Raw genomic sequence first — 144179 nt, 5'->3', positions numbered from 1 at the left:
TTTTTCACATAAAGAATGTTATACTGAAGATATTCTTTTACACATCACTTTTATCATTGAAAAATGTATCTAGAAATCACTCAACTTTTCTTCATTAAGGTGTTTATTATTTTCTATGACTGCCATACCACTCTTTTGTATGGATGTATCATAATTATTCAACTACCCTTTTATGTAAGGGCATATGGCATTAATTTGTTCCCAATGTTCTGAAACTATAAATATAGTAATGAATAAGTATGAATGCATTTACTTTTTCATGTTGGATATCTATAATGGTAAATTTCTATAAAGATTTTTTGGGTCAAATGTAAATGCATATGTAGTTTAATAAGATGTTGCCAAATTCTCCTTATAAAGTTTATACCCACCTACATTCCTAATAGCAGTGAATGATAGCATTTATCCCCAGATGTTTGCTAAGAGAGTATTTTGTTACACATATCAAATTTGCCAATCTTGTGAGAAATGTTATTTGAGTTACTTGAAATTTAAATTTCTTTTATTGTGAAATTGAACATCTTTTTCATATGTTTAAGGGTCATTTTTGTATCTATTCTGTGGTTAGTCTCTTCATTTCTTTTCTGAGTTTTGGTCTTTTTAAAAATAATTTAATTAATTATTTAAGTATATTAATAATTCTTTATGTATTATTAGTACTAGTTCATTATATGTGATATTATCTTTCAAACATAGTCTCAGTTTTCAAGTATTTATTCTATTTTTTATATTAACATACAAAAATTGAGATTTTTGGGTATACAATTCTTAGAATTTTAATATATGTGTAGATTTGTATAACCACTATTGTAACATACAACACTTTCATCAGCACCAAATCTCCCTTGTGTTGCCTCTGTAGTCATAATGCCACATAAATGGAGTCATAAGCTTTGTAATTATTTGAAACTGGCTTCTATCACTCAGTATATTTTTAAAGATTTATCCAAATGAATTATGTATATTGAGATCATTTTTATTACAGATTAGGATGGGTGTACCATGGCTTATCAATTCAGGCACAGAAGAACATCTGCTTTATTTGCAGATTTGGGTGATTATGAACAGGGCTGCTATAAACATTTGGGTAGAGGTGTTTGTGTGAACATAGGTTTTTTATTTTTCTAGGGCAAATATATAGGAGTGAAATTCCTGGGAAATACAATTAATATGTTTAACTATGTCAGAAACTGCCATATTACAGTCCAAAGTGGCTGTACTATTTTGCATTAACCACCACCAATTTATGTAAATTCCAGTAGCTCTGCATTCTCACTCACAGCTGGTATTAACAATATTTTTCATTTTAACATTCTGATAGGTGTGGAATAGTATCTCATCGTGGTTTTAATTTGTGTTTTTTTAATAGCTAAGGATGTTGAACTTGTTTCATATGCTTATAATTGCTTTTAGTATATCCTATTTGATAAAGTATATCAAGTTGTTGATCTTTTTTTAAATTGGGTCATTTGTTTTCCTACTATTAAATTTTGAGAGTTCTTTATATATTCTGGATAAAAGTCTTTTTCCAGATATGTTATCAGAAAATATTCCCTCCCAATTTGTGTCTTCATTTTAAAATTATTTTAGTATCTCGTTCCTTTTACCTTTTTCCATGGCATTTCTTGGCATGTATTTTATTTTTATTAAGTAAAATTTATCAATCTTTTCTTTTATACATTTTTATTCATAATTAGAAAGCATTTCCATATATTACAACTAAGGAGGAATTCACCTATGTTTTCTTCTAAAACTTGCATAAAAAAAAGTGAGGTAGTTTTGATTTGCATTTCTCTAATAATTAGTGATATTGAGCATCTTTTCACGTTACCTCTTGGTCATCTGTATGTCTTCTTTGGAGAAATGTCGGTTTAGATCTTCTGCTCATTTTTTGATTGGGTTGTTTTTTTGATATTGAGCTGCATGAGCTGTTTGTAAATTTTGGAGACTAATCCCCTGTTGGCTACATCATTTGCAAATATTTTCTTCCATTCTGTGAGTTGTCTTTTCATTTTGTCTGTGGTTCACCTCACATCTCTCAGAATGGCCATCATCAAAAAATCTACAAACAATAAATGTTGGAGGGGGTGTGGAGAAAAGGGAACCCTCCTACACTGTTGGTGGGAATGTAAATTGATACAGCCACTATGGAGAACAGTATAGAGGTTCCTTAAGAAACTAAAAATAGAGCTACCATATGATCCAGCAATCGCACTCCTGGGCATGTTATCTGGAGAAAAATATGTTTCAAAAGGATACATGCCAAAAAAAAAAAAAAGGATACATGCCCCCCAATGTTCATTGCAACATTGTTTCCAATAGCCACTACATCGAATCAACCTAAATGTCCATCAAGAGAGAAATGGATAAAGAAGATGTGTACATATATACAATGGAATATTACTCAGTCATTAAAAAGAATGAAGTAATGCCATTTGCAGCAACATGGATTGACCTGGAGATTATCATATTAAGTGAAGTAAGTCAGACAGAGAAAGACAAATACCATACGATATTGCTTATATGAAGAATCTAAAAAAAAATGATACAAATGAACTTATTTAAAAAACAGAAACACTCACAGACTCAGAGAATTAACTTATGGTTACCAGGGGGAAGGGTTGGGGAGGGATAGATTGGGAGTTTGGGATTGACACGTACACACTACTGAATTTAAAATGCATAACCAACAAAAACTTACTGTATAACACAGGGAACTCTACTAAATATTCTGTAATAACCTAAATAGCAAAAGAATTAGAAAAATAATAGATACATGTATATGTATAACTGAATCACTTTGCTGTACACCTGAAACTAACACAAAATTGTTAATCAACTATGCTCCAATATAAAATAAAAATTTTTAAAAATTGGGGTATGACTGACATATAACATCATACTAATTTCAGTTATAAAATGTAATGATTCAATATTTGTATACACTGCAAAATGATCACCACAATAAGTTTTGTTACCATCCATCACCATATAAAGTTACAATTTGTTTTCTTGTGATGAGAACTTTTAAGATTTACTCCCTTGGCAACTTTCAAACATGCACTACAATATTACTGACTATAGTCACCAAACTGTACATTACGTCACCATGACTTATTTATTTTATAACTGAAAGTTTGTCCCTCTTGACCCCCTTTTACTAGTTCCCTACCCTCAATGTCCCTTCCCCCATAGAAATCACCACTCCGCCCTCTGTATCTATGAGTTTTGTTTTATTTGTTCATTTATTTTGTTTTTAATTGTACATCTAAGTAAGGTCATATGGTATTTGTCTTTCTCCACCTGACTTATTTCACTTAGCATAATGCCTTGAAGGTCCCTCCATGTTGTAGCAAATGGCAACATTTCATTATTTTTTTATGTCTGAGTAGTATATTTTTATATTTAGAGCCCTGAGCTCTTTGGTGTTTACCCTTGTATAATGGTCTGAGATTTGGATCTAATTTTATCTTTGCCAAATGGCTAACCAGTTATCCCAATAACACTTATTAAAAGCTTACTGCTTCTCAAAAAGATTTGAGAAACCATCCTCATCACATACTAAAGTTTCATATTTTTTAGCGTAATTCTGGGTTTCTAATTCTATTTCCCTTGTTTGCATGTCTATTCATGCATCAGAACCATATTTTTTAATATGAAGGGTCTATATTTTAATCCCTTGTATGCTTATTCTCCTTCAAAGATTTTCTTTTTTTTAAATTGTTTTTATGTCTACTTCTGCATGATTCTTTTTCCAAGTATACTTTAGTGTCAATTTGTCTATGCTATAAAAAAGCTTTTTGGTTCTTGGGTTATCAGTGTGTTTCTGTCTTTGTTTTCTTGCATCTCTTGCCAATTTTGCTTTATAAAGATTGCTGTTGTGGTATTTGATGCACAGTTATTTTACATTTTCATTATGAATTTTGGCTTTAGCCATAAATGATGCCCTTTTTTGTTTAATGGTTTTAGCTCTGCATTCTACTTTGATATCAGTATATCTACACTTGCTTTACTATGGTTTCCCTTTGCCTGCTATACATCTATTTATTCAGTTTTATCTTTTTGGGAAGCTTTTTTTAAAGTGTTCTTCTAAGACATATAGTTGTTTCTTGTTTCGTGAATCAAACTGAAAATATTTTTAATAGGTGAATTAGTTTATTTCCATTTATTGATAAGTAGTGTGTCTCAATTGTCACATTGTTTTGATATAATTATTATATATTTTGTTATATTTTCTATTTATTTTTCTATACAATGTTTTCCTTTGCTTTTTTTACTTATTAAATTTGTTTTGGCATTTAACCGGGTTTGTACTTTTGTTCTATTGGTTACCCTTGCATGAACACATATTTAATGTTCTTATTTTTCCATTTTCTTATTTAACATTTTACTAATTTTTTGTTGGTTTATAATAGTAAATTAAATGGTATATACTTAAATGGTATATCTAATACCAGTATGGCAATCATTAAGCATATGCTAATTTTATCTTCCCCTATTTCCTTCCATTCTTTTGTTGCAGTATATTGTCAGATATACAACACATGACATCCATCATATAAAATATTTTATTCCATCCTCATGTATGCATTCATTTTCATCTTCAATCTAGAATTAAATATATAAAATATCCACTGTCACTACTTTTGTAGCAAATAATAGGTTCCTCAGGAATGGCTCATGGGTGCACAACTCTCTAAGCTCTTGTGTATTTAATCCTTTTATGCAACCTTGATAGAAAAAAACCTTGGCTGGTTATAAAATCCTTGGTTCACAATTATACTTCTTTAGTTTTTTGAAGATGTTGATCTGTTTCTCAAACTGCTCTTGCTGTCTATAAAGACATGTGCTGGAACATGGCCAATAGCTTGATGGAACATCTTATTTATATTTCCACTTAAAGGAAAATTGAATTGAGGATGTTCTAAGTCTTCCATTTATGCTAAGAACATGGATATTTATAGTTTTATTTGTCGCTTTTATTTTTCTTTCTATTTTGGGGGTGTAGGGAGGACAAGTTGCACGATCTCTCTTCACACCATCACTATTACCTCAATCATATATTACTATTATAAGAAGACAGAAAGTATATAACTGGTATTATTTTAGTAACAAATATAGAGATAGATATAAAATTTCTAGGTCTTTGTCAAATGAGCAGAGTGTTTCTTATTGTGACTTGCTGGAGATAGTAACACCACTGGTTGTTTCTTGCACTTATACAGTAATAAGGGCAATGCCTGCCTGGTAGCTGGGCTTAATAAATGTGCACTGACTGAATAAATCCTATCTGTTGCTACATTTTTAGTCGAAGGCATAAACCTAGGGTTTATTCATGTGACAATAATTCAGAACACCAGAACTGATGCTTGGAAAATGTTCTGTCTTTTTCTTGGCTGTGTGCTATCAGATATATGCCAAAAGCCTGACAGTCATTGAGAAAAGGGAAACATGGAAGTCAATGGCTGATTCTGTTCCCAGTTTGTGCTATATAAGGGTCTTTTTTTTTTCACAATGATGCATAAGCCTTCATTATACAACTAAATGCTTTAAGGCAACATCCCTCAATTTGGACTATTCCAAATCCCAAACTACTGCAAGCAGTGGAAAGACGACACAGCATTTAAGGTAGAGGAATAACAAATTTCTATCATATTGCTCTTTCAAAGCCTTGTTACTCAGTAAAGAATGGTGTTCAGATGAGCAGCTTAGTAATACCTAAGGATTTATCAAAATCACAAAATTCAGGTTGCTTACCAGACCTACTGAATGAGAATCTGCATTTTACTAATACCCCAGGTAATTTATATGCTCATTGAAGTTTCAGAAGCACTACTTTATATGGATTGAAAATTTTTTTTCTAAAAAAAGAGAAAGAGGGAAAGAAAGAAATTGGGATTGTTTAAAACAGAATTGAATCTTGTCAAAGTATATTTAAACAACAGCAATCAAAATGATGACATGACCAAGGTAGAGCAATTCAGGCACTATTTGCATCCTCAAAAGTCAGGCAGCTGAAAAAGAAAAAAGTTTTTCCTATCTACATATTATTTCCTACCATCTATAATTATACATTCATTGAGACTCTTAGAAATCCATAGAAAACATGAGATTTTTATTTTGGACTTACAAACAGCAAGCAGTATGCACTTGAAACATTTACTTTTTGTCTCTGAGCATTAATTTTCTTATGTGGGAAATAAAGTGGCTGACTAACACTTATTATTTTGACACAATATGAACCTTGTCCTTCACACACAAAAAAGTACTGCCAATTCAGACCATATTAGAAATGGTAAAATTCTTCCTTTCTTCCCTCATTCCTTCTTTCCATATCTATCAAAACAAATTCTCAAGGGTAGTGAACATCTAATTTATCTTTAAATCTTCAGAACCAAGCATAATAATGACTCATAGCAGGTTCTCAAACGACGCTGGTTCATTGAATTGATATCAAGCAATCACTAATATTGGAGAATTTAGGCCTTTCTTACTCAGTAGATACCTGGTGGTCTCTTTTTAGTGATAACTTTTTTCTAGGTGTTAATTCAGCTCTGGATGTTTACTAATAGTTTACAACAAGAGAAGATGTAAAAGAGACATCATTTTAGCTTAAAATTATTCGTGCACAATTCACTCCATTAATTTTTGTTTTCTTTTAAAGAATCCTTCATTTTGTGCAAATGTACAACAAATGTCTTCAATGAAAAATATTTATAAAAGATGTGACTTTGCTAAGTTATGTTACTTCCCTATATTTAGATAGTGCAAATACATTTCCATTCCTAATTGATTTGCTAAGTCTTAAATAAAAATAAACATTACTTGAAGAAATCACTACATAAATAAAAACATAAATCTTTAAGATGCTAATTGTTGAACTCTATCCAAATATTTGCTAGTATAGATTGTTTCTGGAACCTAGATTCAGCTGCATATAGAATGGTAAGTATCAATACCTTGGGACCTATAGTCACACTGAATTGTTAAAGAGATATATTACACATCCAGAAAGCAAACTAATTTAAATTTACATGTGTATGCATCTGTATTGATATTTCAGGGTTATATGGAAAATGCCTAACTTAATTCTAATATGGACACAGATACTAAGACATAGAGATTTAATATAATGAGTTGTAGGGTCATCAATTGAAATAACCTAGAACCACTAATTATTCTCTCGTGGTTGTAGGCTTGAGGTCCATCTGCTTCTTAATATTCGGAAAATAGGTAAAAATACAGCAGCACCTTCATTTAATCTTAAAAACATCAGATTTCATTTTTCAACATAAAAGTAGGACACTCAGAGTAAAGGATAAATTATTTGGAAATTTACAAATTATTTATTATTTGGAGAAAGAGAGGAAACTACTAAAATACACTTTTTCTCCAACTTTGCAGTCCATACCAATACCTCTAGTAGTGGTACTGAATTTGATGGTTCAAACAGACATAATCAGAAATGCTAATGAGGCAAAAAGAAGAAAAACTGGATTCTTAAGTAATAATTGCAATGTATTTTTATAATATAACCAAAATCAGCATTCAAAAATAATTCACATTTTAATTAAGTTCTTTAATATTTGCATGCAAGTCCAGTACAACTTGATCTTCAAAGACATACTGCATCAGTATTCTCTAAACATTACTGAGGAGAGGTTTAATAATTTTATGGTTATTATAAGGCTGGAAGTTATAGTTAATTACTTTTTCTCTCTTGCAAACTATTAATCGTCTTCATGAAAATAAATTAGTCCTTTTCCATATGCATGTATTATCACCAAGCCCAGCGATTTACTGATTACAAGGATAAAATTGAAAGGATAAGAACTGAAGCTCACATTAGAAATTCAAACGTCTCTCCTACCTCCACTTCCCACCCCTTTTTCCTGAATCTTTTACTAGGTAAAAAAGTTTAAACCTTTGGGGGATTTGTTGTTTTGTTTTGTTCTCACTGGTATATGAAATCTCACAAATGGAGAAACTAATGATACCAGATTGAATGCTTATGTTTAAGTAACATTTTAATTAATTTTTTTACTATAAATTTTAAATCATGGCAGAAAAATTTTTATGACTTCATCGAGATTGAAAATGCACTTCTCCTTGCTCTCAGCTTTTCACCATAACTGCTATATTTTGGCTTCTTCTGACTGCTTTATTATTCCACTTTCTTTTGGCTAACTTAATATGTGTGCATGCATGTTGGTGCTTAAACAACAAAATAATCAAAAGATGAAAATCAAGATTGAGTTGCCTGAAACTATTGTTCATCTTAAGTTAGAAAGTCATGAACAAGCATCCCATCTCTAAATGTGTTGTGGGGCTCCTACTGAGAGCAAAGAAAAATATGCACCTTTGAAAAGGCAACTAAGAGTCTGGACGCAGCTGGAACAACATGATTATTCTAATGAAAACCATGAAAAAAAGGAGATGAGAGAAAGAGAATATTTCTTGTTGTTGTTTTCTTTAGTCAAAAAGAATATGGCTCATCCTGCAATGTATAAAGCAGCCCAGTTTTTTAAATATATATTTTGAAAAATGTATTTCAATGTAATTGCTTTCCTTAGCAATATTGGACTTTTATTCATTTTATTTATTCATTTATTTTTTAATGGAGTATAGTTGCTTTACAATGTTGTTAGTTTCTGCTGTACAGCAAAGTGAATCAGGTATATGTATACATATATCCCCTCCTTTCTGGATTTCCTTCCCAATTAGGTCACCACAGAGCATTGAATAGAGTTCCCTGTGCTTTACAGTTGGTTCTCATTAGTTATCTATTTTATACATAGTAGTGTATATATGTCAATCCCAATCTCACAATCCATCCAATCCCCTCCTTCTGCCCTTGGTATCCATATGTTTGTTCTCTATGTCTGTGTCTCTACTTCTGCTTTGCAAATAAGTTCATCTATACCATTTTTCTAGATTCCATATATACGTGTTAAGATAGGATATTTGTTATTCTCTTTCTGACTTACTTCACTCTGTATGGCAGTCTGCAAATTCTTCAGTATATATAAATCAATCAATGTGATACACCATATTAACAAACTGAAGGGTAAAAACCATACATCATCTCAGTACATGCAGAAAAAGCTTTTGACAAAATTCAACACTCATTTATGATAAAAACTCTCCAAAATGTGGGCATAGAGGGAAACTACCTCAACGTAATAAAGGCCATATACAACAAACCCACAGCAAACATCATTCTCAATGGTGAAAAACTGAAAGCATTTCCTCTAAAGTCAGGAACAAGACAAGGATGTCCACTCTAGCCACTATTATTCAACATAGTTTTGGAAGTCCTAGCCACAACACTCAGAGAAGAAAAAGAAATAAAAGGAATCCAAATTGGAAAAGAAGAAGTAAGACTGTCACTGGTTGCAGATGACATGATACTATACATAGAAAATCCTAAGGATATCACCAGAAAACTATTAGAGCTAATCAATAAATTTGGTATAAAGTTGCAGGAAGCAACATTAATGCACGGAAATCTCTTGCATTTCTATACACTAACAACAAAAGATCAGAAAGCAAAATTAAGGCAACAATCCCATTTACCATTGCAACAAGAAGAATATAATACCTAGGAATAAACCTACCTAAAGAAGCAAAAGATTTGTAGTCAGAAAACCATAATATAGTTATGAAAGAAATCGAAGTTGACATAAATAGAAAGATATACCATGTTCTTGGAATGGAAAAATCAATAATGTGAAAATGACTATACTACCCAAAGCAACATACAGATTCAATGCAATCCCTATCAAATTACCAATGGAATCTTTCACAGAATTAGAACAAAGAATTTTACAATTTTTATGGAGACACAAAAGACCCCGAACAGCAAAAGCAATCTTGAGAAAGAAAAACAGAGCTGGAGGAATCAAGCTCCCTGACTTCAGACTATACTACAAAGTTACAGTAATCAAGACAGTATGGTACTGGTGCAAAAACAGAAATATAGATCAATGGAACAGGATACAAAGTCCAGAGATAAACCCACAGACCTATGGTTAATTAATCTATGACAAAGGAGGCAAGGATATAAAATGGAGAAAAGATAGTCTCTTCAATAAGTGGAGATGGGAAAACTGGACAGCTACACGTAAAAGAATGAAATTAGAACACTCCCTAACACCATACACAAAAATAAGCCCAAAATGTATTTAAAGACCTAAATGTAAGACCGGACACTATAAAACTCTCAGACAAAAACATAGGCAGAACACTCTTTGACATAAATTGCAGCAAGATCTTTTTTGACCCACCTCCTAGAGTAATGGAAATAAAAACAAAAATAAACAAATGGGACCTAATAAAATTTAAAAGCTTTTATACAAAAAAGGAAACCATAAACAAGATGAAAAGACAACCCTCAGAATGGGAGAAAATACTTGCAAACAAAGCAACTGACAAGGGATTAATATCCAAAATATACAATTAGTCATGTATCTCAATATCAAAAAACAAACAACCCAATCAAAAAATGGGTGGAAGATCTAAATAGACATTTTTCAAAAGAACACATACAGATGGCCCACAAACACATGAAAAGATGCTTAACATCACTAATTATTAGAGAAATGCAAATCAAAGCTACAGTGAGGTATCACCTCACACCAGTCAGAATGGTCCTCATCAAAGAATCTACAAACAATAAATGCTGGAGAGGGTGTGGAGAAAAGGGAACCCTCTTGCACTGTTTGTGGGAATGTAAATTGATACAGCCACTATGGAGAACAGTATGGTGGTTCCTTAAAAAACTAAAAATACAATTACTGGTTTGCAAGGCAGAAATACAGACACAGATGTAGAGAACGTATGGACATCAAGGGGGAAGAGGGGGGATGAATTAGGAGACTGGTATTGACATATATACACTAATATTTATAAATTATAAAATAGATAACTTATAAGAACCTGCTGTATAAAAGAATAAATTAAATTAAATATAGAAATGTATAAAAAGTAATAAATGTATGTTATAATACATGAGATCCCAAAAGACTAAAAAAAAGAAAAAAAAAACAAAACTAAAACAACTAACAAAAAAGAAACCAAAAAAAAAAAAAAAACGCTAGGACCAACATCAGAATGAAACAAAACATAATAAAATTAATAGTAATAATTATGTTTCCCTGGGCTCCCTGCTGTAAGTGTCCTTGCACACGCTGTGAGCCACAGCCCACCTCCGCCTACCCAAGAGGCTCTTCCCTGCCTCTGGGCTGGTCTCTGGACCTGCTGTGGGCCCTGTGGGGACCACTCAGACTCTGATCTGGCCCAATTCCTGCGTGTGCTGCCCCCAAATTCCACAGCGGCCAGAGCTAGATCGTTTTCAGTTGTGGCAATGCTCATTGTCTACTCAGATATTCCACAGATGCAGGGTCTACCTAGCTGATCATAGAGATTTAGTCTGCAGCTTATACAGCTGATGGAAAGATTTTCAATCTTCTTCCTTAGTCACCCCATCCCTGGAGTTCAGCTTTGATTTTATCCCCACCTTTGCGTGTGGTCCACCCACAGGAGTCCAGTCCTGAGGTTGCCTTGGAGCTCTTGGGTCTGCCCCTGTGAGGACAAGGCGCAGAGATGGTATGACTGCTTGGATCGTGGGAGCCCTGGCAGCGCCAAATGTCCAGGGAAGTCGGTGGCCACAGATGCAAGAGATATGGCCCTAATGAGGGCCTTTTCTTCGGCCCAGCTTAAGGCACGTGAGGGCCAGCCCTGGCCAGGGCTTTTTTGGTGCCTGGCAGGAGGTGTACGAGGGCCAGGCCTGAGAGGGCTTTTTTTTTTTTGCCCTGCAGCCAGCGTGTGAGGGCCAGCTCTGAGGAGACTTTTTTATTGCCTAGCAGCCAGCACACAAGAGACAGCCCCGAGCAGGCTTCTTTTATTGTCGACAGCAGACGCCGGCATGTGGGGAGAGAAAGGCTACAATGGTGGTTCCTCATCCTATGTGTGACTCAGCAGTATCGCCTGCTTCCATGGCAGTCTAGTCTTCCTCCATAGGCATTCCCTGCTGCAGATTTCCTCCCTCCCATCCCTTCAGTTCGTCTCCCCACAGCCAACAGCAGTTCTCGCTCTGGGCCTGTTCTCCAATCCCCATGCACCAGCTCCCAGCCCCCTTGCACACCTGTGAACAAACATCCCAGTCCAGGGCATGTAGGGCCAAGGTATGGACCGTCTCTGTATTTCTCACTGTCCTGTCTACCAGAGATCAGCCACTTCACCCTGTTCCAACAGCCTCAAATGCTTCCCTTCTGTCCCAATCAATTTCCCCAGTGGAGAGGGGGTTTCCCCATTGGGGAGGGGGCTTCCCTGAATTCAGGAATCTCTCCTTTGCTTCAGCTTCCCTGCCCTGGGGTGCAGGTCCCGTCCCACTTTCTCTTCTCCTCTTTCTCCCTTCTTTTTTTCCATCCTACCCAGTTATACAAGGATCTTTATAGCCCTTTCCATTGTCCAAGGTCTTCTGCTAGTTTTCAGCCCGTGTTCTGTGAGAATTGTTGCATCTATAGATGTATTCCTGATGCATTCGTGGAGAGACATGTGCTCCACTCCCGCCAACTCCTCCACCACCTCGAATCTCAGTTTCATAGTCTTTTAGTAATAATTTTCCTTCAGCCAAAATCTAGCCTTAACACTAAGTTTATGCCAGTAACCTTGAAGGAAGAGGCTAAACAATTCTTGAACTTCTTTCAAGCCATCTCTAACAAAATGAATCAAAACTGAGCTGCATTAGGTCCATCCACGTCTCTGCAAATGTCAAAATTCCATTCCCTTTTATGGCTGAGCAGTATTCCATTGTATATATGTACCACATCTACTTTATCCATTCCTCTGTTGACGGACATTTAGGTTACTTCCCTGTCCTGGCTACTGTAAACAGTGCTGCAATGAATATTGGGGTGTGTGTATCTTTTTGAATTATGGTTTTCTCCAGGTATAAGCCCAGAAGTGGGATTGCTGGGTCATATAGTAATTCTGTTTTTAGTTTAAGGAACCTCCATACTGCTCTCCATAGCGACTGTATCAATTTACACTCCCACCAAGAGTGCAAGAGGGTTCCCTTTTCTCCACACCTTCTCCAGCATTTGTTGTTTGTAGATTTTCTGATAATGCCCATTCTAAATGGTGTGAGGTGATACCTCATTGTAGTTTGGATTTGCATTCTCTAATAATTAGTGATGTTGAGCAGCTTTTCATGTGCCTCTTGGCCATCTGTATGTCTTCTTTGGAGAAATGTCTATTTAGGTCTTTCGCCCATTTTTTGATTGGGTTATTTGTTTTTTTAATATTGAGATGCATGAACTGTTTAAATATTTTGAAGGTTACTCTTTTGTCCATTGATTCATTTGCAAATATTTTCTCCCATTCTCAGGGTTGTCTTTTCATTTTGTTTACAGTTTTCTTTCCTATGCAAAAGCTTTTAACTTTCATTAGGTCCCATTTGTTTATTTTTGTTTTTATTTCCAGTACTCTAGGAGTTGAGTCAAAAAAGATCATGCTGTGACTTATGTCAAAGAGTGTTCTGCCTATGTTTTCCTCTAAGAGTTTTATAGTGTCTGGTCTTACATTTAGGAATTGAATCCATTTTGAGTTTATTTTTGTGTATGGTGTTAGGCAGTGTTCTAATTTCATTCTTTTACATGTAGCTGTCCAGTTTTCCCAGCACCATTTATTGAAGATACTGTCTTTTTTCTCCATTGTATACTGTTGCCTCCTTTGTTATAGATTAGGTGACCACAGGTGCACGGGTTTATCTCTGGGCTTTCTATCCTGTTCCATTGTTCTATCTTTCTGTTTTTGTGCCTGTACCATACTGTTTTGATTACTGTAGCTTTGTAGTATAGTCTGATGTCAGGCAGTCTGATTACTCCAGCTCCATTTTTTTCCCTCAAGATTGCTTTGCGTATTCAGAGTCTTTTATGTCTCCATACAAATTTTAAGATATTTTGTTCTAGTTCTGTAAACAATGCTATTGGTAATTTGAAAGAGATTGCACTGAATCTGTAGATTGTTTTGGGTAGTATAGTCATTTTTACAAAATTGATTCTTCCAGTCCAAGAACATGGTATATCTTTCCATCTGTTTGTGTCAACTTTGATTTATTTCATCAGTGTCTTATAGTTTTCTGAGTACAGGTCTTTTACCTCCATAGGTAGATTTATTCCTAGGTATTTTATTCTTTTTGTTACAATGGTGAATGGGATTGTGTTCTTAATTTCTTTTTCCAACATTTTGTCGTTAGTGTATAGGAATGCAAGAGATTTCTGTGAGTTAATTTTGTATCCTACTACTTTCCTCTATTCATTGATATGCTCTAGTAGTTTTCTGGTGGCATCTTTAGGATTATTTATGTATAGTATCATGTCATCTGTAAACAGTGACAGTTTTACTTCTTCTTTTCCAATTTGGACTCAATTTATTTCTTTTTCTTCTCTGATTGCCACAGCTAGGACTTCCAAAACCACGTTGAATAAGAGTGGTGAGAGTGGACACCCTTGTCTTGCTCCTGACTTTAGAGGAAATGCTTTCAGTTCTTCACCATTGAGAATGATATTTGCTGTGTGTCTGTTGTATATGGTGTTTATTATGTTGAGGTAGGTTCCCTCTATGCCCACTTTCTAGAGAGTTTTTATCATAAATGGGTGTTGAATTTTGTCAAAAGCTTTTCTGCATCTATTGAGATTATCATATGGTTTTTACCATTCAGTTTGTTAATACGGAGTATCACACTGATTGATTTGCATATATGGAAGAATCCTTGCATTCCTGGGATAAACCCCACTAGATCATGGTGTAAGATCCTTTTAATGTGTTGTAGGATTCTGCTTGCTAGTATTTTCTTGAGGATATCTGCAAATATATTCATCAGTGATATTGGTCTGTAATTTTCTTTTTCTATAGTATCCTTGTCTGGTTTTGCTATCAGGGTCATGCTGGCCTCATAGAATGAGTTTGGGAATGTTCCTTCCTCTGCAATTTTTTGAAGAGTTTGAGAAGGATAGGTGTTAACTCTTCTCTAAATGTTTGATAGAATTCACTTGTGAAGCCACCTGGTCCTCGACTTTTGTTTGTTGGAAGATTTTTAATCACAGTTTCAATTTCATTATTTGTGACTGGTCTGTTCATATTTTCTATTTCTTCCTGGTTCAGTCTTGGGAAGTTACACCTTTCTATGAATTTGTCCATTTCTTTAAGGTTGTCCATTTTATAGGCATAGAGTGGCTTGTAGTGGCCCTTATAATGCTTTGTATTTCTGTGGTGTCCACTGTAACTTCTCCTTTTTCATATCTAATTTTATTGGTTTGAGTCCTCTCCCTCTTTTTCTTTATGACTCTGGCTAAAGGTTTATCAATTTTGTTTATCTTTTCAAAGAACCAGCTTTTACTCTTGTTGATCTTTGCTACTGCTTTGCTTGTTTCTCTTTCATTTATTTCTGCTCTGATCTTTATGATTTCTTTCCTCTACAAACTTTGGGTTTTGCTTGTTCTCCTTTCTCTAGTTCCTTTAGGTGTAAGATTAGATTGTTTGAGATTTTTCTTGTTTCTTGAAGTAGTATTTTATTGCTATAAACTTCCCTCTTAGAACTGCTTTTGCTGCATCCCATAGGTTTTGGATCATCATGTTTCTGTTGTCATTTGTCTGTATTTTTTTTATTTCCTCTTTGATTTCTTCAGTGAGCTCTTGGTTATTTAGTAATGTATTGTTTAGCCTCCATGTGTTTGTGTTTTTTACGTTTTTTTCCCTGTAACTGATTTCTAATCTCATGGTGTTGTGGTCACAAATGATGCTTGATAAGATTTCAGTTTTCTTAAATTTACCTGTGCTTGATTTGTGACCCAAGATGTGATCCATGATGCAGAATGTTCCATGTGCACTTGAGAAGGAAGTGTAATCTTCTGTTTTTGGATGGAATGTTCTACAAATATCAATTAAATCTATCTGGTCTATTGTGTCATTTAAAGCTTCTGTTTCCTTATTTTCTGTCTTCATGATCTGTCCATTGGTGTAAGTGAGGTGTTAAAGTCCCCTACTATTATTGTGTTACTGTCAATTTCCTCTTGTATAGCTGTTCGCATTTGTCTTATGTATTAAGGTGCTCCTATGTTGAGTGCATATATATATTTATAATTGTTATAACTTCTTCTTGGAATGATCCCTTGATCATTATGTAGTGTCCTTCATTGTCTCTTGTAACATTCTTTATTTTAAAGTCTTTTTTTCTGTTATGAGTATTGCTACTCCAGCTTTCCATTTGCATGGAATATCTTTTTCCATCCCCTCACTTTCAGTCTGTATATATCCCTAGGTCTGAAGTGGGTCTCTTGTAGACAGCATATAGATGGGTCTTGTTTTTTGTATCCATTCAGTGAACCTCTGTCTTTTGGTTGGAGCATTTAATCCATTCACATTTAAGGAAATTATTGATATATATGTTCTTATTACCATTTTCTTAATTGTTTTGGTTTTTTTTTTTTTTTTTTTTTTTTGGTAGGTCCTTTTCTTCTCTAGTGTTTCCCACTTAGAGAAGTTCCTGTAGCATTTCTTGTAGAGCTGGTTTGGTGGTACTGAATTCTCTTAGCTTTTGCTTGTCTATAAAGCCTTTGATTTATCCATCAAATCTGAATGACATCCTTGTCAGGTAGAGTAACCTTGGTTTTAGGTTTTTCCTTTCATCACTTTAAATATATCATTCTACTCCCTTCTGGCTTGTAGAGTTTCTGCTGAGAAATCAGCTGTTAACCTTATGGGAGTTCCCTTGTATGTTATTGTTTTAACCTTGTTGATTTTAATAACTTTTCTCTGTCTTTAATTTTTTTCAATTTGATTACTATGTGTCTCAGTGTGTTTCTCCTTTGGTTTCATCCTGCTTGGGACTCTCTACACCTACCGGAGTTGGGTGGATATTTCCTTTCCCGTGTTAGGGAAGTTTTCGACTATTATCCCTTCAAATATTTTCTTGGGTCCTTCCTCTCTCTCTTCTCCTTCTGGAACCCTATAATGCAAATGTTGGTGTGTTTAATGTTGTCCCAGATGTCACTTAGGCTGTCTTCATTTCTTTTCATTCTTTTTTCTTTACTCTGTTCCACAGCAGTGAATTCCACCATTCTGTCTTCCTGGTCATTTAACTGTTCTTCTGCCTCAATTATTCCTTCAAGTGTATCTTTCATTTCAATTGTTGTATTGTTCATCTGTTTGTTCTTTAATTCTTCTTGGTGTTTGCTTTTTAATTCTTCTATGTCTTTGTTAAAGTTTTCTTGCATCTTCTCAATCTTTGCCTCCATTCTTTTTCCAAGGTCCTGGCTCATCTTCACTATCATTATTCTGAATTCTTTTTCTGGAAGGTTGCCTATTTCCACCTCATTTAGTTGTTTCCTGGTGTTTTATCTTGTTCCTTCATCTGGTACATAGTCCTCTGCCTTTTCATTTTGTCTATCCTTCTGTGAATGTGGTTTTCATTCCACAGGCTGCAGGATTGTAGTTCTTTTTGCTTCTGATGTCTTCCCTCTGGTGGCTGAGGCTATCTAAGGGGCTTGTGCAAGCTTACTGATGGGAGAGACTGGTGGTAGGTAGAGCTGGGTGTTGCTCTGTGAGGCAGAGCTCAGTAAAACTTTAATCCACTTGTCTGCTGAGCTCAGTAAAACTTTAATCCACCTGTCTGCTGATGGGTGGGGACCTCCCTGTTGGTCGTTTGGCCTGAGGCAACCGAGCACTGGAGGCTACAGCCTCTTTGGTGGGGCTAATCATGGACTCTGGGAGCACTCACACCAAGGAATATTTCCCCGACCTTCTGCTGCCAGTGTCCTTACCCCCATGGTGAGCCACAGCCACCCACCTCCTCTGCAGTAGCTCTTCCAGCATTAGCACGTAGATCTGGTTCAGTCTCCTATGGGTTCAAATTCTCCTTCACCCTGTGTCCTGATGCACACACTACTTTGTGTGTGACCTCCAAGAGTGGAGTCTCTTTTTCCCCCAGTCCTGTTGAAGTCCTGCAATCAAATCCCACTAGCCTTCAACATCTGATTTTCTGGGAATTCCTCCTCCCGTTTCCAGATCCCCAGGTTGCGAAGTCTGATGTGGGGCTCAGAAGCTTTATTCCATGGGTGGACTTCTGTGGTATAATTGTTCTTCAGTCTGTGAGTCACCCACGCAGCGGTTATGGGATTTGATTTTATTGTGATTGCGCCCCTCCTACCATCTCACTGCAGCTTCTCCTTTGTCTTTGAGCGTGGAGAATATTTTTTGGTGAGTTCAAGTGTCTTCCTTTCGATGATTTTTCAGCAACTAGTTGTGATTCTAGTGCACTTGCAAGAGTGAGTTAGTGCACATCCTTCTACTCTGCCATCTTGAACCAATCATTTACATTTCTATTTTTAGTTTGCTTTTCTTTTGTGTTCTTTTCCCTTAATTTTTTTCTTCATCTTTTCTGTTAACATATATATATATATATATATATATATATATATATACACACACACACATATATATATATATTTATATGTCCATTTCTACTTTGCTTTTCTGTTGGCCTGTGTTTTTTCCCTTTTTATTTTATTATTATTTTTTAATCATTTTTATTGGTTTGTCCTGTTTCCTTGCTTTATGCTTCACTTGGCACACTGTTTTGTTTTTGTTTTTAGGTGATATATCTTTGTTAGCTTTAATCCTAATTGTTAGATTCCATTTTTGAGTTCTTCTATTTGTCTGGTTTTTCTCTTGCTTTTTGTTTTGACACTGTTTCTGTTTCTTTTACATTTGTGTGTGTTTCATTGTTTTTGTTTGTTTAATTTTGTTTTTACCATTTCTCCAGGGCTTTGTTTGTCTTTTCTTTTCTTTCATATATTTTTTGTTTTATTTTTTGCTTTTTATATTTCTGTTTCTATGTTGCTTTTGTCTTGTCCTGTGTTCTTTCCCCTTTCTCTTTTTCTTCCATTTAAAAAAATATTTTTGTAGGTTTGTGGGGTTTTATGCTCATTTTTCAGTTGGCACTCCACTTTGGTTTTGTTTTCCGGTTGTGGGGTTTTGTCAGCTTTCTTCTTAATTGTTTAATTCCATTTTTGGGTTCTTTTGTTTGGTTGTTCTCTTGCTCTTTGATTTATTTGGTTCTGTTTTTGTTTCTTTTGTGTGTGCATGTTTCCTTGTTTCTGTTTCTGTTTGTTTGATTTAAATTTTTTACCATTTGTCTGGGGTTTTGTTAGTCTTTTTTTCCCTAATTCTCTAATTGCTGGGACAAGTGACTTGTGGGGTCCTGGTCCCACAACCAGAGGTCAGGCCTGATCCTCTGGAGTGGGAGCACCAAGTCCAGGATGCTGGACCACTAGAGAATTCCTGGCTCCAGGAAGATTAATCACTGAGAGCTCTCACAGAGGCCTCTATCTGAATCCAGGACCCAGCTCCCCCCACTGCCAACAGCTCCCAGCACTGGAAGCCTCACACCAAACAACAAACAAGACAGGAACACAAACCCACCCATCAGCACACAGACTACCTAAAGTCATACTAAGCTCGCAGACACCCCAAAAAACATCACCTGACACGGACCTGCTCATCAGAGGGAAAACTCAGCTCCACCTACCAGAATGTAGGCACCAGTCCCTCCCATCAGGAAGCTTACACAAGACACTGGACCAACAACACTGCATGGGGAAGAAAACAGAAGCAAGAGGAACTACAACCCTGCAGCCTAGGGAAACGAGAACTCAAATACTGCAAATTAGACAAAATGAGAAGACAGAGAAATATCTTACAGGCAAAGGAGCAAGATAAAAACCCAAAAGATCAAATAAATGAAGAGGTAACAGGCAAACTACCTGAAAAAGGATTCAGAGTAATGTCAGTAAAGATCCAAAATCTTGGAAATAGAATAGAGAAAATACAAGAAATATTTAACAAGGACCTAGAAGAACTAATGAGTAAACAAACAGTAATGAACCACACAATAAATGAAATTAAAAATACTCTAGAAGGATACAATAGCAGAATAACTGAGGCAGAAGAACGTATAAGTGAGCTGGAAGAAAGAACTGTGGAAATAACTGCCACAGAGCAGGATAAAGAAAAAAGAATGAAAAGAATAGAGGGCAGTCTCAGAGACCTCTGGGACATTAAGAAAACCAACATTCAAATTACAGGAGTCCCAGAAGAAGAAGAAAAAAACAGTCAGAGAAAATATTTGAAGAGATTAGAGTTGAAAACTTTCCCAACGTGGGAAAGGAAATAGTCCATCAAGTCCAGGAAGCAGAGAGAGTCTCATAGAGGATGAACTGAAGAAGAAACACACCTTATTATTCATACTAACACAAATTAAACACAAAGAAAAAAGATTAAAAGAGGCAAGGGAGAAGCAACAAATATCATACAAGGGAGTCTCCATAAGGTTAACAGCTGATCTTCCAGTAGAAACTGTACAGGCCAGAAGGGAGTGGCAAGATATATTTAAAGTGATGAAAGGGAAGAACCTACAACCAAGATTACTCTACCTAGCAAAGATCTCATTCAGATTCAACGGAGAAATCAAAAGTGTTACAGACACACAAAACTTGAGGGAATTCAGCACCACCAAACCAGCTTTACAACAAATGCTAAAGAAACTTCTCTAGGCAGGAAACACAAGACAAGGATAAGACTTACAATAAGAAACACAAAATAATTCAGAAAATTGTTATAGGAACATACATATCAATAATTACCTTGAATGTAAATTGATTAAATGCCCCAACCAAAAGACAGGGACTGGCTGAATGGACACAAAAACAAGACCTCTATATATGCTGTCTACATGAGACCCACTTCAGACCTAGGGACACATACAGACTGAAAGTGAGGGGATTGAAAAACATATTCCATGCAAATAGAAATGAAAAGAAAGCTGGAGTAGTAATACTCATATCAGACAAAATAGACTTTAAAATAAAGACTGTTACAAGAGACAAGGAAGGTCACTATATACATATCAAGGGATCAATTCAAGAAGAAGATATAACAATTGTAAATACCTATGTACCTAACATAGGAGCACCTCAATATATAAGGCAAACACTAACAGCCACAAAAGGGTACATCAACAGAAACACAATAATAGTGGGGGAATCTAACACCTCAATTACACCAAGAGACAGATCATCCAAACAGAAAATAAGTAGGAAACACAAGCTTTAAATGACACATTAGACCAGATGGACTTAATTGATATTTATAGGACATTCCATCCAAAAAAAACAGAATACAGTTGCTTCTCAAGTGCACTCGGAACATTCTCCATGATAGATCACATCTCGGGAAACAAATCAAGCCTCAGTAAATTTCAGAAAATTGAAATTGTATCAAGCATCTTTTCTGACCACAACACTATGAGACTGGAAATCAATTACAGGCAAAAAACTGTAAAAAATACAAACACAGGGAGGCTAAACAATATGCTACTAAATAACCAAGAAATCACTGAAGAAATCAAAGAGGAAATCAAAAAATACCTAGAAACAAATGAGAATGAAAACACAATGACCCAAAACCTACTGGATGCAGCAAAAGCAGTTCTAAGAGGGAAATTTACAGCAATACAATCCTACCACAAGAAACAAGAAAAATCTCTAATAAACAACCTAAACTTACACCTAAAGCAATTAGAGAAAGAAGAAAAAGAAGAACAACAACAAAAACCCCCAAAGTTAGGAGAAGGGAAGAAATACTAAGGATCATATCACAAATAAATGAAAATAAATGATGGAAACAATAGCAAAGATCAATAAAAGTAAAAGCTCGTTCTTTGAGAAGATAAACAAAATTGATAAACCTTTAGCCAGACTCCTCAGGAAAAACAGGGAGAAGACCCAATTCTACAGAATTAGAAATGATAAAGAAGTAACAACTGACACCGCAGAAACACAAAGGATTATGAGGGACTTTTATAAGCAACTGTATGCCAATAAAATGGACAACCTGGAAGAAATGGAGAAATTCTTAGAAAAGCACCACCTTCTAAGACTGAACCAGGAAGAAACAGAAAACATGAACAGACCAATCACAAGCACTGAAATTGAAACTGTCATTAAAAATCTTCCAACGAACAAAAGCCCAGGGCCAGATGGCTTCAAAGGTGAATTCTATCAAACATTCAGAGAAGAGCTAACACCTATCCTTCTCAAACTCTTCCAAAATTTAGCAGAGGGAGGAACACTCCCAAACTCATTCTACGAGGCCACCAACACCCTGATACCAAAACCAGACAAAGATGTCACAAAAAAAAGAAAACTACAGGCCCATATCACTGATTAATATAGACACAAAAATCCTGAACAAAATACAAGCAAACAGAATCCAACAGTACATTAAAAGGATCATACACCATGATCAAGTGGGATTTATGCCAAGAATGCACAGATCCTTCAATATACGCAAATCAATGTGATACACCATATTAGCAAACTGAAGGGTAAAAACCATGATAATCTCAATAGATGCAGAAAAGCCTTTGACAAAATTCCACACCCATTTACGATAAAAACTCTCCAAAATGTGGGCATAGACGGAACCTAACTCAACATAATAAAGGCCATATATGACAAACCCACACCCAATATCATTCTCAATGACGAAAATCTGAAACCATTTCTTCTAAGATCAGGAAGAAGACAAAGGTGCCCACTCTCACCACTCTTATTCAACATAGTTTGGGAAGTTTTAGCCATGACAATCAGAGAAGAAAAGGAAACAAAAGGAATCCAAATTGGAAAAGAAGAAGTAAAACTGTCACTGTTTACAGATGACATGATACTGTACTTAAAAATCCTAAAGATGCCACCAGAAACTCCTAGAGCTTATCAATGAATTGGGTAAACTAGCAGGATACAAAATTAATACACAGAAATCTCTTGCATTCCTATACACTAACAATGAAAAATTAGAAAGAGAAATCAAGGAAACACTCACATTTACCATTGCAACAAAATGAATAAAACACCCAGGAATAAACCTACCTAAGGAGGCAAAAGATCTGTATGGAGAAAACTATAAGACTCTGATGAAGAAATCAGAAATGATACAGATGGAGAGATATACCATATTCTTGTATTGGAAGAATCAACACTGTGAAAATGACTATACTACCGAAAGCAAACTACAGATTCAATGCCATCCCTATCAAATTACAAATGGCATTTTTCACAGAGCTAGAACAAAAAATTAAAAAATTTGTATGCGAACACAAAAGACCCCAAACAGCCAAATCAATCTTCAGAAAGAAAAATGGAGCTGGAGGAATCAGGCTTCCTGACTTCAGACTATACTATAAAGCTACAGTAATCAAGACAGTATGGTACTGGCACAAAAACAGAAAGATAGATCAATGGAACAGGATAGAAAGTGTTAATAAACCCACGCACATATGGTCACCTTATATTTGACAAAGGAAGCAAGGTAAACCCACGCACATATGGTCACCTTATATTTGACAAAGGAAGCAAGAATATACAATGGAGAAACGACAGTCTCTTCAATAAGTGGTGCTGGGAAAACTGGACAGCTACGTGTAAAAGAATGAAATTAGAACACTCCCTAACACCATACATAAAAATAAACTCAAAATGGATTAAAGACCTAAATGTAAAGGCCGGACACTATAAAACTTTTAAGAGGAAAACATAGGCAGAACACTCGTTGACATAAATCACAGCAAGATCTTTTTTGACCCACCTCTTAGAGTAACAGAAATAAAATCAAAAATAAACAAATCGGACCTAATGAAACTTGAAAGCTTTTGCGCAACAAAGGAAACCATAAACAAGATTAAAATACAACATTCAGAATGGGAGAAAATATTTGCAAATGAAGCAACTGACAAAGGATTAATCTCCAGAATATATAAGCAGCTCATGCAGCTCAATATCAAAAAAACAAAACAAAACAAAACAAAAAAACCCAACTCAATCCAAAAATAGGCGGAAAACCTAAAAAGACATTTCTCCAAAGAAGACATACAGATTGCCAACAAACACATTAAAGGATGCTCAACATTGTTAATCACTAGAAAAATGCAAATCAAAACGACACCAGTCAGAATGGTCATCATCAAAAATCTTCAAACAATAAATGCTGGAAAAGGTGTTAAGAAAAGGGAACCCTCCTGCTCTGTTGATGGGTATGTAAATTGATACAGTCACTGTGGAGAACAGTATGGAGGTTCCTTAAAAAACTAAAAACAGAATTACCATATGACCCAGGAATCCCACTGCTGGGCATATACACTGAGAAAACCATAATTCAAAAAGACACATGTACTACAATGTTCATTGCAGCGCTATTTAAAATTGCCAGGACATGGAAGAAACCTAAATGTCCATCAACAGATGAATGGATAAAGAAGATGTGGCACATATATACAATGGAATATTACTCAGCTACGAAAAGAAATTAAATTGAGTTATTTGTAGTGAGTTGGATGGACCTAGAGTCTGTCATAGAGTGAAGTAAGTCAGGAAGAGAAAAACAAATAGTGTATGCTGACACAGATATGTGGAATCTAAAAAAATGGTACTGGCCTTCCGTGGTGATGCAGTGGTTGAGAGTCCGCCTGCTGATGCAGGGGACACAGGTTCGTGCCCTGGTCTGGGAAGATCCCACATGCCGTGGAGCGGCTAAGCCCGTGAGCCATGGCCACTGAGCCTGCACGTCCGGAGTCTGTGCTCCGCAACGGGAGAGGCCACAACAGTGAGAGGCCCGTGTACCACAAAAACAAAAAAACAAAAACAAAAAAACAATAGTACTGATGAACCTAGTGGCAGAGCAGAAATAAGACGCAGACATAGAGAATGGACTTTAGGACGAAGAGGGGAAGGGGAAGCTTGGACGAAGTAAGAGAGTAGAACTGACATATATACACTACCAAATGTAAAATGGATGGCGGGTGGGAAGCTGCTGCATAGCAAAGGGAGATCAGCTCGATGCTTTATGATGACCTAGAGTGGTGGGATAAGGAGGATGTGAGGGATGCTCAAGAGGGAGGGAATATGGGGGTACTTGTATACTTATAGCTGATGCACTTTTTTGTACAACAGAAACCAACACAACATTGTAAAGCAAGTATACTCCAATAAAGAAGAAAAAAAGACTATGAAACTAAGTTTTGTAATAGGGGATTGTCAGTGTGGTAATGCAGCCCTGAGTTTGTACAGCATCCAGTTTTCATTAAGTAAACTCACAAGAATAACCTTGTATCAGCTAATTTATATTTTAGATATACTATGTACATCTAATACAGAAGGATATCCTCATGGATGATGAAAATAGACTTCTTTTATATTTTTTTATTTTTTAATTCAGATACCTTTTCACTTTAAACAAGTCACCTCATGGTATTTTCCAAATTTGTAAATTCAAGTGCGGCAACATTCATTGACACACACACACGACAGATGAGTATAGATTGGTTCCTTTTCCCAACACTGATCACTTAATTCTTTATGGATCTTGAGGAACATTGTGTTTAAGAGATTCTGTAGTTCTTTTCTAGATTTTCTTTTTTACTTAAATAAAGCCTTAAACAGTGATGAACTTACTTATGGGCAGAAGTTTCCCTATTCTCTTACCAGAAAACTAGGTTCAATTATTTTTCTTATTCAGTCATTTACCAGAAGGAGAGTTTTCTTGACATGTTTGTTTGAAATCTATAATGCTGTCATCTACATCTACGTCTTTACCCTGGGCATATACCATATTCAAAGGCATTGCTGGCCAAGTAGATGAGGGAGAATAAAGAGGTACATGGGTGAGTGGACCCTATTCCTCAAGCTGATTATAGGAGTTTTTTAAGCTGTAACATCATTGCCCAGCATATACACATCATATTGCATGTGAAAGGAAAGGAAAAGAGCACTACATCCTGTGCCATAAATACTCCTCTGCTGTAAGGATTTATCCCTCTTTTCTCTGGAAAAGGATATGTAGGGAAAAGTATTTGATGTTTATTAAGTACTAGATAGCAGCTAGGAAATGTGCTAGATACTTTCTCTAGTTTATAAACATGTATTTTAATATACAGAGAAACTCAATAAAGCGGGATTTTTAATACTAATTTTACCATTGAAGAAACTTGGGCACAGAGAATGTTAAAGGTTTTTTTGCCCATACTCAAATAACAGGAACTCTTCAGAGTTACTGCATGAGTGTGAATGTATGTACACTGAATTGTAATGAATTACAGAGAGAGTTACCATGTCTGGGCATTCCCAACAAATTGTACAGGTTGAATCTTTATTGAATGCAGGTGGCATTTCTGTAGTTGTCTTATATCTTGAGAGATACTCAGTGGGAGTCACTGCCTGGTGCAACAAGTGTTTATTTCTTTGGGTTCTCCTCAAAGACTCTTTTTTTTTTTTGTGGTACGCGGGCCTCTCACTGCTGTGGCCTCTCCCATTATAGAGCCCAGGCTCCAGATGTGCAAGCTCAGCAGCCATGGCTCACGGGCCTAGCCACTCCGTGGCATGTGGGATCTTCCCGGACCGGGGCACGAAACCGTGTCCCCTGCATCGGCAGGCAGACTCTCAACCACTGTGCCACCAGGGGAGCCCCTCAAGGACTCTTAAGATGGTTAAATCCTTGCAGCAGAGGAGCATAGTCTTGTATATAGAAAATCATAAGGAATACATTAGAAATTATTACAAATAATAAATGAATTCAGAAATTTTACAGAATGTAAGATCAAGACACAAAAAGTCAACTGTATTTCTATACACTGTTAGTGAAAAATCTAAAATGAAATGAAGGAAATAATTCCATTTACAATAGCACCAAAAAGGGTAAATTATTTAGAAATGAGCCTACCCATGAAGTATAAGATTTTTACACTGAAAACAACAAAAGATTCTTGAAATATACTAAAGGAGACCTAAATAAATGGAAAGACATCATGTGTTCATCATAGATTGGAATTAATATTGTTGAAATAACAATACTTCCCAAACTAATTTATAGATTCATTGCAATCTCTACCAGAACCCCAGTTTACATTTTTTGTAGAAATTGACAAGCTGATTATCAAAATACAGAACTACAAAGGACCCAGAAGAGCAAAAAATAGTTTTAAAAAAGAAGAACAAAATTGGAGGATTGTATTTCTTAGTTTCAAAACTTACTACAAAATTACAGTGATGAAAATTGTGTAGTACTGACATAAAGATAGCTATAAAGATAAATGAAATAGACTTAAGAGTCTTAAATTCTTAAGTTTATGGGCGTTTTTGGAGAAAGGGTGCAAGAAAATTCAATGGAAAAAGAATATTCTGTTCAACAAATGATACTGAGACAAGTGGATATCACATGTAAAGAATTAAGTTCAACCCCTACCTTACATCATACACAAAATTACTCAAAATGCATCAAAGACCTGAATACAAGAACTAAAACTATTTTTAAAAACTATGAAATTCTTAGAAGAAAACCTATACATAAATCTTCCTGACCTTGGGTTAGGCAACAGTTTCATAGATATGATACCAAAGTGTCAAGCAACCAAAGAAAAAGTAGATAAACTTCATCACAATTAAAACTTTGGTGCTTCAAAGCACCATCAAGAAACTAAAAAGACAATCCACCAAATGACTTAAATAAACTCCATTTAGTGACAAAAGATAGCACTTCAATGGGGTATCCCATTAGCAGCAGCCCATTTTTTCCAAGTTAATATATACCCTGGAATTAACCACTAAAATCACAGCATAAGGCAAGGTCTTTTGAGCTTGGGGTGACACTTGATTATCAAATTTAGGTAGTGGTTTGTATGAAAAGAATACCTGGAATAATTAAAGATGTGAAAATGCTGCCTTTATAAAGTTATGGATGCTGACTGAGGGACGAAGTGAAGGGAAATATATTCTTTCTCTTCACTGTGATTTTTTTTTTTTTTTGCGGTATGTGGGCCTCTCACTGTTGTGGCCTCTCCCGTTGTGGAGCACAGGCTCCAGACGCGCAGGCTCAGCGGCCATGGCTCACGGGCCCAGCCACTCTGCGTCATGTGGGATCTTCCCGGACCGGGACACGAACCCGTGTCCCCTGCTTCGGCAGGCGGACTCTCAACCACTGCGCCACCAGGGAAGCCCTTCACTGTGATTTTAAAAAGTCCCCTTTGAGAATATGGAGTGGAGAAAGTATTCTAAGTTTTGCAAATCAAAGGTATACGAAGTATAAATCTTAAGATTCATGGATTTCTATTCAGTGAAGCACATAAACAAAGTTAACAGATGGGGTGACAGTCTGAACTTTAATATTTACAACATCTACAACTGACAAGGGATTAGGATCAGGAACTTAGGAGGAACTTCTGCAAAACAACTGAGACACAGAAAACAACAGGAAATGGAGCAAAGAACATGATTCATAATGAGAAATTAAACTAGAAAATTCAGGTTAAGTTAAAAGTAATAAATTCAAAGTAATGGAAATTCAGATTAATATAATAAGATAATAATTTCAGATGACCTGGCTGGCAAAAATTAAAAGATAATACCAATGTTAGAGATCTGGGAAACTTCACTGGCTCATGGCAAAATTGTAAATTGGCTATAGTCTAAAAAGTTAAAAAAGAAAGATTCAGAACTTGGTGAAATTAAGTAGCACACATTAAGGTCCCAGAAATACAGTCCTCGGCAATTACCATCAGAGAATACCTTTTCTTGGTGCATAAGGGAATTACAATACATTCATTTTCATGGTGATAGAACAGAAATATAGAGGAAACCTAGATATCCATCTTTAGGGGAAATAAGTAGGAATTTATGGATATATCCTCTGGAATTCTATGCAAGAGTTAAACTATAGCAATGAGTACATACCCTAAACAGGTGATGTTGAATCTTCTCTTTGCCAATAAAGTAGAAAACCTTGTTTTCATTTGTTTTTTTAATTTATTTTGTTTTGCTTTTTTGTGTTCCTTATCTTCAACCTAAAACACTGAATTGTTTTATTGTTATATTTGACTGGCATATTTTTCATAACTATTTTTACTGTCTTTATGTTTGTCTTCATTTTTATAGTGCAATAAAATATTGCTAATTTTATAAATTTTTCCTGTTTTTAATAATTTAATTACTGTTAAATGCAAATTTATTAATGCCCTTTAATTTTATACTTTCTATTTTACCTGCTTTATTTTTCTACCTTTTTCTAAACTTTTGCTATGCTTCAATTTTTCTTCTCTTCTGCATATTTTAGTTTTTTTTACTCCACTTTTTCCTTTCCTAGCTTGAAAGCTATATACTCCATTTCTATCAAACGTGTTGTTAAAATTTTAAAATGAATATTCATTTACCCAGGTGCAAACATAATTACTATCACTTCCCTCCTCTTGAAAAATATAACAATCTTAAATGCTTCTGTGAACTATGCTTATTTGTATCCTGTGTTAAGTTTATCTTGTTTGCTTTTTTACTTCAATAGTTACACATAATTATGATAGTGTTTTACTGTTCATATTGAATCCATGTTTACTCTTCTTTCTTGCCATTTATCATGCATTTCAGAAGTATTGTAGGTACCTCTTTCCATTTGCCTCTTTCCTGAGGACATGCTTTAGAATTTCGTTATTGTTAGTTTTTAGTTTGTATTTTACTTTTGACCATAAATAACACTTTCTTGTCTAGAAAAAATAAATTGGTAATTATTTTCTTTGAGCATTTTGAAGCTATTACAGTAAGTCCCCTATATACATACGAGTTCTGTTCCGAGAGCACATTTGTAAGTCAAACAAAGTTAGCCTATGTACCCAACTAACACAATCATCTATATAGTACTGTACTGTAATAGGTTTATAATACTTTTCACAAAATAATACATAAAAAACAAACACAAAAAATAAAGAAAGTATTTTTAATCTTACAGTACAGTACCTTGAAAAGTACAGTAGTACAGTACAACTGACATACAGGGGCTGGCATCAAGTGAACAGGCAAGAAGAGTTACTAACTGGAGGAGGGAGAGGAGGTGGGAGATGGTAGAGCTGAAGGATCGCCAGCAATAGGAGATGGAGGGCAAGCTGCAATTTCACTCACGCCTGACATTGATGACACAGGTTCTGGTTCCTTGCTGGATTCAATTCTATCTAACCTCCTGATAAAATGATCTAGTGATGTCTGGGTAGTAGCTCTTTTTTTCGTGTCATAGATGACACAATAGCACTGGATTGCATTCTGAATGGCTGCTGCAACCTTCATGTATCATTCTATGTTCGGGTCCTGTGCCTCAAAAACTAACAGTGCCTCCTCAAATAAAGAAAATCCACTTGCTATTTCCTGCAAAGTGAATTTCTTCGGTTCTTCACTTACTTCTTCCTCTTGTCTCTCTTTGTCCTTTCTCTCGGCCTCCAGTTCCATCAGGTCTTCATTAGTAAGCTTGTGCTGCACAGCAAGGAGTTCAATGAAGTTGTCCTCTTGCAGATCTAGCTTGAAATATGGATGCTGTACTACTGTACTCTATACAGTACTGTACAGTAAAGTACAGAAAAGCACAACCACTTATAGAGGATGCATGCACGTGACAATGTACGCCAGACATTTAAACTAACTTATGTGATTGGACATGCATACACGTGTACATATCTTTGAAAGTTCACAACCTGTAGGTTCGTATGTAGGGGACTTACTATTTTGTTTTTTGGTATACTAAATTGTCTCTTCATTATGTCTAGCTTGATATGGGATTAATTTTATTTATCTTTGTTGGGATAAATAGTGATATTAAAAACATGAATATTCACAAGGATAAAACCAATATGGTCATCTCAATATATTCAACACCTATTTATGAATTGTTTACAAAACAGTAGTAACACTAGGGAAGGAGTAAAAGTCCTTAATCTGAGAAAGAACATTGTGAAAAAAATACAAAAACAAAAAAGAAGACTACAGCTAACGTTATCCTTAATAGTGAAAGATTACATGCTTTCCCTGTAATATTGGGAAAAAGAAAGATACCCACTAACACTACTTCTCTTTAACATTTTTCTGGAGGCTCTAAAAAGTGCAATTAGGCAAGGAAATGAAATAAAAGACTTGCATTTTGGAAATAAAAACAAAAATCTTTTTTTCGCAAATGAAACAATTATGCACACAGAAAATAAGGAATCACTAAACAACTTGTAGAACTCATATGTGAGTTTAGTGATACAATTTATTAAAAAATAATTGTTTCTATATACTAGCAATAAAAATTGTAATATAAAATTTAAAATAATACCACTTACAACAGCATCTCAAAATATGAAATAGCAATAAATTCAGCAAAATCTATGCAAGACCCTTTGCACCTAAACCTATAAACATTGCTGAGAGAAATTAAAGAAAACCTACATAAATGGTAAGATCTATCATGTGTTTGGATTGGAAGTCATAGAATAATGGTTAGGTAGAAATTCTTCCCAAACTAATTAATACATTAAATATAATTCCAAACAAAATGTAAGAAGTAATTTTGGAGAAACTGAAAAGCTTGCATTAATATTTCATATCAATATGCAAAGAACCCAGAAAAGCCAAAACAATTTCAATTTGGTGGGGGGAATAAACTGTAAGACTGACATTACCTGATTTTGAGACTTACTGGAAAGACAGAGTAATAACAACAACTCACTTAAGGATACACATATAGAACAGTAGCCTACAGTAGAGAGACTGAAGATAAACTTACACATATATGGCCGATTTATGATTTACAATGATGTCGAGGCATTGGAACAAATGAATATCCATATTTTTTTTAAAAAGCCTTAATTTTCATCTCACACCAGGTACAAAAATTAAATTTAAGCCATTCACAGACCTAAATTTAAAATGTAAAACTATGAAACTTCTACAAGAAAATAAAAGTATTCCATAAGAAAATCTTTGTGACCTTGGAGTAAGCAAAGATATCATGCATAGGACAGATAAATCACAAACCATAAAAAGGAAATTTATAAATTGGACTTCATCAAGATAAAACCTTTGATAGACAGTGATAAATAAAGGAAAAGGAAATCCACAGACCAGAAGTAAAATAATATTGGTTCATATAGATATGACAAAGAATCATGCTCAAGAATATAAAAAGAAGCCTTAAAACAATAATAAAGAAAGAGAAATAAATTAAAATGACCAATTTAAATTAGAATTTAAAAATGACTAAATTATCTTAAGACATACTTTACAGAAGATATAAAGCTAGCTATTAAGCACATGAAAAAATGTTCAGCATTATTAGTCATCAAGGGAATGAGAATTAAAATCATAGTAAGATATTGCTACAAACACACAATAGAAAAATTTAAAGTGACTGATAATATCAAATGCTGTCAAAGATAAGGAATAACTGGAAACAAGCCTCTGGAAAACAATTTGTCTGTTTCTTACAAATTTATATGTACAACCCAGTAACTCCATCCAAGAGAAGCAAGAACATAAATTGTTTTTTATTCTTGATAGTCAGAAACTAAAAACATCTCAAATTTCTATCAAAGGTGAATATGTAAACAAACGTGTGTGTGTCTGTGTGTATGTATGTTTGTTGTACACTCACAGTGGACTCCTACTCAACAATAAAAATTTAAAATAACCAACTACTCATACATATAGTTTGGATGAATCTCAGAAATAGTATGCTAAGTAAAAGAAGTCAGACACAAAAAGGCACAATATCAGCTTCAGTTTTTATGAAAACTGAATTTCCATAATATATCTGCTTGTTTATTGTGAATGGTCTGCTTGTCAGATAGCTGCTGTTATTTCTGCTCAATTTCAAGGAGCGCTACTTAGCTCTGTACCTGCTTCCTAGATTTCTGCTAATACACCCTACTAACCTTACTAGAAGGGCCTACACAAAATATGTTTAACTTTTTATTCCCCTTTAGTCTTGATGCTTTGAACAACTTGGATATAGACAGACCAATGACCCTACTCTGTCTCATTTTCTTTCCTTAGCAATCTAAAACCAGGTACAAAGACCCTTCATAAGCAAGCTTGTTAGAATTTTTGCACACATGTCTGATTTAACAACAACAAGAAAAATCTGACTTTGAATAAACATTTATTATAAAAGAAAGTAGCTGCTAGCTCAACTAAATTTTAACAAAATGATTCATTCAGATTTTAATAAATATTTAGTAGTAAATTAGTAATAAAAATTAAATATCAATAGGTTATTGAAAATATACTTATGGCAAAATAGCTGTATCATGAAAAGCTCTCCTATGCAGAATTAATTCTATTATACAAACTAATCATTTTCATAGATCTTTTATTAATGTGAGTTGAATTTAGATAACGATGAATAAGAATATAACTAATGCAGTATATTTAAGGCTACAGCTTCCGAATCTTTAAATTTAGCAAACTGACTGAGCTAAACACTGAAGACTCAGAACTATAATGGTAACAGGTTTCTCTCAGATAATAGAAGATTGAAGGGAAAATAAAAACAAATGTGTAACACTTCAAAAAAATCCTCGTTGACACAGAGCCAAACACTCCAGAATTCAGTGACTACTGTCATATCCAGAATCAGTCTCATTTGCTTACCTCTGAAATATTAACCCCAAATTTACTACAGCTCTCCGAAAGTAAATGAGAAGACATAATTAGACTATATTCTACATAGACACATAGATATATTTGAAGTTGATAGGGAAAAAAAGAAGTAACTAGTAAAATCAACCTTCTGATGTAAGATGAACGTATCACGTGGTATATGAATATGAGCATTTGAAAGAACACTAAAAATAGATCTTTCTTAACATATAAAATCTATTCAGTCTAAATAGAAGTGGGATTTAAAAAGATGAGTTGTCAATAGAAAGAAGAGAAGACACAGTATGAGGGGCAAGGGATTCAACAGTCAGAAACTGAACGTTTTCCAGACTGAAATGTAGGATAATTTTGAATCCCTAGGTGTTATGTCTGTGGGAGACACCTAAGTATAAAATACACAAAGCAAATTTGATAAATAGAGGGAGAGATTGTAATGATCTAACCATATCATTATTAGAAGACCAATGGTCTTCAGATCCAGAAGAAGGTGAAAGTGGATGGGGAACTTCAACATTTCAGTAAAAGCAGCAGCATCCAGTGTAAGCTACATACAGTAAACAAAAAAGAGAACAGAGAGTAGTAGCAAGAAATTCAGGAAAACCCAGAATCTTCCTAAATTTTCCTAAAATTTTTTTAGGAAAAAATTTTTTAGGAAAAAAAATTTTTTTAGGAAAAAAAATTTAGGAAAATTTAGGAAGATTCTCCTTCCTGGAGCACTTGCATAGTAAGGGTTGTGTGAGACCATCTCTTGAAGGGATAGGGACATCAAGACCTAGCACATCAAACTGAGTAATACCTGTTCATCACCTCTAACCCCACCCTACTCTGTCTCAGCCTGGCTACATCAATAAAGAATGAACACCCAGGTATTAGTAGATTGTCGTTCCTCTTCTTGAATCCATGCAATTTATAAATGTTCCATTATCCAGCATGAAGCATGAAAATACAAACAAACAGGCAAAGAAACACACAAAAACAACACCAACAACCAAACACAAAAGACCAAAACTGCAAACGCGCATTGTGAGGAAAAATAAAAACAAACCTTCAAACACAATGCAGGTTGACCTTACTACCAGGAACTTAGGATATTTTCACATCCCCGTCCTACCCCCTCCACTTTGTTCTGCTAGTCCTTTGCTTCATTCTGTTAGTTATATGGGTCCTTGTTTCTCTCCTTCCCACTTCATTTTCCGAGTTTCCTACTACCACCCACTCTGTGTGATAGAAGTCTCAGGAGTAGAACTCCTCCCTTCCAATAGATGACTACCTGGAAATGTAGTGAATTCTCTAAATTTGCATTTAGATGTAATCTCTAGTCATTAAGCCACAGTTTAGGCTGCTATTTTGTCCCAAATACCTAATAATTTCCCCTTTCTTTAAGATAGGTTTACCTCTTTCTCATCATTCCACAAGCTTTTAAAAGACAAAATCTTCTTTAAAGATAATGACACCCCACCTCCAGTCATTATGTCCTCTTTCTGTTATGGTAGCAGTGCAGAAAGCAGATATCCAAGCTAGCCTATCTTTCCCAATCTAATGGAATAGAATCCCATAAATAGAATTCATCCTAATTTAGTTAATAATCCATTATTCAATACTATATATTGATGCTTATTCAGCACCAGGCACTCTGTCAGGTATTGGAAACACATTGTAATGAGATATGTACAATCCTTATATTTAGGGAGTTCCATATTTTAAAAGATGAATAGGCATTAAAAAATAATAACCAAAAATATTTAAGGGACAATTACAGTGGATGATACAGAGAAACAAATACAGGATGGTGAAAAAATTATAGATGGTAAAAATATATTTTCTAGAGAGATAACGTTGTTGAATCTAATTTTTAATTCTATATGTTTAAATTACTTATAAAAATTAAGTATGGCTAGTCAGTAGCAGTATACTTTTGCCATATTTACATAACACAATGTGAACTGAAGAGACAGCACGTATGTGGTAAAGCTTATCAATATATCCTGTAAAATTGGAAAATTTAGCTCTAAAATAAATGTATTGAAACTGCTGGGAAATTTGTCAAATATTGTTTTTGTTTTTTGTAAATGTAGACAAAATAAGAGAAATGTAAATTCCCTATTTGGTGCATAATATGTTATCCAAATTTTATCCAAGCAGCAATTTTCAGTGTTCCCCATGTTGCCATCTATAGTAGTATGGAGTCTAAATGAAAATTTGAAACAATTTTGATATTGTTTGCTCGTTGCATCAATTTATCCCTATTATTTATCTTCTAGTATAAAACATGTTGGTAGATACAAATTCCTGATGACAAACATTTTTCTTTCTTTAGGCAAAATTTAAGATAAGTTAATTAAGTGATTTTTCTAAACATTCTATTCTTCCTCTATATTGCTGTTTGTTTTTTAGATGTAAAAATTGCTTTCAATTATGGCTTGTATATCACAACAGTACATAATGTATAGTTATAATGAGGAAATGATGGCCTTGCTAATAGAGCCTGAAATCTCCTAGTATTAAGTTTCTCACTCCATCCTTTATAGCTCTCATGTTTAAAAGATGTGACAAGACTCCATTCTTTCATGTTTTTCCCCCATAATGGTTATATGGTTTAAATTTATTGTTTAAGGGAATAGCTTAGTTGCTATTTATGCTATTTATCCATGTATATGGATATATACATACACATATATGCTAACTGTACCCAAAACACAATTGCACAAATACACAATGTATACTTATATACTTCATGTGTTTAGAAACCAGGATTTGTAAATAATAAATGTATTTGATAAGAACTTACAGAAGAGGCAGAATTTCTTCTGTAGATTTCTTTGTTTCCTCTCGTTGTCAGCTAACCTATGAATATATATGAAAATTATTCAAACCAAGCAAACAAAGGGATTCAACAACATTGACTAATAGAAGCATACAACGAGAGCCTCATTTAATAAATATATACAGTGGTTATTATCTCTGCTTATACATCAGCCAAAATAAACTTTGGTATCTCCTTAGAAATAAGTAACAGAACATTTCTAGAACTATATTTTAAAAGCCTTCCTACATTCCAAATTAAGCTCATTACATTGTAAAGCAGTTTACTTGATGAAGCATACTGTACATAACTCTAATGTCCTGTACTTACAATTTTCAAATATTTTATATATGTTATTTCATCTAGTGTCTGCAGAGGTATTAATAAGTGAGAAAGAATTTGCTATAATTCAGTTATCATAGATCTCGACTGAGATAGCTAATGTCCAGTTATTTCATTCTTTGTTTCTCTCTTAATTTCATACAGAAAGTTCTTAATTTGCTCGTCAGTATATCTCTGGTGCCTGAATCAGGCCAGGAACATCACAGAAACTCATATGCTTGTTGAATGAGTAGATGAATGAGTCAAAAAGCTCTTTTTAAAGTCCCACAACTAATTGCACTATATCAGGGCTCTCTGCACAGTAAGACTGATTATCTATTGATCTATTCACTTTCTATATAAACAAACAAACAGAAAAGTTGATTGAGGCCAAAAATAAACATAAATAAAAATAGTATTCCAGTATTCTTAAAAAGTAATAAACTTGGAGGGCTTCCCTGGTGGCGCAGTGGTTTTGAGTCCGCCTGCCGATGCAGGGGATACGGGTTCGTGCCCCGGTCCGGGAGGATCCCACATGCCACGGAGCGGCTGGGCCCGTGAGCCATGGCCGCTGAGCCTGCGCGTTCGGAGCCTGTGCTCCACAACGGGAGAGGCCACAACAGTGAGAGGCCCGCATACCGCAAAAAAAAAAAAAAAAAAAAAAAAAAAGTAATAAACTTGTTTGATCCAAAAGTCATTTCCATACAGCTAGTTAAGCAGTTGCTTCCTGAGTAAAGTGCTGTTCTATTTTGCTGCCGCCATGTTTCACAGAACAGTTTGAAAAGTGTGGCTGAAGTACTCATATGGCAATGTCAAATATATTGAAAAAAAACAGGTCCATATGGAGGTAAAATTACCCCACTCCTTTTGCTTTATTGATGAAAATAACTTCTACACTTTTACTAAGGTAAAATTTAAACACAGTGAAATATAGACATTTTATTTCTACAGTTCAACAAGATTTAATGACTGCATACACACACCATCAATGACCTAATTAAGAGGCAGAACATTTCCATCACTCCAGGGAGTTCCCTCATGATCATTCCACTTAGCTCTCATCTCCCTAGGATATCAATGTGATGATTTCTATCAACAGAAATCAGTTTTAAGTTTTCTTTTTAAATTTGGTATCAGTGAAATAATATATTACATATTATTATGTGCCTGATTTTTCTTACTCAACATAAAGTTTTTGAGATTCATCATTTTTCTGAATTTGGTAAGTATTTTTTAAATTGGTGAGTAGGATTCCATCATATAAATTTAGAAAAATTTATCTTCCCATTCTCTTATTGATGGACATTTGGGTTGTTCCCAGTTTGAGGCTATTAAAATAAACTTATAATGCATATGCATTTATAATTTTACTTCTTACTTAATTTGCTTTTAATTTTTTACTCTATTTAGTTTTTTAATTTAGAGATTTAGAAAATTAATTTAAACTTTTCTTATTATCTAATAGAAAGATTTAAACCAAAAAAAAAAAAAGCCCTTTAAACATTGCTTTCACTACATTGCACAAATTGTAATACATTGCATTTTCATTACCATTCAATTGAAAATAATGTCCATTCAAAAAATATAAGATATATTTAGATATGTGTTGTTTAATTTCCAAATACATGGATATCTTCTAGATATCTTCTTGTTACTGATTACAGATTTTCTCCTGCTTGGTCAGTAAATATGTACTCTGTAACATAGCAATTATTTTCTGAAATTTATTGAGACTAATTATATGGTCCACCTTATGTTCACTTTTGTTGAAAATTTCATGTTCACTTTAAAAAATGATTATTCTGCTGTTGTTGGGTGATGTGTTCTAAAAATATCAATTAGGGCATTTGTTTTTAGTGCTACTGAAATCATTCTTACTGATTGTTCTGAATGCTTTATATGGCTACTCATTTTTAATAAAGTATGCATGCTTTATTAAAAATAATTTCCATAATTTAGAACTATGTGGATTATTTTTTATTGGTTTTTGCTCTTTGCATTTTTCTAATTTTGGTATTAAATATCACCTGTTTTATTCCTGATATTGGTTATTTGTGTTTTCTCTCTTTTTCTGATATGTCTCAATGTTTATCATGATCTTCTCAAACATGTAACTACACTGTTCACTACTTTTCCTTATTATTTTATCTTTTCTATTTCATAGATTTCTTCTCTAATTATTTTTTATACTTTGGAGTTTCTTTTGTTTTTATTTAGCTTCTTTAAAAACTATATTTTGAGCAGTTTTGGGTTCACTGTAAAATTGAGAGGAAGGTACAGAGATTTCCCATATGTGCATGAATAGCCTCACCCACTATTAGCAACACACCTGCCACAGTGGGACAACTGTTAAAACTGTGAACTACACTGATAGATCATTATCATCTGAAGTCAACAGTTTATATTAGTTTCACTCTTCATTCTATAGCTCTGAAGAAATGTATAATGAATGCATTCACCATTATAGTATTACACAGAGTAGTTTCACTCCCCTAAAAATCCTCTGTGCTCTGCCTATTATCCCTTCCCAATTCCAACCCCTGCTGACCACTGATCTTACCGTCTTCATAGTTTTGCCTTATCCAGAATGTCATATAGTTGTAATCATACAGTATGTAGCCTTTTTAGATTAGCTGCTTTCACTTAGTAATATACATTTAAGTTTCCTCCATATCTTTTCATGGCTTGATAGTTTATTTCTTTTTAGCACTACCATAATACTCCATTGTCTGTATGTACCACAGTTTATCCACTCACCAACTGAAAGGCATTTTGGCTGCTTCCAAGGTTTTGCAATTATGAATAAAGATGCTCTAAATATTTGTGTGCAACTTTTTTCATGAACATAAGTTTTAAACTCCTTTGGGTAAATACTAAGGAGCATGACTGCTGGATCCTATGGTAAGAGTATGTTTAGTTTTGTAAGAAATCTCCAAACTGTCTTACAAACTGTCTGTATCATTCGACATTCCCACTGGCAATGAATAAGAGTTTCTGTTACTCAAATCCTCTCTAGCATTTGGTGTTGTCAGTTTTCTGGATTTTGGCCATTCTAATAGGTACATAGTCATATCCTATTATTGTTTAAATTTGCAATTCTGTGAATACATGTGATGTGGAGCAGCTTTTCATGTGCTTATTTGACATCTGAATATCTTTGCTGAGGTGTCTCTTAGGTCTTTGGTACATTTTTAAACCAAGTGTTTTTTTTGTTAAGTTTTAAAGGTTTTTTTGTATATTTAACAATCCTGTATCAGATATACCTTCTGCAAATATTTTCTCTCAGTCTGTGGTTTCTCTTCATTCTCTTGGTAGTATCTTTTGCAGAAGAGAAATTTTTAATTTTAATGAAGTCTAGCTTATCAATTCTTTCTTTCATGGATTGTGCCTTTGGTGCCTCATCCAAAAGGTCATTACCTAACCCAAGGTCATCTAGATTTTCTCCTATGTAATCTTCTATGAGGTTTTATAATTTTGTGTTCTACATTTAGGTCTAGAATCTGTTACAGGTAAATTTTTGTAAAGGGCAAAAGTTCTGTGTCTAGATTTATACTTTTTTAATTTACATATGTGTGTTCAGTTATTCCAGCACCATTTGTTGAAAAGACAATCTTTGCTCTATTGTATTGCCTCTGCACCTTTTTCAAAGAGCAGTTGACTCCATTATGGGGATGCTATTCTGTTCCATTGATCTATGTTTCTATTGTTTCCCAATAACACACATCTTGATTACTGTAGTAAGTCCAAAAGTAGGATAGTGTCAGTCATCCAACTTTGTTCTTCTCCTTCAAAATTATGTTGGTTATTCTGCATACAAATTTTAGAATCAGTTTGTTAATAAGTAAAAAATAATTTACTTGGATTTTAATTAGGAGTGCATTGAATCTATACATCAATTTGGGAAGAACTGGTATTTTGACAATATTAATTTTTTCTATCAGTGTAAATGGGTTATCTCCCCATTTATTTAGTTCTTCTTGGATTTCTTTCAACTGAACTTTATAGTCTTCCTCATATATGTCTTTTACATATTTTGTTAGATTTATACCATAGTATTTCATTTTTTTGATGCTGGTGTAAATAGTATTGTGTTTTTTATTTCAAATTCCTCATACATTGCTGATATATAGGAAAGTGATTTTTTTTTTTTTTTTGGTATATTAACCTCATATTCTGTAACCTGGTTCTAATTGCTTATTAATTCCAGGAGATTTTGTTGTTGATGCTTTTGGATTTTCTACAAAGGCTCTCATGTCATCTGTGAACAGAGACAGTTTTATTTCTTTCTACCCTATCTGTATATTTTTTTCCTTGTTTTGCCTTATTGCATTAGCAAAGACTTTGAGTTCAATATTGAAAAAGTGTTGAGAGGACATTCTTGCTTCATACCTGATCTTAGTGGGAAAGCTTCGAGTATCTCACCATTACATATGATGTTAGCTGTAGGATAATGTTCATCAAGTCGAGAAAGTTCCCCTCTATCACTAATTTACTGAGAAATTTTAACATGAATGAGTGTTGGGTTTTGTAAAATACTTATGCATTTATTGATATGATAATGTGATTTAATTTTAGTCCATTAACATGATGAATTACATTAATGCATTTTCAAATGTTGAACTAGTCTTAAATACCTGGAATAAATCCTTTTTCATATGATGTATAATTATTTTCATAAAATTTTTGAATGGGGTTTGATAATATTTGTTTCAGGATTTTTGCATCTATGCTCATGAGAGACATTGTTTTGTAGTTTTCTTTCCTTATAATGTTTTGTCTGTTTTTTGTACTAGGCCTCATAGAATGAGTTAAGAAGTACTCCTTCTGCTTTTACCCTTTGAAAGAGAATGCAGAGAATTGCTATAATTTCTTCCTTAAAAGTTTGGGAGAATTTGCCAGTGAATCCATCTGGGCCTGGTGCTTTCTGATTTGGAAAATTATTAATTCAATTAATTTAACAGATTTAGGCTATGCAAATTTTCTATTTCTTCCTATGTGAATTTGGTAGATTGTTTCTTTTGAGGAAGTGGTCCATTTCATGTAACGTACCAAATTATAGGGATAGAGTTGTTCAAAGTATTTATTATACTTTTAACATCTATGGGATCTGTAGTGATCTTTTATTTCTGCTATTAGTAAGTTGTGTTTTCTCTTTTTTCTTAGCTTTGCTAGAATTTTATTGATCTTTTCAAAGAGCCAACTTTTGGTTTCATTGATTTTCTCATTGATTTCCTATTTTCAATTTTATTGATTTTTGCTCTATTTCTTCTTATTTTTCTTCTTTCTTTCACTTTGGATTTAATTTGCTCTTCTTTTATTTTTTTTTCCTAAGGTGGAAGTTTAGATGATTAATTTTAGATCTTTATTTGTCTCCAATATATGCACTCAATGCTATAAATTTCTAAGTACAATGTTGACTGCACCCCACAAATTTTGGTAACTTGTGCTTTTATTTTCATTTAGCTAAAATATCTTTTAAATTCTCTTTAGATTTTTTTTTCTTTGACTCTGTGTTATTTAGAGGTTTGTTATCTAATCCCTATGTATTGGGGGATTTCTTAGTTATCTTTCTGTTGTTGACTTCTACTTTAATTTCATTGTGATCTGAAAGCAGACACTGTATGATTTATTGCTAAGGTATGTTTTATGGACCAGAATGTGGTCTACCTTGGTGCATATTCCTGTGACCTTGAGAAGAACCCACCCCTTTATTATTATGTAATGCCCCTCTTAATCTCGGATAACTTTGCTTTGAATTTTGCTCTAAAATTCATATAGCTACTCCTTTGATTAGTGTTAGCATGGTGTCTCTTCCTCTATCCATTTACTTTTAATCTATATGTGTCCTTAGATTTAAAACAGGTCTTACAGACAACATATATTTGGTTATTGTTTTCCAAATCACTCAGAAGTTCAAGTGATTATTTATATATCTGGATTAATACCTACCATATTTGTTACTGTTTTCTAATTGTTGCTCTTGTTCTTTGTTCCTACCTTTGTCTTATACATTTTCTGCTCTTTTTTTTTTTTTTTTTGTCTGTGTTGGGTCTTTGTTGCTGAGTGTAGTCTTTCTTTTTAGTTGTGGCGAGCAGGACTACTCTTTGTTGCGATGCGCAGGCTCCTCATTGTGGTAGATCCTCTTGTGGAGCATGGGCTCTAGGCACAAGGGCTTCAGTAGTTGTAGCACATGGGCTCAGTAGTTGTGGCTCATGGGCTCTACAGTTCAGGCTCAGTAGTTGTGGCACACAGATCCAGTTGTTCCATGGCATGTGGAATCTTCCCACACAAGGGTTCAAACCCATGTCCCCTGCATTGGCAGGTAGATTCTTAACCACTGCACCAACAGGGAAGCCCTGCCTTTCTGGCTTTAATTGAATGTTTTATATGATTCTATTTTCTCTCTTATCTTAGTATATCAGTTAGACTTTTTTTTAACTTTTTTTAGTTGTTGCCCTACAGTTATATACATTTACAACTTATCCAAGCCATCTTTCATATAACACTATGCCGCTTTGTACGCAGTGTGAGCACTTCATAAGAACCAAATGATTCTAATTCTTCTCTCCCATCCCTTGTCATTGTTGTTATATATTTCACTTATATATAATCATTCATAAGCATACATAATCAACTACATTGTTGCTATTATTATTTTGAACAAACTGTTACCTGTTAGGTAAATTAAGAATAAGAAAAATATAAGTTTTTATTTTACTTTCACTTATTCTTTCTTTATCATGCTTCCTTTCTTTATGTTAATCCAAGTCTGACCTATATTATTTTCCTCCTCTCTAAAGAACTTCTTTTAATATTTCTTGCAAAGCTATCTTACTAGCAACAAATTCCTTCAATTTTTTTTTTTAACCTGAGAAAGTCTTTATATCTTGTTCACTTTTGAAGCAAAATTTCACAGGGTACACAATTTGAGGTTGGTGATTTTTTCTTCTCTCATCTATTTTATCCATTAGAGCCCTTAGCATATTGATCATAGTTGTTAAAATCCCTATCTGATAATTCCAACATTCCTGCCATGTCTAATTATGATACTTGCTCTATCTTTTGAAACTGTTCTTTGCCTTTTAGTATACCTTGTAATTTTTTCTTGACAGTCAGATATGATGTACTGAGCCAAGGAACTACTATAAATAGGTCTTTAGTAATGTGGTGCAGGGGGAAAGGGAAGCATTTCATAGTCCTATAATTAGGTTTCAGTCTTTTAGTCAGTCTATGCCTACAGACTGCAAAATTTACAAGTGTTTCTTAGTTTTTTTCTCCTCCTTTATAGGTGGTACTGAATCGCTAGAGTGGGATGGAATTGGATATTTCTCCTCTTCTAGCTGATTTAGTCCAATAATACCCCAGCAAGTTAGTTTCTGGTTAACTAGTTTTTCCTGAGGTTATTTCTTGTTAAGAAGAACTGAGTTCTCTGGTTTATTTCAAAATTATCCAATTCCCTCCCTACCCTAATATTTATTGTGAGAATCTGGTCAAGCTCCTGGTGGTAAAATTCACAAAAGCATGCCCTCTCCCCTCCCATAACTGGGTCCCCCTGGAGTTTTTAAATCTCAGAGTTGTCCACACTGAGACTCCAGTGTGGCTCAGCTGATTACAGTTCAGGTTTCCCACTGGGCACTGTTCCTACAGATGTTTCTACTACAGTATGTTGTCACTCTCTGTAACCACTTGTCTTTTTCATCAATACTGGGAGTCAGTGGCTTGCCCTGTGACCTCACTACTCTTAAGGATCTAAGAAGAGTTGTTCATTTTTCAGTTTGTTTAACAATTTTACTTGTTAGGAGGGAGTGATTACTTCCAAGCTCCTTACACACTGAACTGGAAACCTCTTCCCCTTATTTAGTTTCTTAAAGCGGGTGCCAAAGTCAGAGTCACTTATTTGAAATATTTCTTTCTTTCTAATTAATATACATCCTTAGTGTTATATGTTGCAATCTAAGTACTGCTTTAGCTACATCCCACAAGTTTCAAATGATTTGAATCCTCTTAAATTGTTTTATAGCCCAGAATATGTTCTATCTTGGAACATGTTCTGTGTGCTCTGAGAAGAATATACATTCTGCTGTTGTTGAGTGCAGTGTTCTAGAAATGTCAATTAGATCAAAGTATTTAAGTTTTACTCAATTTCTCTCTAACGTCACTGATGTCCTGTCAACTCTTTCTATCAATTATAGAGACAGGGGTTGAAATTCCTGGCTCTAATGTGGAATTCTCTATTTCTCTTTATGGATCTATCAGATCTTGCTATATGTATATTGTAAGTGTGATATGATATGCAAAAAAGGTTCAGCATCCTCTGCCATCCTGATGAATTAACCCATTTATCATCAAAAAATCATTCTCTTTATCTGTGATATTCTTTCCTTGAAAATTATTTTGCCTGATATTAATACAGCCACTCTGACTTGTCATCAGCATCATCATGGTGTATTTTTTGCTTTATTCTTATTTTATTTGTGTATTTATATTTAAAGTTTACATAAAATAGGCAGCATATAGTTGGGTCTTGGTTTTATATACAATCTGTTAATTGCTTCTTGAAAATGACATTGTTAGATAATTTACACTTATGAGATTATTTTTATGGTTGGGTTTAAATTTACTATCTTGCTATTTGTTTTCAATTTGTCCCTCCTTTATCTTTTATTCCTGATTTTGTATTAATTATTTTTATGTTTCTATTTTATTTCCTTTATTGGCTTATTGTCTGTAGTAGGCATAAATCTTTTATGACAATGAGCTATGCCCTTGCTTGACATTTGCCCCCTTGAGTAGAGGCAGGACTTGGGAATATGCTATCCCTCCCATGATTATGATAAATCATAAGGAACATGTGAAAGAACTGTGCATTTTCTAACTAAGTTCTCATAATCAGTTGACTTTGAGTTAATCAAAATGAACTCCTCCTGGGTAGATCTGATCTGGGTAAGCAGATGGACTCCTTAAATGATGGTCTAGAGGTCAGAGAGATGCTCTCCTGCTGGCTTTGAAACAGCAAGCTGCCATGAGTTCTGTTGCTGTAAAAAATGTTTCTGGAAACAACCACATGTTCTTGAAGGAGGATCTTGGGCCTCAGATGAGAATGTAGTCCCAGATAATATCTTGAATGCAGGCTTGTGGGACCCTGTGCAAAGGAACCAGCTAAAATGTGCCTAAACTCCTAACCCAAGGAAAGTTGATAATTGAGTGAGATAACAAATACATGTTGTTTAAAGCTACTAGATTTGTGGCAATTTGTTATGTGGGAAGAGAAATTTAATACACTGATTTTAACTGTTTTATTTACAGGTCTAATTTAGGGCTTAGAATATGCATTTTTCACTTATCACAGTTTATTATGAAATGATACTTTATCATATCATGTAGAATGAAAGGACATTATGACAATATATTTTGGATTTCTTCTTTTCTGACCTTGTTCTGTTGTTGTCCGACTTTTTATTTCTCTATAACATCCACAATACAGATTTATTAGACAGTCAGTTATCATTTAAAGAGCCTTAAATGATAATTTTAATAAAAATCTTTAATAAAAATCTTTATATTTACCCATGAATTTACCATTTCTGGTGCTTGTCATTCATTGGATTTAAACCATTTCCATCTGGTACTATGTTCCTTCTACATAAAGGAATTCTTTAGCATTTCTAGTAGTGCAGTTTGGCTGGTGATATATTTGTTTAGCCTTCATATAACTGAAAAAATCATTTATTTTATCTTCATTTTTGAAATATATTTTTCCTTGGTAAAGAATTCTAGGCAGAGATTTGTTTTTTTACTACTTTAAAGATATTTTCCATTGTGTTTTTGCTTGTATGGTTTCTAAAAAGTGATCTGCTCTCATTCTTATCTTTGTTTCTCTGTATATAGCAAGTCTATTTTCCTCTGGATACATTTACAATTTCCTATCTTTTACTCTTGTGCTTGGGTTTGTTTAGCTTCTTGTGTATGTATGTTTATAGTTTTCACCAAGTTTGAAAAATGCTAGCTGTCATTGCTTCAAATTTGTGTCTGTCTGCCCTCTCTTCTTCTTCTCTCTTTCAGGGTTTCCACTGATATCTGATGTTATCTCCCAGGTCACTGATACTCTGCACTTTTTAAATTTTCTGTATCTCTTTCCCTGCATTTTATTTTGTATAATATTATTGTTTCATCTTCAGGTTCACTAATCTTTCTTTCTACAATGTCTAATCTTCTCTTAATCCCATCCAGTGTATTTTTCATCTCAGTCATTGTAGTTGCCATTTCTAGAAGTTCAGTTCGGATCTCTTTTTTTATCTTTTATGTCTCTACAGGTCTTTCTTTCCTCTATTTTCTTGAGTATATGGGATACAATTATAATACATCTCTTAATATCCTTATTTTGTAATTCTATAATCTATTACATATGTGGGTCAAATACAGGTGATTAAATATCTTATTACAGATAATATTTTACTGCTTTTTATGCATGCCTGGTAATTTTTTATTGGATGCCCAACATTGTAAATTTTATCTTTTTGAGTATAAGATTTTTTTATTCCTATAAATATTTAGAAATATGCTGAAATAATCCATACTTTTTTTTTTTTCTGTAAAAGAACTTTACCTCTTTTAAGGATAATTAAGCAGAGTAAAATATATTTAAGTGACAATCATTTTGGTGTTATTCCTAAAACTGTCTATTGCTTTACAAAGACAAGACCTAAACTCCTTGAAATTAATTGTTTTGGGCCTTTTGAAGAACCTACGTTTCATTGAAAATGAGTAAATTGTTCACAGTAATAACCATGAGAATTAAGATGCATAGGATGAGATTGACACAGGTATCTTTGATTTTACTCATTGATATTTTAACTTTTTCAGTGGTAAAATCATTTTTGTATATTATCAAGTACAATATCATAGTACTCATTTTAGAAATAAATTAATTTTTACAGTTTATCAAACAACTTTCAACTGCACATCACAGAAAATGCAGCTAAAAATGGGTTAAAAAAGAAGGAAACTTGTTCTTTCATATAAAATAATCTCATAGGTAGTGCGCTTCTAGCATTAGTTATTTCAACAGCTCCATATCATCAATAGCAGATTCTTTCCACCTTTTGTTCTCCATGTGTTGATGATGCTCTTCCTCATAAGCACAGAAACAACAGCTCTCCGCTACTGCACCAATCATGGCAACATCATTTACAAAAAATCCATTTCTGTTTTTCTCCCTCCTCCTACTCCTCCCTATCCCTACGGCATCAATGAAAATCTCATCTCTGGTTGACCCTCAGTCTCTAGAGTTCCTATTATTCTTGTTTACCCTGCTTCTGCTTAAATGTAGTGATCATTATCTGGTTCTCTACTCCTACTACCCTACATTTCTATTTCTCCATCTATCAGACCTTATCCTATCCAAATTTTATCTTTTCCACTCTACACTCTTCAGCTGAATTTCTCTACACACATAAGCATGACATAAAATAGCAACAAAATAGTTCTTTCAAAGTCCTAAGACTTTATGGGGCTGTAAGAAATTAAGTCAAACTTATAGTTCTCTCCTTAGGATTGGGTTGCTTGAAAGAAGACATTTGATAAGCCAAATGTCCAAGTGGCAATTAAAATATTTTGCCGATGACATCACTGAGTCCATAAAGTGTCCTTGGATGACACTAAGACAATTCTTAATCATATGCTATAATGATGCCTGATGGGTCAGATTTGACATTTATATTAATGGTTCAGAGCATTGAAATGTTATTCTTCTTCGCTATGATACAAAATAGATAACACACTTATTTAGAATATATGAAATAAGTGCTTCATACATTTTTTGAAGGGATTAATGAGCTTGATGTTCTCCTACTCTTTTAGTAAAATGAATGAGGAGACCAAAAGAGGAAGTGAAAATTAATGATGTTACTGAGGATAACCTACAAATGTTGCAATGTATAAAATGATTTACACACTCTGATTATTAAGAATTTGGTGATAAATTATTTGTTTGATTTCAATAAGTCATCACACTGGAGCAAGAAACACTTATCTAAATAATATATTCAATACTGGGCACTTAAGTGAAAGTTGAAAAATAAAACTAATTTGGGAGATTACATAAAATTTAACTACATAAGTTAGGATTTGTTATTTATATAAGCCAATTACTGTATATTAAAAATAATAAAATTGCTACAACTTTGTAATGAGATAAACTTGAAATAAATTTTCTATGAAAAATAAATAAATAACCATGAGCATTCAGCAACCTAAAATAGGCACTGCACTTTAGGAGCAATTCAGCTAATAGATATATATGCTCACTTTTATGTTTACTCTTCTTTCAAATGGTTGCTTTTTTGAAAAATTTAGATTTAATGATTGATTTTATTATATTTTGACTTCAATAATTATCCATACACCTATCACAAAGATATTTTAAGATATTTAAACAAAACAAAGACATATTTAAACACATTTTAAAATATTTGTACTCCTAGTCAATCATTGAAAATGAAAATGCCAATGTACTTTTAATTTCTCACAATTAACTCTTAGGAAACCATGCGCTTTCCATACACACTATTGTTGCAGTATGTTCTTGTGAAAAAATTCTTCTAAAAAACAAATAACCATCTCTCCAATTTAATTCTTTTGAGAGAAATAGAAAATGACATAATAAATATGTGGGAGGTAAGTGTATAAACAGAGGGCTAGAAAAGGGTGCAGTTTTGAAAAGTCTTAGGAAAGCAGAGTAAAAATAATATTATATAATAGTGAACATTAACTTTATCACATTTACAAATAATATTACTCAATATTGCAATTCATGTTTGTTTTCTTCTGCAGGTAAAGTTGATTTATACCTTTATTTTGATTATACCCATATTTCTACAGAAATCATATACACTGGTATGCTTTACAGAAAATTACACACACAATTCAATAAAAAAGTCATATGTTAAAATGGTGATTATAACACAATAATAAACAAGTTGAAGCATTTAATATAATTTTATGAAATATGAAAAGCAAATTGTTCAAATATATACAATCACAAACATGCACACTTTAAACAATTACATAAAATGAAATAAGATATGTTTTATGTTCAAAAATTTAGAAAAAACTTAAATTTGAGCAACATAAGAAAGTACTGCAAAAGTCAGTGAAATTAAAAAAAATTAAGTTGATGAGATTAAGCAAAAGTTTAGAGATTTTGGGGCATAAAGGTGCAATTTTCAGGTATGATAAAAACAGGTTTTATTTTACTGAAAAAATGTTAATGTTTGAGAAAATTATTAAATATGTAATACTTCTTTGTATAATTCCATATATTCAATGAAAAAGATGTTTGTAAAAATAATAATTTAGAAACAACCAAATTCCTATTTCAAGTCATATAAGCTTCTCATGGCAAAGTGGCATAATGAATATTAACATTTGTTAAGATTTTTATTGAATATTTATTGGTTACTTGTTATACTTCAGGTATTCTTCCAAACTTTGAATGACACTGGATACAACAATAAATAACCAAATACCTGCTCTCACGGACTTTACTCTCAAAAGAGCAGACAAATATATGAACAAAAGAAAAAACAGATAGTTAAAAGCAGTGTGACAAGTTCTAACTATGCATTCTAAAATGATAATATACGTCACTGTGAAACAATAATGTGTTCATGAACTAATATAATATGAAGTTGAAAGGCAACACAGTCTAGAATTTCTGAGACTACTATTATGTAATATGATATGATACTGAATTTGAATTTCATGATATATGATATTGAATTTCAAGTGATATGAATGGCTTTAGTGTTTATTACATTACTTATAAAGAATTGCTTAAATTCACAGTTGAAAATTGAAAATGTGGAATACATATAAATGTTAAGATTGTAAATGGTATGATAGATTACTGAACATCTTATTTAATTATCATTGTGGGCATTGTAACATTATGAATAAAGCAAATTCTCGTTAAGTAATCTAGCCATGTATATTAACTGGGAATTTGGCAGAAGTATCCTTATGCATGCACTGCTCTATTAACATGTTATGACAGTCTTTTAATTAAATTCAAAGACAACTTGTATTTTTACTATTTAAATCCTAATATGTGTTTTCTGCTGTTGGCAACACAATGATGTCAAACAATGAAATGCCTTGAGAAGTGTTAAGAGGTGGTAACACTTTATAGTTTGTCAGACTGTAAACACACTTAAACAGCGAGTTCATGGAAGCTGCCCTGTGAGGACAGCAGGGGAGACATTGTCATTCCAGTCCTTGCTTATTAGCTTCACAACACCACCTGCCCTGAACATACCTGCTGAGAATGTTGGGGTCATGGAGGAATCAAAAGGCCACGCTTCTGGTTTCGGTACAGCTTTAGAGGAGATAAAGAACTTGGATGGAAATTTGCTCTGTATATTTTCTCAGCAAAAGAAAAGCAAATCTTCTAAAACCCTGTATAAGAAGTGGAAAAACAAAATAAAAAAGAACATTTAGTCTGCAGCTAAAGTAGGACAAAAGCACAACTTATAGTCATAAGAGTTGAAAATCAGTAAATATATTATGGTTCTTTTCCAAAGAGCTCAACTGGGATAATGGTTCTTCAGTAATGTGTAAGAAATAATAGTACTTATGATTTTTAAAAGCATCATTTAAGGTGGTTAGAAAGCAAGGTTATAACGTTGAATTAAAGAATAAGACAAACAGCAAGCTTTTGAAATCATAAATCTAGGATACAATTTTGAGGAGTGAGGTTGATTTGTTTTGAGTGGGCTATTGGTGAGTATAGGCAAAGCATCCTTAGGAACTGAAACCAAGGCTCATAAGACTTGTTATAAATTTTATATGTTCCAAACCTAGTGGGGTCCAAAGTGAGGAATTTGTTTGCATTCTGTTGCAATACCAATTATATTAACAGATGTTTAAGGATGAATGTTCCAAACCAAAGGCATTTGCTTTATATTTTCAGCATCATTTTTTTCTACCCACATATGTCAAAACAATTCTGAACAGCATGCTTTACAAACTGCTAGTAATTTCTTTAGAGAAATAACTTCAGAAGCAAAAGTAATTAACTAATCAAATAAAGTTTGTATAAAATTAGAACCTATTCAAGTAGAACTAAATTTTTTGTTAAAAGCTAGTAAAGAGGGAGCACAGTTAATTTGTTTAAATTTCTTTCCACAAATATTAATGCTCTTTGTACTAAAATGGCCTATGTATTCTTATCCAGATATTAATAGTTGTCAGACTAGAACTGCTTCTGTGATGGAGAATAAAATTTTCACCTCTTGTATCATGTTTTTCTATAATTTTTAAGTTTACAATTTTTTAAAAAATAAAGAAATAGACTCAGGTATCAGCATGCCATACATGTAGAACCAATGCAAAATTATTACTTGGCATTCCACAAGGCATGTGATTTTCCTCTATTTCCCCACAATGTAAACTAAACTGCCAATGTGCAGGGCCCAGGGAACAGGAGCGCTATTCTGTGGACAACTGTCTTCAGACGTACTTCTTAGTGGAAACTCACTAAAATGGGTCATTCTCTCCACACCCAAATCAGGAGATCCAGATCATGTTAAGCTGCTGAGTCCACATTTTAATGCTTTTAGAGATCTGTCCAACATTTGGAATCCTCTCTTTTCTAAATAGGCTGATTTATAGTCATTGACAATTATCCAGTGAAAAAGTCTTCTAGACCATGTGGTCATCTGTTTCCTATCCATCTCCCCTTTAAGACTCCAGGTACCTCTGGGAATCTTGAGGGAAAATCCTGGAAAAGAAACAGACTCTTGGCAAAAGAAATTGACTGGAATTGGTCTTTGTTGTTGTTAATTAAATTTTATTTTTTATTGAAGTATAGTTGATTTACAATATCACGTTAGTTTCTGGTATACAGCACAGTGATTCAGTTATATATACACACACACACATATGTAAATATTCGTTTTCAGATTCTTTTCCCTTATAGGTTATTATAAAATATTGAGTAGAGTTCACTGTGTTATACAGTAGGTCCTTGTTGGTTACCGATTTTATATATAATAGTATGTATATGTTATCCCCTGCCCTTTCTCCTTTGGTAATCATAAGTTTGTTTTCTATGTCTGTGAGTCTCTTTCTGTTTTGTAAATAAGTTCATTTGTATCTATTTTTAAGATTCCACACTTATACAATATCATATATTTGTCTTTGTCTGGCTTATTTCACTTAGTATGAAAACATCTAGGTCCATTCATGTTGTTGCAAATAGCATTATTTCATCATTTTCATGATTGAGTAATATTTCATTGCCTATATATACCACATCTTCTATATCCATTCATCTGTGACAGACATTTAGGTTGCTTCCATGTTCTGTATTGTATTATAAACATTGGGGTGCATGTATCTTTGCGAATTACAGTTTTGTCCAGATATATGCCCAGGAGTGGGATTGCAGGTTCATATGGCAACTCTATTTTTATTTTTTTAAGGAATCTGCATACTCTTCTCCATAGTGGCTGTACCAATTTATATTCCCACCAACAGTGTAGGAGGGTTCCTTTTTCCCCACACCCTCTCCAACATTTATCATTTGTAGACTTTTTGATGATGGTCATTCTGACCAGAGTGAGGTGATACCTTACTATAGCTTTTATTTGCATTTAAATCCATCGCATTGTTATACACTAACAATTAAAGATCAGAAAGAGAAATTAAGGAAACATTCCCATTTGCCATTGCATCAAAAATAATAAAATACCTAGGATTAAACTACCTAGGATTAAACTAAACTACCTAAATCCTAAAATAGCTAGGATTAAACTACCTGTACTCTAAAAAGTATAAGACGCTGATGAAAGAAACTGAAGACAACACAAACAGATAGAAAGATATAGCGTGCTCTTGGAGTGGAAGAATCAATATCGTTAAAATGACTATACTACCCAAGGCAATCTACAGATTCAATGCAATCCCTATCAAAATACCAATGGCATTTTTCACAGAACTAGAGTTGACCTTTGAATTATCCAAACACCGCACTTGCATAGCAAGGAACTTGGAAGGGAACCTCCACCAACTAAGTCTATAGAGGTGGTCATTTTGAAATACCTATAACAAATTACATGATATAAATGAAATTAATAACTTAAACCTAAAGAGCATTTTATATTTTATTAATTAAATACAGTTTGCACCATGTTAATCCACTGTAGCCAGTGATGCAATCAATGTCATTTATTGAGATATAGAAACAGACCTATATGATTATAATATAGTATTTGTACTACATCATATAGAGGAATAGCTATTTGACTCAAAATATATATTACACAAACAGAATCTAATACAATATATTAGACAAGTAGAAACTCGGGTATTGTATAATTTGATTATCCTTGCAGCCATTCAGGGAACATAAATGGGCATGAAGTCAATAAAGTGAGTAACTTTGAATACCTTGAATACCAATGATGTAAAACCCCAAAGATTTTCACAGTATAATTGAGACTTTTTAAGTGATACCAAAATTTTTGTTACAAGTTACAAAACTAAGAATCTATTTTAAAATGTACTTATAAGAAGTTTATGAGATTTTTGAATTAGTGATAATCAATTTTATTCAATATTATTTTATCTGTGATTATATACTCTAATCTCTATCAATCACCCCATTCTTTCCATTTTTCGTAAGTGCAAAGGTAGCGTATGTAGGAAGTATGGAGAAATTTTATAAAAATAGAATGCTCTTTTTAAGGAATCTTGTTAGCCTTAGGAAGAACTGGTGTGGAGAACAGAAGAAATGCAAAAAGAGTAGCTAACAATCTAGCTCCCAGATATGTATTTTGATGTATTTTACATTAAAAATACATTGAATGGGGGCTTCCCTGGTGGCGCAGTGGCTGAGAGTCCGCCTGCCGATGCAGGGGACACGGGTTCGTGCCCCGGTCCGGGAGGATCCCACATGCCACGGAGCGGCTGGGCCCGTGGGCCATGGCCGCTGAGCCTGCGCGTCCAGAGCCTGTGCTCCGCAATGGGAGAGGCCACAACAGTGAGAGGCCCGCGTAACGCAAAAAAAAAAAACAAAAAAAACATTGAATGTTATTTTTAAATTACAGTTTTCAATCTATTGAACATTTCATTTTATTCCAAGGTTTTAATTTTGACATAATACTAGATTATCACCAAACATTTGTTCTAGTTAATATCACAAAGATGGTGGCTAATTATAGTTGATAATTGTCACACATTTAAAAAAGAAGATAAGTTGTAAGATTCATTTATTTTAGCTCAAGTCTAATTGGTTATTAAAAATCACAGGTATATTTTTATTTTTATAGTATTATGCATTATCTACATGTAACTTCATCCTTTTATGGTAATTTGGCCATAATTTCCCTAAGTATTCAATAGTACTTGTCTAAAGCAAGTACTATTACTTTTATCTTCAAATTCCAAGCTGCAGATTATGTTTTTATTCCAATCCTATGCAATGAAATGAGTAGCAATTTCTATTGCTAAAGAGTATTTGTAGATTATGAAAGAGTTATAATCATATTAAATTCTCAAACTGTCACAAATGTTTAAAAGATGTAGAAACCTCACATAGTCTCAGAAAAGATAGGATTACCTCTTTTTTTCTCATACAGGAAACATTTCTGTAAATAAGTCTTTCGTAATGTCAAGCAATTGCTTTGGCAAAAAATGATATTACAGCATAAAAATTTAATTCAGTTCATAGAAGACTGTTAAGCTTGACAAGTTTTATTCCAAAAATAAAAAGAGGTCTGTCACTGTAGATTTCCCAGACTCCAACAATCTTTCACACAAGATATTATCTGTAATCTCATTGAAAATAACCATGACTGCATTCTACCATGCATAAATATATATATTTATGTTTATACTTTATTCCTATATGCCAAGTGAATCATTCTGTGTTTGTGACTGGTTTAAATTATGTAATTTGTGAGAAATAAGGAAATCCTGCAATAACATAGTGCACAGATTGTTTTAAAACTGAAATGCTGCTATAAGGAGGCTCACACAGCAAGATGTCTTTCCTTGTACAGGAAGAGACCCACGTTTTGTGAAATACACTCCTGCACAGGCTTCTAACATCATGATCTCTTTTATTTTTAACCTTTCAGAAAGCCACTCAATATCTACAGATTCTATGAAACAGAAGTCATGCTGATTTCTGAAAGGTTCAAAAAAATTGGGGTCCAACAGGGTTCTTCTCTGACCAAATTTTGTGCTGAATCCACTGCAGCAAATTCCCGTGTGTGTGAAGTCTTCAGTGAAGAATGAATCTAGTTTACTGCTAAAGCAGCCCCTCCTTTCCCCACCATCCTCTCTAACCCTTCTTCCACATGTTAGGGAAAGGAAAATTTTTCTTTTCTATCATCTTTATCAGAATGACAAATTCCCCAATCCAGTGGAATCTACTCTTTCATTTAACTGTTTTAAAAACATATTTGTTGTGTTATATAGGCTCAGGGCCTCAGTAAAACAGAAAATCACACAGCATACTAAAACCTTCCCTTCCCTGATCTAGGAGTTATGAGACCTGCTATTGTTATATAGCTCTGAGACTATCTGTTTATCTCTCTGGGCCTCAGTTTTTTCACCTGTATAATTACATAGTTGAACAAGATAATCTGTCAGCTCCCAAAAAGATTATCTGATTCTAAAATAGAACAATTTTTAACCTGAATCATTCAGTATTTTCTCTCTGGTTTCCTACAAACTAAAAGAGTTGATATACCTGCCAAAGCCTAATTTACCATGAAACACATTACTTATTGACCTTAGCAACTTAGTAATCACAAACCACTGAATATAGCTTCTACTAATATTCTATTTTTATGTGAAATAATCTTATTTTGTTTTTGGCAACTCTGAATGTGTTGTTCAAGAAGATACCTTCATTGAACAAAAATGCCTCCCAGTGACAATGGTTTCTGTTCTTTGTTTTCTTTTCTAAATACTAATTTTTAATATATTCAAGAAAACGGTAAAATAGGTTGATCCTGTACTGATATGGTAGTTCTCCTCTTCCCTTTATTCCCATCAAGGTATCTTTATTCTTCTGATTCATATAAGCTCAGAGCTTCCTCAGATACTACCTAAGAAAACTACCATATCCTCATCCATAGCCTGTGTTTAGATTCACACATCTCGCACTCATCATTTCAAAAAGCTGTCCAAAGAACTACTACTGTTAATAAAACCATGCTTTGTACCATTACTCTTCCCACCAACATTATGATTTAGTAAAGATCACTGGATTGATTTCTTGGGCAAGTTAGGAAAAAAGTTCAAATCTGAATAAAGCATAGCATTCTATAAACAGATATTGCAGATAGTAACACAATGGATGACAAGGAGGGGAAAATGCAAACTAGATGTTTAGAATCAGCAATACAGAAAAAAAGGAAGACTAGAATGCTATTTTAAAATTCAACAATTGAGTGATACTCTGTAAATACTGGATACAAAATAATACCGATGAAAAGCAGGGTAATTTAACATGCAATAATTAAAAAGAAGCTAAACTGGTACGTGGAGAAGGGTAAAGTAAGTCCCCTTACAAACCTTCAAAGTGCGAACTTTCAAAGATGCGAAAGTGCATCTGCATTTCTAATCATGTAGGTTAGTTCAAGTGTCTGGCATACATTGTCACGTGCATGCATCCCCTACAAGTGGTTGTGCTTTTGTGTACTTTTCTGTACAGTACTGTATAGAGTACAGTAGTACAGTATCTTTATTTCAGGCCCAGGATGTCTGGAAGCATGCATAAAAGCAGCAGTGATGTAGCTGGTACAGTACTACCCAGACATCACTGGATCACTTCTGCAAGAGGGTAGATAAAATTGAATCCAGCAAGGAACCAGAACCTGTGCCATCAACCTCAGGCGTGAGTGAAATTGCAGCTTGCCCTCCATCTCCTATTGCTGACCATCCTTCAGCTCTACCATCTCCCACCTCCTCTCCCTCCTCCAATTAATAACTCTTTTGTCTGTTCATTCGATGCCAGCCCCTGTATGCCAGTTGTACTGTACTGCTGTATTTTTCAAGGTACTGTACTGTAAAATTAAAAATGTTTTCTATATTTTTTGTGTTTCTTTTTTATGTATTATTTGTGTAAAAAGTATTATAAACCTATTACAGTACAGTACTATATAGCCTATTGCGTTAGCTGGGTACCTAGGCTAACTTTGTTGGACTTACGAACAAATTAGACTTACAAACGCACTCTCAGAATGGAACTTGTTCATATGTAGGGGACTTACTGTATTCCTGAAACAATGAAAAAGAAATGCAGTAGGTGTTGGTTTTGCTCAATTAATAAGGGACATAGCTTTCAATAAATGTATACACTAGCATTTTTCAGTGTAGGAAGTACACACTTCAGAGAAAAACTGCCCAAAGCATTTGAATTGAATAGGCAATATTATATTTCAGGAAATGGAAAGGTCACTTACTCAAAGACATAAAATAAAACTGCATTGATGGCTAAATCTAGGATGCTATATAGTCAGAAAATTGTCAGATTACTGTTAAACACATACAGCTCCCCCCAACACACACACACACATGCATGCTCAAATGGACAAATGCCAGTTTGCAGATGGAGTTAATAGCAAAAGCAGAAAAAAAGCTTAACTGAGAGCTTGAGTTATAATAAAATTAACTTTTAAAGCATATTTTTAGCTTCAAATGCTTGCTAATATTTAAAATTCTTTACTTTTATAAAGTTAATAAGAAACATTAGAAAAGATTTGAATTTATATTTCCTTTTGTGGTAATGTCTTTCACTAACACTGTTCTTTAAGCTATTTTGCACCTCAATAAAAATATCTTATGCAGAAACTATATTAGTGTTTTAAGCCCTGAGAATACAATTCTCTTCCTTCTGGCAGTTACTCCCTGACCACTCACAGATGACAGCTTCATCGTGCCTGATCTGACTTACTTAACCAAGAGGATCAAATTATAAATAGGTTTATATTGATAAATTCTACTCCTTTTTTTATGTTACATTTGTCAAAGGGAGTTAAATTAAATAAAAATGCATGCCAGATCCAGTATAGAATTTTTAAAAATATAATTACTTTATTATTTATATTGCTTCCCATATAACTCAGTCATATTATAAAATAAGCAGTGTAAATGGATTGATTAGTGTTTCCTGTTCATTGAGAACATGAGCAAAAATAATATCCATTACACCTTAATATCACAGATTAATTGCTAATATTAACCACGATTCACTCTGGTTCACATTATCTTCTTTACTTGATTTCCTTGATTTCAACTTATATCCTGTCAACTTCCTAATTATATTTTAACACTAACTTCTTTTTGAGCATCTTCGAGTATTATTGATTCTTTACTTAACATCTTGATCCAGATTACCCCTGCTACTATACCCACACATATTCAACACTGACCTTCTCACTTTTCCATAAACTCATATATGTTTACTTCTTTGTATTTCTCATTTCACTTTTACTCTTATCATCCACTTGTTTTTGCATATCTGTTTGTAGCCATGACTCTCTCACTGAACTTTAAATTTGCAAAGGGAAGCCTACCATATTCATTTCTATGTTACTCATTCTATTGCATAGTAAAGAACGCAGACTCTGGAACCAGACTGCCAACGTTCAGCTATGTATTTTAATAGTGCTGTGATATCTGACAAATTATTAGTCTTTGTGTTAGCTTCCTGATCTGGAAAATAGGAACAATAATAGTTCTACCTTACAGGGCAATATTCAGGATAAACTGAGATAACACATACAATATAAACAGAAAGCACTCAGTAACTGTTAACCACTAATTATTATTACATTTAGTATTATTATTCTATCTCCATACCTGACCGAGTGACTAAACTATATGTATGGAATGACTAAATCCATTAATGCAGGCAAACAAGAACTAATTTACAATATTCCTAAAATGTCCTTGACACATTACTGTAAAAATCTGTGTTTAAAATGAGAGATATGTGTTACTTCAGATGTAAAATTATTGAATTATCAATTGTTTACAAATACTTTACAGTATAGATGTTCTCTGGTATAAGAAAATTATTTGGCCAAATCCTAAAGGTATTAATCATATATTTAGCGGTTACTGAAACTATAATCTTTACAATTCCATCTAGAATAAGAATTAAGTTAAAAATTAGCTTGGCATACAATTTTCCCAAACATATTTATTGTTTACATCAAAGAGGTTCTCAGGATATATTCTCCAAAATATTGGTACAACCAGATAGCAAGGACTTCGAAAATAGAGCTCTCTGGCCAGTAGTTTTGAGAGATTAATGTGTTATCCAAGTAAGCAGATATCTTCACTGTAATACTTATCAGAAATTTTAATATAGTAATTTGTATTATGAAGACCTAGAAAGAGATATGCATGAAATAGTTTTTCCTAAATTTATTTAGGCTTTATTCTGAGAGCATCACTTAGGACTAGCAATCTGTCAAGCAAACTAAAAAAACAAACAAACTAAAACCCAGTTATTTTAAACTTTTATTTATTGCCTGTTGCTTTAGTTTGGTTTGGTTTGACTTCCACCTGCATAGTTAATTCTTTACATAAAAGGGAACAGAATAGATAGGAACACAACTCTCCTAATGGCACTGGACTGTCGCCTGTCTATTCTGCTAATATTCTTTCTTGGATTTTGTAGAGTCAGTCAGTGTCACAGTCTTGATTTAGGAAGGAATAAGAAAATGAAAAGTTGAAGAAGTAATGAGAAATTTTCTAAGGACTTCTCAGTTTCTCTCCTTTCTTAGTATATTATAGATGAGACTGTGTCTAACAGGATTGTCAAAATATTTTGTGTGGGGTCAGATGAGAGAAGGGTCCCTTAGAGAACTTGGAGTGAGGAAAGTAAAGTAGTTTACTTTCCTTAATAACTAAGATAGTGTCATTTATATGTCTTCTTTTGTTCAAGGAGAAAGTTGGATTCAAAACTTAAACACATGTTTATTCAAGTATACCTCATAAAAAATTCAAGAATTAAACTCATCTGCCTTATGTAATTAAAATTCTAGGGGTACTTATAATATAACTGAATTATAAGGTGTCCTGTGAGCTTTACCACCTTGAGGGAGAAAGCCATAAAACTAAATAGCTCTTTGGCTGACTGCAAAATGAATGAGGCCTCTATAATTCATTAATAGATGATCCCAGGATCCTTAAAACTTGAATAAACAGTCAGACTTCTTAAAATCTTTTTCTTTTTTAATCTAAGTAAAACACATGCTTAACTTCCTTGCTTTCTTTGGAAAAAACTATATGAGCTTTCCAAATGACCCACATTATTTTTATCTTATTTTTTAAAATTATTTTTCCACTTCAGCTCAGATTAGCTTGTTTTCCATTTTTACTTTTTAATTACCTTTTTCACATTTATGAATATCTCTCCAGGAAATTTTTAATAATAGTAAAAATATAAACCAGTGTTTATTACACCATAGGTGTGTGTATGCACAAATGCTTATGTATGTTTAATACAATATTTTTCTGAAGGTATATTAATAAGGACAAAAGATGAGAGAGAAGTAGTGAGAGGGAGAGAAAGAAAGAGAACAAAAGTAAAACACACAGGACAGAACTGAATTGTGGTCATTTTGAACCTTACTAGATTCTCATTCTTGCATTTATGTGTTCATTTTGTAGAAAGCAGACAGCTAACAAGATTCCCTGTGACTGTTAATCAGTGTGTACTGCTGTAGCTCTAAGAGGAGAAGGAAAATGTCACAGATATTTACTCACTTGATGTATTCTATCTTTATAACCAGAACCATTTTTTTAATTAACATAATACTTCACTGCAACATGACACATTCACTGTAGATACTGGAGACTTAAATATACCAATGGAGAAGAAAGATTGATTTCAGATGATTAAAGGAATATTCTTTAAGAAATAACAGATTTAGTGAGTAAGCATTGTGAAAACTATATTAGTTCTTTCATATTATTAGGTCAAAAACAAATCACCCTTACTATTATATTTCAATTTCTATTCTCTCCTTTTCCATTCTTCATACCTCAAATGGATTAACCAAATGAAACTTTCACAGTCACTAAGGCACTCCATCAAGATTCTATTTAACAGTATCAATGCTCTGTTTTGTTTCTTGGGGAATCTGGTTAGCTTTCAAACAGGTCCTAATAATCAGAATGAGGTTTACATGTGGGCAGATTTAATTCAACATTTTATACACCAATGACAATACTAACTTGCTGTAGAAGTCTCCATAGACATTTTATTCAGATATGGCACACATTTATTTTCATTTTAATTGTTTTATAATCTTAATTTTCTAATGTATAGGTGCTTGCAGCTCTATTTATTCCAAAGCATCATGGATCTATCTGTGCTAAATATATAACCAGTATGCTGTAACAGAGAAACAGCAATGATCTTAGAATTCCCAACGCAGTGCCTTTAAAGAGATTTTACAAAGAAAATGATAATCTTATGCCTGGTCTATATAATAAGTAACTGCCAGAGTTATCAAATTTGTCATAGGAAGTTCTTTTTTAAAAAAATTAACAATGTATGAAAACTGCAACCTAAGTGGAATTATACAGCATTAAAAAATGCACATCTTACTTTTTCCTGGTCTTATACTAGCTCATTTGTTTAAAGTAAGGTGAATTCCTTTTAAACTTGTTTTGCTTAATGCAGGTATCAGTTAAGTTTCTCTTTTGGTTATTGTGGATAGAGGTTATTTTAATTGAATCTAGAGGAACATCCTTGATACATATAATCTTATTAAATAATATCCTGACAAAAGACTAGTTTTGTGGCAGAAATCATGATCTTAACTTTCTGAGTGAAGTAATACATACACAGATAGATAGATAGACAGACAGACAGACAGATAATAAGCAGGCAGACACCAAGTGTAAATTCAGTTTACTGGATTAGCACAAAGTAAGCATCTATTACAAATATTCAAAACCCTCTAGAAGCACCCCTTTTGCTTTCACTCAGTACATCCACCATTATCTCCAGAGGGAAACCAATACTTTGGTTTCAATATCTTCTTTCTTTTACTATTTTTTGTTATAGTCATCCATGTTAGAGCTCATGGTTATAGTTTTTTTTTTTTATTTTGGTATACTAATATACATACCTGCATGCACATCTTAATATAAATAAGATAAACAAAATAAATTTCTTTGTTTATTCTGATGTTGGACATTTGAGTTGTTTCCAATTTGAAGTGATTATAAAGACTGTTATGAACATTTTTCTACAAGTCTTTCACTGAACATATGGATACATTTCTGAATATGGCATAACTGAGTCTTACAGTATATACGTTTAAGTTCAGTAGCTGTTACCTAACTGTCTTCCAAAGTGATTCTATCAGTTTTCTGGTAATAGCATGCTACGAGAGCTTCCATTGCTTAATATCCTTGCACATTTTTGGTATTGCCAGTGTCTTTAATTTTAGCAGGCATACAGCATTATCTATTGAGTTTAATTTGCATTCCCTTAAGAAAAATGAAATAGAGCACTCTTTATATACCACTTTACCACTTGAATAACATGTTTCTTCCACATCATATTTGGTTGTCTTTTTTTTTTTTTTGACTGATTCATATGCTTGCTTATTCGTTTGTATTATATCCTTGAGAAGAGTCATTTGTCAATTACAGATACTGCAAATATCTTCTCCCATTTTGTGGCCTTTCTTTTCTTTCTCTTAGTGGTATCTTTTGATATACAGATGTTCTTAATTTCAATGCAATTCAGTGTATTAAATTTCTTTTTTTGTTGTTGTTTATTCCATTTGTGTCCTGTTTAAAACATTCTCAACCCCACGATTGCAAAGATATTCTCTTCAGCATATTTCATTATCTCAACTTTCACATTTTAATCTATAATCAAATTTGAAATAGTTTCATGTAAGGTATGAATGGTCAAGCTGTGATTTTTACAATAGATAGTCAGTTGAAACAGCATCATTCATTGAAATGACCATGCTTTGCCCCACTATACTATAATGAGATTTTGGTCATAAATAAATTTCATTTAACTATGGATCTATTTATTGATTCTCTTCTGTTTCCTTATTTGTCTATTGTTTCACTAATACCACACTTTCTTAATTCTTAGGGCTCTATAAGTCTTCATATTTGATAGTATTCCCACCTTCTTCAATAATGTCTTTTGTTTTTCTTGTCACTTTGTATTGTATAAGTTTTCCAACTTTTGATCAATGTAAATAGCACATAAGTGTACAGCTCAATAAATTTTCTTAAATGAAACACACACCTCTTACCATACAGAACAAGAACAAAAATACTGCCAGCACCTCAAAACTCCCTGACTTGCTTCTGACCATTCGTTATACTCTCTTGCCCAGAATAATCATTACTCTGACTTTTAGCAGTATAGTTTAGATCTGCCTATATTTTTTCTTTATATAAATGGAATTATTCAGAACTCTTCTGTGTCTGGCTTCAATTGTAGAACATTATATTTGTGAAATTCATTCAACTAGCTGAATGTAGCTGTTTACTTGTATTGCACTACAGTGTTTCAAATATACCAAAATGTATTATCCCCCCTACTGCTGAAGGATATGTGGATGTTTTCCAGTTTTTGTGCAGTATAAATAATGGTTGCTAGAAATATTCCAGCACATGTATTTTCATGACCTATAGATTCATTTTTGTTGTACATGTAAGAGTAGAACTATTCAGATATAATATACCCTATTGCTCTGCTTATCCACTGTTGCATGACAAATCACTGCAAAGTTTGAGATTTAAACAGAAACCATTTGCTCATTATTCTGAAGTCTGGACTGGATACAGATGGGCAACATTTCTGCTAGTGTTTCTTCCTCATGTAGCTGCATCTAATTGGTTGGTTGGGGCTTGGTTAGCTAGAATAATGGAACAGCATGCCTACTTTCTCCATGTTACAGACTTCTTTCCATGTAGCCTCTTCATATGGTCTCTCTACCCATAAAGATAAATGAATTTCTTAAATGTTGCTCAAAGTTCCCAATAGTGCAAAACACAGGAGTTGCCAGACCTTTTTAAAACCGAGGTCCAAACCGAGCACTGCATCACTTTTACCACATTTTATTGGCAAAATCATTTCATAGGTTCAGGCCAAATTGAAGAAAATGGAACTCCACAAGAGCATGAATACCGAGAGACATGGTTCATTAAAGGCCATCAATATAAAATACTACTCCCTCTACCATCACAGTTTTTAATGCAGATTGCTCTGTAATTTCCCATTCTTATACTGTGCTTGTTAGGTATTGAGATTGAGGTTATGCTGGATTCATAAAAAAGCAGGAATGTGTTCTCTGTTTTTCTATTCCCCGGAACTGTTCACGCAATATCGTTGTTTTTATCTTTCTTAAATATTCAGAAAAATTCACCAGTAAAGCCATATGAGCCTGGGATTTTCTTTGTGGGAAGATTTTAAATAAATGATTCAATTTGCAGGCTAAATATTGGCCTATTTCTTTGTCAGTTTTTGCAAAGTTACAGTTTTGAAAATGTTCACTTAGTTCATGAGATTTATGCATCAATTTTTATCTTCTCTTTATGTTGATGTCTAATGGAAGTCTATTAATAGCTCCTTTTTCGTTTATGATATTGGTAAATTTTTATTTATGTCTTTTTTATGGTTTGCTAAGATTTTATTAGTTATTAGTCTTTTAAAAGTACCAACTTTTGTTTTTATCAATTTTTTCTCTTTTTTTGTATATTCATGGATTTTGGCTCTGTCATTATTATTTGCTTTTACTTTCTTTGAAGTTCAAGGACGTGATTTTATTAGCTTCTTGAAATGGAAATTTAGTTTACTGATTTTAAGCCTTAAGTGTTTTCATTTTGATGACTTAGTATTGTTTAATTGCATTTACTTGGTGTTTCTAGTTATTCTTCTCCTTATTGATTTTAGCTGAGTTATATTGCATTCAAACAACATAGGCTGAATTATTTCAAACATTTAAGGATTCTGAGGCTTTATTTATTGCCCAGCATGTGTTTTACTTAATTTTTTTTTTTTTCTTTTTTGGTAAATGTTCTAAGTATACTTGTAAAAGCATAAATTCTCCCAATTTTGGATGTAATTTCATATACGTGCTCATTGATGAAGTTTGTTTTCATCTTTAATACTGTTTCTGTTTGTTTGTCTATTTCCCTAGCAGCTACTGATAGAGGTTTCTTAATATCTTCCATTATCTTGGCAATTTCTCTATTTCTCTTTGCCATTTTTGAATTTTTGCTTTCTGTATTCTGAAGATGTTACAGGGTGCATACATAAGTGGGACACATTTCTGATGGCTTAACCTCTTTATCATTATGAAATGCCCCTCTTTATCTCTAACAAAGTCTCCTGCTTTACAGATTCTTTGATAAAATTACAGCTTCATCAGCTTTCTTTTTGTGATTACATGGTAACTTTTTACTTCCTTTTAGTTTCAAACTATCTGTGTACTAATTTTTATGGAGTCTGAATATCTAAGTTTTTTATTTGGATCAGACACCCCTGGGGGGAAAGCAGCCCTCAAGAGTTAGCCCATTTTTCTGGATTTTTCTCTTCTCCTGAAGATTGGCTATGATTTTTACTAAAAAAATTGTATTGATTTTATTCTCATGGGGGAGTGTTTCCAAATTACTTAGGCAACAACTACCAGAAATAAATTTTATTTTAATCTTTGCAAATATAATACTTTACTTAGTTGGTAATCTAATGCTATTTTTTTAAAATTATAATCAGTTTCTATTCTTTTTTTTTTTTTTTTTTTTGTGGTACGCGGGCCTCTCACTGCTGTGGCCTCTCCCGTTGTGGAGCACAGGCTCAGCGGCCATGGCTCAAGGGCCCAGCCACTCCGCAGCATGTGGGATCTTCCCGGACCAGGGCATGAACCCATGTCTCCTGCATTGGCAGGCGGACTCTCAACCACTGCGCCACCAGGGAAGCCCAGTTTCTATTCTTTAAAAAAAAAAATTCAAAGGATAACATACACACAGAAAAGTGTACATATCATAAATTGAGTGAATTTGCGCATTGTGAATACAACTTGTAATTCCACCCAGATTAAACAATAAAACATCACCAGTACCCAGTATACAATCCAAAGTCCATATGCCCAAATGAAAATATAAATATATTTTAGAAGAAGCATATTTCTATCTCATATTAATATTAAAAAGTACACAAAATAATACATAACAACAACAAAAAAAACAATTACACCTATAAACTGTTTTTGTGTTCTAATATCCATTCTTTCCTTCTGCAACACATAAATACAAAGAAACACAAATGCCCACATTTGTACATATTCAAATTTAAAATTTTGCCACATGATAATTCAATTAGTCAATAGTCACTTTTCTTTTTCTCAGTTGACACAGTTCTAAGATCTAATTCATAATATTTACTAAATTGATTAGTTTGGACATTAGATTAACAGGCATTACTAAAATAGATAAACATTGCTAATTTTTTTAAAGCACTTGAAACAACTTAATACCGACCCTCAAAATTTATATTGTAAGGATCTGCTCCAAATGCCTAAAAATCACCTATTTTTATGAGAATTTAAGGGAGAAATTAATTTCCATGCATGGTAGAGTGAAGACTATGTGCAAGGACATCCTAACCTAAAATAATGAGAAGAGCCAGTATCAAATTTATAATCAGACATCCAAAGCAATATTTTAGAAAAAAATTTTAATAGTAGAGGCTGATTCTTTTTTAAAGGAAACATCAAAATTCATCATTTACTAACATTTAGAGATTTGCATGTTAAGAGTAAGTATTAACTCAAGAGCAAAGACTTTCATAGTGTCTAAAAAGTTTATCAAAAGTCATAGAAAAAGACGTAAGCGTATTCATTTCTAGTCTGCATATTATGATAGCAGATTTTGCACTGACCATACATCTTAGCAGTTATCATCAGGAGAGCTTATCCTCATACTTGTTAAAATAAGAGTATTGATTTTAGAGTATTGTTATTGACATACATAATTGTTCAAGAAGAAAGTTAATGTTATATGAAACTAACTATAGAGTTACAAAAAACTATATCATAGCAGATTCACTAATAAACACACTAAGTTAGGTAGCTACACACTTATACTTTGGAGATAAGGAAAAATTTCAAAAGAAATGAAAAAGTATGAAACTTTAGGAAACTAAAGTTAGGATTCACAGTAGCATGGCCCAAATCTAGGAGAGTTGAGATTTTCTAAAACTTGGAGATCCTGGCATAACAAAACATACACACACACACATAAACACATCCACACACACACACACATATCAAAATATTATAAAGACATTTACCTAGTATCACTAGAAAGTGAGTTACAGCTAAGTGTGTCAGTAAGCTATCATTGTCCTGGTAGTCATGATTGAAACGTTTTCCATTGGTCTTTTTCATTTCCTATGCTAGTTTCCAGGGCCCCAACACATTTGAAAGGCAATAACAATGCAGAAGATGCAGGCAAACCACTGAACTCTGTAACAAACTCGGGATTTTCTTGGACCTTATTGTTTAGCTTTGAAAAAATATTTATTCTTGGGGAGAATACTTTTTCTGCTTTTATTTAGTCTGTGTATATGTCCAGTAGAATGTCACTGCTAATCTTCCCAGGATGAAGCATTCAAGCAAAATCTGGATATATATCTGTGAAAGGGAGTCTCAGTGAAGTCAGATATTTGATTAAAGGACCTTTAAGATTTCTCCCCAAACTAAGTTCCATTTATTTCATGAGGTGAATGTAAACAAATCTATGTTCTCTGTAACACTGTATTTTACTCAGCAGTCAATGAAGTCCCACTATTTACCTGAAATTGTGTGATATCAGAATATCATACATATAAGATATACTTGGATGTCATCATCACTGACTCTGTATTATAGCCAGGGAGAAAAATTAAAAAGTAAAATTAAGTATTTGCAATTACAGTGCTTGTAATAATGGACCGAAATTAAGAGATGGAGATGGAAAAAGTATAAAATGGTATAAAAAACTCATTCGATAGGGTGGTTATTTGAGAAAATCTCTCAGAAGTAACATTGAAGTTTATGTCTAATGGATAAAAAGTCCATTAGAGTGGACGTAGAACAATCCAGGCAGAAGAAAAAGCATTCAGATTGGCCCTGTGCCTGGAGAGAGTTTGATGTGGTTGATGAACTTAATGATCAGTTGGGCTCGAGCACAACACTTGAGGAGGACAGTCATAAATAATTAAGGTGAAAATTGTGTAAGGGCCAAATTATGGCAAGCCTTAGTGAATCATCATAAGGAGGCCAGATTTTGTTTTAATTTCAGTTTCAATGGAAATTTAAAAAAAAATGAGAAACCTACACACCTATCAGAACAGCCAAAATCCAAAACACTGACAACACCAAATGTTGATATGGATGTGGAACAACAGGAAGTCTCATAAATAATGGGAAGGCAAAGTGGTTCACTACTTTGGAAGACACTTTGAAGGTTTCTTACAAAACTAAACATACTCTTACCACACAATCCAGCAATCGTGTTCCTTGGTATGTATCCATAGGAGTGAAATACTTATGTTCATACAAAAACCTGCACACAGATGTGTGTAGCAGCTTTATTCATAATTGCCAAAACTTGGAAGCAAACAAGATATTCAGTAGGTGAATGGATAATCTGCGGTATATCCAGACAATGAAATATTTAGCGCTAAAAAGAAATTAGCTGTTAAATCATGAAAATACATGGAGGAACCTTAAATGCATATTAGTAAGTGAAAGAAGCCAATCTGAAAAGGCTATATATTGTATAATTGCAACTATATGACACTAGAGAAGGCAAAACTCTGGACATAGTAAAAAGATCAGTGGATGCCAAGGGCTTGGAATTAGGGTGGGGGAGAAGAGGGAGGCATGAGCACAGAGGATTTTTAAGGCACTGAAAATGTTCTGTTTTATATTATAATGATGGCTACATGTCATGATACATTTGTCTAAACCCATAGAAGGCACAACACCAAGAATGAACCCTAATGGAAACTATAGACATTGGGTAATTATGATATGTCAATGTAGGTTCATTAATTGTAACAACTGTACCACTCTAGTGGGGGATGTTGATACAGGGGAGTCTATGCATGTGTAGGGGCAGGGTGTATGTGGGAAATCCCTGTATCTTTCTTTCAATTTTTCTGTGAACCTAAAACTACTCTAAAAATATCGTCTTTAATTTAAAAAATTGTAACTAAAAGCTGTTAAAAGAATTTTAATGGAGACATTAACACGATCTAATGTACATTTTAATGGCACTTAAGCCTATCTGATTCTAAGAATCTCTTAGAAAGTGCCAGAATTTTATAAGCATTTTATATTTTCCTGCTTCCTCAATCTTTCGAGAATGGTCTTGCTAACATAAAATCATGAAAAACTGCATCACTTTCTTCCTTTTCATATGCTGATAAGACATGATTGGAAAAAATTATGCTATTCTGCAATTTTGGCTTCATTTCACAGCCATGCTACAACTTCAGGTGTAGCTCAAAATTGCTTGACTTTTATTCATTTTAGGTTACATTTTATTCAAGCCTTTCAAACTTAAGTAAAGCACAGATAATGAAAACAAATTCTAAACTTATAAGAATTTTTCTAATTAACCCTAGGATTCCACAGATACCAGTTTGAGAAATATTTCTCCAAGAAACTGAAGTATGTATTCCATGATACAATGTCACTGGATAGAGGAAACAGAGATCACAGTCCAGGGCAGCTGAGGAGGTTGAAATTTGAGGGTTAGGATAATGGACAGGAAAGCATTACAAAGAGAAGAAGCTGGACAAATCTGCATGTGGCCCTTTCTGTCTTTGGCCAAATCATAAGCTCTTTATATGCAGGGTGAGACCCTGCAAGGTCTGGAGGAAAACATCAACTGGAGACCAATTCTTCAGATTATAACTACTTTACTCCTAGTGAGAAAGCTACTCTGGAACCTGTCCCAAGTAGGCCCCAAATAAACCTTGACAGAACAATCTGATCCAACAGTAAATATATTGCCTGTAAGAATAAAACTCTACAATCTTTAAAAAAAGAAACCAAAATCTAGTATCTCAATAAATAGACATAAAAAGGTCACAAATTTTCAATTACAAGTTCACAAGACATATGAAGCAGAAAAAAATGAAACCCATATTGAGGCAAAATCTGTCAATAGGATGAAACCAAAGACAACTTATGTGTTGAAATTAACATCCAAGGAATAAAGATCAACCTAATGAGTGAATATATGGGCAATATTATAAACTAAACAGAAACTGTTAATGTAACCAAATGAAAATTCTAGAACTGAAAAATAAAGTATCTAAAATTTAACTATATGAATTTAACAACATATTGAACACTACAGAATAAAAGATTAGTGAACTTGAAGATATAGCAAGTGAAATTATGGAATGTGGAAAAAGAAAAATAAACGAAAAAGAGAACAGGTCTTCAATGACCTGTGGGATAATGTTAGATAGTCTAATATGTGTATGTGGAATCCCAGAATTAGAGGAAAAAAATTGTGGAGGAGAAGAATATTTGAAGAAATAATGGCTGAAAATTTTACAGAACTATATGGAACTTATTCTACATTTTAAAATATAAATACCTATTTCATATTTAAGTATAAAATATAAAAAGTATAAACACAGATTAAAGTAAATGTGAAGGTACAACTATATTAAAATCAGAGTAGATATTTATAAAATAAAAATACACAGACATGTGATAGGTAAAATTAAAAACTGGAAAAATATACAATATGTAAACAGTAAATATAAGAAAACTTATTTGCCTATTTTAAAATCAGGCAAAGTATAATTCAAGAAAAATAATATCAGAGATAAAAAGTACATTCCATAATGATAAAAGGCCTTTTCATCAGAAAGATATTAGTCTTAAATATGTGTAAGATTAAATATAGACCTTCAAAATAAAGAAGTAAATCAGATAAAGTTGGAGATTTCAGCAAAACTCTCAATAATTACTAAAAGAAATAAACAAAATAATCCTAGAGTTTAAAAAAAATTGAAAAAGATAACCAACCTAACCTTACTAGTATTGTAGAGCAGTATGCCAAAAATACAACAAATATTCTTTATAAATGCATATAGAACATTCACCATGATATATCATTTGTTGAGCCGTATAACAAGGTTGTTTTTTTTTTTTTTTTTTTTTTTTGTGGTACGCGGGCCTCTCACCGTTGTGGCCTCTCCTGTTGCGTAGCACAGGCTCCGGACGCGCAGGCTCAGCGGCCATGGCTCGTGGGCCTAGCCACTCCACAGCATGTGGGATCTTCCCAGACTGGGGCACGAACCCGTGTCCCCTGCATCGGCAGGTGGACTCTCAACCACTGCACCACCAGGGAAGCCCAACAAGTTTTAATAAATTTCACAATCTTAAAAAAGTTATTTAACCCTAATAAAATTAAACTAAAAATCAATAGTAAAGGTCACCTTTAAAATCCCCAAATATTTGCAAATTAAATATCTCTAAAAACTTTTGTTAAAAAAGAAATTAAAAAGGAAAATATAAAATATTTGAATTGAATGAAGTATAAATATACCACATCAAACTTTGTAAATTCCAAATAATACAGTGGCTTGAAAAATTATTGTATTAGAAAATAAGAAACCTTAAAATCAATGATGTATTCACCACCTTAGAAAAATTAGGGAAAAAAAAGACACATTAAAAACAAAATGGCTAAATGAAGTCAAATTAAAATTATAAATGTGGAAATGAATAAATTAGAAAATGGACAAAGAGGAAAAAAAGGAAAACAATGTGTTCTTTAAAAAAGATTAAAGCAATTTATAAACCATTATAGGAATTAATAAGACAATAAAAGAGAAAAAAAATTACCAATAAAGGGAAACAAAGAGAGGACATCACTTCAGATCACTAAAAGTATAACAAGTGATTGTAACCAATAGATATATGCCAAAAACTTGCATCTTGGATAAAATGGAAAATCTCTAAAAACGACAAATATTGCAGGACTGATGCAAGAAAAGAAAAATGTAGTCTTTCTCTGCAAAATAATCTTGGAAAAGAAGGATTATGGAGGAAGGATAATACTACCTGATTTTAGATATTCTACCTCATTTCCACTCACTCTAAAGCTATGGGAATTGAGACAGGCTGGTAATAACAGAATCATAGGCATAAAGACCTATGGCACAGAAAAAAGATTAGAAATAAACTCATCTAATCAACTGATTTTCAATGAAGTCATTGAAGAAATTCATAGTATAAGGGTTTTCTTCTTGCAAAAAATGGGGCTAGAACAACTTTATATCAATGTGAGATAAAATAAATTGATGCTACCTTCAAACATATATAAAAATTAATCTGAGATGGACCACAAACCTAAACGTTAAAGCTAAAATTATAAACCCTGTAGATTAAAACATAAGAAAATATCTTCATAACTGGAGTTAGCAACATTTCTTAAAAATGGCACAGAAAGCAAATTTGTAAAACAAAAATGCTAAATTGTATTTCAACAACACCAAATCACTTTTCTCATCAAAATAATATTTTAGAAAATAAATAAAGTGATATAGAGAAAATATTCACAGTAAATATATTTGACCAAAAAAAAAAAAACAAACAAACAAAAAAAAACCCTGTATACAGAACATATATAGAACTCCTAAACTCAACAGTCAAAAAGACAAAAAAATAAAATAAAACAAGATCACTTGCCATCCTGTTTAAAAAAGATGATGCAGAAATGGACAAATGTTCAATACACATCAGAAAAAGTGTTCAATATCATTAGTCAACAGAGGAATAAAAATTAAGACTATTAAATTAAGTTTTATTAAGACTACTAAATTAAGTGATATACCATTACAGGTCTGCCACGTGGATAATTACAAAAAGACCAAAATGACCAGATGTTGGCAAGTATGTGGAACAACTAATGGAAGTGTAAAATGATACAAAAACTGTGACAACTGTCCTAGCAGTTTCTAATAAAGCTATACATTCACCTATCCTGTGATCCAGTGAGTCTATTCCTACTTAACTAACCCAGGATAATAGAAATGTAAGTCAACAAATATGTTCTTATATGAAGGTTCTTAAAAGCCATATAATCAGAATAATCAAAGTTGGAAACAAACCCAATATCCTTTAACATAAATGGATATTATAAAAAAGAAATTTAAATATTATACAATGCCAATAGAAAAGAGCTACAAATATACCCAATAATATGGATGAACTTAAAAATATTTTGCTAGAAATACATATGCTACATTTATGACTCTATTTCTAGAATAACAGGCACACAAATCATTTGTGTTTAAAAATCAGAACAGTGGTTTCTTCTGGGGAGTGATCAGAATTGACTGGGAAGGAGCATGAGGAACTTTCTAGAAAGATAACTTTATCTTCATAGGGCTGTAAAATTCATCAGTGTACACATGCATGTATTTGTCAAAACTTGTTAAATTATACATATAAGATCGGTTCATTTTAATCCTTGTAAACTATATATATAAATATATAAAATTATATATATAATTATATATATTTATATATAAATATATAAAATTATAAAAATATAAAATTCCTTGTGGGACGATTTATTTACCTCCCCAGTATATTTTGTGAGTATGTGCTTGTTGTGTTTCCCTATATAATTGGTGTCTACTTATTTATATTTGTGAGCTCTTCAGGGACAGAGATATTGTGTTAGTGCCTAACACACTGGATAACTGGTGCATGCTTATCAAAAGAATAATTAGATTTAAACTAGAGAATTCAGAAAGGAATACCTCATACTGAAAGAATGGAAAGAAAATCAGGCAGGTAGTCCTTTAAATAGCATTCCTTAAGCACACACTCAGAATCATGACTTGCATTTTTCTGGGTATCAGAGGTTAAAAAAAAAAAAAGCTATTGGTTGTGCCTTAATGAGTTTATAATCTAGCTGGGGTTACTAATTACAGTAAACAAAATTGTAAGATAAGAGCTATACAGTGGTCTGCACAAAGCATAATGAATGCAGATATATAAGCTTATCAGTCTCAGAGGGCAAATGCAATAGATTTTGCAAGTCTCATTAGACCTATTCACTGATGTTGCAGTTCTTTTTCTGGGAGAAGGCCACATGAAAGGATTGCATTTCTCTAATCTCTTGAAGGTAAGTGTGGCCATGTCAATTATACCCATGTGCTTGATGGTGCTGCTGAGTCCCACTATGTCCTTACTGATTTTCTTCTTGCTGTCCATTTCTGACAGAGGGGTGTTGAAGACTCCAACTATGATAGTGGACTCATCTATTTCTTTTTGCATTTCTATTAGTTTTTGCCTCAAATAGTTTGAGGCTCTGTAATTAGGTACATACATGTTAAGGACTGTTATGTCTCCTTAGAGAACTGACCCTTTATCACTATGTAATGTCCTTCTTTATTCCTGTTAACTTTCCTTGCTTTGAAGTCCACTCTGTGAAATTGAGATAGCGCTCCTGCTTTCTTTTGATCAGTGTTATCATGGTATATCTTTCTCTAACCATTTACTGTTTATATGTGTCTTTACATTTAAAGTGGGTTTCTTGTAGACAACATATAACTGGGCCTTATTTTTTGATCCACTGTGAATCTTTGTCTTTTACTTGGTAGATTTAGGCCACTGCTACTGAAAGTGATTATTGATAGATCTGGTTAATATCTACCACATTAGTTACTGTTTTCTATTTGTTGTCCTTGCTCTTTGTTTCTATTTTCTATTCTTTTCTGCCTTTTCTGGTTTTAATTGAACATTTTATATAATTCTATTTTCTCTCCTTCCTTAGCACATCGGTTATACTTTTTACTTTTTTAGTGGTTGCCCTAGAGTTTGCAATATACGTTTATAATTAATACAAGTCACCTTTCCAATATCCCTATACCACTATACAGATAGTGTGAGTACCTTATAATAACCAAATAATCCTGATTCCTCCCTCCAATCTCTTGTATCATTGCTGGCATTCATTTCACTTATATATAATCATTTATAAGCATATATATATACATATATACACATAAGGTGCATACATAATTGAATACCGTTTTGCTGTAATTTTGAACAAACTGTTATCTGTTAGTCCAGCAGTCCCCCACCTTTTTGGGACCAGGGACTGATTTCGTGGAAGACAATTTTTCCATGGACGGGGGCAGGTGATGGTTCAGGAGGCAATGTGAGCAATGCGGGGGATGGTTCAGGCTGTAACACGAGCCATGTGGAGCGATGGGGAGTGGCAGGTGAAACTTCACTTGCTCACCCGCCTGCTGCTCACCTCCTGCTGTGCAGTCCGGTTCCTAACAGACCGCAGACCAGTACCAGTATGCAGCCCGGGGGTTGGGGACCCCTGTGTTAGTCAACTAAGAGTAAGAAAAATAGATGCTTTTATTTACTTTTGCTTATTCTTTCTTTGATGCTCTCTGCTTCTTTATGTAGATCCCAGGATTCTACTGACATGTTCTCTAGCTCAGAGACTCTTTCCTCAGCCACCATTCAGTTTACTGACAGGTCATCAAAGGGATTCTTCATTTCTGTTACAATATGTTTTAATCTCTAGAGTGACTTTTTGGTTCTTTCTTAGGATTTCCGTCTCTGCTTACACTGTCCATCTGTTCTTGCATGCTGTCTATTTCATCCATTAGAGCCCTTAGCATATTAATCATCATTGTTTTAAATTCTCTGTCTGAAAATCCAACCATCCCTGCCATATCTTTTTCTGACAGTTGTTCTGTCTCTTCAAGCTGTGTTTTTGTTTTTTTTTTCCTTTTGTACACCTTGTAATTTTTTCTTGATAGCCAGACATTATGTAACAGATAAAAGTAACTGCTATAAATAGGCCTTTAGTTATGTGGTGGTGGTGAGGTGTTGGGGGCCAGGAAGCATTCTATGGTCTTATGATTTCAGTGAGCCTATGACTCTGGTCTGTGAATTCACAAGAGTTTCCCAGTTCTTTGTTTAATCCCCCCTTGGAGGACAGGATAGCTAGAATGGGTTGGAGTTGGGTGTTCCCCTTTTCCCATGGGGAAGGCTAGAGCTGGCTGGAGATGGATATTTCTCTTCCCCCAGGTCAGTTAGGCGCTGATAATTTTCCAGCAGGTTAGGCTCTAGCTATGTTGCTTCCCCTGAGTTCAGGCCTTGTTAAGAAGAGCAGAATACTCTGGCATATTTCAAAATAGTTTCTTTCTCCCTCCCCCTGCTAGATGCATGAGGGGATTTTTCTCAGATTTTGACTTTGGGAATCTGGTCAAGTTCCTGGAGGTAAATCTACAACATTGTGTCCCCCAACTCCACAACCCATGAGTTTTTAATCTCAGACTTGTCCAAACTGAGCCTCCAGCAACTTGTCAATAACAGTTCAGGGTTTCCTATTCTGGCACCGGTTCCCATGGTAGTTTCCACTTTGAGTCTGCTCCAGTAAGCTGTGACTCCCTGTATACACTTGTCTATCTCTCCAGTCTCGGGGGCAGCAATTTTCCCTGTATCCTACTAACTCTTACGTAGCCAAGAAGAGTTGTTAATTTTTCAGTCTGCTCAGCTTTGTACTTGTTGTTAGGACAGAGTGGTGACTTCCAAGATCTTACATGCAGAACCAGAATCTTGTAAGTATCATGTGTGGCTTTATGAATTGTTTTGCCAATGAATTAAATATATATATATATATATATATATATATATATAATATATACAAATATATATATGTAATTTCCTGGTTCAGGCAGAGTGTGACTCATCAAGCTTACTCTGCCTGTCCAAGTGATCATGAAAGCCCATGTTCAGTCGGGAATCCAAGAAAAGATTCTTTGAGTCTCTGTATTAGTTTGCTGTAACAAAATGCCACCAACTGGGTGGCTTAAACAACAATTTTTTTTTCACACTTCTAGATGCCAAACCTGTCTAAAATCAAGGTTTTGACAGGTTTGGTTTCTCCTGAGGCCTTTCTCCTTGGCTTGCAGATGGCTTCCATCTTGCTGTTTCTTAAGATGGTCATCCTTCTGTAGATGTACACCCTTGGTGTCTCTTCTTATGAGAACACTAGTCCTGTAGGATTAGGATCCACCCATGTGACCTCATTTAGCCTTAGTTTCCTCTTTAAAGGCCCTATTCCAAATACAGTCATATTCTGAGGTGTACCTTGAACATATGAACTTTTGGGGGACACAATTCAGTCCATAAAGTCTCCAAAGTGGGCAGGGATTCACTGCCAACCCATAATAGATAAGCAGCATATAAGAGAAATAAAAATATGTTTCATTAAACCACAAAGATTTTAGAGTTGCTTTTTAAACTGTAATATAAGCTAGCCCATTTTGTCTCATGTAGAATGTAGTATACAGAAATCGAGTGGTATCGTACAAAAATCTAAAATATGTGGCATTGGATTAGCAATCTTCCCACAGACAGGAAAAACTGATATCCAGAACCTAGAAAGATAGTGCTCTTGATTAATACGGTGGCAAAATATTTTGTAAAATTCTCATCTGCCATGATTTGAATAACAGATAATTAGTGTGAAGTTCTATCCAAGTTTGCTCAGTACATTTCTAGTCTGTATCCATTGACCCAGTATTACTCTTAGTGGTCTTCCCTTTCCTCTCAAAAGGGTCCTGGTTTGAGCAGTATATCATATAATCACCTTATAGAAAATTTACTTCATAAATGTTTAGCTCTATTAGACAAAGTTAGAAAATAGAATATTAGTTCCTTACTATGTAGGAATTATAATAAACAAATGTATTCAGAAAGGAATCATTTACTTTTCAAGCAGAAATGAAAGAAACTAGACTGATTCCAGAAATTCATGGCCTTGAAATACTGGAAAATCCAGTTATTTTAGACCCATTCAAGAATATATACATTGGAGAAATGCCTTGATTCACTAAAGCCCAATGGAAGGGTCAAATTAAGAGTAAAAACATTGCAACCATTCTTAAAAACTGAATAAATAAATAATATTCCTGAGAGAAAAGGCCTAACTGTGAGTGTGACATTGAGTAAAATCTTTCAATTGGATTATCAAATGAGAGAAATGAAACTAAACTAATGGCTTTTTTATAAAAGCCTTATAGTCTCAAGTTAACCAATCTAATTTAAGAGAGAGAAAGGCAAAAGCATAGGGTCACAAAACCTCAACATATAGCAAATGTAAAAAAAAAAAAAAAGGGAAATGACTGGAGTTAAAGAGAGGAGAAGCCTACTAAGTATTTGAGAGATGTGTTCTGCTAAAGAAATCAGAAGTAGAGAATAAAAAACAAGACCTTCCAAGACCTAAAATAGCCCTGGGATCCGCAACCACTTTTTGGCATGACAAACCAATGATGGTACATGCTTCAAAACTCATTTTTTAGGTTCTAAGGAGGATGTGGAAAAGAAGGAATTCTACTGGGTATAGAGCCTAGGACCATATTTGAAACTTATGTGGAAACTACATTGCATCCCTATCTTTGAGTTTGATGCTGTGACTAGAATAAAACTTTAGTCTGATACCCTTTGGAAGAAGGTGAGTATATTTTTCACAAGCAAAAATATATATTGAATATATGATGATACATGGTCATCCTGTGGTAGACATTAAGGCTCATTGTAATTATCTTCCTCCCCAGAATTTGATGGCATTGAATTCTGTCTATATGAATTTTGGCATGCCATATAACTTTCATTGGCCTATAAAATATTATTGGAAGTGACAAAGCATTTTAAATATCCATACACACTAAGATTTGTGTGCTTGTGAAATTATCTATTTATTATAACTTCCTTGAACTGTAATTGCTAGATCTGAGGGAATGCACATTTTCATGGCATTAAGTAAATACTGTCAAATTATTCTCCATAAAGAGTATACTAACATAATACCACATGCAGTGCATGACTACCTGTTGCCCTGCATTATATCTAATATCACTTTGTGTGTGATTGTGCGTGTACACATATCTTTATCAAGATAGCAGGCAACACCATGATCTAATTTTTCCTAAGTATTCATTTTTTTTACTGAAGTACACATTTATATATATAAATATGTAACATATATATATATATATATATATATATATATAGGGCCAATTGTATTTATTCTTTTGTGAATTGTTATTCCTTTGCTTTGTCTATTTTTCTATTGTAATAGTCTAGTTAACAGCACACACTTTTACTATGATGACAGTCAAGTGTTTAATTCTCATATCTGTAGTGTTACAGATTATGTGGCCTTGGGTATTTTACTTGAAAGTTCTATAAGCCTCAGATCATAGTCACTCAGAGACCTGGGATGACAGATGTTCAATCTTAATACATGATTCAGAGTCAACAAAGCAGGGAAAAGGAAAATGGCAAATTGTATATTAGCTCTTAGAGCTTCTACCTGGAAATGTATTTATCACTTCCATTCATATATATAGATCAAATCCACATAGAAAGCCAAACTTTCTTTCAAGGTGGGGGAGGGATGTACAATCTTATCATGTGTGAGGATTATTTCTGATCAGCCCCCATAACTACCACAATCTGCCTTTGTAATGTTCAATCAGGCTCAAAATCCAGGGTTTCTGGGTGATGTGCTATAGTCTTTTGATAGTAGGGTAGCAGCTGTAGTATCTACATCAGGTCTGGTGGTGGACTCCCTGGAATAAGATACCTATTTACTAAAATGACAAGCATCACTACAAAAAAAAATGTCTTAGATCTTTCTACTATCCCAATGAGACCAAACAGTATAAAGCAGAAAGATACAAAAAACCAGAATTTTCTCTAGAATTAGAAATATTATGTGGGTCTATGGGCTTACTGCTCTAAGAGTAGAGAATGTTTCTTGATTAGCCTTTTATCTGTTCCCTGGGATCAGTGTCGATTTTGATTTGGGACCCTGGCTCCTCCCTCTCAAAATTTTTTCCTTGGCCACATCCACTTTGGAGGTTGAACAGCACTTTCCAACCCTCATCCTGCACACAGATATAGAATAATCCAAGTTTCGTTTAGTCTGGGCTAATGTTTCTATTGACACCAGGATTTAAGCTCTCTCAAACTTTGTTGGCTTCTTAGATATTTGATTCTAGTTAGCTGTATATGCCAAAACACAACACACAATTTCTTTCTAGACAAAATTCTCGTATTTTCTGTATTTTTCTTCCTTAGCTTTATCTTACTCTCCTCTCTATGTAATTTTAGTTAGCATTTCAGATTTTGATCACACACACACACATATATGCACATATATTCTCTTTTCCTTAAACCTTTTATATAACTGAAAGGTGCCACAATCTGAGTTGGATCGTTACTCTGAAATTCATTAGTCCATTCAGAGTTTTTAAAAATTAGTGTGAAGGCCTTATTCTTGATTTAATCCTTCTGTAAGATTTAGTCTTAATCAGCTTTTATAGCTCAAAAGCCTATCATCTATCTATGTATCTCTCTACTTATTTACTTCTTTTCCTGATTGTGGTTGAGAAGCAATTTCCTCTTCCATGCTGGCAAGTGGCTTTTCTCCCACACTCAAATAAGATTTAACAAGGGAAACTGGGCACAACGTATATGGAAACTCTATGCTATCTCTGCATTTTCTGAAAATCTAAACATGCTCTAAAATAAAAATGTTATTTAAAAAAATATATAAATTTGGACTATGTAAAAAATTACATTCTATTGATAGAATTCAGAGGTAAGAAATGAAACCTGTTTTTCTGCTAGTGAATTCAACTTATTTATAAGTTCTTATATCCACTGATGTCAGTGGAAAACATTGGCCTTTTAAGTAAGTTGGAGTCTTCTTTTAAAATTTAGTTTCTTTTGGGTTAATTGAATCAATTCAAGTTTCTACCCCTCTCCTTTCCTTTTGCTTTCCTCCTTAGATGGCTCTGGATACTGAGTTTATAATGATAGTGGGGTTTGAACTCTGATTAATGTAAGGATACCTAGGATCTCACTGGCTTTCACCAAGAAAATACCTCCTTCTGGGTTTGTTAAGTCATGAAGTCTTCTTTGTTATTATGAAATGGCCCCCAAATCCATTTTCAAACCATTGGCTATACACCTTGTATTTAAGTCAGCTTTATCTGATATAAATACAATCACATCAAATTTCTTACACTTTTATATTTGTATCCTTTTATTTTCAACTTGGGTCTTTATAATTAAACTGCCTCTCTATATGATATATGTAGAGAGAGAGAGATACAAACCACTGCCTTATAATCAAACATATTAATCTAATTACATTAAATGTAATTACTAATATGTAAGGTCTCAATCATCAGTATTGCTATTTGTTTTTTATACATCTCTTCTGGTTTGTTCCTCCTTTTCTTCTACCTTTTGTTTTTGTTGTTAATCTTGGTTTTTTGTTTATTTGTTATGGTTTGCCTGCTTGTTTTAATATTTTTTCTAGTTTCTTGGCTTATCAGCTGTATATTTTTAATTACTTTTATGCTTACTCTAGTGATTCCAATATATATCTTTAATCTATCACATTATACTCTATATTAATATTACCCTCCTTCTCTCCAATATAATAACTAACAGCACTATAATTTAACCAGCCTCCCTTATTCTTTGTGTATTATTTTTATTCACTTTAGTTCTATTTCAATACATTGTTAATATATTTGCTTTCATCAAACAATTAAATTTGGGGGGATTCAGGACAAACATTTTTTATATTTATCCACAAATTTATCAATTCCAGTGCTCTTGGTGTATGTGTGTGTGTGTGTGTGTGTGTGTGTGTATAACTGTCTTCTTTGATTATTATCTAAGAACCAGCTAACAGAATATATTTACAGCTTCAGGCCCCATAGCTTTCTCTTAAGGAACTCTGAGTCTGGTTTTTATCATCAATGAAGATAGCTTCTGCGAAAATGGAGAAAACTCTCTTATATTAGTTTGGGGTCTCCCTTTTAAAAAAAAAAGACAAGTTTCCCTAAGTTTTTCAAGTAAGTCTAGTGAGTCCTGCATAAGACAAAAATATGCCTTATGCAAATGTCTCTCTGGATTTTTAGAAGTGTAGACCTATTTAAATTTAAGATTGATAAGCTATTCTATGTTGAACTGAATATCTACTGCTAGACATTAGTTCCACTATCTAAGTGTAATTTAACTCCACCACTACAAAATCTGTGGGATACCAAAATAATACAATTTCAAAAATCATAACTGGAATGTGTTAAATTATGTTCTCAACTCTCAGAACAATGATTGTCGTAGGAACAGATTCATGTGGTGCCATTTTCTGTTTCATTACAGTCTCTGTCATAAGAAGAATGTGGTAGAATTTTAATGTCTCGTATATTCCTGTAAATTACAGGATTCTACTATACAGTGTTGACCTTTTCAGTGTTCTGTGATTTGATTGGCTACTCATTGCATTTTTCCCTTGCCTGGTGTCCCACTAACCTGTAGGGAAGAGATAGAATGAATAGCCAGTTAAAGTGCAGAATATTGAAAAGGTCAAAACAGTACAATATGTTATTTCTACTCTGAATATATCAGATACTAACCAGATGTTGTAGTTGTTCTATAAGGACAAGGAGAAGTATAGTTGCAGGGGAAAAAAGGAGCAAAAGACAATCACTTTACATTTCAGTCGACAAATTACCAAAGACATGTTTTTCTGAATAACTCAAATTATTTTCAAAATTAAAAAGTTAAACCCCATTTCAAAAGCAAATACAAAGTATATTTAGTTTTGACATTTAAATCAGTCTCTTTGGAAGCTGTTTAAGTATCTGTCACTAGATACCTGAATAGATGCAAAGAAAACATCACTTTCCAGCACCTTTGGTCTTCTTTTTTTTTTTTTTAATACTATGTAACTTTTAATTTGTTCTAATATTTCATTGGTATTAACTATCACGACTGTATAATCTTTACGAAAGAAAGTATAAGTAACAATATAGGGGCCATCACATATTTTAAAAATTTAGTCATCTTCCTTTTTCAGAATTTTTCCACTGCCAGAGTACTAAATTCTAACCTTTAAAAGGATATGTAACTACCCATCATTATGATAAAAACTCTGATTGTTGGTTTTTTATATCATGGTAGCATTGCACTCCATGTACACTTCTGCTACTTATCTTATGATTTCATTTATACTCATTTAGTGTCCTCAGAAATAAACTGGCTTTAAGTTGATAATTATGATCCAGACTTATGGATTGCCCATCAAAAACAACAAGTATCAGCCAGAGACTCTACTTCCCCCAAACAAATTTACCTTGAATGTTTACCATCTTTAGTCCAACTTTATGACTCTTTTAGTCAATTTGTTTAAACATTTAAGTACACTCTACTCATTAGAATTTTATTTTACACAGAAATCAATTATTCCAGAATGCGGTAGAAACAACCTAATAACACCTGGTGTTGACAAGTTAGATCAGAATTTGTCAGCAATAGCTTTACCCAGATGTAGATTGAATATCTGTTCCAGCCAGATAAGCATTCAGGGGGAAAACATTAATCTTACAGACTTTTAGTTTCTTTCATCATTTTTCTATGGTTACCTTTTAAATATAAATTTTATATATATATATATATATATATATATATATATATATATATATACACACAGACCCATCCTTCTACTTGGCCAGTCTCTTTCTTAGTCTTCCTATGATTTGCTAATTTTTACTTATCACACAATAAAGGGATCTTGGTATGACTGTTCCAATACCACATCTGCACCATGTCAGAAAACTGTATTTAAAAATATGGGCTTCCCTGGTGGCGCAGTGGTTGAGAGTCCGCCTGCTGATGCAGGGGACATGGGTTCGTGCCCCGGTCTGGGAAGATCCCACATGCTGCAGAGTGGCTGGGCCCGTGAGCCATGGCCATTGAGCCTGTGCGTCCAGAGCCTGTGCTCTGCAACGGGAGAGGCCACAACAGTGAGAGGCCTGCGTACCGCAAAATAAATAAATAAATAAATAAATACAATAAAAATAAATATTTCATTGTCAACTCTTGGAGACTTGTGTTTTTCAAAAAAGTCAGGACTTATCTCCATAGCAATAATGGGATAATCAAATTATTAAGTTTTAAACACCAGGGCTTGAAGTAAGTTTCTATGTTAGCATTTATATTTCTAAGGGGTAAGGGTAAGGATTTAGAATGAGGAGAATACTAATCATCAATAAAAATATGTACTACCATCACCTACATTAGTAAGATATTATCAGATGTAAAATATTTATTTCAGGAGAGAACACTGGAAAATGAAGTGAATAGGGAAAACATCAATGGAAGTACATCATGAATTGAGTATTGGAGGAATGATAGATGAAATGAAAGAGAAAAAAACCAAGTTATGCACAGTGAAAAGAAACTAAAACACATAAAGTTGAGAAATAGCAAAGCCAACAATTAATAACATTAATAAAGGGTAGTAGGGGATAGTGAGGGAATGGTGTGGGAAAAGCAGTAAAGTTTGAGATTTAATTGTTAAAATGGGAAGTTTGGCATCCATTATATAAGTAACAGGGATCACAGGCATGGGGTAAGTATTGGTATGTAACATCTATTAGGAGCTAGTTTTATAGTATAGGTATGAAGTAAACAGAATCCTAATCTTAGTCTGGCAAAATGATTGGAGAGGCAGTAACATGTAATACTAATACAAAAAAAGTACTAATTGATGACTGAAAGAATACAAAAGTTGAAGGAGAAGATTAAAAATGGATTCATAAGAATGGATGAATAATGTGGCAGAAAGGAGAGGTTGGTATGCAAATTGTTTGATGTGTTAACAATATTTTGGCACTCTTTCAGAATTGTTTGGCGAAACCCGCTCTATTCTTTCATTCATTCATTTAGATTAAGTGGTTGAGGACCTTATGTGTGCCAAACAGTACTACACGGGTCACTGGACAAGGGAGAGATCACAGACAGTATTGCAGGAATAGCATCATGAACTCTACCTTCAGTCTACCTTCAGGTATTTGGAGAAAATACCTGTTCCTATGGAACTTACCTGTTAGTAGGGGAAACTGACACCAAACAACTATAGAAATAAAGAAGCAATTAATATAATGCCAAGACAGTACTGAGAAGAAAAATGAGAGCAAGGGATAGACTGAATGGGGAGGGGGAGTATTATTTTAGATTAAGTGATCAGAGAAATATCTCCAAAGCAATGTTATTCTAACAAAGACCAGAAATGTGTGGAACGTTAGTAATGTGAAGATCTATAGCAAGAGATTCCACAGAAAGAGAAAAGCAAATAGAATGGTCCTGGAGCCAGAATGAGTTTGTGTGATAAAGAAACAGCAAGAGTCTGTAAAAGGAGCACTAAGAGGGATTAATACTGGATGCTTTGGAAGAAGAAAATACAATTATTTCATTTGTGATAAAATAATTCTGTTAATTTTTACATACTAATATGCAAGTGTTAAGTTATTTCTAAAACAATATTTGTAGCATTATAAATTCTATAAATATTCCCTTACCAACTTTTTGCTTATGGGAATATATTTTTATTTCCTCCTAAGTATTTCGGTGTTTAATATTCCTCTTAGATTATTGAAACAGAAATAATGTCATCTGTCACTGACCTGGGAAACTCCAATTCTGGAGTTTCTATGTTCCTGAATGGAATTGTATACTTTCTTAAACTATACTTAAATCTGATGTTAAGATTGCTGTTGCGTGTGGAAGAAAAATTAGTCAAAAAAAAAATCTTTGGAAAGTGGACTATTTGATTCAACCAAAATAATACAGTTTAGCTTCTCATTTAGTCACTCAGTTTTCCAAGTGATAAAAACATAATTTTATCACAGAGGTTAACAATTTAATATAGAAGATATTTGTGATATATGGAGGCACTTTACTATTCCCTTATAGATCAGCTTCCAGCTTATACAATTTGGTTAATGGCATCATAATTCATCTAAGTTTTAAATCTTCTTATTGGATATTGTGCCCAGTTTCCCATCTTCCCTCTCCATATATATATATATATATATATATATATATATATACACACACATACATACACATACACAGACACACACACACACACACACACATATATATATATATATATATATATGGCTTTACAACTTTTTATATCTTAAATAATGCAAACTTCATTGGCTTCCCACAGCCTAATAAACTGGTTCCAAATTTTAGACATGTGAGAACTACCTGTCAAAACCAGATTTTAATCTGTTCTACTGTGTGAGTATCCCAGAATTTGTATGATATATTTCAAATAAAATGGATGGATTGCAAGTCCCTAAGCAAAGTGTGTGATGTTTTTCCTCTATTTTGTTTCAACACAATGTGAATTTCCTTCCTTTTTTGTGAATGTTAAATTCTTCTACGCCTTTGAAGATATAGCTTGTCTTTCAGTACATCTACCCCTTGACATTAGGGGAGCCTACAACATCAAAGTAAAGTAAATTCTGACAGTATAAGAAAATGACACTTAAAATAAAGGGATAGATAATTAGAAAGTAGTTATTGGAAATTACAAATACTATTGCCAAAATGAGAAATTGAATACAAAGGATAGCTGATAAAGTCAATAATATCTTCCTGAATATCAAGCAAAATGGCAGAAAATATGAGCGAGTTTAAGAGACAGTACAATCCTCGAGTTACAAAATATGGTTAAAAACGATTCCATTATGTAAGAGCAGAGAAAACAAAAGACAGTATTTATTTTAAAAAATAATAAAAATGCACAAAGTTAAAGAAAGAAGGTCATCAGAGTTTAGTAGAGCTCACCTAGTTCCTATAGGAGAAAAAAGATGAAGTTCAAGATATCTTTCTGAAATTTTAAAGTGCCAAGAATAAAAGAAAACAGATTTTAAAAATTTCCAATGACTAGGAAGAAAAGTTCATCAAGAAAGTAATGAGTATTAGATTAGCAATGCACTCATCATTACACTGATCATAAAGGCAAAAGAACAATGTTTTCAAATTATAAAAAATAAAAATCAAAATAAAAAGAATTTAGAATTCTCTACCCATAATTAAACATAAGGAAAAAATGAAAATATTTTCAGATACATGGAATGTGATAGTATCTGGAAGAATTCATTTGTGCATTTTACTTTTCTACACTTCCTAGGAAGTGATCTTTCGCCTAGTAAACCAGAGACATTCAGGTTGTCTCAGTAAAAACTGTGATTGTATTGCAGAAATGCAAATTTTTGCCAATATGATAGATATGGTATCTCAAGGCTGTTTTAATTAACATCTCTTTTATTACTATATGATCGAGTATATCTTCTTTTACTTGAATTCATTTTGAGTACCTTATTTTTCTGTTAAGTATTTTGTTGTTGTTTCGTTTTCTATTTTGACTTCTCCAAACTCTAGTTATACTCTAGATTTTAATTCTGTTTGTAGGTTTGGATATAGATAGTCCTCTCTATTAACCATGATTCCTAAATGTTGACGATAAAAATCTATTGCTTTTGCCTTATTTTTTCTTCTTAAGATTTTATCTAACAATTCCTTCCTATTCTATGATCACAAAGACATCCCTCTATTTTTTTCTATTAATTACAACACTACTATTACAACCTCTAAATCTCTTCCACATGGACTCCTTTGTATACTATATTGATTAGGTATCCAACTATAACTGTATCTGTATACCAAGCCATTTTTTCCATTATTATCAAACAATCAGGCTTTTTATGCAGTGCCACATTTACCTTTTATCATATATGAAACTTTAGTTTATTGCTACACTTTTTAATTAACATGGTCTTGAGTTATGCCTAAATATTTCGTAAGTTGAATCTTTTTGTACCAAATACAGTCTTTGCTGTAGTTTTACAAATTTCATTACCAATTCATGTATTTTCAAAATTAATTTTAGAATCTGTCAAATTCCTCAAAGAATACTAGTAGAAGTTAATTGAATTCCATTAATTTATGGTTTAATTTGAAGACTCATAATGTTACATTACTTCTGTTGGTTAATATGTTATATATTTTCAATAGTTTATGTATTATTTTACATGTAATGCAAATTTGATGGTCTTATTTTGGGTAATATTCATCAGTTTACAGGTCCATTAAACAAGTAGTATATGATTCCATATACCTTGCAAATATAAGGTACACCTTTTTCTATCGATGCCTCAACTAGATGAATGCAACTGACAATTTGTCAAGATACTAGAGCACAGAAAAATCCGGTTAATCAGCAGCATTTTTAGACTTCTTCAGTTCCAGAGAAATCTATTCACATCTGGGTGTGTTGCACATTACATAGACCCATAAAGTGATCTGTTGACAGAATTAATGAGGAAAAGAAGGTAGCTTCAGGAATGTAATTATTTATTAGTTTGATAATAGTTTTGTCAAATCGTTCCAAACATATCCTAATGATTAGTGAAAAATCAGTTGTACAAAATATAAGCATTTTCTTTTCTATAGTGCAATTTTTACAATAAATAATGTCTAGTTCCAGCAAATCTATGTTAATGTTGAATTTGCAAATAAGGATTAGGGCATTTATTTTGCCTTTTGCTAGAATAATTATATCACCTGTCTTTTTTTGTATAACAAATTGATATAATGATTGTCTCACTGTGATAAAATCTCATGATTATCTCAGTGATAATCACTGACAAAAAAATTACTAAATGAAAAATCTAGCTGTTGCCTTGCAGACTTATAGAACAGTTATAATCCAAACAACATAAAACAACTACTCTTTCTGTTACTGCATTAACTTATACAGGCACAATATTATTATTCATTTACTGAGATAAATTAACTATGACTGCATGTTAATAAAATTTAATTTTAAAATACTAGGAACAGGAATCTAAAATATGTTTTGAATTCCCTCTGAGGGCACCTCTCACTACAGTAGATAACTTGGAATCACAGAGCACGAGATTAATACGTTTTCATCTTTTAGACTGCAATTAGGTAACTGAGATGGCTGTAATGGTGTCATTTTATCAGCTAATAATTTCTTTGATCATGTATATTTTTCCACATTGGCTCCATAGGGTCTTTTGGTCTTTGTTTTTTTTTGTTTTCTTTCTTTTTTTGGTAATGCTATATCTGTACAATCATGTTTCCTTTAATTCTTGCTCATGTTTAAAGTGGACAGCGCAGTGCAAACCATTCATTTACTTTTATATGATGCTTGGCTTTCTTTGCACCTTATCCAATACTTGTTTGTCTCCATACCTAAGCTGTAATTTGAAAGAAAGTTGTGTATTTGAGCCTTTTTCTGTAACATACCGAAGAGGGTAAAACTGGGCAAAAACAGCTTTTGTGAAGGAACTTAGTTTCGCTTTCTTTTCTGAGGCCTTACTGAATGTTCTGTTCAAGGATTGGCTCTTTGGGTTGGGAGTTTGAATCATATTCACATCTGATGATTCACTTTGGATGCAGCTCATTCCCTGATTCTTATGTGAAGCATTGTAGACTCTATTTTTATCAGAGTGAGTTATCAATACTTGCCTAATGTCCCTGGTTTCACATATCTTTTCCTCAAAGCCATTTGGCTTCCCTCAAATGAAAATAAAAAGAATTTTCCTTAGCTCTCTACCCTCAAATTTTGGAGCTATTAATGAGAATTTTCAAGACACTGTCCATTCACATTGCATTTAGTTGCCACGTCTCCTCAGTCTTCTCCTATTGTGAGAGCTCCTCAATTATTCCTTGTCTTTCATGACCTTGATAATTTATGAGTACTGGACAGTTATTTTTAATATTTTCTATATAGGTTTGTTTGGCATTTTACATTATTAGAATGAGGTTTTGCATTTTGGGGAAAATATCACAAAGGTGATATGCCCTCACTACATAATATCAGGAGGTACATGATACTTATTGCTGGTACATAAGGTACATAACTTATTGCTGGTAACATAAATCTTGATCACTTGACTGAAGTGGTATCTATCAGGATTCTCCAAGGCAAAATTTCTATTTTTTTCCTTTTGTAATTATTAAATATTGGGGGAGAGATACTTTGAAACTATAGAAATATCTTGTGTCTGCTTAAACTTTTATCCACTAATTTTAATATCCATCAGCAGATCCTGTCTGTGGCAATTATTACTCTTATATTTTAATAATGATTTTCTAGTTCCTTATTGCTTCTACATTACTAATTAGAATGCTTCTGTAAGGAAATGTTGTTCTTCCTCATTTAATATTTATTTGCAGCAATATGGACACATGGATATTTATTATGTTATAGTCCAATACTACTGCTATGTATATTTTTTAATTTTGTGGCCATTGAGAAGTCTTTCAGGTTGTCTATATGATGTTCTTTTTTTTTTTTGTTTTTTTTTGCAGTATGTGGGCCTCTCACTGCTGTGGCCTCTCCCATTGCGGAGCACAGGCTCCGGACGCACAGGCTCAGCGGCCATGGCTCACGGGTCCAGCCGCTCCGCGGCACGTGGGATCCTCCCGGACCGGGGCACGAACCCTCGTCCCCTGCATCGGCAGGCTGACTCTCAACCACTGCGCCAACAGGGAAGCCCCTATGATGTTCTTTTAATAAGTTCCCATCTTTCCCTTCTCTCCTTCCTTCCTCCCTCCCTCCCTCCCTTCCTTCCTCCCCCCTCCCTCCTTCCCTCCCTCCCTTCTTCTCTCTTTCCCTGCCTCCCCCTTTCTTATATAGCAATTCCTTACTTTATGGAATCCAAAGGATGGTTCAGGTTTATCTTGTATTTCCCCTATACCAGCCCTGGAATGACTGTTCTTCAAGGCGCCCTGGTTCCTTTTATTAGAAAATGGTATTTAGAAACAATTATCTGGGTGCTACGTGGTGTCATTGCTTCAAACTCCTATGAATGAATAAAGCTAGGGAATGTATGAGTGTATACTAACCATGCACAAACACACAATTATATTTCTATCGATTTTCCCTAAATATATATTTTAAATGAGTCCATAAAAATTACTCTGACTGTAATTCAGGAGCAGTGAGCTCAATCTAGCTTTCTCCATTTCATTATTTGTTAATTTCATTTTCTTACAATGAGAAATGTAATTTTCATTTTCTATAATATATTACCTATTTGTTCAATCTTAAGATACAAACTATAGTTTCAGGACACAGAAGCCATACCTTTGTGAGGAAAAAATAATTTTCAACTAGAGTAAACTGTTTGCATAAATTTCTTTTTGTCTTTAGTCATATTGCATCCAGTCAAAACACAGTTTTCCTATGTTTCTTAGGTCAGCTCCTTTCTTTCCCTCTCCTTCAATGTGGTTATTTAGCTCATGTATAATACAGTTAGATTCACTTGTCCAGTCCTTGTATTAAATATTAGTCAGCTTGGGCTGCCATAACAAAATGCCACATACTGGGCAGCTTAAACAACAGAAATTTATTTTCTAACAGTTCTAGAGACTAAAAAGTCCAAGAACAAGGTGCTAGTCAATTCAGTTCCTGGTGAGAGCTTTATTCCTGGCTCACAGATGGCACCCTTCTTCCTGTGTCCTCACATGGTGATGAGAAAGAGAGCTCTCCAGTGTCTCTTCTGATAAGGACACTAATCCTATCAGATTAGGGCCCTACTCTTATAACCTCTTTGACCTTAATTGCTTCCATACTCCAATTACACTCACACTGGGGCTTCAACATAGGAAATTTGGGGGCATACAATTCAGTCCATAGCAATCCTAATACCCCCAACATCCTAGTTGATATTTTAAAGACATTTCATACAACAAAATTCACATTTTGTGCTGTATAGTTCTATGGATTGGAGCAAACACATAGAGTCTTGTATCTGCCACACTACTTACAAAGAGAATAATTCCCACAAAAAAATCCCCCCATGTTACCCACCTCTTCCCTACCAACCAACTCTTGGCAACCACTGACCTATTTTCCTTCCTATAGTTTTACCAGTTTCCAGAGTGTCATGTCAATAGAATCATACAGTATTTAGCCTTTTATGTTTGGCTACTATAACTTAGCAACATGAATACTGTATATCTCCAATTTTTAAAAATTTATGTCAGTAACTTATAATTTCAGATATACCAGATCCTACACATATTTTGTTAGATTTTTACCCAAGTATTTCATCTTTTTTCTAGTGTCATTATAATGTTTTTTCCATTGTGAATTTCACTTGTTTATTACAAGTACATAGGAATAGGGTTGATTTTTCTATGTCTGTATCAGGTCTTGCTCAACTAATTAATTAGTTTAGAGAGGTTTCTTTGTGAATTCTTTTTACATAAAAAATATTTTACCTAGAAAATTATAACATGAAAACAGATCAATTTATTTCTTCCTTTCTGATCTGTATGCATTTTATTTATTTTTCTTGACTTAATGCACTGGCTTGTATTTCGAATACAATGTCACATAGTAGAGGTGAGAGGACATTTTTACCTTGCTCTGAATCTCAGGAAAAATTCACTTAGTCTTTCTTCATTAAGTTTGATATTAGCTATAAGTTTGTTTTGATAAGATTATAATCTTATCTTGATAATCTTATAAGATTAAGAAAGTTCCCTTTTATATCTACTTAACCGAAAGCTTTTATGATGAATATTTTCAAATTCTATCAAATGGTATTTCTGCATCTTTTAAGATTATCATATGTTTTTTCTCCCTAAGTCTTTAAATATGATGAATGACACAGATTATTGAGTGTTGAATGAGCCTTGTTTCTCTGAGGATACACTCCACTTGGCTGGATATTTTTATTTTTATATATTGCCAGATTAAATTTGCTAGAATTCTCTTAAAGATATTTGTTTCTATATTCATGAGGGACATTAAGGGTTGCTCAGTTATTTTCTTGCAATATCTTTGTCTTGTTTAGGTATTAGAGTTAGGCTAAGCTTATATAATGTGTTGGAAAATGATTCCTTTTCCTTAATTTTCTGTAAGAAATTATGCAAATTTAATATTATTTTTATTCTTAAATATTTGGTAGAACTCAACACAATCAGTCCCCATCTGGGCTTGGAGATTTATTCTTAGAATAGTTTTAACTGCAAATTCAGTTTCTTTATTTGATATAAGACCATTCCTATATCCTATATTTTTTATTTTTTCTTAAGTGATTTTTGGAAATATGTACCTTACAAGGAATCAGTCTCTTTCACCTCCATTGTTCAACTGATGGACCCAATCTTTCTTATTCTCTTTTAAATGTATGTAATATATGTAGTATTATCCCTTCTCATGCTCAATATTGATAATTTCTGTCTCCTCTATTTCTTGCTAGGTTAGTTTATTTAAAGGTTATCAATTTGACTGATATCTTCAAAAGACCAGATTTTAGATTTATTTTCTTTATTAGTTTGTAGTTTTAATTATTCTCTGCTTTATGTTTATTACATTCTTTATGTCTACATATATTTTAAAATTTCTTGTAGTTTATTTGTTGGCAATAATCCTTAAATTTTTGTTTGTCTGAGACAGGCTTTATTTAACCTTCATTTTGGAAAGATATTTTCAATGCATGTAATTCTTGCTTTTTCTTTTGCATTCATCACTTTAGAGATGTCACTCCATTAGCTTCTGCTTTATGTGGTATAAACAAGAAGTCACCTGTAATTCTTATCTTTGTTCATCAGAATTTAGTGTTTCTACAGTATGGTACTGGCACAAAAAAAAAAAAATACAGATCAGTGGAACAGGATAACAGGATCCAGAGATAAACCCACACGCCTGTGGTTACCTGATCTATGACAAAAGAAACAAGAATATATAGGGGAGAAAAGACAGTCTCTTCAATAAGTGCTGCTGAGAAAACTGGACAATTACATGTAAAAAAAAATGAAATTAAAACATTCTTTAACACCATACACAAAAATAAATTCAAAATGGATTAAAGACCTATCAATAAATATAAGGCCAGATACTATAAAACTCTTAGAGGAAAACATAGGCAGAACACCCTCTGACATAAATCACAGCAAGATCTTTTTTGATCCACCTCCAAGAGTAATGAAAATAAAAACAAAAATAAACAAATGGGATCTAATTAAACTTAAAAGCTTTCACACACCAAAGGAAACCATTAAAAAAAAAAAATGAAAAGGCAACCCACAGAATAGGAGAAAATATTTGCAAATGAAGCAACCAACAAGAGGTTAATCTCCAAACTATACAAATGGCTCATGCAGCTCAGTTTCAAAAGAACAAACAACCCAATCAAAAAATGGGCAGATGACCTAACTAGACATTTCTCCAAAGAACACATACAGATGGACAAAAAGCACATGAAAAGCTGCTCAACATCACTAATTATTAGACAAATGCAAATCAAAACTACAATGAGGTATCACCTCACACTGGTCAGAATGGCCATCATCAAAATATCTACAAACAATAAACACTGGAGAGGGTGTGGAGAAAAGGAAACCCTCCTACACTGTTGGTGGGAATGTAAATTGGTACAGCCACTACGGAGAACAGTACGGAGGTTCCTTAGAAAAAGTAAAAATAGAGCTATCATATGATCCAGCAATCCCACTCCCCAGTATATACCCAGAGGAAACCATAATTCGAAAAGATACATTCATCCCAATGTTCATTGCAGCACTACTTACAATAGCCAGGATATGGAAGCAACCTAAAAGTCCATCAACAGAGGAATGGATAAAGAAGATGTGGTACACATATACAGTGGAATATTGTTCAGCCATACAAAAGAACGAAATATTGTCATTTGCAGCAACATGGGTGGACCTAGAGACTGTCATACTAAGTGAAGTAAGTCAGACAGAAAAAGACAAATATCGTATGATATCGCTTATATGTGGATTCTAAAAAAGTGGTACAAATGACTTATCTACAAAACATAAATAGAGTTACAGATGTAGAAAACAAAGTTATGGATACTGGGGGTAAGGCTGGGGGGAGGGATAAATTGGGAGATTGGGATGGACATATACATATTACTATATATAAAATAGATAACTAATAAGGGCCTACTGTATAGCACAGGGAACTTTACTCAATACTCTGTAATGGCCTATATGGGAAAAGAATATAAAAAAGAGTGGATACATGTATATGTATAACTGATTCACTTTGCTGTACACCTGAAACTAACACATTGTAAATCAACTATACTCCAATAAAAATTTTTTTTAAAATTTTTAGAAAAGGAACTTAGTGCTTCTGTTTTCTCTTGCTGTCTTCATGATTTTCTTCTTGTATTTTCTTAGAAGTTTAAATATGATATGATTAGGTTTGTTTTGTTTTATATTTTTTATCCTATCTGATATTCTCTGAATTCTCTGCAACTGAAAATTTGTGTTTATTATTAGTTTTGAAAAATTCTCAGCTAATATTTCTTCAAATATATCTTCTTTCCAGTTCTATCTTCTCCTGGGATTATTACACTTATGTTACAACATTTTATATTGCCCCATAGACTGGTTATTTTGTTCTTTTTTTAACTATTTTTTCTCTTTTGTATTTATATTTAGTACTTTTTAAAGACCTATGTTCAAGTTCACTGATTTTTTTTCTTTGTCTGCATTGAGTCTACACATTGAAGACACTCTTCATCTCTGTTGCTATTCTTTTTAATTTTCAGCATTTTCATTTTACTGTTTACCACTTTCAAAATACTATTAACATTTTATTATTATTTTCCTTTTATAAATCTCCTTACATCACAGAAAATTTTTCATAAATAAATTTTAAAAGAAGAATATAATGACAAATAGTATCTGTGCCAGTTCTCTGAAACTGAAGGTCTTCATAGAAAACTGGTCCCAAAGTTCTCAAGGATTTACTGAAGAAATTTTGGTTTACTATTTTTTTTTTTTTTTTTTTTGCAGTACGCGGTCCTCTCACTGTTGTGGCCTCTCCTGTTGTGGAGCACAGGCTCCGGACGCACAGGCTCAGAGGCCATGGCTCATGGGCCTAGCTGCTCCGCGGCACGTGGGATCTTCCCGGACCAGGGCACGATCCCATGTCCCCTGCATCGGAAGGTGGACTCTCAACCACTGTGCCACCAGGGAAGCCCTACTATTTTTTTTCATCCTTTTAGTATTCAAAAATTCTAGTATGACTTCTTGCCATTTTCAGTTTTTAAATAATTAAATCTCCATCTCCCCTATAAAGATATTCGTCTGGTACAGATTCATCAAAACAGGAGTGGAGGAAGGGACCACTGGGGGACAGCCTGACATTTCAGGAAGGAGCTCCACCTATACAACCACAGGAAGAAAAGGAATCAAACCAAATCTAATCTTGCATGTTTTCTATCTTTAGCATGTTTGTCATATTAACTATAGTTTTTTAAAATTTCCTGTCTGACAGTGTCCTACCTGTGTCTAGTTTTGATGATTGCTTTGTCTCTTATGAGTGTGTTCTTTCTTGCTGTTTTATATGCCTTATAATTTTGTTATTATTTTTGTTGTTGTTGAAAGCCAGTCATTTTACATAGAATAGTAGAGAATAAGATGAATAGTTTTCATGCTTGGAAATGGACAGGCCTTTGCTTCTGCTCATTTAGCATAGGGACATGTTTAGGTGAACTACTTAGGAATTGGTCTGGGTTTAAATTTGTTGCTGCTATTGTTACCCTCAGTGTACCACAGCCTTTAAATTCTTGTAGGGATATCTTTTTTTTTTACGGTGGGGCTTGGTTTACTGGAGCAATGAGTATTTGCTTCTGATTTTTGTATCTACCTTTTGCATTGTGCCTCAAAAAGGGTCTCTTTGATTGCTCCTGCTCTTCTCTCTCTCTCCCTCCCAGCAGTTTTCTACTGTTATTTGTTATTCAAAGCATGTTACCTACAGAGGAGTTGGTGATGAAGGGGAGGGTGCTTTTTCTGTTGCTTTAAGCCTGAATCTTAGGTAATCATGTGTCTTGGGTTTTAGATGTGTGACCTTTTTGTACCCCCTGCCCCTTCCCAAACTATAATTTTGGGCCCAACATATTATTTCACACTTCTCCTGAAGTAAGGTTTATTTTTTTCCCTCTATTCCCTTTCCTCAAATGTAATGAATTTTCATAAAGGCACTAAGGGAAGCAGTGCTCATTGCCCTTTCCTCCACATTTTAAGGCTCTTGTTGAGAAGTAGAGATAGGATTGGGCAAAATTTCCTGTACCTTCTAGAGGGCTTCTATTCCTCTTCCCTAGATCTGCATCAGAATGCTCATTTCTTACGTTTTTTAAGATCTTCTCTGTGATTCCTCAGTGTGGTCTACAGAGAAAGAACCTCCAAGACGATATAGACTCCCACAGTTTTTTGAGCCTCCTATAGGCTTCATAATGTCCTACTAACTCATGCTTGGTCTTGGATGAATTGTCAATTATTTTAGCTGAACTTTTTTTTTTTTTTTTTTTACTGCCATCTAGCTGAGTCTACCCAAAGGGAACCACTTCTCACATCTTTTCTCTGCCTGCCAGTGTCATCTCTCATTAAATTTTTGGTCAATTGATTCCTCTGCAACTTCAGCAATGCAATGGGTTAAAAAAATCATTTTTCACTTTGAGACTGACAGCCATGTTCCTTCTGTATCTTGAGACTCCAAAGCTGCAGCTATAAATCCTGTGCTGGAATTTTTTTTATAGTAGGAACTGTTTTGCTTGGTTGCCATTCCTTATTTCCCATAATTCAGTTGACTAAAGCTAATTAACTCTCATGGTTACGGACATGACACAGGATATTATTTATATTTTATGGCAAACTTAATAAGATATTGAAGAAAATAGCCAAAAATCTAGCTTATATCAAATTCTTGAAGATGTTAAAATTCAGAAAATTGAATTTATATTGCTTTTTGCCACATTCATGCTTTTTCAGATTTAGTAAATGTGTATACAATTAAATGCAAATTTGCAGTAAAGATTTACTATTATGTTCTTTAACTTTATTGAACAATGGTCACTCCTCCCCTTCCCCTTAAAAAGAAAAAAAAAATGTCCTAGTGAGAACTGGCCCCTGTAATTCAACACTGAACAACTTTATTTCATACAGTCCAACAACCACCTAGCTCATATACTGTTAAGATTCACTCATGTCAAATATATAACTCAGGAAGCTTGAGACACTGTTCTAATAGCTCTAAGAAGCTTCCAGAATTTGTAGCTGTGGCAGAGTGATGTTAAACAAACTAGTATCTTATAAAGGGAAAATGACTGTAAAGTGACAGTACAATGCATGCAAAGTCCAGAAAAAGAAAGCCTCATTTTAGGATCTGACAAAACAAACCAGAAAGCAAGAGAATTATATTTACACAACTCATATGTTCAAAAGAAATTTAATGCTTGATTTTTTCTTATGGTTCTTTTTTTTTTTTAAGTCTTTATTGAATTTGTTACAATATTGCTTCTGTTTTATGTTTTGGTTATTTTGGCTGCAAAGCATGTGGGACCTCAGCTCCCCAACCAGGGATTGAACCTGCACCCCCTGCACTGGAAGGTGAAGTCTTAACCACTGGACTGCCAGGGAAGTCCCTCTTATTTGTTCTTGATCATAAAGAGTTCTCCTATCTTATAATGTCACTCAAAAAAACAAAAAAATACTCTGCATGTATTTTTGTACACACACTCTGTGTGTACACTGGTACATCATTGATACTGTACTTGGTTTCTTTTCAGAAAAGAAGAGTAATTCCTTCACTTAGGTATTCAGTTTTCTCTAAGACAGCATTTTTTTCAAGTTTTTTTAATATAAAATTGCTTTTGTGTTATTGAAAACTGCATTTTGAAAATGCAAAAACAGCACAAGAAATCAAAAGACAGCATTGATGTGAACATTTGCTTCCCTAATATGCTGGAAAGATATAATAAGCTAGGTGACTGTGAAAATTCCTAGATTCAAAAAAAGTAGTTGACATTAAAAGATGAATGATTTATTTTATATTAAAATTAAATTGTACTTTACCACCTGCATTATTGAGTTCATGTAGAATAGCTTATTATTCAATATATTCAGTCTATATAATTGTTATATCTATATCTGTATTTTATTTATTTCTATTTCTATGACTTTAATATCAAGTTCTCAAATTAAACATCAGTTTTTCTGCCTTTAAACACTAGTAATTCTTTCTTGGTTCTGTTTCCTGTTCATGATTACCACATGCAAGTATTTGTTCCCTGTGTTTCAACTGGTGCATTTTGTTGGTTGGTTTATTGATATATCTATAAAACTTCTAACTCTCAAAAAGAAGTGCCTGTGACATAAAAACAATGTTATAAAGAATGGAAACACAAAAGACCCCAAATGGCCAAAACAACCTTGAGAAAGAAGAACAGAGCTGGAAGTATCACACTCCCTGATTTCAAACTATACTGTAAAGCTAGAGTCATCAAAACAATATGGTACTGGCACAAAAACAGATACATAGATCAAAGGACCAGAATAGAGAGCCCAGAAATAAACCCACACACATATGGTCACCTAATTTATGACAAAGAAGGCAAGAATAACAATGGAGAAAAGACAGTCTCTTCAATAAGTGGTGCTAGGAAAACTGGACAGCTGGAAAAGAATGGAATTAGAACATTTTCTCATACCATATACAAAAATAAGCTCAAAATGGATTAAAGAACTAAATGTAAGACCTGAAACCATAAAACTCCTAGAAGAGAACATAAGAAGAATGCTCTTTGACAAATCATTACAGTATTTTTGTGGATCTGTCTCCTCAGGCAAGGGCAAAAAAGCAAAAATAAACAAGTGGGACCTGAGTAAAATTAAAAGCTTCTGCACAGCAAAGGAAACTATCAACAAAACAAAAAGCAACCTACTAAATGGAAGAAAATATTTGCAAATGATATGACAAATAAGGGGTTAATACCCAAAATCAACAGCACATATAACTCAATATAAAAACAAACAAAAAAAAAAACAAAAACAAAAACAAACAAAAAAAAAACAAACAAATATCCTAATCAAAAAGTGTGCTGAAGACCTGAACAGACATTTTTCCAAAGAAGATATACAAATGGCCACCAGGCTCATGAAAAAATACTCAACATCCCTAATGGTCACAGAAATGCAAATCAAAACCAAAATGAGATATCACCTCACACATGTCAGAACTCCCATCATCAAAAAGACCACAAATAATAAATGTTGGAGAGAATGTGGATAAAAGGGTGCACTGTTGGTGTGAATGTATATTGGTGCAGCCACTATGGAAAACAGTGTGGAGGTTCCTCAAAAAATTAAAAACGTAACTACCATATGATCCAACAATTCCACCCCTGGGTATTTATCCAAAGAAAACAAAAACTCTAATTAGAAAAGATATATGCACCTCTATGACCATTGTAGCATTATTTACAATAGCCAAGATATGGAAGCAACCCAAGTTCCCATCAAGAGATGACTGGATAAAGAAGATGTAGTATATATGTATATGATGGACTATTACTCAACCATAAAAAATAATGAAATCTTGGCATTTGCAACAAATGAATGGACCTAGAAGGTATTATACTAAGTGAAATAAGCCAAAGAAAAACAAATACTGTATGATTTCACTTATGTGGAATCTAAAAACAAAAGAAATGAACAAACAACAAAAGAAAAACAGAGTCATAAATACAGAGAACAAACAGGTGGTTGTCACAGGGAGGGGTGTAGATAAGTGATATTAAGAGGTACAGACTTCTAGTTGCAAAATGAATGAGGCATAGGTATCAAATGTACAGTGTGGGGAATATAGTCAATAACTATGTAATAACTTTGTATGGTGACATATTGTAACAAGACTTACTGTGGTAATCATTTTGAAATGTATAGAAATACCAAATCACTATATCTTGTAACAGAAACTAATATAGTGTTGTAGGTCAATTATACTGAAAAACAAACAACCAAACTCATAGAAAAAAAGATCAGATTTGTGGTTACTAGAGGTGGGGGATGAGGGAAGGGGAATTCAATGAAGGCAGTCAAAAGGTACAAACTTCCAGGTATAAGATAAATAAGCATTTGGGATGTAATGTACAACATGATAAATATAATTAACACTGTTGTGTGTTATATATGAAAGTTAAAAGAGCAAATCCTAAGAGTTCTCATCACACAAAGAAAAAAATTTTTTCTATTTCTTTAATTTCGTATCTATATGGGTGACAGATGTTTACTAAACTTATTGTGATAATTATTTCATGATATATGTAAGTAAAATCATTATGCTGTACACCTTAAATTATGTCAATTACATCTCAAAAAAACTGGAAGAAAAAATACAAACAGCATAGAAAAACCAAAAAATATAGTTTTAGTTTGAGAAAAAATTTTCTGCTTTAAACTTGCCAAATGAGCTATATTTGGTTTAGCAAATATTGAAGAATTTTATTCCCTGAGCACATTGATCACTACCATGGGTAATGATCTTCATTAAATAAAAAAAGAGAAAGCTATTCTGAGAGAAAAATGAATACTTTCTAAAATGTTGATTTCATATCCTGAGTAGATTTTTCTTACCCTTAAATAATTGTTAAACTTTTAAAATACAATGTCTAAGTTCAATGTCCAGGAAGTCTCAAGAAAATGATGCTGATGTATGGTGGATAGAGCATGAAAAAAACCCCACAATATCCTCTCTCTCCGGGAAAATTATTGCTCCAGGCACCACCCTGACCTTTTCCTAAAGTATGTGGTGTACTTCTATTAACATCATCACTTGCATCATGACTGACGATTTGTGAAGTAGATATAATTATATTTAATTAAAATAAAACCTTGTTCAAAGAAATGATGATTTTATCACCTTTACCCAGTGTTCTACAATAAATAACATGCTATTTGGATAACTCTACATAGCTCTATACATATTTAATATTCTGAAGCTTCTCTTAGTTCCCCATGTCCCTCATATTTCCATTCTTTTTCTTAAATATTTCCTTGGAATTCTAGGATTATTTTTCAAATGTTCTGTACTGAACTAATTATGTTTTCTCCAATATCAATATACTATTCAGTGCTTCTTTTACAACTTTTAATTTAGAAGTTAGTAATCTTACTTTGGTATGATATGTTGTAAGCTCACTTTATCTCCCTCTCTTTTCATTCCAGCTTTACAGATATTCTGCTCTCAAAGTGTTCTTTGGAGTATAAACCAAATAGTGATCTTCCTTCACCTAAGTCATATCTTCATCATCTCAAGCAGAGAGTCATTTCATGTTCAATAAAACTGACATACTTAGGAAGAGGGGCCCCCATCATGGGCCCCACACTTTAAAAGTCCCCACTTTGGCCTTCCATCCAATATGCCTCTACACATTTAATGAGATCTATAGAATGTCTCTTCAACATAATGCTACAGATATATGGGAACCCAGCATTCCACGCTGAAACAGGGATTTACCTGAGTGGACAGACATGCCTGTACCAGGAACAAAATAGAGGCAGGAGTGGGAAGATAAGGGGCAGGTACAGGCACTACCTTTTGTCTTTTGTAGAACCCCAACTGTCTAAGTATTTCAAGTTGGAATTTGGATTTCTTAGCCTTTATGGAATTATATCTTTTCAAAGGAGGAGATAAGCTATATTAACATTTTATTAACTTGATTTAGGACTCTGAAATACTTAGACTTATGATTTATACACTTCCATTTGTACTCCTGGTTTAGGTCCTTTAAAAGGTAAAGACTACCATGAAATTCAGACATGTAGATATCCCAGGGAACCTAGGCATCAGCATGAAAATTGACTGCTCATTTGTATGTTCCTTGAAGAGGTGTAAAGACTCTGGAATCTTCACAGCAATATCTCTCACAGGGACTCACCTCATGGTGTGACGGCTTCTTAAAGGATGGGTAAGTAAATACAAATACACTCCTCAGGAGTGGTATGCTACTTTCTTGGAAGAAGGTACAGAACTTCTTCTGTGTAGCTGACCTATACACTCTAAGTGATACTCTCTGAAAAATTTCTCCATTGCCTATGTTTTCTGTAATATTACCTTGGGGTTCTACTTTCTTCTTCAATCAGTATCCTCTCACATATAGGAGATATTATTTTATATTTGTCTTCCAACTATTTTTAGTCTTGCTGTATGACTGATCTTGTTACCTCTACCCCTAACCTGTGATGATGAGGAAAAGCTTAGAGGTTGTTGAATATAGGTCTCACTTTGAGAAAAGAATCCACTTTGATTAACGTTTGGGATAGACAAGGTATTTCAAAAAAAGAAGAAATGATATCATGAAATTCTTTTAGTTCTGGCACTATGTTTAAAAAATTGCTATTCTTTGTAGTACAAGGCTAAGACAGACAAGGAATATTTACAACCCAGTGAGCTAAATAAAGATCCCTGTTAACTGATTCATCTGGCTGGAGCAAAGGTTCTCAGTAAGATTAAATGGAATGACTATGCCCTCTTCTTTACCCTAAGGTGCAGATTCTTACTCTATGCTTCCTCATTTTGAATATAAAGATAAGCGCTATGAAATGTCAAACTTTTTTATCACAGCAACCCCTAAATTCTATGGAATATAGCTGATAATTTTGGCTGGTTGTTAATAACTACTTTTATAAGTGAGTAGTAATTTTTTTTCCTATTTCTCTTTCTTTGTTCTTACTATCTACATATACTCCACAATACATCTGGCAGGGAGTTGGGGAGTGGGAACACTTGAGACTCTTGCATCTCAGCAGCTACTTACAAAAAGCTAATATTAAAGTTTCCTCTTAACAATTTTCTACAGACACACACATACACACACACTGTTTCTTCTACACTGCATTCCTGGAAGGAGTGAGAGAATATAAATGGAGAAAAAACACAAGATCATATGCCAATAAATTACCCTGCCATCAAATTAATGCATATGTTAGTCATGGAAAATACCTAAATAATCATCAAACCATATCATATGCTATAGGGAACACTTGAACTTAAGCTCACTCACTTTATTACTGAGGTATATATGAAGCACTACTGAGCAAGGAACATACCAGAAGACTATTTGGATAAAAAAAAAAAATCTGGAGTCTACAGAGAAAGAACTCACTATAAGTAGAGAGAGTATGGGGCACATGACTAGGTCCAAAAACAATTACTTAGCATGAAATGGATGGAATGAGCAATTTTGAGCAAACTATTGAGCCTGTAACTCAGAGTATTCTCTCTTATGAACACGGAAACCAGCTTAAGTCTAGGTGGAAATATCTTTTTTTTTTTAACACTACTTTTTTAAACACTACTACAAAGCACTGACACACAGGGAGACCAATAGAGATGTTTCATGTACATCTGTATATATTGTTTGTTACTTCTTTTGGCCAAACAATCTCTGAATGCTGCTTTATGTGGGAATATCCAAGTTGATGAGTCTTGGTGAGGGAGCAATAAACACCTCCACCTCTGGAAGCTAAAAAACTGCTATGAACTCATCTTCTCAACTTTCTTTGCATCTAAGACACAAGCACATGACCTAAGCTCTTTTACTCAGACATATACATCAGACTAACATGATGACATGGGATGAGGAATAAAGATATCTCTCGGGTTTCCCTGGTGGCGCAGGGGTTGAGAGTCCGCCTGCCGATGCAGGGGACACGGGTTCGTGCCCTGGTCCGGGAAGATCCCACATGCCGCGGAGCGGCTGCGCCCATGAACCGTGGCCGCTGAGCCTGCGCGTCCGGAAAGATATATTTTTCTCGCTCCTCTCCTCTCTCTTCTCCTCCTCTCCTCTATCTTCCCCCTACCCCCTCCTCCCTCCCTCCCTCCCTCCCCACAGTAGCAGTGGCTGCAAAGTTTAGTTACTTTTGCATAAATGGAAGCAATGGAAACCTGTAGCATCCAGTTGAACTCAGCAACAATATTTTTCTCAAAGATATATTTTTAGTGTTGCTTTGGAAATTTTTTGAAAATGTAGCCTTGGGCCTTGTTCTTCAAGACTCTCAACGAATCTGTGAGATATCCTTTCAAGTTCTTTTTCTGCTTAATCACCCAGTCAGCCTTCAGTGATTGCAAATATGAATCCTAATTGCTACAAGATTGTAAAACAAAGGTGAAACTTAAGGATTGTTCTTTCTTTATTAGACAGGATTAAGTGTTGTCTGGTATTAGCACACTACAATTTATTCTGAATCAGTAAAAGACACAGACAGCTAGTGGTATTAATGCCCACACTGGTTTGAAAACTAGTGGACAAATCTATGATAATTTGGTACAGCAATGCTTGCAGTGTCCTCCAGTACATTTTGGTACCAGTGGCAGTTCCTGGGAGAGCCTTTTGCTCTAAGAAGTTTTAGGGAATCCCGCACGAATTGACACCAAAAGTAACAGGCAATACAGGTGGCTTTGAAGGCAAAGGGAGATGGTGCCTTTGTTTTAATGGGTACTAGCGGCACTGAGATACCTTTCTGTGACTTCCAAAATGCCCGCAGCTAGAGTAAAAAAGGAAATTGCCAAAAAGTGGATGGAAGTTAACAGAACTTGTTCACCATTAGAGAGATGCTGATGAATCCCTGAAATATGTGGATATGAGGGTGAGTGGGACTTCGAAGAGAGACAAAGAGTTCCACTGGCTTCTCTGGTGGGTACTGGACCTACAAAAATACTCTTTATTACCAAAAACAACCTGATTTTTTTTATTGATTATAAACACCCTGTAATTAATATATATATAGAGAGAAATCTGGTTGGGAAATAAAAGTCATTAAAGATCTGAAGGATGTCTTCCAACAAAAAATGGCTTCTGAGCAAAATTTTATTGTGCTAAAGGGCATTCATTTCCTTTAGAATTATTTATTAACAAACTTTCATATCTTTGTGCTACATACAAAGTGTACAAGGATGCACATAAACATGTGTGCTAAATGGGCTGTCAAGAGATGGTAAGAGAACTGAGGAAGTGAGAACTCTAGGAAACATTCAGGAAGGTAATCATATAAAAGAGTACATGACGGAAAACTGAAAATAGCTAGGTGGACAAGGAAAAGTCTTAAAACTAAAAAAGAGAATACAAACCTTCAAAAGCCTTGATTGGTTTTGTCGTCAAAATGATTCTTGAATGTGGAAAAATTCATAATTGTATGAACTACAGAATACATTACATTACATTGGGGATTTTGTATAAAGGTCTAACACAGATTTTTTATTGTTCTATTCTGCAAATCGACTTTCATCAGACTTGCTTCTCATATGAATAATCTCCCTGTCTCTACTTGCTATTTATTGGATTGAATAATTGGTATTTTGATGACTATTTTGAAAGTGCAAGTTCTAGGGCTTGACCGAGCTGTTCCTACTGCATTCAGGCACTGAATTTCTGTGGAAGCCTTTCCCATTTCAGATTCTAATTCAGATTACAAATTTAAGTTTTGATATAAAGAACTATGAATAAGACAGCTCTGTATAGATTCATAACAAGCTACCCCATAGGCTAGAATGGAAAGCTAACAATATCTTTCAATTAGAACCAATTGGCTATTAAAATTTTGGCAGCTAGAGAATACAAAGCAGACTGTAGAAAATAAGCCCCATGAGGGCTTTATTTGACATAAACACAAGTTTCTCATGTCATTCTTAGTGTGTAGCTATTGTGATTTCAATTACTTTTTAGTACTTGTATTTTTTCCAGAAATTTTCTATTTAAAAACTGACATTTTCTTAAAATTTAATGTGTTATATTGTATTTTAACTTTCTATACATTTGGGACGTTTTATTTTATGGCATATGCCTAAAACTGTATGCTAAAATAAAAATATTTTCTATCTTTTAGCATTTATCATATAATGCTGAAAATTTAAAAGAATTTTTCTTTTTAAAAATGTGTCTAACATATGCAATTTTTGTAATAAAAAACTGTCCTCAAATGTAAACTTATCAAAATTTCCCTCAAAGTATACCCATCTACTAGTCATGCACTACTAATTGCTGAGTTCTTGTGTACTTTATAGGTGTACTGGAAGAAAGCAATAAAAGAAAATGTATTTATCAGTGAAAGGATGTCTCATTTTTAATGAAGGGATGTCTCATTGTTCTTCTACTGTTGGAATAAAGAAATGTTTTCAATCATGCAAATCCTGCATGAAGCTAAGAAAATTTTTATATATAGGTGTCAAAGGAGGTTATCAAGAAGACAGTGACTGCCAGTATGACTTGCGTGCCGGACCCGGACAATGGGAAGCACCTCACCCTCTCCCTGTCCTTGGAATATGTGCTTCATTGCCTTCCTCTTGATAAAAGCTGCCCAAGGACACAGCCCTGAGATAGCAATGTGGTGTGGAGACCATATGGACTGTGAACATGACAGAAACCAGTTAAGGCCTCAATATAAACTTTTAAGATCTGGCAGATGGGTACAGAAATCTACTAGTGTTGGGGGTGCCCAAGACAAGCCACTTAAGTAAGTTCCCTTGCTTATTAAACCTGCCACCTACCAATCTGGAGGGGTCTTCCTTTTTCTTCAGTCTTTCCCTGCCCTCTGTACAAAGGGAAAGTTTTAGATCACACTCAGGAAGCTCCGGAGGAGGTTGCAAAGCAAGGAAAGGATAGAGAAAATAAGCATCTTTCTGTTCATTAATTCATGTGGTCATTCATTCACAAAAAGAGGTATTGAGGACTTGCTAGGCAATTGTGCTAGAACTCCCCTGGAGTCTGTGTTTATTCCCATGACTCTAAGATAACAAGGCAAGCATCAGGAATAACAAAGGAGAAAGATAAAAGGAGTCTGGGTCCTTAAATTATGGAGATCCACAATCGCAGTGGTGAATAACCAATCTCTAGACTTTTTTTCTGTAAAAAAAATAAAATTCTATCTTGTTTGAGCTACTATTACTTGGCAGGTTAGTTGTGGCAAACAACAAACGCTCTCATATGCAGACTACTGTAAAACAAAAACAAAAATTAGGAAAAGTGTTGAATAGGAGGAAAAAAAATGAATCTATGGAGTGATGAGATGAAACAAAGAGAGTAAAATTTTAGAGAAAGAACTAAAAAAACCCAATGACCTTGACATTTTTGTTATCTTTTCCCTGCCTTCTGGGCAAGTAAGGGTATATAAGGAAAAGAAGCTTTGGAGTGAGGGGACTAGAAAGCCCACTGATTGAAATATTAGAGTATATATTCTACTGAGAAGATATAGCAAAGTGGAACTCAGATCTGCTTATTTTCATTGCTGGATAAGGGCAGGCTTGATCATCAGAGAAGAGCAAAGACTGGAGAAAGACTGGAGAAAGAAGAGACCTTCTGCCAAAAACCAGTGATCCTGAGAGAGGACTCTGAGTGACAGATGAGAATATCAGCCCCAGCTACAAACACCTCAGTCTATTAAGACCCAAGCTTGGAACAGCTAACCTGTACTCTATTCCTGACCTACAGAAACGGTAATATAATAAATTTATGCTGTTTTAAGCTGCTAAAGCATTAAGCTGTGGTAATTTATCAGATAGCAAAGGAAAACTAACATATTAAACAACTAGATCTAAACAAACAAAAATAACATTCCAGAAAAAAACATGCTAAGTAAACTTACTCTTACGAAATTTAAATTGATTGAATAATATGAAATTTTAAAGATTTCCTTAGTCTCTTTTTGCAAATAATTAATCTGTACTTCATTTATTTCAAAAGCATGCAATACTATATTGTCTTTTATCAAAGAATCATAGAAAATTGAAATGCATTTAGTGAAAATTTAGCTTTACTGGTAGATCTAAATGAATATAACAAAATTACCTGTCTTTCTTAATATATTGCATGTCCCTCATTTTCCATCTACACTTGGATATACTACACTATATAATATCACTCTTCGACTTCGAGAACTACACTTTAGTGAGCCACCTTATTAGCTAAAGGGAGAGTATATTATTCTCAGAGGTTTTGGGCCAAGAAAAGATGCTACAAATCACTGAAATTAAATTTAATTGGAATCATATGTAACTTATTAAAGTAATTTCATACTTTTGTTCTTTCAAAATAATCTCAAAACAATTTGGATATATAAAAAATTTAGAGGTCAGATTGGTTCAAGATGGTGGAGTAGAAGGATGTGCGCTCACTCCCTCTTCGGAGAGCACCAGAATTACAGCTAACAGCTGAACAATCATTGACAGGAAGACACTGAAACTCACCTAAAAAGATACTCCACATCCAAAGACAAGGGAGAAGCTGCAATAAGACAGGAAGAGGGGTGAAATCACAAAAAAATCAAACCCCATAACTGCTGGGTGGTGACTCACAAACTGGAGAACAATTATACCACAGAAATCCACCCACTGGAGTGAAGCTTCTGAGCCCCACATCAGGCTTCCCAACCTGGGGGTCCAGCAATGGGAGGAGGAATTCCCAGAGAATCAGACTTTGAACAACAGCAGGATTTGATTGCAGGACTTTGACAGGACTGGGGGAAACAGAGACTCCCCTCTTGGAGGGCACACACAAAGCAGAGTGTGCATCAGGACCCGGGAGAAGGAGCAGTGACCCCATAGGAGACTGAACCAGACCAACCTGCTACTGTTGGAGGGTCTCCGGCAGAGGCAGGGGGCGGCTATGGCTCACTGAGGGGACAAGGACACTGGCAGCAGAAGTTCTGGAAAGTACTCCTTGGCATGAGCCCTCCTGGAGTCTGCTCTTAGCCCTATCAAAGAGCCTGTAGGCTCCAGTGCTGGGTCGCCTCAGGCCAAACAGCCAACAGGGAGGGGACTCACCCCACCCATCAGAAGACAAGCAGATTACAGTTTTACTGAGCTCTACCCACCAGAGCAACACCCAGCTCTACCCACCACCAGTCCCTCCCATCAGGAAGCTTGCACAAGCCTCTTAGATAGGCCTCATCCACCAGAGGGCAGACATCAGAAGTAAAAAGAACTACAATCCTGCAGCCTGTGGAACGAAAACCACATTCACAGAAGGATAGACAAAATGACAATGCAGAGGACTATGTACCAGATGAAGGAACAAGATACAACACCAGGAAAACAACTAAATGAGGTGGAAATAGGCAACCTTCCAGAAAAAGAATTCAAAATAATGATACTGAAGATGATCCAGGACCTCGGAAAAAGAACAGAGGCAAAGATCAAGAAGATGCAAGAAATGTTTAACAAAGACCAAGAAGAATTAAAGAACAAACAGACATGAACAAAACAATAACTGAAATGAAAAATATACTAAAAGGAATCATTAGCAGAATAACTGAGGCAGAAGAACGGAAAAGTGACCTGGAAGACAGAATGGTGGAATTCACTGCCACAGAAGAGAATAAAGAAAAAAGAATGAAAAGAAATGAAGACAGCCTAAGAGACCTCTGGAAAAACATTAAACACAACAACACTCGCATTATAAGGGTCACAGAAGGAGAAGAGAGAGAGAAAGGACCCAAGAAAATATTTGAAGAGATTATAGTCAAAAACTTCCCTAACATGGGAAAGGAAATAGCCACCCAAGTTCAGGAAGCACAGAGAGTCCCAGGCAGGATAAATCCAGGGAGAAACATGCCAAGACACATAATAATCAAATTGACAAAAATTAAAAACAAAGAAAAATTATTAAAAGTGACAAGGGACAAATGACAAATAACATACAAGGGAACTCCTACAATGTTAACAACTGATTTCTCAGCAGAAACTCTACAAGCCAGAAGGGAGTAGCACAGTATATTTGAAGTGATGAAAGGGAAGAACCTACACCCAAGATTAAACTACCTGGCAAGGATGTCATTCAGATTTGACTGAGAAATCAAAGGCTTAATAGACAAGCAAAAGCTAAGAGAATTCAGTACCAACAAACCAGCTCTACAACAAATCCTAAAGGAACTTCTCTAAGTTGGAAACATAAGAGAAGAAAAGGACCTAGAAAACCAAACCCAAAAGAATTAAGAAAATGGTAATAGGAACATACATATCAATAATTTCCTTAAACGTGAATGGATTAAATGCTCCAACCAAAAGACACAGGCTAGCTGAGTGGATACAAAAAACAAGACCTGAATATATGCTTTCTACAAGAGACCTAATTCAGACCTAGGGACACATACAGACTGAAAATGAGGGGATGGAAATAGATATTCCATGCAAATGGAAATCAAAAGGAAGCTGGAGTAACAATATGCATATCAGAAAAAATAGACTTAAAAATAAAGAATGTTACAAGAGATAAGGAAGGACACTACATAATTATCAAGGGATCAATCCAAGAAGAAGAAATAACAATTATAAATATATATGCACCCAACATAGGAGTACCTCAATACATAAGACAAGTGCTAACAGCTATAAAAGAGGAAATTGACAGTAACACAATAATAGTAGGGGACTTTAACACCTCATTTAACCAATGGACAGATCACCCAAACAGAAAATTAATAAGGAAACACAAACTTTAAATGACACAATAGACCAGATAGATTTTTTTTTTTTTTGGTGGTACGTGGGCCTCTCACTGTTGTGGCCTCTCCTGTTGTGGAGCACTGGCTCCGGATGCGCAGGCTCAGTGGCCATGGCCCATGGGCCCAGCTGCTGCATGGCATGCGGGATCTTCCCAGACCGGGGCACGAACCTGTGTCCCCTGTATCAGCAGGTGGACTCTCAACCACTGTGCCACCAGGGAAGCCCCTACCAAATAGATCTAATTGATATTTATAGGACATTCCATCTGAAAATAGCAGATTACATTTCCTTCTCAAGTGCACACAGAACATTCTCCAGGACAGATCACATCTTGGGTCACAAATCAAGCCTTGGTAACTTTAACAAAATTGAACTCATATCAAGCATCCTTTCTGACCACAACACTATGAGATCAGAAATCAATTACAGGAAAAAAAGTGTAAAAAACACAAACACATGGAGGTTAAACAATATGTTACTAAATAACCAAGAGCTCACTGAAGAAATCAAAGAGGAAATTAAAAAATACCTACAGACAAATGACAACAAAAACACAATGATCCAAAACCTATGGGATGCAGCAAAAGCAGTTATAAGAGGGAAGTTTATAGTAATACAATCTTACCTCAAGAAACAAGAGAAATCTCAAATAAACAACCTAAATTTATACCTAAAGTAATTAGAGAAAGAAGAACACACAAAACCCAAAGTTAGTAGAGGAAAGAAATCATAAAGATCAGATCAGAAATACATGATAGAAACAAAGAAAACAATAACAAAGATCAATATAACCAAAAGCTGGTTCTTTGAGAAGATAAACAAAACTGATAAAGCTTTAGCCAGAGTCATAAAGAAACAGAGGGAGAAGACTCAAATCAATAAAATTAGAAATGAAAAAGGAGAAGTTACAACGGACACCACCAAAATACAAAGCATCCTAAGAGACTACTACAAGCAACTCTATGACAACAAAATGTACAACCTGGAAGAAATGGACAAATTCTTAGAAAGGTATAATAACCTTCCAAGACTGAACCAGGAAGATATAAAAACTATGAACATACCAATCACAAATAATGAAATTGAAACTGTGATTAAAGATCTTCCAACAAACCAAAGTCCAGGACCAGATGTTTTCACAGGAGAATTCTATCAAACATTTAGAGAAGACCTAACACCCATCCTTCTCAATCTCTTCCAATAATTGGTGGAGGAAGGAACACTCCCAAACTCACTCTACAAGGCCACCATCACCCTGATACCAAAACCAGACAAAAATACTACCAGAAGAAAACTACAGACCAATATCACTGATGAATATAGATGCAAAAATCCTCAACAAAATACTAGCAAACAGAATCTAATAACACATTAAAAATATCATACACCATGATTAAGTGGGATTTATCCCAGGGATGAAAGGAATCTTCAATGTATGCAAATCAATCAATGTGATACGCCATATTAACAAACTGAAGAATAAAAACCATATGATCATCTCAATAGATGCAGAAAAAGCTTTTGACAAAATTCAACACCCATTTATGATAAAAAATCTCCAGAAAGTGGGCATAAAGGGAATCTACCTCAACATAATAAAGGCCATATATGACAAACCCACAGCAAACATCATTCCCAATGGTGAAAAACTGAAATTTCCTCTAAGATCAAGAACAAGGCTGTCTACTCTTGCCACTCTTATTCAACATAGTTTTGGAAGTCCTAGCCATGACAATCAGAGAAGAAAAAGAAATAAAAGAATACAAATTGGTAAAGAAGAGGTAAATCTGTCACTGTTTGCAGATGACATGATACTATACATAGAGAATCTTAAAGATGCCACCAGAAAACTACTAGAGCTAATCAATGAATTTGGTAAAGCTGCAGGATACAAAATTAATGCACAGAAATCTCCTGCGTTCCTATACACTAACAATGAAAGATCTGAAAGAGAAATTAAGGAAACAATCCCATTCACCATCGCAACAAAAAGAATAAAATGCCTAGGAATATAAACCTACCTAAGGAGGTAAAAGACCTGTACTCAGAAAATAAGACTCTGATAAAAGAAATCAAAGATGACACAATCAGATGGAGAGATGTACCATGTTCTTGGATTGGAAGAATCAATATTGTGAAAATGACTATACTACCCAAGGCAATTTACAGATTCAACGCAATCCCTATCAAACTACCAATGGCATTTTTCACAGAGCTAGAACAAAAAATCTTAAAATTTGTATGGTGACACAAAAGACCCTGAATAGCCAAAGCAATCTTGAGGGGAAAAAAAAACGGAGCTGGAGGAATCAGAGTCCCTGACTTCTGGCCATATTATAAAGCTACAGTAACCAAGACAATATGGTACTGGCACAAAAACAGAAATATAGATCAATGGAACAGGAGAGAAAGCCCAGAGATAAACCCATGCACCTACTGTCAACTAATCTATGACAAAGAAGGCAAGAATATACAGTGGAGAAAAGAGAGCCTCTTCAATAAGTGGTGCTGGGAAAACTGGACAGCTACATGTAGAAGAATGATATTAGAACACTCCCTAACACCATACAAAACAAATAAACTCAAAATGGATTAAAGACCTAAATGTATGACTGGACACTATCAAACTCTTAGAGGAAAACAGGAAGAACACTCTTTGACATAAATCACAGCAAGATCTTTTTTGACCCACCTCCTAGAATAATGGAAATAAAAACAGAAATAAACAAATGGGACCAATGAAACTTAAAAGATTTTGCACAGCAAAGGAAACTATGAATGAGACCAAAAAACAACCCTCAGAATGGGAGAAAATATTTTCAAATGAGCCAACGGACAAAGGATTAATCTCCAAAATACAGAAATAGCTCATGAAGCTCAATATTAAACAAAAAATATACAACCCAATCCAAAAATGGGCAGAAGACCTAAATAGACTTTTCTCCAAAGAAGACATACAGATGGCCAAGAGGCACATGAAAAGCTGCTCAACATCACTAATTATTAGAGAAATGCAAATCAAAATTACAATGAGGTATTACCTCACACCGGTTAGAATGGGCATCATCAGAAAATGTACAAATAAATGCTGGAGAGGGTGTGGAGAAAAGTGAACTCTTTTCACTGTTGGTGGGAACATAAATTGATACAGCCACTATGGAGAACAGTATGGAGGTTTCTTAAAACAACTAAAAATAAAATTACCCTATGACCCAGCAATCCCACTACTGGGCATATATCCAGAGAAAACTATCATTCAAAAAGACACATGCACCCCAATGTTCACTGCAGCACTATTTACAATAGCTAGGTCATGGAAGCAACCTAAATGCCCACTGATAGACGAAGGGATAAAGAAGTTGTGGTACATATATACAATGGAATATTAGTCAGCCATAAAAAGGAACGAAATTGGGTCATTTGTAGAGATGTGGATGGATGTAGAGACTGTCATACAGAGTGAAGTAAGTCATAAAGAGAAAAACAAACATTGCATATTAACACATATATGTGGAATATAGAAGAACTGCACAAATGAACAGGTTTGCAAGGCAGAAATAGAGACACAGATGTAGAGAACAAATGTATGGACACCAAGGGGGAACGCTGGGTGGGGGGGTGTTGGTGGGATGAATTGGGAGATTGGGATTGACATATATATACTAATATATATAAAATAGATAACTAATAGAAAAAAGACCAAAAACTTTAGAAAACTAAATGTATGTGTATTTTACACATAATTCTATTTCCTTAGAATCAGCAAGTTCCACCAAGAGGTTACATTGATTTTTTTTTTTTTTTTTTTGTGGTACGCGGGCCTCTCACTGTTGTGGCCTCTCCCGTTGTGGAGCACAGGCTCTGGACGTGCAGGCTCAGCGGCCATGGCTCACCGGTCCAGCCGGCATGTGGGATCCTCCTGGACTGGGGCACGAACCCATGTCCCCTGCATCGGCAGGCGGACTCTCAACCACTGCACCACCAGGGAAGCCCCTACATTGACTTTGAAGTCTACTTTTTCATTTACATATAATAATAGATTAAATATGTGTTTCTTAAATTGTCTATACACCACTGAAGTAAGCCTAAACTCCTTTTGGGCCACTTCAATGTTTAACTCTCATTTGCAATTGCACTCAGTTATGCATGTGGAGAAAAGACTCAGCATATTAAATAAAAACACAACATGCACTAATGAAGAAAAAATATTCATGTCCTTTGGATAAAGCAGTGATAGATATCTTTTTATGAGGGTTCTTTATATCATCTGGGAAGTTCTTGGTCATCACCAAATATATTAATTCCCAGCATTGAGAAGTCTGATTAGCCCTTGGGATAAACTAGACCGTAACTTTTGCCTAGAAGGGGGAGGGTGGAAACCATAATATGTGTAAATTTCTTTTCTCAAAACAGGATATTTGTGAAAGTGCGCACATGTTAAAAGTCAATTTATGTAACAGTATTCTGAATATGTTCATCACCTATTTCTCTAAATTTGAAACTTATTTCAGACTGTAGGACTGAATCAATAGCTATTTGAAATTACAAACCAAATTTTACCAATTAATGTTCTCTAGTTCTTAGGAGGTCTGTACTGTTCTAAATCCTGTAAGAAAAAAAGACTGAAAGAAGGAATGTTTCCACTCTACAAAGCTAAATATTTTGAAACCAATGTTTTAAATCCCTGCTTTTCTACCTTTAACTACCTTCTGGCAATCTTCTCTGAACAGTTTAAGTACTTTGTGCATCTCCCTCTTGAGTCCTGGCAGTTTTCTCTATTGTCCATCAATATCAGGCCTAAAGGTGTTCTTTTAGCCAGAGGGGCCAAATACATCATTCCTACTACGGAGCTTTGGAGACAAGGCAATGGATCCATGTGGCAATAGCATTTGGCCACTCTTTACTGGAAATTTAGTACACTTAGAAGGCAAGGGAGGAAAAGAAGGCAAAAAAAGCAACATGTTGCTTTCTTTAAAAATAAGCTAATTTATGATAACAGGAAAAAAATTTTAATACTTATCTGGCCTGGAGACTATAATAATATAAAGTCTTTGACTTCCCTCTATCTCATACATGTAGTACACGGACCACTTCAACTTTGGATTTATACAGGAAAGATACAGAGACACTGAGTCAACTTAAGCCCACATTCCCTTTCCCCAACCCTCATTAATTCTCTGCTTGCAACAGATATTCATCTCAATAAGATACAGAAGTGCCCACCAATTCATAGATAAGAGAATTAGGCTATAATTAAATCAATTTATAAAATATTTGGAAGTCAGCATTTCTGCTAATTTTCTTGAAGCTTTATAGTAATCCCAAACACAAATTTTGGTTATATTGAAAATGTTGCCAACTTGGAGGAAAAAAAACGCAGTATCAATTTTCTTCTTTAGATTTGATATATCTAAATCTAAATTAAACTTTGATAAGGTGGGGTAACAGAATATTTTAACATTTGAAATCCATCATGATGGTATACAATTTTACATCATTTTTATATTCCTCAAATACAGAAATTGAACCTAAATACTACAAGGAAAATGCTAACAAAATAAAACAGCTGACATTTAATAAAGCATTAGTTCTCACACATGGTTTCATTAATTTTCCTTACAACTTCCTCAGAAACTATGGCAAAGTTACAAACACCGCTGCCCATGCAGATGCTTAACAATAATCTTTAAACTTGCTGAACACAGTGAAGCCTTTGGCTTTCACATCAGGCCTTTATTTATTTAAGTAATGTACCACTTTAGGTATGTCCCTCAAGCTATTATACTGACAAATCCATATATTTTAGGGCAACAGCAGTAAGCTATTCAAATTCTACTTATCAGGGTATCTCATATATAAGCTTTCTAAATCAAGAGAGGAGAGGAGACACTCTATGGCTTAAATTGACCTGCAACCTAAACAACACTTATTGGTTAGACTGGTATAACATGTGTTAATCTGTTATTAAGTTAGTTTTATGAAAGGCTTGCAGTCAGCTCTCTGAGACTAGGTAGAGTGACAGGTGTTATGATTGCTGTCTTCTCTAGGGCGTATACCTGTTTGGGAATATAAACTGGGTGGAGATACAGATTTTTTCCTTGTCTAGCTTTCTTAAAACAACACAGAAAAGTGATTAAGCTGTATTGGTGCAGCCCCACCTCCAGTACATATACACATCATACACACACACACACGCACACCACCACCATCACCACCATCACATCATTATATGCAGTGATTCAGCTTCAGATGAATGAAGACAGATACCAGAAGAGAGACACAGAAGGAGGATTTCTCATCATTGATAGCTCTTTTTCACCTATAAGAACTAGAGGGAAAATCCTTAAATCTGAACTTTAAAGATTTCATAGTGAGAACACAGGAATGCAGTCTTACTATTTGTCATTTATGGTAAAATGTAAAAAAAAAAAATAAGTGACTTGGAAATAATATTTACTGACATCTCTAGGTAATGAACAAAATATTTCCTTTCCTATTTTAAGCCTTCGGAAAAAAATATTACAAAGAGCAGGGACTCATTTATAGACTTGATAGGAAAATTTCTGGCTAAACTTGGTGTCTCTGAAAAGAAGCTAAATTGTTTCAAAGCTACATATGGAAATACCTAACTACACTTTCTGTTACATCTTACAATACAGAAATCTTCTGATAAATGTACTATATTTATTTCTTTACAGGTGTGAACTGCAGACATTTTATGCAGAAGAAGAGTAAATGGAGATGGAGCTTTGTTGTGATTGCTGCCAGCAGATGAAAAGAGATTATAGTCCTGAAGATTTTTCCTTTTTGTGTCCACTTTCTTTGGCCCAACCCAGTCACCCTGCAATTCTGCACCTCTATGACCATTACACTCGTACGTTTTTGAAACAGAGAAAAGGGAAGATAGAATATTGTGTCTTTTCCTCTAACTAGAAAAATGTGAGCCTTCTCTTTTCCCAAGAGGGGAAGAGAACTTGTCTAATTCATTTATTAAAAAAATATTTTATTTGACACTCACTGCATTAATTATACTTGTGAAATAGATAATGGCTGTTATTGAACAGAACATTGTAGAATTCAAGTATGTAAAATACTTTGGTGACTCAGTATCATCTATAAAATTTTATTCATAATGTAACACAATTTAATGAATATAGCTATTTATCTTAAATTATAAAGTAAATTACAAAACATGTTATAAAAAGGCTTGTCTAAAAGATCATAAGCTATTATGCATATGTTTAAAAAGTGAATGTAAGCTATAACCAAATACCTTGAATAGCAAGTAATTTTGTACATTTGACTTACGTTAGAGAAAAAAATCTCACAGCTTTAAAAAAAAATATTTGTATTTCAAACTAAATATTAATGTTGCCTTTGAACAAAGGAGTAGGGGCACACTACATACAAGATTAAATAATTTGCCTCCTTTTGTCAAAGCACATAGCTATCAAAGTCAGATCATTCTATTTTACATCCTTCACTATCTTGAAAAGGTCATGCCCATTCTCTCAAAAACATTTTTCATACACCTACCGTTGTAAAATTTTCAAAGACTTTATTTTATATAGTCATGCACTATTAGAGCTGAAAGAGAACTATGTGATAAAGCTTTCTAATTTTAGAAATGATCACTTGAGCCAAAAAGATTTTCTTAATGATATACAAATCATTATGAAGACTAAGACCTTTAGTTCTTTGTGATCAGTTCAACTGTCTTTTTTTATAACACATTACCTCCACCCAGGAATAATTTTCCAAAAGACAAGGGCAATCATTTACATTAGTCTGGTTTGACTAAACTATGCTGTGATAAAAGACAACCCCCAAATCTCAGTGACTGAAAATAGTAGGGGAGTTCCCTGGTGGTCCAGTAGTTAGAACTCAGTGATTTCACTGTCGTGGCCTGGGTTCAATCCCTGGTCGGAAAACTAAGACCCTAAGATCCTGCAAGCTGCACGACGTGGCCAAAATATAAAATAAATAAATAAATAAATAGTAAGCTTATCCTCATGTAATGTTGATGATATATTTGGATAACTCTCCCGGGTGACTTCCCTCCAACTGCTATCAAGTTTTCTTTGGTTTTACAGCCTCTACTATCTCAACCTTACTTTTTGTCTCTGTGGCCAGAAGAGAAGCAACACAGAGGGTTCACATCTGTTCTTCCATGCTTTGGAGCAGACGTTATATGCATCACTCTCATTATAGTCCATAAGATAGAATTAATCTTATTACCCCATCTAACTACAAAGGTACTGGGAAGATTGCCACTCTTGGGCCAAGGAAAAAAAAGCAGATGAGGGTTGAACACTAGCAATATCTTACTAATGTCTTCCTCATCACCCTAACCTTCTTTTTTATAACCCACAGTGTCTATTTGAGATTGGACAGCCTCTGACACTCGTTAGATGTGTAATTTGTGTGGTTAATGCTTCATTCTGCTTTTTTTCCCTAATACATAATAATTTAATAGAACTAGCAGTCTTAAAATTTTTGCATCTCTAGTACCATATACTGATTTACACATGGTAAACATTCACTAATGCTTTACTGAAAGAATAAATAAACAAACAAATGGTAGCTGGTCACTTCAGCACTACTCTCTTCTGGGTAATTTCATAGAATTATTACTGCTCTGGCACCTTATCTATATTCTAATTTTGCTTCAAATTAAACCTTCTCAGTACAGCCATATCTTAGCCAGTCAATAGGAGTGTCATCTCTATTCAATGAAATTTTAAAGCTCTGTCATAGGTACTCATTTATCATTTTCTATGTATCACATTATAGTGTGTATCACTGGAGAAACAGGAAAAACTATATAGAATAGTACTAAAGATAAAAGGGTTGGAATTAGCAGCTGGGTTAAAATCCCAACTACTGTCAAAGTGTGTGACCTTGGGAAAATGATCTGAACTTTCTGTGCCTTAATTACACCATCTGTAACATGGGGGTGAAAATAATCATAGCTATTTCATAGGCTTCAAAAACATTAAATGTGATATTCTCTGTAAAACAATTAGAAAAATGCTTGAGCCAGTTGGGCAATAAATTCTATCATACTTAGGTATTATATATTTGACATATAGATTTCCTCTCCAAAGTTATAGTACACCCTCAAGGTCAGGGACTGTGCTTTTAATCTTTGCTACAAACAAACTCGAGTAACCAGGGCCAGTGACTTTCCCTTAGAAACCTTCAAAACATATTTAATAAAAAGGACATTTCCAGAATATGGACATTTTCCAAGGAAAAGTAGGCATATTTGGGAGTAAAAGCAAGTGAGCTAATTAGTCATGGGGGTAGCATAAAGATTTTTTTTAAAAGACTGAGCTTCACCAAAGAATGGCAAGTGATTTCTTTTAACTTCTTACTACATAGTGTCAGATTTCTATCTAATTATGATTTTTCATCTATTATTTATTTCATAAATTATTTTTATACTCCCCCTTATATTATACGTCTATGCAGAGAATCTACTATAAGAACAATTCACAGAAATACAGTAGATAAAACTATGAGAGAATTTTTAACACTTTAAAATTTTAGCAATATATATTTCTTAGGTAATTTTAGTTCAAAATTGAGAAAATTAAATTCTTTAAAAGGAAAATAAAATAACCTCTGTTACTCTAACCAGGAAGTAAGATAATTGCATCATTTAATCCTTACCTAGAGACATAAGTATTATTGTTCAACACAAATATTTATGGATGAAGTAAATTAGAGTCATTAAGTAGCTTGCCCAAGAAGACCCAGTTAGCAAATGGCTGAGCTAGAATATAATCTCATGTCTACATTTATGTAGGTTTTATTGTTAAAATGTCAGGGACAAATAATTAGGTTAACCATAATTTTTGCCTCATGGTACACTCTGATCATTGTTCCATATAAAGCCCTCTTTTTTTTATTTTATATAAGTATAAACTTGTACATAATCATATTTATAAGTATTATCATATAATAAGGACACAGGAACCCACTAACAAAAAGAGAATCTAAGACCACAAAAACCTTTCTATGTGGTCTGCCCCCATCTCATACCCTTGTCTTTCTTCTCTTGAAGTAACAGACCTAAACCCAGTGTATATTATTACTCTGCCCTCTTTTTAATATTCATGTATCTCCTGAACCATATATGTATTAAAATTATTATTCCAATTTGCAAAATGTATATCATATTGAATGTAATCTTTCAAATTTACATTTTCACTTAGTATTTTACTGCCCACATTTAGCCATACCATAGCCTGTTACTGTACATTAGATTCATTTTGAGTCCTGATTATATTCAGTAAGTTGAATATACCCTCATGACTTCAAATTTCTAGAAGCATACTTTTTTTGAATCTGTAGCATATTATCAGAAGTGAACAATTCAAAATATGCTAACAAGGGTAAACTGTTTAAAAATGTTCAAAAATACAAACAATGTAAAAGAAAAAATGCAGTGTTATCACGTTTAACTGTTATTCATTTGGAATTAATTATGTTCTTCCTTAAATAAGCTTATGACCTGATTACTTTTGCAGATGAGTCCATTTACCTGTGTGTAAGTTACAGGGATGGGTCAAGTAGAGAAATGAATCAGCATAATTAAGAGGCTCTATCTGTAACCTATGTTAAATCATTTCTATATTTTTCATCATCAGATTTAAATACTGTGTGTGTAAAGCACTATAGACAAAACTCCAGAATATCAGAAACTGTTTCCTATGAGGAATAAGGTAGCACAAACACAGTTTAACTCAGGGGTAGCCTCTCATTGTTGAAGCAAGTAATAAGGTAGTCTTGGGTTTATTAGTACAATAGATTGCCTGTTGTCTAGGGATTACATAAGAAAATCTCTGAGAGCCCAAAATTCTGCATGCCATTTTCCTATTCTGTAAAATAAAAAAATAACACCTTCACTGTGAAGAATCAATAAGAAAATACATGTAAATGTCTTGACTTTGTCTCAGTACACAATCTATAAGAATTGTGAATATTATTACAATTCTAATAGATAGATATTGCTTATTGAAGGACTAGACTTCTCTTAGATTGAAAAGAAGTATGGCCACTTTTGTAACTTACATTTTAAGGAACTTAGTTAGAACATGAAATAACTAATTATGTCAGATTAATTCTCAAGTAGATATGACCTTGCAGCAATCAGGATTCTACAAGGAACAAATTCCAGAGAGTTTTATGTCCTCAGAGGATGACTAAAAACACTTAGGATACTGCTTATAAATGGCCAGGATTCCAAAGAAGCCACTCATTTCTTAGCAAGGCAAGTCTCCTTGGAGACTAACTGTAAGTCACATAGAGCTATCTTCTCACTTGGAACAGGGAGAAGCAATTAAGGACCAGATGATTTACCCCTTCCTCTACCAGTCCCCTCCCCAGATCCAATCCTTACCACTAGGAAGCAGGCATAGATCATTCACAATATGACTAAAAGTGGAAGAATACCAACAAACTTGAAAAGACCTTTATTTTGCATTCATTATGCATTTAAAGAAGAGAGGGCACAAGTGAAATAAAGGAAGATAAGGCATCCCTAGATTAGCTAATGACACTGTGATTGGTAAGATCATTGAGGTGCGGTGTGATGAGCCTAGTTTTGCCTGCCTAAAACCACCATGAAATGAATTAAAATAGAGGGCCACAGAGGGAAAAATAAAGTATAAGCATAAAACTAGTGGGTTCCATGTTCTTTTAAATTAACAGGGAGATTAAATTAAGTGAATTTAAAATGACATTAAAAGAGTTTCAATATCATAAATTCAAGAAGTTAAGACTTTGACTATGTTTTTACTCTCCATCTTCTGTTAACGTGTGGCAGTACAAACTCTCCTTCACAGATCACCTGTAAATCTCTGCTTAACAGGCAGCAAGATTACCTAAAAACAACTGAGAGAAAACTGCCTTAAGTGAGAATTCTTTCTTAGAATTTACCTAACTTTTTGTTTTACAGAAAAATTAGGATTGCATGCTGACCTTTCACTCTTATCTTGACAAATGTGTAAATTAATTTACTTGCAGTTGTATTCTTGTGCATTATTCAGGCCCTAAAATCTCTATGTCTTCATGCTTTCCTGCCTTCTACTCACCTCTGCAGTCCTGAATTTATTCATTTTCTTTTCAGGGCATAAAACTATCTTATAATGAAGGGCAATCCATTTCGAGCATGTTTACATAGGTGTGCCTAGAATATCCAAGGCACTGCAGTAGCAAAGAGAGCCTCACTTGCTTAATAATAAAGCTGCAATGTGCCTGAATGCCCCTTCCTTGGCCATGGGACTCTCCAAGGGAGTGTAGCCCCACAGAATGAATCAGGCAGCAGTAGGAGCACTTTAACAATGGTAAATGCAATCTTTCTATCCTTCTACATCTACGCTTCCACAGGCCATATTTTGAGAAGCTTTTACGGCATTATAACATTGTCCAACTTCACCAGAAACCTGAAATTTGACATTGGCTTTTGTCACCAAAATAAATAAACAAACAAACCTGGATCTATAAGCAAGGTTTAAGAAACAAAGCTTGGTGAAATAAAGTCCTAGAATAGGACAAAGTGTTTTTTCATAATTTTTTGGAAGGTTTAACTGATGTAATAACATGTAGACTCCTTAGATGCATGCCTGGTAATTGGTAAGTGCTGAGTTATTTTCTATTAAATATTATTATAAATTTTAAGAAAATACATAGGAAATAAGGGTTGAGGGTTGAAAAAGTCTATGTGATTATGTGCTGTGCTAGTTTTCTCTCACAAAATTGTTTCTGTCTACAAATGACATAAAGTTTGTATCTCCATTAGGAAAATAACCCTTACACAAACTGAAATCAGAACTTCAAAATGTAAAAATGAAATGACCAAAACACCCTTAAGAATGTAATCCTAAACTTCAATTCAACAACATTAAATCACAATTATATTCGGTTGGAAAGAAAAGCATCTAAAGATTCCACTAAAATCAAATTTAAGAGCATTTAGGCACTATTATCAGTAGAATAAAATTTGAATCACTTGGGATAAAACCTTTGCAATTGTCTTAACCACAGGCAAAACAGCAACTGAAATCTAAAATCAAAATTTAGATGAGTAGCTCTGTACTTCCCACTTAAATGCAGGCAGAACAAATTACATTCTTATAGTCCATAATATTGACAGGAAATGAATATAAGTATATGTAGATATTTTGTCTGGAAGCTTGGAACCAATTTAAGAGCCTAACTACATCCATTCTTTAACCTATCTGATACAGGAATGATAATGCTAATCAACACTGGAAAATAAAATTCTTTTCAAAAATACCATTCCTTTTGAACACAACCATAATCATACACTTTTTAAAAAGCTGACATTATACCTAAAAATGTGTTTTATAAAACTGTTTGGAAAATTAAATAGACTTTTACATGGCAAAGATAATTTATACAAAATAATTTATACAAAATTCAATCAACCCTTTCTCCAGTGCTGTATCAGAGCTGATCATATCATGCTTGTTTGAACGCTTCCAGTGGTGAAATAAACTCATTTTTTTAGGTAACATATTGTAATTGTTCAGTCTCTGTTACTGATGAAAAAAGATCTGCTTTCTTGAGACAGAGCATGAAAGTTTTAAGTTCAGACACTTCACATAGTTATCTTACTTATCTGGTCTATTGCAAGAAAGCAGATGTACTTATCTAGCCTCTGAAAAAATTTGGGTGTCTAACCTTAGCTGAAATATCTTCTTTTCTTTCAGACATTTCCAGAGTCCACAACCTCTAGGTTAATCTAACATTAAATATGCCCTTTAAACTGAAGCCCCTATTCCAAATACATACTAGCCAGTGGAGAGAAAAATGGGATAGTTATTCTCCTTGATTTGAGAATTTTTGCATGTATTAATAAAGTCTGAAATGTTATTAGTCTGGTCTGATTTGACATCATAGTACATTGTTGGCTTGTATTACACTTGTGATCCACCAAAACCTTTAGGCCTTTTTCATAGTAGGTATGCATAAATCAAGACCATGCTTTGACTATGTAACAGGCTTTGCATCTAAATGTGGTACTTAACATTTCTATTCTTTTTAATCAATAATGTTTTTCATGATTTCAAATCATTTAAATCATATAGGAAATCAATTTTCTCAACTTTCAATTATCCTTTCCCTTTTTAGTTCTGTGCCAGTCAAAACTATATTGATAAGGATAAGGATGGTTGTTATGTGTTTATTAATGTCTTTGGTAGGAATAGAATGTGTTACAGACTTTTGCAAAGCTTCCAAATTTTACCTATTTAAAGCAACATTTTTACGAATATTTTGTACTTGTCCCTCAGTGTAAATGTGCAAGTATTTCTCTAGAGCATATAACTAAGTCATACATAATGCAAAACTTTACCTTTTCTGCATTTGGAAAAACCAAGCTGCTTTTCAAATATTATATCATACTCCCAACAGCACTGTATATGTGTTTCATTGGTTTATGTCCTTCCCAACATTTGGTGTTGTCAAATATTTAAATCTTTGCCAATCTGATGGATGTATAATTGTAACTTATTTACTTTATTTTGCATTTCCTTGATTTTTGATAATGCTGAGTCCCTTTTCATAGGTATATTGGCCATTTGGAAGTCAAAGAGAATGAAAAGAGGCAGCACACTGGTATCAAAGGAAGTGGCTTCCATTAATTTGAGATTATTTATTGACTATTGATCATAAAGGATTTCCTCTTAAGGGGCTAGTATTAGATTTTTGCCCATTTATTAATTTGACTATACATCTTTTCTCTTATTAAATTATGGCCATCTATCTACCTATCATCTCTCTATCTACTGATCCACTGATCTAGAACATCAATCCTTTGTTGACTATATGTGTTGGCTATATGTTAAATGTTAGTTATATATCAGTACATCTTTTATTTTTGGGTGTGCCTTTTGATAAAGAGAAGTTTACAATTTTACCAAGGACAAATTTAACTATTTATCCTTTATACTTTGTCATCATTTCTGGAAACTACCTTTCTCTATTTTCAGATATCAGTATAATATTTGCCCAACTCCAATATGCTTGCTCCTATAGTCTTCAAGACTTCCAAAATCTCTCTGTGTGTTTCACATATCATACTTCTCAGTTTCATGAATATCTGGATTCAAAATTTTGGAGCTGAATGGTATTTTAGAGACCATTAAATTTAGAGTTTCTCCAAGTATCACTTATGGTTTAAATGCATTGGAAGGATTTAAGGAGATTGTTAAAACATATATTCTCAGATTATCCCACTCACATAACTAAATCTATTAGAATCTCTAGGCTCCCAGATTTGCACTCTTGTGCATACTCTCTCTCTCTCTCTCTCTCACAAACACACACACACACTTTTTTTACATTTTGATTACTGAATTTTGAGAAATGCTGGGTAACACAAGCTGCTTACCTTAAAAATACAAAAAAACAGGATGCAAAAAATGACTTAATCAAGGTCATTCATTTAGTTAATATCAGGAACTAAACAAAACCCTGTGTAAAAAGATATCCTCATAGGTGACTGTTCCTTTGGCTCTCTACTTTCTCCTACTTCTCCATTTCTCTTAATCTAATACACCAACCTTTACTTCTAGTTATTAATTTTAGTGGAGCTCTCCAAAAACTTCATTCTTCTCTTTAATCATAATAATAGAAATATAACAGGCCACAATGCTACCCAGCTGGACTGCATTTCTCAGCCTCCCTTGCAGTCAGCTATGACTATATATTTATGAATGAAATGTGAGCAGAAGCGATGTCTACTGATTTCATGCCTTGTACTTAATACTTTTAGAGTTTCTCTCCATGGTATTGAACCCCTTTCTTCCTGTTAGGGTAGGCAGAACAATTTTCGGGTACCGGGGTTGCAAATGACCAAGAAGCAAAGATACACTGCTCGTTTCTGGTCCCCTCTGAAGTGTTAAATGAAAGATAACTGAATTTGTATGATTTTTAAGGTTTACATTTGAGTCTCATTGTAATAGCAATACAGCATTAACCACTCAAATGTTTATAATAAGGCAGATGGTTTTTCCTTTCTTGCAAGAGGATCTCTCCATGTACTGAATATACAGGCTTACCTTATTTAACTTTAGATAACACAGAGGATGCTTTTAAGAAAAAAGAAAAAGTATATTGGATCTAAAATTAACTGACTCAAAAACAAATGCTTGAATAATTCACATATATACCCAATTTTAACTTGAAATGGTTCTATCATTGCCTGATATCTTTCAGAGAATCATTCAAAATGGAAAAGAGAATACACTTATTTGCAACAGTGGCTTTTTCCCCCTTCTGCTTTTAAGTAGTATTTGAACTGATGGGAAATTTAAAACTGTGCCATGGACTCTATCAAATAAGAAGTTGATGACTAGAAAATGTGGTTGTTAAATGCCACATAACTATTTTCTGACAATCTTCCATCTTCTGAAGCAAGTTTTATAGCCTTGCTTCACTTGTTAAACAATTTAATAGAATGATTATAAATGTGTTAATCTTAACATAAAGGATTTTAGGTTACTTTACAAAGACTTGAAGAAAGCCTCAAGAACTTTGGTGGCAAAATGCAGCAAGAAGTTATAAAATACTGGTAAAATATGTTACTCCAAATAGTTTGAAATTTAATGTTTTATTGAAATTTTGCTGATAATCCCTTATGAATTCAAATTAAATAAGGAAGCTTTTTTATGTAAGAAAATAACCTACAGCTGTCGTCATATCCTTCCATGAAGCTGTTATTGAAAGGTTACCGATATCTTTCTACTTTACTTCAATGCATGATCAGTGGAACTACTGAGCTTTCAGTAACATTAAATCAGAACCCTCACAAAAATGTTACTCTTTAAAATGCTGATATTTCTCAGTTAAGGTAAAAGGATATGTACAAGGTTATGTATGTAAAAAGAGTTAATACAAATTAAAAAGCCTGCTTCAAGTGACTAATTTGTCCTAAAGCTACAGTACATTCTTAGTGTCCAAAGTCCTCAATCTTTTTGAACATCTGAAGTTAAAATTATTGTATATAATCTAAAAATAAGTTGTTTGGAAGTCTCTATTTTCCTGAAAATTACAGGTACATTCAGAAAAACCAAATCAATACCTCTAAATAGTCTCTGTTTAAAACAAAAAATTATTTATATTACTTATTAAAACTGTAATCACACTTTATAATGCTACTTTTATTGATTTTATTTAATGTTTTTACCATTATATTTTAAAATTTATAGGTTTTTTAAAGTTTTCAATTGAAAATCATAATTGTACTTAATTATATATATTTTTTAATTTATTTATTTTTGGCTGCATTGGGTCTTCATTGCTGTGCATGGGCTTTCTCTAGTTGCAGCGAGTGGGGGCTACTCTTCGTCGTAGAGTGCAGGCTTCACGTTGGGGTGGCTTCTTTTGTTGCGGAGCACGGGCTCTAGGCACACGGGCTTCAGTAGTTATGGCACAAGAGCTCAGTAGTTCTGGCGCACAGGCTTAGTTGCTCTGTGGCATGTGGGATCTTTCAGGATCAGTGCTCGAGCACATGTCCCATGCATTGGCAGGTGGATTCTTAACGACTGCGCCACCAGGGAAGCCGTTAATTATATTTTTAATGTATCATTATTTGTATAATGCACCCACAGCTTCAAAAATTATCAACTTATGGACAAACCTATTTCATCTATAACTACATAGCTTTCCCCTCACCTCTTTGTCCACACATACTGTACTATTTTGAAACCAATTCCATGTGTTATATAATTTCATCCATAAATATTTCAATATAAATCTCTAAACCCTAAGAACTCATTTATTAATGCATACTATAATACACTTACCATACATTAAAACTGAAAATTTCTTAGCTTTTAACTAACTGGTTGATTTATTTGAAAGAGAATCAAAATAATCAAAATAATAATTGAATTTAGGTTTAATTCTTGTTTCTTATTTCATATTTTGGCCTGGCATTCCCAAGATTTGCAATCTCAGAAACTATCTTTAGAATTCCACAAGACAAGGACTAATTTAAAGTAGTTTTTAAAATAAATTTTGTTATTGTAATATAAAATTAGTTCAGAAAATTATGCAGATCAGAAGAGTACAGATTGATTACTTTTTGCAAATTGGACTCATCTATGAAACCACCATTCTGATCAACAAACACATTACCACATCCTAGAAACCCCCTCATAGCTCTCTCAGTGACATCTCTTCTCATCCCCTAACTTCTAATGCCATGAATATGTAGTCCCTGTATTTGAATTTTAAATTTATCTTCATGGCATCCTACAATATATGCTGTTTTGTGTCTGGTTTATATCACTCAATATCAGGCTCATGAGTTTTAAGTGTACTGTTGTGCACATGAGTAGTTTGTTCAGTCACTTTTCTAAACACAATTACACTGAAAATTTATATTGTAATTTATCTGTTTATCTATTATTCTAATATTTATAGACCTTTTAGTTGTTTCCAGGATTTGGCTAGTATAATACTCCCACTAAGAAAATACATGAATATAAAGTTTGGTCCAAATATTTCCATATTTACATTGACTGCGTTCATATCAGTGAAAGTGACAGTTCATAGACTACTTGCATTTTCAACTTTAGTAGATATCTCCAAACATTTTCCAAAGTGGGTTATACCAATTTTTATTCCTATCGGCAGTATACTGAGAATTCCAATTAATTCTCATTGTTGCCAAAAGATGGTATTATGACATTATCAAGCTTTTTACTTTTACAAAACCTTGATGTCTGTACTATTATCTCATTTGGATTTTAATTAAATTCTTCTGTGACTATTAAGAATGAGAAATGTTTCATCTGTTTATTGGCTATTTCAGATCAACCAGCATCTTGATATTGCTCAGGTTCCATTTTGGCAAGAATATTTCATGCGTAGAGTCATGTATTTCCACAAGGTGGCACATAACATCTACATATCTCCCTTTTTATGATATTAATGGACTTTGATAATCATTGCCTAGATTCATTATTCTATTAGACGTTGGCATAAGAGTAATATTCAGAATCATTAATACTTCATTTTTAGTGGGAACATTTCTTTAGAGAAACTTAAACTTCCTGTCATGAATTATTTGGTTTTCATGAGGTACTGTTCATGTAGGAACTGGAGGTTAAAAATGAGTATCTTTGGAAGAATCAACATTGTGAAAATGACTACACTTCCCAAAGCAATCTACAGATTCAATGCAATCCCTATCAAACTACCACTGGCATTTTTCACAGAACTAGAACAAAAAATTTCACCACTTTTATGGAAACACAAAAGACTCCGAATAGCCAAAGCAGTCTTGAGAAAGAAAAATGGACATGGAGGAATCAGGCTCCCTGACTTCAGACTATACTACAAAGCTACAGTAATCAAGACAGTATGGTACTGGCACAAAAACAGAAATATAGATCAATGGAACAGGATAGAAAGCCCAGAGATAAACCCATGCACATATGATCACCTTATCTTTGATAAAGGAGGCCAAGAATATACAGTGGAGAAAAGACAGCCTCTTCAATAAGTGGTGCTGGGAAAACTGGACAGGTACATGTAAAAGAATGAAATTAGAACACTCCCTAACACCATACACAAAAATAAACTCAAAATGGATTAAAGACCTAAATGTAAGGCCAGACACTATCAAACTCTTAGAGGAAAACATAGGCAGAACACTCTATGACATACATCACAACAAGATCCTTTTTGACCCACCTCCTAGAGAAATGAAAATAAAAACAAAAATAAACAAATGGGACCTAATGAAACTTAACAGCTTTTGCACAATAAAGGAAACCATAAATAAGACAAGAAGACAACCCTCAGAATGGGAGAAAATATTTGCAAATGAAGCTACTGACAAAGAATTAATCTCCAAAATTTACAAGCAGCTCATGCAGCTCAATATCAAAAAAGAAAACAACCCAATCCAAAAATGGGCAGAAGACCTAAATAGACATTTCTCCAAAGAAGATATACAGATTGCCAACAAACACATGAAAGAATGCTCAACATCACTAATCATTAGAGAAATGCAAGTCAAAACTACAATGAGATATCATCTCACACTGGTCAGAATGGCCATCATCAAAAAATCTACAAACAATAAATGCTGGAGAGAGTGTGGAGAAAAGGGAACCCTCTTGCACTGTTGGTGGGAATGTGAATTGATACAGCCACTATGGAGAACCGTATGGAGGTTCCTTAAAATACTAAAAATAGAAGTACCATATGACCCAGCAATCCCACTACTGAGCATATACCCTGAGAAAACCATAATTCAAAAAGAGTCATGTAGCAAAATGTTCATTGCAGCTCTACTTACAATAGCCAGGACATGGAAGCAATTGAAGTGTCACCAACAGATGAATGGATAAAGAAGATGTGGCACATGTATACAATGGAATATTACTCAGCCATAAAAAGAAACAAAATTGAGTTATTTGTAGTGAGGTGGATGGACCTAGAGTCTGTCATACAGCGTGAAGTAAGTCAGAAAGAGAAAAACAAATACCATATGCTAACACATAGATATATGGAATATAAAAAAAAAATGGTCATGAAGAACCTAGGGGCAAGATGGGAATAAAGACACAGACCTACCAGATAATGGACTTGAGGGTATGGGGAAGGGGAAGCGCAAGCTTTGACAAAGTGAGAGAGTGCCATGGACATATATACACTACCAACCGTAAAATAGATAGCCAGTGGGAAGCAGCTGCATAGCACAGGGAGATCAGCTTGGTGCTTTGTGACCATCTAGAGGGGTGAGATAGAGAGGGTGGGAGGGAGGGAGACACAAGAGGGAAGAGATATGGGAACATATGTATATGTATAACTGATTCGCTTTGTTATAAAGCAGAAACTAACACACCATTGTAAAGCAGTTATACTACAATAAAGATGTTAAAAAAAATGAGTGTCTTGTTATTTACTAGTTTTCATAATAATAAGATGTTAAATTCTCAAAACTTTTTGACTGGGGGGTCTTGAATTCCAGTTTATTTTTCTTTAGCTCCATGCAAGTGAGACTGTTACCTTATTCCATCTTCCACAGTACCTTACAAGGAGGAACAATTAATGAATTTTGACATATTTGATATACTTCAAATCACTGAACTTATTTTTATTGATGCTCAAGCATCCTATATTTGGCTAATAAGAGAACTTTCAAGTTAAAATTTAGGCCATTCTGACATGATCCTAATAGTCTTTGTTATCTGGAACTTTCTACATGACAAGGTATTCCAGTCTCATAAAACTCCTGTTCCAAATGTGGGATTAATCACACCCCCTCAAAGAGCCCTGTTTTCCTTTTAGTTACTGATTATATCTGATACTACAACTGTACACTGTGAAGGATTTAGTCATTGTTTCTAGGCCTTTTCACTGGAAACAACTAGGAATGACTATTATTTTTTTTTTAAAAAAAGAGAAAATACATTATGGACTCATACTTACATTTTTAAAACACATTTATATTTCAGCTATTTTACTTACATTATGTGGGGGTTTTTTGTTATGCTGATAATTTTGGATCACATCAATATTAACATAATTATTTGCATTATCTTAATATAATGTCACTTGTAATACTTTGTGTGGATGTACATGTGTGTAACACTATGTTAAAAGTTAATGTGGCAAACTCCCAGGGAGAGAGATCAAGATGGCAGAGTAAGAGGATGTGGAACTCACCTTCCCACACAAACACATCAAAAATACATCTACATGTGCAATAATTCTCACTGAAAACTAACTAGAGACTGACAGAAGGACTCCTGTACAACCAAGGCTGTAAGAAAGATCCACACAGAATCAGTTAGGAAAGTAAGACAAGTAACGAGGTCAGGACCTGGGCCCCTGGGAGAGGACTCAGCAGAGGGGAATTACACAAGCTGGGATCCTCCTTGGAGAGTGAGTGGTTCAAATCACATATTGAGCGCCCAGCCCTGAGGTCCAAAAACTGTAAAGATGAGTCCCCTTGGCTGGCTGAAAGGCTGGTGGGACTAACAGGAAGGCTGTGGGATCCCAGACTCCACTCATGAGGAGCACGCACAAGCTTGCTTACTCCCAAAACAGGGCAGAGAGTGGATTGAAACTGTGAGGGTCATTAGCCAGTTTCCCACAACTGCCCTGGAGTGTACTCCAGTCTGAACTGAGCTCCTGTTCCAGCCATGCTTGCTTCATGACCCAGCTCCACAATGGGGTGAGGGATGCCATGGCTGAAGTGAGAACTTGGCTGTGAGGCACTAAGGTAGCTCAAACCTAGAGCAGTGTCTGAGCCGGATGGGGTAGCCATTACTGGCGCTTACACAGACAGCACGTCAGAAGCAGTCCAGGTCTCTGACTACAGATGAGACAGACCCAGCCCATGCCTGGACCCACACCAAGCACCCACATCAGTCTCTCTTACTCCAGCACTATTCCCCTCCGCGGTGAAGGTGTCAGTTCTAGGAAGGGGCAAAGCACACACTTAAAGGGAACAGAGAGGGCTCTAACTCAAACTCAGGGCTTCTGCTCCAGAAACATGGAATCTGACCCACCCTCCCTAATAGGTCAGTGAGGGCCACTGAGCAGAAGGGAAGTCCTGGCTCACATATGGCTCTGGCCCTAGTCCCCCAATCTCCAGCCAAACTTCCTACCAGTGATAGCTGCCAACACAATTTGGGGAAAGATGTGATATGTGTTCATGCCAGATACAGCTCTCCCACCACACCATGGGGCACCCTCAGGCTATACAGGGATGCTCCCACACAAGGACACACCTTCAAGACTGCAACAGGTAACTATTTTACTTAATTTCATAGAGACAGAGAAAGTTAACAAAATGAGAAGACAGAGGAAAATGTAATCAATTGAAAGAGCAAGAGAAAACTCCTGAAAAAAAAATACTGTAGCAGAATTAAACAATTTACCAGATAAAGAGTTCAAAGCATTAGTAATAAGAATGCTAACTGGATTAGGGAAAACAATAGGTGAACACAGTAAGAATTATACCAAAGAACTAGAAAATATAAAAAAGAACCATAAATGAAGATTATGGCAACTGAAATAAAAAACTCACTAGGACAAATTAATAGCAGACTAGGTGATATAGAAGAATTCATAAGTAATCTAGAGGATAAATAACAATCATAACAGGGAAAAGAAAACAAATTTAAAAAAATGAGAAAAGCTTAAAGGACTTCTGGACCAGTAAGCATACCAAAATTCACATTATAGGGGTCCCAGAAGGAGAAAAGGACATGGAAAATATATATCTTGAAATTTTGGCTGAAAACTTTGCAAACTTGAGTAAGGAAACAGATATCCAAGTACAGGAAGCACAGAAAGTCCCAAACAAGATAAGCCCAAAAGACCCACACCAAGACACAACATAATTAAAATGGCAAAATTTAAAGATGCAAAGAAATATTTTTAAAGGCAGCAAGAGAAAAATAAAGATAAATATACAAGGGAACCCCCAATAAGGATATCAGCTGATTTTTCTGCAGAAAATTTGCAGGCCAGAAGGGAGTGTCATGATATATTAAAAGTGAAGAAAGGAAAAAAACCCTACAACCTAGGACACTACCCAGCCAGGTACAGGATACAAGATTAACATACAGAAATCAACTGTACTTTTTACACTAACAATGAAATATCAGAAAGGGAAACAAAAAAAAATCCATTTCAAAATCACATAAAAAAAAAGAATATTTAGGAATAAACCTGACCAAGGAGAACTAGAAAACATTGATAACAAGGAAATTGAAGATGATTCAAAGAAATGCAAAGAGAGCATACACTCTTAGATAGGAAAAATTAATACTTTGTTAAAATGGCCATACTATATAAAGCAAGCTACAGATTTAATGTGATCTCTACCAAATTACCCACGACATTTTACACAGAACTAGGAGAAATAATCTTAAAATTTATATGGAACCATAAAAGATCCAGAATTGCCAAAGCAATCCTGAGGTAAAAGAACAAAGCTGGAGGCATAACCTTCCAGACATCAGACAACACTACAAAGCTACTGAAATCAAAACAGCTTGGTGGGCTTCCCTGGTGGCGCAGTGGTTGAGAGTCCGCCTGCCGACGCAGGGGACACGGGTTCATGCCCTGGTCCGGGAAGATCCCATATGCCGTGGAGCGGCTGGGCCCGTGAGCCATGGCCGCTGAGCCTGTGCGTCCAGAGCCTGTGCTCCGCAACGGGAGAGGCCACAGCAGTGAGAGGCCCGTGTACCACAAAAAACAAACAAACAAAAAACAGCTTGGTATTGGCACAAATACAGACATATGGATCAATGGGATAAAAATAAACCCACACACCTATGGTCAACTAATCCTTGACAAAGGAGGCAAGAATATGCAATGGATAAAAGACAGTCTCTTCAGAAAGTGGTGTTGGGAAAGCTGGATAGCCACATGTAAATCAATGAAGTTAGAACACTTCCTCACACCATACAGAAGAATAACTCAAAATGGCTTAAAGACGTAAATATAAGACTTGATACCACAAAACTCCTAGAAGAGAACATAGGCAAAACTTTCTGACATAAATCTTAGCAGATTTTTCTTAGGTCAGTCTCCCAAGGCAATAGAAATGATAGCAAAAATAAACCAATGGAACCTATTGAAATTTATAAGCTTTTGCACAGCAGAGGAAGCCATAAACAAAATGAAAATACAAGCTACGGACTGGGAGACAATATTTGCAGATGATGCGAACAACAAGGGCTTAATTTCCAAAATATACAAATAGCTCATACAACTCAGTAACAAAAACAAACGACCAAATCAAAAAATGGGCAGAAGATCTAACTAGAGATTTCTCCAAAGAAGACACTCAGATGGTCAATAGGCACATTTTGCTCAACATCACTAATCATTAGAGAAATACAAATCAAAACTACAATAAGGTACCACCTCACAACCGCTCAGAATGGCCATCATCAAAATGTCTACAAATAATACATGCTGGAGAGGGTGTGGAGAAAAGGGAACCCTCCTACACTGCTGGTGGGAATGTAAGTTGGTACAACCACTATGGAAAACAGTATGGAGGTGCCTCAGAAAATTAAAAATAGAATTACCATATGATCCAGCAATCCCACTCCTGGCATAAATCCAGACAAAACTCTAATTCAAAAACATACATGCACCCCAATGTTCATCGCAGCAGTATTTACAATAGCCAAGACATGGAAGCAACCTAAATGTCCATAGATGGATGGATAAAGAAGATGTGGTATATATGGTGTGTGTGTGTGTGTATATATATATATACATGCATATATGCAGTGGAATATTACTCAGCCATAAAAAAGAATGAAATAATGCCACTTGCAGCAACATGGATGGACCTACAGATTATCATATTATGTGAAGTAAGTCAGAGACAAGTATCAGATGATTCACTTATATGTGGAACGTAAAGTATGTTACAAATGAACTTATTTACAAAACAGGAATAGACTCACAGACATAGAAAACAAACTTATGGTTACCAAAGGGGAAAGGAGGTGGGGAGAAGGGATAATTTAGGAGTTTGGGATTAGCAAATACAAACTACTATATATAAAATAAATAAACAACAAGGTTCCACTGTATAGAATAGGGAACTATATTCAATATCTTGTAATAAACTATAATGGAAAAGAATATGCAAATATATATATATATATAGCTGAATCACTTTGCTGTATACCAGAAACTAACACATTGTAAATTAACTATAGTTAAAATTTTTTTAATTAAATTAAAAAACAAAGACAAAAAAAAATGAGTTCACATAAACTCTCCAGGAATATTCTTAAAAGGCAAACTTGAACAGCACTATACAAAAGTAGAAATTCAAATGTCTAAGAGTTGCACGACAGGACACTCAACTTTACTAGTTATCAGAGAAATTCCAACCAAAAGCAAAATATAATACCACTACAGATCCATGAGAATGGATAAAATGAAAAAGACAACACCAAATTCTGGTGAAGATATGCAGCATCTGGAACTCATACACTGTTCATATGTAAAATGGCACAACCTCTTTGGAAAACTATCTTCCCAGTATATATTAATGCTAAACACACATATGCCTCATGACTTAGCCATTATACTCCTAGTTATATATCCATCAGAAATGTATACGAATGTCTACCAAAAGAAGTGCACATGATTTTAATAGATAAAAACTGGAACCACCAAAATGCCCAAAAATGTTCACATATTTATCAATCGTAGAATTGACAATTTGTCACACAGTAATTGTAGTATATTCATATAAAGGAGTACTATTCAGCCAAAAGAATTAATCAATTTTTCCTACACATAAATCCTTGGATGCTTCTCACAAACAATATATGAAGCAAACAAAGCAATCCACAAGACATGATTCTACATATTTACTATAAAAGAAACATAACTGTGTTTACATTTATTAAATTATTTTCAAAATTATTATTGTTTTTCTTTCTCTGTATATACATATTGTCCCATCAGACAATGTTAAAGTGGTTATAGTAGTTTTATTCTTGATGATAGTTTAAAACTCAAACTTTACAAAAACTACAAAGTTAGCATACTTACCCATGTCACATTGGATTCTATTTATAACACCCTTCCCTACACCTCCCTCACACCCCATATACTCATGCACACACACAGTATTTGGGAAATATGCTACATATCAAACATAATCAATAATTCTAAACAAATATGTTCCAACAAAACAAATTTGTTACTACATTTTTAATTCCTTGTGAATTTATTTCTGATCACTCAGTACATAATTCTTACAGCTTTTATAGTAAAAGAGTATAAATCCTTTACAACTTTCTTCTCTTAGTTATAAAATAGTGAACATTAAAATTTACATAAAACAGGCTATAATAATGTTTTATTATGCTGAATATATTTATGAGGTTAAAGAAATTGCAAAATCAAGGTCAATGCAGTTATCTTTACTTTGAATATCTGAGGACATTAAATTTCTTTGAGTGTGAAAATTATTTTAAAGCTTTATATTTTCATCATTAAACATTGCTAAATCAAAGGAAAATATTCTCCAAGTACCAAAGATATTCCTTAAATCAATGTAACATGTTGTATACACATTTATGTATGCATGTGTATGAGTGTGTGTATATGCTTACGTAAGACATATGGGTGCCTTTGTGCAATCAGAATTGGGTTAAACAAATTCTTTCCATTCTTCAGTCACCAATTATATACACTTAAAAAGTTTTGCTTGTTTTGAACTTGACACACATGGAATCAAAATACATATGCTCTTTTGCGTTTAGTTGTGTGTTTGCTTAAAACTTTGTGAGAATCATCAATGTTTTTCTTTTGTAACAATACTTATTTTAGCTTTCTTGAAGTATAGTTTTCCTTGTATAAATATGTCACAACTTATTTATTAATTTCCAAATATGATCCTGCTGTTTTGAAGTTCTTTTCTCTTATAAATTTACCATGAACATTTACCCTGAAAGGTACTAACTTAACTATTTTACTGTTACGATCTATTTCAATGATTGATGTTCTGGTCTATTTCTTTTCTTTGTTTGTTTTCAGTGTTTGTTTGTGGGGTGGTTTTTTGTACTTATTTATTTATTCATTTATATATTTTAAGCTCTCACACTAAGTTACTGCAAACTGGCAAACACTGACAAACTATTTCTTCCACAATAACCATACATTCCCAGACATTACAAGTATATGGCTGCACTAACATTAATACTCACCACCATTGTACCAATTACATAATAAAATAAGGTATCAAGTATTCAAATATGAAGACACAGTTCAAAGGAATATAAAATATTAAAGATCTGTTGAATTTATTAGCAGAAATCCACTTTTTTTACAAGAAAGATTTAGAAGAAAAAAGTCACAATTCACACCAAAATATTTGATAAATAACATACACTAAGTATAGTGAAAATATAAGATTTTGAGAAATTTAACAATTACTGTTTTATCTATCACACAGCATTTCTATCTTTTAAAGACTACTTACTAGATCAAAAGACATTCTATGCATAAGACAAAGGTAACATTTTACTCAAAGTATTTATTCACCTCTACCCATACTTTTTTTTTTTTAATGCCCTCTCTGTTAAACTGTGCCCCAAAGTGCAAATATTAAGGCTTTTTTTCTTCTGGAGACATTAAAGGCATGTGCTCTGTACAATGTGGATTTGCCATGAACTTTCAAACAGGTGTTTGTTGTTTTTTTTTTAACAACACAAAATGAGATCTATAGAAAGATATTAAATAATCAATATGGGACTTGATAAAAATCCAACAAAGCAATGGTTGCACAAACCTGATATATACTGGAACAAATGTGGTAAATGTAAACAAAAAGTGAGCAAATCAATAGACGCTACTTTCAATGTCTGAAATGAGATCTAGAGTGTTGTTCACAGTTGTTAGGACGTTAATTGTACACAATAGTAAAAGTACACAAGTACTGTGCTTCCTATTTTGTCACTTAATCTCTCTAAAGTTCTTATATATTCATAAGAGTCTGGCATGGGAATAGAACTGAGGAAGATTTCCAATTCAATACTCAACTCATTTTCAAAGAAGGTCAACTGATACATATGATAACCACATTTTAAAAGCTAAAGGACAAGAACTTTATGTTAAATGTCCAAATCATAGTTGATAGTAACCCAAACCTACTATTACGTCACTGACACATAGTAAGTACTAAATAATTATATGCTGCATGAATAATAACACACATATATCCTTCCTAGAACCTAGTTAGGAATAGAGAAGGAAGCAGGAATTAGGCTTTAGAAATGAAGCAAACCTACTGAGTTGTCACAGGAGAAAAATCAAAACGACCTGAAATTAAATAAATAAATAAATAAAAATACTGGTATAAGCTCAGAGTAAAACTGACCAAGATAATGATCATATCCTGACAGTACTTACCATTGCTAGACATTGCTCCCAGCTAATCACTTTCATGCTACTCCCTCCGTGTCTCTCATCCATTAGGATCGTTTGGATTTATCAACAAAAAGTTTATTTATGACTTCATCAACAGAGGCTTACTATTTTCCGTTATACATTCTGCCATCCTTCTCTGGAATTTCAGTACACATGTAGATGGTTTATCCAGTCAAGCCATGTTTTTTGACCTACTCATCTGCCCCTTCTTTCAGTATCCCACTCACATGGGCACATGCTATACCTTTTCTTTTACCTTTTAAATCTCAAATCAATTATTTCATTATCTTACAACCACCTTCTGCATTTCCTTCTCCTGTCCTAGACTGTGAACTCCAAAACTTCTTCACCAAAGTTAGATTTCCTATTCATTGCCTCCACCATTTTCCTCTGTACCCATCAACTTTCCTCATGTCTTCATTGTTCCATTGACAACTATAATTTCCTATCATATTCATATACTCAGTTCTGTGGAAATACTCTTAGCTCTACTGGATGTCTGGAAACATTTTAATACTGGTTAAACCTAACTATGTCCCTTTTGGCCTGAGTGCAAGAACTCATGGAAGAAAGTAAAAAACAACAACAATAACAATAACTCAGACTGTTTTACTCTAAGATAATGACTGCAAACATCAGTTCAGCACTCAAAACTGCCTGGATACTACAGGACTTAACTTTTCCTTCCCCTGAGACAATTATTTCTTACCTTCACATCTTGCTTTATACCTCTACCACTTCCATCATCGCTTTAATTTGATAGCTTTACCTCATATTTACTGAGAATATTAAAAAAATGGATAGAAACTTCCTCCTTTTCCTTTTACCAATTTACAAATTGCCTGCATTACTACCCATATTCTTTGTATGTTCCCTTGTTACAATTGAATAAATGTTTCTGAGTCAATCAAAGTTCAAATCTGTAACACTGTTGGAATCTTACACCATCTTGAATTTTTGAGACTAAGCTCTTACAATTATTCACCTTTTCCCCTTTTGCATCATATCTCCCTCTCTCCTAGATTATACTCATCCGTACAAAACCATACTATAGAAACATCCATAATTTACAATAAGAACAAAATCTAAACCCTTCTGAGATCCCCTGCTCCATGAAGCTAATGCTCTGTTTTAATATTTTTAATATCAATGGCAAAACTTCGTACAAGTTCTAAAACTGATATTTGTACTTCCTCAGTAACCACTTACTCTAGAACCCAACATAATCTCAATACCATTCTCAGCTCCATCATCAAAACTGTTAGATCATGGTCTTCAACAATCCTTTTTGCAACTACAGCCCCTAGCCACCTTTTTCCCCTCATTTCACTTGAAGTTTTGGTAGGTGTTCTTCCATTACCCCTTGAAATGCATTACTTCTCAAATCTGAGAAACAATCCTCTACTTATCTGGCTCGTAATTTAGAGTCTGCTTCTTCTCAGTCCTCTTTATTTTTTTATTTTTTATTTTTTGCAGTACGTGGGCCTCTCACTGTTGTGGCCTCTCCCGTTGCGGAGCACAGGCTCCGGACACGCAGGCTCAGCGGCCATGGATCACGGGCCCAGCCGCTCCGTGGCATGTGGGATCTTCCCGGACCGGGGCACGAATCCATGTCCCCTGCATCAGCGGGCGGACTCTCAACCACTGTGCCGCCAGGGAAGCCCCTCAGTCCTCTTTATTGATTAAACCTTCTCCATCTATTCTCTAAATACTGGGTATAGGATCATCTTCTCCTCTCATTCCTTAGCTGTCTAAGTCATTTCATGAAGGCTTATAAAATATATATATATATATATATATATATATATATATATATATATATAAATTTAGCTCCATATTTCTGAAATATGAGACTAAGTTAGATTTTTAACATACTCCGAACATAAATTTTAGAGTATGTTACAATCCTTACTTTTTAACGTAACTCTGAATTTCTATATTAAATCACTCTTTTAAACATTTACTTAGAGATGTCTAACAGAAATATCAAAATGCTATACACTTTCCTCTACACACTACTTTAGCATTATTCCACAAATGTTGATATGCCAGAGCAATTAAGCAAGAAAAGGAAATTAAAGGTATCCAAACTGGAAAGGAAGAAGTAAACCTGTCACTATTTTCAGATGACATGATATTATATATAGAAAACTCTAAATACTCCACACACACAAAAAAACCTGTTAGAACTAATAAGTGAATTCAGTAAAGTTGAAAAAGGAATATTAAAATCTTGAACTGCTTTACTTGTCTATTTCTCCTTGAAGTTCTGTTTTTTAACTTATTTTATTAGATCCATAAACATTTAAGATCATTAGGTCCTCCTGATGAATTGACCCTTTTATCATTATGAAATAAGTTTCATATTTCCTAGCAATATCCTTTTCTCTGACATTGACTTTATTTTAGAAAAGCCATTACAACATTCTTTTTATTTAACATTGAACTGTATAGTTTTTAACATTTTTTTGTGTTAAACTATTTCACCTTTTATATTTAAAATGGAAATCTTATAGGTAGCATCTACTTGTTTTTTAAATAAAATCTGGCAATCTCTTTCTATTGAAGTGTAGACCTTTTACACTGAAAATGATTATTGATACACTTTGATTTAAGTCTACCATGTTGCTACTCATTTCCTCTGTCTCATCTTTCTTTGCCCTTTGTTAATTTTTACCTTTTTTTGAGAAAATTGAAAATTTTTAACATTCTGTCCATACTGCCATTTGGTGTCATTTTTGTTCTGCTCAATAGAGTTCTTGTTAACATTTCTTATAGTGTGAGTATGCTGGTGATGAATCCTCTCAACTTTTATGTGTCTGCAAAGTCTTTATTTAACCTTCATTTTTGAAAGATATTTTTGCTTGGTAGAGATTTTTATGATAACATTCTTTTCTATTTTGAATTTTTTTTCTTTTTACTTCTTTAAAGAAGTCACTCACCAGAATTTTCTGGTTTGGACAGTTTTTGCCCAAGAAAAGTACTGCCATCCTTATCTTTGCTTTTCTGTACATAATGCCTTTTTTTAAAGCTGATTTTAAGATTTTTCTCACTGTTATTGATTTTAAGTAATCTAATTTGCCCTGATGGTCATTTATTCATGTTTCTTGCAGTTAGGGTCTGTTAAACTGCTTGTATCTATAGATTTGTGGATTTTATCAAATATGCTAAATGCAAAATCATTATTCCTTCAAATAGTTTTT

Source organism: Delphinus delphis, chromosome 3 (assembly GCF_949987515.2).
Source record: "Delphinus delphis chromosome 3, mDelDel1.2, whole genome shotgun sequence".
Lineage (NCBI taxonomy): Eukaryota > Metazoa > Chordata > Mammalia > Artiodactyla > Delphinidae > Delphinus > Delphinus delphis.
Note: the sequence above shows the minus strand (reverse complement) of the source record.